Genomic DNA, 124,746 nt, shown 5'->3' on the forward strand with positions numbered 1-124,746 from the left:
ACAGAATAATTGATGAGTTGATTATTCTTCTATAAAGACCACTTTTATTACAAGCTATATGTATATTACAAATTTACGCAATGGGTTTTGACTGTTTCGTGTTTAAAAGGTGTGGTGGCTGCAGTATAATAAGAGGCCACCACCACAATAGAATAATAGTATATCCTTAAAAACAGTAAAAAGTAACTAAAGGGTAGGGTACGTTAAGCGAACCCGGTTTTTTATATGGAAGAATATAGTCATTGATACCTAATATTCACATCTCAAATCCTAGACTATCAATCGATATAAAAGTACCTATAGTCCTCAATATAACAATCATATGTTTTAAATTAAAATAAGAATTTAATATTTACAGTGATCAAACAAATTATTATAACCAAAATTAGGAAAACGACCAATTTCCCAATATGCCAATTTTGATATAAAAAACCGGGTCCGCTTATCGTACCCTACCCTAACTAAATGTTAAACTGTTTTGTTTGTTACTTTTTATAGATAAACAACATAGATAGTTTTTATATACGTAATTCGTGTCAACATTATTGTTTTTATAGGTTAGATAATCACAAATATGATTCTATTGTGGTGGTAGCCTCTTATTATACTGTAGCCGGTATGGCTGTTTTGAGCAAATACAGGGTCAATTTCAATTTCTATTCATATCATAGTATGACGTTAAGGCAATATCCAGAAAATTGTATGTAACATAAAAACTAATTTTCAGGTGTGTGTGATGGCGAGTTTAATACATGTTATAGATGGATAAATGTATAAATTTATCCTGCATATGTGTTCAATAATTGTATTACTGAATCAATGCAGTACTCACCAAAATTAGAATGCTAACGTAGTCTGAGCTTGAATTTAGTTACTGTCTCGAGGAATGTTTTCCTTCTTGTGTCACCAGTATGGGATAGAGCCACATTGTTGTTCAGGGACATCTGTAATCAGTACTTCCTTGTGGTAAATCATTAAACATGATCAGATCTTGGAAAAAACCAATCACAAATGTTCCTGACCATCAGTGCGGACTGCGGTGATGCCCTCCACCATGTACTGTTGGCAGCAAAAGAAAAACATACCTGGACATAGGATCAAAAAAATCAAGCTCAGTGTCTTAACTCCTCTTCTGGTGTGACGAAACAATAAGCAGCCTGGTATGTGGACAATAAACTTTCGGCTAGGTTGTCACTCGGCTAGATCAACTTGGATTTTCAAAACTCAATATTTATGTTCTCTTCCAAGGACTGCCTGATTGTCTTATTAAAATATAAAATGTATTGAGTTTTAACCAATAATTGTTAAGAATTACTGTACCAAAAAATATTTAATAATAGAAATAAAAATTTCAATACTATTGAAATCAGTATTCTTACAAAAAATCTATATACCTAGCAATGTGTGTATAACTCAGGTCTGTTACATAATGTGAGATAACACATGATCTAATGGTATATAAATGATCATCCTGATTAATTTTAACTTTGTTTTTTAGTGTTTAATCTGCCTTTAAAGACCTGATCCAACCTCTAATTTTGTATAAATTGTATAACCTTGAAATAGGTGAAGATTGATTGCTGAAATCAGTGGTCAATATCTACCTCAAGAGATCCTGTTAGAGAGAAACAATTTTGTAAAAAACTAAGAAAACTTTTGTACTTAAGACTAGATGTTCTTTTTATATGATAGCCTACTCTGTTGATGTAATTTATTGAGTTTAGGTATTTTTTAAGTACTAACTGATAACCGATGTTATACAGAATATGTGTGGTATAGATCCAATTTGAGATTTAGATCTTCATAACATCCAGGAGGCAAAATCATCTAGTTACCATAGTTATCGCATAGACTATGCTATAATATACTATTTTATAGAGAGACAGGAAGAAGAAATAAAACTGAGGATTTAGTAAAAGTTATAGGCAGGGCTTTTTTTATATTGTTTTGAAAAAATATGACTATATTTAAGCTAGGGCAGAAGTTTAATGCATATATTAGATAATCTGCTACTTTAGTGGTGCCAGCTATATTGAAACTTACAAGTGTAGTGTTATGTAAACAGGTCTTATTTGTTGTATAACTTTGTCTTTATTAAATTAATTTGGTACCAGGGATTATGAGGTTGACAGCTATTATTAAAAATTGCAAAAAGGTCAGGAGAATAATTTATAATTTTAATAAGAAGAGAGTCATGTTCGAACTCTTTTCTAACAAAATTTGTTGACATTAGATAAAGAACCTTGTACAGAGCAGAAAATATTTACATAGACTAATAAGTTATAAATAGATACTGCTATAAATACCTATTTAAAACAATACCTTAAGGAGTAAGGCCTCCATACTAAAATATGTTTAATATAAATATTTAAATAAACACAGTATAACAGAATTTTTTACCACTTTTAATTTGCTTAATACTTAAATGTGTAAAGAGTGTTATTTTATTTTGTGGTACTATCGTTCACATGTAATCAATATGTCTTAATCAGGCCTATATTATAAACAAATTATGTTATTGATAACAATGATTGTTGTACATTGAGTAAAACAAAAGATTGTAGGTAAATGTATACAAATTAATACATTTAATTCATTTGAAAGTGGCTCTATTCAAAGCATACTAATTTAAATATTAAATTGATAAGCAAATAATAAATATTTGCAAGTAACATCAAATTGCGTTATTTAGAAATTCAAAGTAAAACGTACACACCAGTCACTGGATGTTAACTGTATAACAAAATTCAAATGATGGTTTCAAACAAGTTTCTGATGTATTTGCAAGTTCAAGACATTTTGTATTATTTACTTGTAATATAACATAACATTCTTGATAAATATTGTTTAATATCTCCAAGGAAGAGGGGAGACTTAAAATGGAACCTCAAGAAATTCTACAATGTCCTTTTTAAATTCCAAACACACCTTGTTAAGGTTTGCTCCAGAACATTAATTTGTTTCCACTTCAATATTAGTCTATATGGCTTCCTCTTTTTTTAAGAAAATAAACTCAACCATTCTTCATTAACTTATCTCTAAGCCCAAGAGATTTTATAGTAAAATTGCATGTGACAAACTAACACAAGTGATCTATGAATAGCAATTAATACCTTGTCTCCTTGATTGATATTGTAATTATTGATTAAATATAATTAAAAATTGTGATTTCTGCAAATCTTCTATATTAAAAACCATACATTGCTATTCATCCTACAGTATATTCATCTTTGTTTATTCACATAATGAAACTGCAATTTAATTTTCTGAGCATGTCAATCTTAGGACCTAGGACCTACAGTAATCAAATTAACAAATCCATACGTACAAAAATACATGAACAAATTCTATTATATTTAATGCTACGGGGTAAAATGTCAAAACTGTTAGGGCTTAAGTAAACTACTGAATTTTTGAAAATATTCTGTTTAAAACTCTGTGTTTAGCTGCAGTGTATTTCTTGTATTATAACTGTGATTGCAAGTATGGGAAAGATTATTACAGTTGTATATAAAATCAAATGAAATGTGGTAAATCAATATGTTAAGAAGTGTAAGAATGGTATCTGACTGAATGTGTTCTGTACAACTATTCCATGGTCCAAGACCCCACACAATCCGCAAGGCCAGCTTCTGCAGAATAAATACTCGATTGAAACTCTGGATGTCACTAAACTCCCATAGGCTTATGCCATATTTCAGTCTGGACCCAAAATTGCCACTGTACACTACCCTGAGAGTTTGCTGAGAGGAGAAATTTGGAAGACAATGCGGAGCAAAAATTATAGGTTTATTTTTTTAGATAAATGACATACATGGATTTTTCATTTTAAGTTTACTGGTCTTGAACTATATATATATATATATAATATATATATATATATATATATATATATATAGAATCACAAAAAGTACTTGCTCCACCGGGACTCAAACCCGGATCTCTCATAAAATTGAATCATAAAAAGTAAGGGCTCTGTGGTGTAGTGGTAACACACTCACCAGCAAGTGAGAGATCAGTATATATGTATGTATGTATGTAAGTAAGTATGTATGTAAGTAAGTATGTATGTAATGTATATATATATATATATATATATGTACATACACACACATATACATAGAGACAGACACACAAAAAACTTTGTATGTGAATAAATTGTTAAGGCCTGAGGAAAATGAATTGATAATACTTATTGTATTGGTATGATAAAATATACCAATGGTCATGTATAATAAAAGCTTATCTTCTTCTGTATATAATCATATATTCAAACAGTTTATCAGTTTATCTGATTGAGAGGTTTCTTCTTATAAGTTCAAATTATTTTATCAATGAGAAATATGTACTATCTTAAAATGATCTTAGATAAGTTGATTAAGAATGAATAAATGAAAGGAGGGCAGTGAGTCCTCTAGGCGACCTTGAGTGTTACACCATTTCTCTACAATCAGCCACAACCTTACATTACTGAGTTTTAGAGTTTACATCACAGAGTGTCAGAGTTTACATCGCTAGTTCAGGCTGAAGGACTTTATTACTCACAACGGGACTACATTATCTCTTACCGTAATTAAACCTAAATTTTTTGTTTTTTATGTGTTAGAGCAGAGTTTAGTTAGTAATTTTTGTGGTTTTTATGTTGTATGAGAAAAGTATTTCAACCAATAGACAAAATTGTTTAAAAGTACATGTGGCTTTTTCCTCTTTAAAATTTGCACCTCTTATTTTGAATATTTTATCAATATCATAAGTATATAACTCTAATTTAATTATTAACAGATAATAAATTGGATCAGAATTATATTTTATTATATTATTGTGTATACTCTAAACAGGTCAACACAGATTAAAATCAAACTTTTCTGAAACTTTTATTAGGTATGATCTCTTTACATGTAAATCTAGGAAAATTTAACTCATTAACTCAGGTTATCTTCCCTGTTAAAGATGTTGAATCTTAAGTACAAGAAGCATTGTCTGTACTCTCTAGAGATTTCTAAATTGTTACTTTATTGCTTTTGTGGGTAGAATCAAATTACAGTACCGAGCTTGGATACTGGGGAAGTTTGTATTATTTTTATTGATTTCAATAACTTGGCTGGAGATGATTTTAAATTAAGAAAAATATTGAAATTTATACATTAATGGTGTTAGATGGTTAAAAAAGTACGACCAATATACCTCACCTAAAGGTTGGTTATATTAGGAAATCTGGTCCTGAAACTAGCACACCTAATGGTATTGTCATAACCAAGATCTAGAAATAATGCTGGATAAGGAAAAGATTGACTTACTCTATAGTATGAGGTCATGTACATGTGCAGAATTTCAAGGTTACCTCATCACCTTTGAGTCCAGCACAATTATTGTACTATGTTCCATGATGAGTATCGTTATGCTGTTAATTTACTACTTTATTAATCTTTATATACTCACACAACTTTGATTGAGTTAATTCTCTACTCAACCTAGATGTATTGAATATTGATTTAATAAAGTAATTATATGACACAGTATGATAAAGTAGTTGTAATATGTTCTATAGAAGAGGCTGAAGTACAGGATCAGTTGTTTCTAATTTGGAAATAAAATTGCCTGTTCGTTGGATGGCTCACAGCAGACTGTTGTAGTGTTCTTTAATATATCCAAAGCATTTTACTGTGAAAACCATAGGAATTAATTACAAAATAGCCAGACTTTATCCAGTAATTTGTATTGTCCTTTGTTTAAAGTTTTTTTTGATGATGGAAGGATTTTGAAAGTAACCAGATCATTCCTACATTTGTTGTTGTTCAGTTACAAGAAATGGAAAACAGTAAAATGTTGTTCAGAGTCCCTCATTGTGATCTCTTCAAGACAATAAGACTAGGATTGCATGAGATTTTTGACTTAATACTTTTCAAAATACTTAAATTTTTAGGTCACAAACTTTGTGTATAAAATAGGTTTGTTCCACTAGTTTAATTTGCAATTGGTATATAACTGTCAAATTTATTTAATATTTTAATATTAGTATATATTTTTTGATGAAAAGTTATTCTAATTTGTTTCATTAGAAATGTTATGGTTACAATTAATTAATTTTTTAGTTTTGAAGACTAGACACATGAACTTCTTGTGTGATACCTTCCTCTAACCACCAGCACGTCGAACTACAATATGTCGCTACAACACTGCTTATCCCTAGGACTGTTGGTCTTTCTTGCTGTTACCACTCAAGGTAAGGGCATTTTAAGGTCTTTTAGCTTATATTTATACAATAATAGGTGTTGTTTCTTTGTTTAAAGTTTGTTATTGACACAGTACGATTTGAAAGTATGTGTAATAGGATTACGGACATTTACCATCGTTACGTCCAACAGAAACATAAACATTTCTAGAACTCGTATCAACCCTTCAGGTGTCAAAACGTAAAACATAAGCTAAAGTATGAGAAAGGTGAATAGTTCAAACACAATCATGGTGATGAACATACTACAATTGCTCATAGCAAAAAAGATGATACTTTGGCTAATTTAAAGATTAAGTTTTCAAGATGATTAATTTGGTTACTTATTCCGGGTTCATGAAAGCAGATACCATTTCCTGAGACATAGTATTTCTTGTGTTGTAACACATGAAGATGTTGTATTTTTTATTATACGCTAAGAATTTAAACATAATACAAGGCAAGAGTACATCACACCAAATGTTGTGTAACAGGCCTCGCTAAGGTTGCATGCAACATTTCAAATTATATAGCTCATTTCATTCTCTAGATGTCCTGCAGACAGGTAGACAGACATACGATCATACAGAAAAAAAATGGTTTACATCCCCCTGACAAACAAAAGAGAAATTGTGTTAGCATATTGAGTGATAGGCATCAATGACGCTCAGCAAAATTGCATGGTTGGACTTGCACCATATTTAACTCATACTTGGCTAAGTAAAAATGAAGTGTAATGCAAAATACAAATTGTACAAATAAAATCTTTCTCGAGAAGTTTTATCACATGATACATTCACATTTTTGTTCACTAAGTTAGGTTTTGCAGCAGTGTTCAAATAAAAGTTCCTGTGCGCTGATGTCAAATTTATGTCACCAACTTTTAACATTGTCTTCAGTCTATTATTTTTTTTTACTCTATGAATAAAAATGTCACTTGTTAAAACCTCATATGGTTGTACACACTTTATTTATGGTTTTATTTATTCAACTATTTTCTCATTTCCATCAGGTTATTCATAAGACTAATGTAAAAATATTTGTTATTTCTCAGCCAAATCCCATGGAGTGACATGCACCATTATCGAACTCAGTGTTCTTATATATAAATGAAGCTTTATGCAAAATTTCAAGTCTATAGGTCAGTTGGTTTTCAAGATATTGTGCGGACAGACAGACAGATAGAAATGAAATTTTTCCTCCCCTTTACTCGCCTATCATTGGCTTAAGCTCAATGAGTTAACTTCTGATGAGTACTGCATTTATGAAACTGTAACTTACATTAAGCCTCAGAACCTAAATATACAGAGTCTTCAAAAAAGGTTATAGCAATAAAAAGAGAAAAGACTGTGTTTACAGTATAAAATGTAGCTGCAATAGGGAATACATAGGCGAGACAAAAAGACCACTAAACATAAGGATAAAAGAACACAAAGAAAACACGAGAAAGGGTTTCACAGAAAAGTCAAAAATTGCACACCATTGTTGGTCCGAAGACCATCATATGAATTGGGATGAAGCCCACATAATACATCGGGAACCACATTTCTTCAAAAGGAAATTAATTGAGGCAACATACATTAAATTGGCAGACCAACCAATCAGTCAACCATCAGTCGAGATTAGGCCGCTTTGGTTGCCAATTCTAAAAAATGAACTAAAGAGAATACCAAAAGTATCAAACGGATCGGATATTTGCAATAAACCAATGCGGAGTCACAATATGGTTTTAAGAAGTTCATCTCGCATGAACCAATAATAACGAAAGGGCCCATTCCTGTTCCCCTTCCCTTGTATTTCCGCCATCTTGTTTTAGCCGGCCGTCACGATTACCATTGGCTACCCCTTCTGGTCAGTCGTAGATGGTTAGTAGACGAGTGAAGACATATTGTGACCTGTATTCCGTAGTTTAGTCAATGATTAGTGTTTTGTATAGTTTTTTTTTTTTTTTTTTTTTTTTTTTTTTATTAAGTGCATGTCTTTAGTGTTAGTGAAGTTGACATACAACATGTAGGTTGTGATTCCTGACTCAGGCGTGCCACAACGCTTTAGTAAGATTTGTTTATTTTAACCTAGTTTGTAATTATGTATTAGGTTAGTTCTTTACCTGAAGAAGAGATCAGATTGCAGATCTCGAAACGTAGTGTTACTGTTTTCTTGTTTCACTTAACGATGGCAAATGTCCGGAAAAATCCTGTTTCCTTCAAAAGACTCCTGTTGTATTTGATATAAAGTGATAATTTGAGCACTCAATTAATAGGACTATAATCGAGTTTGTTTTTAACAACACTGTACTCCCATAACTTCCAGCTGATACGCTGAACAGTTGTGCGACAGGAAACTACCTCACTGGGATCTCTACAACCAGTACAAGAGCTGTCCAGCAAAAACCACAGTGCATGTTGTAGTGAGTGAAATATCTGTTCCTATTGTCAAGCGCACTTTCTGACATGTTTATGACTATGATCCACCTTATGATAACTGTGTTAGACGTTGATATAAGTAATTTCATGAAACTGGAAGCGTTCCAGCGTATAAGCTAACATTGTGTTTCTTCCCCCCAAAAAATTGATAGGAAGAGTTTACAATTCTTCACAGATGAAGCTGCTATATTTCTTGTAAATGGTTGTATAAAAAATCATAATTGTACAATATGAGGGTCTGAACAATCTAATGAAATTATTGAGCATGTTGAAGATTCTTCAAAGTTGAATGTGTTGTGTGGTTTTATTATAAATGACTGAGTGATTGGCCTTCCTTAATAAATAAACTATTATAGGGAATTTTTACTTTGACGTTCTCCAGCAGTATTTTTTCCCCACAGTTAGACCAAATTGAACAAGAAAACGGTCAGTTATTACTATATATTTCAATAATATGGTGCACCCAGACACTCATAAGTTCAAGATACTCTTAAGGATAGATTACCCAATCGTGGGTTCAGTAGGGCTGGTCCTTTCTTTTGGAAATAGTTGAAAAACATTGTCTACATTGAAAAAAATCAAGAATCTGCAAATTTAAGACATCACTGCTGCTCTAGCCACAATCACGCTGACATGATTCAATGGACCTGGGTAGAAATCAATTATTGGCTGGACATTATTTGTGTTTAATCCATTTGTTGAATGATTATTGTTTTATTTTTAAGTTGAAGTACCATCTGTTTTACAATAGAATAAGTGAAGGAGAAAGAATAAATACAATAACTCTTAATTACATAATTCTTTATTGAGAAAAAGTAAACTACTACAGACCGAAAATGCTTGAAAAAACTAGTTAAAAATTGCTCTCTTGATTTATTTGTTTATTTTGAATATTTATTTTTACAAATTGAAAATAAAATTTAAAAGTCAACCAATGTAAATTAGTTGAGAATGAACATTTATATTAAATACAAAAACAACTAGCAGTTTCTAAGTTTATTACATCTTGTTATCAAAAAGGTCATGTAGTTTATCGAAAAAAGTTCATGGACCTAACACAATTTCAAAACAGATATGTGCTTTCATTATTTTTGTTTTCAGTTCTTTTAGATGGGATTAATATGGCTTTCGATATCAGTCACGAATTTTTTCATAATTAATAACTTATTTTTTTTAGTTACTGCAAGACACCATGCAACATTCAACATGTTGTGTTGTAGTAACAATACTTAGATCCTTACGTTATTGAGATAAGTTATGAATATTTTGACAGTTGAATGTTACTATAAACATTATGTCATTGCTTTACCTAAAAAGTCTCTTGTTGACAATGTCTACATTTTTGAAGGAATAGAGCAATTGTTACTATCTAAAACTGTTAATAAATTGATTCATTCATTTCTCTAATAAGTTATACAAAATACAAGTGATTTGATTTATATTCTTTATTCTTCATTGTGTTCACTTATCTTTTGCAACACGTCTTATAAGCTACATATCTCACAAAATCCTTGCTTAATATCTACCTGTATATGTTTATCCCTACTTGAGGGGTGTTGCTCCTGAACAAAAATTGAAAATGGGCATTTGTCATATGCCAGACCATTGAAGGCCAAGTTAACGTGATTGTACTGCAGTTATTTGTGTTTTAGTTGTCTAATACTGGACTATATTACATATTTTCAAATAAAAATATGGATTTAGATTTATTCCATGAGTACAGTAGAGTCTGTATTTACTGAAAACCAGGTATAAGTATACTGTATAAGCAAGTAACCAGGACAATATGCTCTATCCAGGTCTACCATGCATGGAAGAAGCATCTCCTCACACTGTCTCCAGGTGTACAGTAGACTTGCTTATTTTTCTGCATTTACTGAAAACCAATAAGCAAGTAACCAGGACAATATGCTCTATCCAGGTCTACCATGCATGGAAGAAGCATCTCCTCACACTGTCTCCAGGTGTACAGTAGAGTTGCTTATTTTTCTGCATTTACTGAAAACCAATAAGCAAGTAACCAGGACAATATGCTCTATCCAGGTCTACCATGCATGGAAGAAACATCTCCTCACACTTGTCTCTAGGTGTACAGAGTTGCTCATTTTTCTGTTTTTACTGTGTTGCTAATGCTTCTTAGCTTTTCTACTTCTGTTAATGGTGGGTTAGCACCTATTAAAAATTGTAGTAGTAATGTTAGAGTTAATTTTATAGTAATATCTATATTAATAGAGCATTAGGTTTAAAAGCTGAGCTTGATTAGATAATTTCTCTTGGTTAAATTACTGTGTTATATTAAAGTGCTAAATCTCTAATGAATAATGGGCTGAAAATCTACAGTTGGAATTGACTAAGCAAAGACAACACCAGTAACTCATTGAATCTTCTGGTGAAGTAGCCAAGTAGTATTAGTTAGTTTACCTTAGTTAATTGATTGTGTTGTCTCAGGTGCTGAACCTGTAACGGATAATGAGCTGAAAACCCTCAGTGAAAATTTACTGAGGAAAGACAACACCAATGACTCGTTGCAAGTTACGGTGAAGACACAAGGAGCGACAAGAGCCTATGCTACCATTGACCAGGCCCCTCTGCGGTTTGTAATCTTAACTTTTCAGATAAAACGTTACTCAATATCAAACAATTGCTAACTAGACGTTATTACAATTATTTCTTTTTTTGGCCTGGTATCGATACCAGCTCTACAAGGCCCAAATCAAACTTGTAGGCTTGTTACTTTCAAACTGTTAGTTGTCAATGTATAGTCCCCTATTCTTTTGAGTATGAAGACATGTTTTATTTCATTTCTTTCTTATAAGATATCTAATTCCCAATTACCAAATCTTCAATAGTATTTAAAGCTTAATTTTTCTTACCACACTCCAATTGAGCTATGCAGTGCAATTCTAGTGGATTTTACTTCTTTATATGCATGTTGATTGGCATGTAATAGTGAGTTACTGAGCATATCATTCATACCATAATAATTTAGACATTTCCCATTGTTTTAATGAACGGAAGAAAGATTTCTCAGTTCATAATATTTGGGCAGAGAGGTTCTTCCTAGGCGAAGGCTTTTTTTATAATCCATGCAACTAAGACTTTTCACAATCAATAACTTATATTACATCTAACCCTCTTTGTCCAAGCACAGGTAATAAAATTGTCTGTTCATAGAGCCTTAAATAATTTAGGGACCCTGATGGTTCCTCCATTCTGTATTTATAAAAGTTTTTTCCTTTTGTCTTCTGAGCTAAACTTGTTCCTTGTGTAACCACACAATTGGCAATGCAATTATGTTCCACTCTTCAAGTATAGTCACACTAGAGAAAGTGCTTATCTAACAGCAAGTTATTTCACTTATGTTTTTCCTATTGGGTTATGTGTTCCCTTCATAGCATTTATTACACTCCAGGCTTCTGAATAACTCACGATTGTGACAGAATTTCCTCAATTTTTGATCAGCTAGTATAGTCCACTATGGCTGACTTCCTCCATCTACATCCATTGATTTATAGCAACTCCACATAGAAATCATAGTGCTACTCTAAAACAAACATTCCCAATTATTGATAAACATAAATGAGCTGCTATGTTTTATGCATATAAATTTTATTCCTGGCTCTTTGTTTATATGCACATCCAATGGTTTTATGATTTTTTAAGTCTAGTATTAAATAGAATTCACCAATTAATATTGATCTACTTGATATGATTATAGAAGTAGAATAATAGATTGTCAGCAATAAATCAAACCTATTCATTTTCCTTTGATGATGATATGATATGGTAACATTAAGAAGTAATAAGGTCATTATTTATTTTAATTCTTGAACTAATAGTGTTCACTCCTTTTCTTATGCAATGTTTTCACCCATTTTAAAGTTTCTCGTTAAATGGTTATATGTTACTGATAGTTTAACCAATGTATAAAGGCCGTTTCACACCGCGGTCACACTGTGTCACGTTACGTGACGAGACAGATGTTGCGTGACAGACGTACATTTCACACCGCCACCAACGTCTGTTAGATACTGGGACATTGTTTCTGCTCTGTCAGTCGGTTTAGTTGAAGCAGGTAACATGGCAAGTGGTTCGTGGTGCGATAGCGCGTTTACTAAAAATGTGCCTTGGTTGGATGACGGTGATAGTAGTTCGAATAGTGAAGAGGAACTCATGCTGTTGTATTCGGTTACAAACCAAACGCACTGGGTGCACCCTATCAACCACTAGAACTACTTACTATTTTGTTCCAGTTGCTCTGCTATTTCACCACCATCATTTAAATTGCTGTCTCTATACTCCTCCAAATCTGTATTCCACAGCAGTGGACACGTTCTGACGGCTTCAATTAACTGTTCCATAATAAATATCAAAAATAGCAATCCAGCTTCTTGTAAAGAGTTACAGCACGAAACTGCGCGACAGGTCTGGTCATGCACGCGGCGGGGTAGCGAGCCAGTGCGCATGCGCGAGGCGACAGACGTCAACAGATGTTTCGAAAAGATCGCCCTCAGAGCGATTCCGCAGATTCGTCTGTTGACGTCTGTGAGGTTCAGCGAGGTCGGTGTGAATTACACCATTTTAAACTATGGAAACAGATATTTTGAAAAATCTGTTACGTTACGTAACGTGACATAGTGTGACCGCGGTGTGAAACGGCCTTAAAGTATTGTATCCTATTGTTTTTTGGAAACCTCAAGAAACAATATTAATTTATCTGAAAAAAGTAGATTTTTATTCTTTGGAGATTTAACATGTGCTTATGTTTTTTCCAAAAGAGAGCACAGACTCTTTTACTCTCTTATCATAAATACGTCATATACAGTATTAGCCATAATAAACAGTACTGAAACTGAATCAGCTGTAGATGCCTTCTCGATTAGCTGATTCAATTGTCAATTGTTGTTACGGCTTCGTGTTCATTACTTCTTTCTTGTTTGAGGTTAGTTTTTGCTAACATGGTGCTAACAATGGTAGAGAAAGTTTTTATCGTAGAGTATTATTTTCGCTCATACGTAATTGGACCTGCGGGTGGGCCAAGCTTGTCATACACTGCATTACGTTTTCAGGAACATTTTCTCAAAAACCCGCCTAGTAATGCTGTGATTGTTAGTGTTGTTGAAAAAGTTTGAAGAACAGTTAGTGTTTTGACACAACGAAAGGGCTTTTCAGGTCGCCCAACTACTATCTTTTCAAATGAAAACCACGGAAGAGTGTTGCAGCAAGTGTTACAGTCACCTAATGCGAGCTTCTCTTAAACTGAATATTAGCAATACGTCAATGCGAAGAATGTACAAAAACATTGGTTGTTTTACCTACAGGATATAAACTGGACAATCTTTGAACTGTATAAACAAAGTAGCCAGAGTTCAGTACTGTTTATTTTGGCTAATACTGTAATATTTATTGTCATCATCTGCAACACTTGTATGAAGGTGATAACATTAGTTCATGAATAATACACATCAAAACACAATAGCTGATGTAAACAAAGCATTTTTGTCTGGTCGGTCCTGTTGTTAAAGTAGTTTGCAGGTGGTATCTACCTCAGTAAGGCTATTATCAAACCATATTAGTGCAGTCATTGAAGCGAAAAATACGGTCTTACCTCCGAATTTTTTTTACTGTGAACCGATTTGCATGAAATTTTGGAATTAGGCTCATCTTACCCTTAACTTCAAAAGTGAAAATGATCTGAACTCTGCCTATTATTTTTAAGGGGTGTAGACAACCCCTTAATGGAAAAATCGACATTGAGCCATTTTTATCACTAAAAAAAAATGTTTAATAGTAAGTGGTGAAAATTTTAAAGTGTTTTATAACACATTACCTCATATTAAAATCATTTTCAACCCCTTGAAACATCTTACAACCCTTGCAAACAACCCCTAAATTGAAAAAATCACAAAACAATACTTTGGTATGATGTAAAAAGGATGTAAATATAGAGTTAGTAAGATTTTATATTTTCTATAATAATTATCAAATTTTAACCCCCTTTCACCCTTTAAAACTACCCCTTGATAAAAAAAATTGTTAAAAATTTATTCGTATAAAAATTAAAAGGATTTTAAATATTATTCCACACTCTCGAAAATGATTATCATATTCTTAAGCTTTTCTACCCTTAAAACTACCCCTAAATTAAAAACAGTAAATATATATGATTTCATATTATTTAAAAATAATTTAATTTAGAGTAAAAAATTGCCATTTTATTGGATAAAATATTTACAAATTATACAAAATTTTACTCAAATGTGTTATATATACATATAAGAAAGTTGGTATGTATTCATGCCTACGTTTCCAAAATATATGAGCCATATTATGTATAAGTATATACACATTACAATAGTTTTGGGTCTCTATTTATAACTGCGTGCTTTCACATTGCTCCAAATATTCACAGTCAGAAATTTTTAGTTACTAAGTAGAAAAAAAATATGATAAGTTTTTTGACCATAACTCCTTCAATTTTCATGCTATCACAATTTATTAAAAAACCATTGTAAAGGTAATTAAGAGACCTACAACATCCTTCATTGCAATATATAGTAAAAAACCTTTTTCTCAAACAATGAAGGATTAAAGGGCTTAAGAGAGACTGTGATTGCGCTGCCACGCGCTCTTTAAACAATCATATTTCCGTCAATTCTTGTTTTACAGAAAAATCAAAAAATCCAAATTGTTTGTCAGAAATATACCTACATTTTTCATACCTACACTTTTTATTCGTATGTGTTGTCATTTTTGAGATATTATGAAAAAAAGGTGGTTTTTTAAAAAATTTGAAATTTTTTTTAATCGTGACTTTTTTGAAAAAAATATGTGTCCTGAAGCAGCCAAACTGATACAATCTATTAAACTCTTCATAATAAAGTTGATTCTAGGCGAAATACGATTAATTTTAATTTTGGTGGAAATGGCACTTATGAAACCCATTGATTTAAAAGAAAAAAACATTAGATGCTCCTCTTATTTGCAATACAGCTCACTTATTTTACGTGCAAAAGACTTTTAATAGTGCTCATTTTAAAGCTTATTTCAAGCACTATAAAACTCTTTTTTTTACAATGCCTAAAAATGCATCTACTCGCCGCTAGATGGCATTGACCACATCGATTAAATTTCAGACAAAATAAAAAAACGGCTTTGATTTTTAATATCTAGCTTAATATTGCACTTAGAATACTTTATAAAAAACAAAATTGTTCATTGTTTTACCTGCTACAATTGTGTTCCTTATTTAAATTTTCGATAATAAAACGTATATTTTTGGAGATATTTGCAAAAAAAACCGATGAAAAACGTGAAACAATTGCGAATTTTCAATTGCCAATAACTTGAAAAGTATTGGATTTTTCGAAAAAACGTTATAGATGATTTTTTGCTTAAAATTAGGCCTTCTATCGATATCCGAGGTTATTTTGAAAAAAATAAATTCACCCCCGAGAAGGGGTTGGCAACCACCCCCAGGGTGGTTGCGGAGTTCAAATCATTTTCACTTTTGAAGTTAAGGGTAAGATGAACCTAATTCCAAAATTTTATGCAATTCGGTTCACAGTAAAAAAAATTCGGACCAACAATGCTTCAATGACTGCACTATATTGGTTCTAATAGTATTTGTACTATTTATAGGGTGTTATAATTTAGTTTTTTTTTAAGTACAAAATATTTACTACAATATCTCGGTCACTATTATCTGGTTGTTTTTAGAGATGCATTAATTTTCAATGGTAACATTTGATTACAGTTTGCTGGAACTGAAGCCGTCAGTAAAACGGGTACCTACTGTGGCAAAACTGATTGCTCTTTATGACAACTATGATCCAGACACCACCCATAACGAGGTAGTCACCCCTGCAGAGAGGAAAGAGGAGTCAGACTTCTTGGATGCTGTCTTAGACACTCCAACATGGACTTACGCCATCAACTTCCTCAAATCAAAGGGTAATAATTCTAACAGAATTCAATGTAACTATTTCATAAATATAATTATTTGCCATTCAATGTATACACATGTACATAATAATGAATAAAGAATTTTAAATTGAATATTGAATTGAATTACAGAACACAACTTTTTGCTTCTTATTTCTCTTTATCTTTTTTACACATTAGAGCTATAGTAGTTCTTACAATATTTAACAATAAAAATCTACAATTAATGCTTTAATTTTGGATTATTTATTAGGAAGGTATTGATATGGATCAGTTACTATGACATACAATAGCTTATCTGTAAATGTTTAACCCTTTTAGGACCAAGCATTTTTTTTAAAGATTTTTACATTTTTTTTTATCAATAGAATTTTGTTGGTTGTTGGGAAACTTCTTATAAGATAACATATAGTAAGGATAAAGACTCAGTGTTGGTGTAATATACAATATCAGCATAAATATAAGTTCAAAACCCATTAGCTTAATAAATGTATAGACCAAAATTAACAAGTAATTCTAGAAGTGGTGCAAGGCGGATATCCGAAGTGAAAGAATAACCAGCAGGTTTTTACGCGCTTGTTTATACAACTTGTGAAAAATTAAGAATTCTCCGATCACTTTAAAATTCATGTGATTGCAAACTAGAAGATGAATTAATTTACATATCGATACTGGTTTTATTGGGCTTAATTTTAATTTGCTTCTTCTAAGTTTGTTATAAATTACTACTGTTCAAATTTCTTGTTAGACAGTTTATGTATATAAATAAATATTCAATTATTTATCATATTAAATAAATGCAGTTTCATTGAATTTGTTAAAGTTTTAGCAGATTTTAATATCTAAAAATATAATATTAAAATTGTAATGTTACGTGCATGTCAAATTTTGTTAAAATTTCTTTGTTCTCCCACTAAGATTGGCATGCAGTAATTGATTAATATATCTAGGCAATTAATTAATTGTAAACAATTAAAAAAACCATAAATGTATTCTTTAGTTTTAAAATTAAATTTAAACATTGTAGTTTAACATCTTTGAATTATTTAGGTTATGTAAAAGGCACCAAAGCTGACATGAAAGAAGTGCTCAAGAAGATTTGGTTCACTGTTTATTCAAGAGGAAACCGCAAAATGGGGTCATCAGCGTTTGAGCATGTGTTCTTGGGCGAGATAAAACGTGGTGAGGTGTCAGGTTTACACAACTGGATCTTCTTTAATAATGAAGAGGAGAAAAACCGATTGAATTACATGGGCTACATGCAGACTGTAGACTTCAATGGGGTGAGTAAATATTAGAACTTATCTTTGTGACATATGGTATATTACCATGTATCAGATATTGCAAGAGCAGTGATAGTTTTACATACAGAGTTTTTTATTTTTACAAGAGCCATGTTTTTTTTTTTTAAATAAGTACTGTTTCTAATATCCGCTGCTAGAGCACTGGATTTGGTGTTCCACACTAGCCCTCCAGTGCACTTTTGAACCTACGTCTGTTGTCAAACTCAGATGATACTATGGCAACAACTGTTCAATTTTACATCTGTTTATAACTATTTAAAATACCTTCTTTATTGAAAATCCCATTGACTGTGAAGTACGTGCTGTTATTTGTTTTCTTAATGCATGGATGGAAAGTGTACAGACAAAACATGACAGAATGATAGAATATGATAGAACATGATAGAATAGTATGCAAATGGGTAAGAGCTCTAGCAAAAGGCCTAAATAATGTTTGTGACAAGGAATGGAGTGGTTAACCCTCAGTGTTAATGAACAGACGCTTTATGACTCCTTTGTTATCATAAGAGTTCCCTAAGTTTCAGTGCGTGTTTTCTATGACATTGCTACTCTATATTTAAACTATCAAAAAAGGTCATTTTTTCAAATGCTGCAAAACAATCTTGATGATCTCATCAGAACATTTGGTTGAGAAAGATTTGATCATCCTTTATAATCTCAATTCAGCACCCACACACTGTGTTTGTGCAACTGTAAAAGCACCTCCAGGCCAGTACCATGATGATAATAGTGTTAAAACAACTGCAATGCAGTGTATGTTAAACTGGGCAGCATAATTCATTTGAAATAATGTCTATGATAATATTATATGAAATTAGTATTGTTAAATACAAAAAAAATCCTTAATATTAGTAGCAGCTATGTAGAAAAGTAGCTAAAAGTGTGGGCTTTAATGTAATAATATCATTTGTCCAAGAAATTTAATTTTTTTATATATTAAACTGGTACTAACTTAAAAAATATGCCTTGTGTTAACTATAAGTTTAATGTATCGTTTTCTGGTAATTTAATTTATTTTGTAATTCCTGTTCTTTGTTATCGAACAACTATTTTTACTGGATATAATTTTTATTTTGTTTTAGCCTATTTTCGAACTTTAGGACACAAAAAACAGGTTTTTTTCTTGTGTAATCATTCTTACTGTTATTCTAGTTTTATTATATAACATATATTAATTTATTTCATCTGCAAGACTAATTTCATGGCCTTAAGTATTTTTTATAGTCTCATTTATTTTTCTGTTAGTTATTTGTAAACTTATTTGTAAGTTTATTTTTCCATTCGCCCAAAAAATGTTCTTTCTCAACAATTTTTCCATACACGAAATAGTATGTTATAACCTAACACTAACAGAAGACTACTTTGTCATTGTTTATTTAACTAGTTTTATTAAATTCTATTTAGCCCATCCATGAAAATAGTGTAATTTAAAATTTAATATTTTCCATTGTTAATTTTAATTATTTTGTTACAAAATACCAGGTGTTCCAAAAGTTCCAATCTCCCTTATTAACTTTTGAGCAACAATAAATGAACCAATATCAATGGGTGGATTGTTATAAGACTAAAAATTGCTGATTTTAAGATCATTGAGAACTTCAACCCCAACCCTAATTGGGAAATAAGTTAAAGGTTTTAAACGTTGCCCATTGGGTGAAATCTCATTGTAAAGGTTCTTGTAAAATGGGAAAAATAACCTGCTCCTGTGTGAATATGTTATCAAAACAGAATAAGGGAGAGGACATGGCTGATGGTACTGATAAAAAGTACTACGGTTGCAAAGATTTGAACCTACACTATCTGTATTACAGACCCAAAGTTCGACGTGTTAGACCGCTCGGCCACAGGCACTCCTTTACGTGTGGGACCACTTATTTGGTAGTCATACACTACTTCAGCACTTTCTTATATTGGTAAAACCTAATCCTAAGTGCTTTTATAAATTAATTACACGTATTAAATTCTATTACTTATGATATACATGGTTATAACTTAAAGATATATTTGGTTCATTATTATACTTATACTTTGCAGAGTTTGGTGGTTAGTGCTACAAGATCTCATATTTGATGAATACAGTGGCATAGGTACTTAGTTCTCTAAAGATTACTGAAATTGATTTAATAGCTTTTGGAGAGCCATCTTTAATAATTCAATTACTAATAATTCATCCAAAACAGTAGTCATAAAATAATGCTGTTCCTGTTAACAAAATATGTTAGAAACTGCATATTAAATAAATAAAAAACTCCCCTGGTATGGTTTTTTTATCACTGGTTGTTTTGAGGATGAAAATAATGCTTTAAAAAGTAAGCAATCAAGTCATATCTGATAAGTTTTTAAGCAATCATGGTGAAGCAGAACCAGGTTATAAGTCCATGTTAAAGAAGCCACTTATACTGAAGATGAAGATATAGAAACTGTTGGCTTGCTAAATTGTAATAAATGTAAAGTTGCTTTAGTTTAGGTTTAGCTTATTATTATTATTTTTTAAATAAAATTATCATCTGCCATTATACGTTAAAAATCACCTACTACCTCCAAAATTGTTTTATATTTCTATGAGAAAGGAGACTTTATCATACTGCACACATAAAAGAATCTGAAAAATCTGTGGCTTCAATATTTGTGGGAACTAATCTCAATCTTCTGGGTTTGGGCTCCTAATCTGTACACTGTATATTGAAAATCACTACACCACTCTCGAAGGGAAGCCAAAGGCCAAGTTATCGCATATCTGAGTTACAGATAGCAAAGGTCCAAATCCTGATTGTGATCAAAGTACTATTTATCAATACTGTCAACATTGCACTGCTCCAACTCTCTGTTGTTCTGTTTAATAAGATTCTCGTACAAGCCAATGGATTAAAAGAAAGGGAAAAATTGGGTTAAAAGGGATTGCTCTTCTTAAAAAAAAACTTTTAAACCAGTATGGGATCCTTTTTTTGGGAACTAGTCCTGAATCGATTAGTTTGGGCCTCCAAACTCAAAAACTGGATATGCTGCTGTACGATGGAAATCATTACACCACTTACAAACAAATATAAAAATGTGTTTCTTTTTGTATTACAGAAAGGAGGTATTATCAAGCTGCATTACACTTGGAATGGAGTAACTAAACCTGTCGGTTCCATATTTGTGGGAACCAGTCCTGAGCTGGAGTTAGCTCTGTACACAGTCTGTTACTTTGCACGACCCAATAACAAGTGCTTCCTGCGTCTCAATGGCAAGCCCTTGTACATTCAGACCTACACCTTCAACTCTCGCAACGAGAAACTCATTGGAAGTGCCTTCCCAAGCGTCGCTTAGATTAACATCATTTGCATATTACCTTTGCTGTTCATGCTACTAGTGGTTATAGAGGCAAAATAGTTACCTTTTTAAAAGAGTAGTATATATTTTCCAGAGAATGTTTTACAACTAGTTAAAAGTTCACTGTTTACTGAAACACAGGTTAATTCCGAATTATTTAGAATTTCAGAGAAAGCGATAAATTATATTACAATATTGTGTATAATAAGATCTACAGTTTTCTTTTTTCAAGCGTGGTTAATGAAGAACACTATAAAATATTTTTATAGTGCTTTAATTATAAGTGATATTTTCCAATGAAATATTGAATAGCTACTGTTACAGGTATTATAAATCACGAATTAATACAAATGTGTTACAATAATCATAAATAAACAATTTTACTTTTAGTAATTTAACAACTTGACTTCGATTAGTTTTTAGACATATTGCATTCCATGGCTATAAAGAGATTATTTGTATCTTGTATAACAGGACATATTTTTAATGTCTTTCCTTTTAGCATTTTTTATTGTGTAGGTTTTATTAGACAGTTTATATCAGTAGGTTATTTTACTGCACCACAATTAAACATCATATTTTTTTATGCACTCTATGCTCACAAGACAACATACTCATTAAATGTGATTTTTATCTAGTAAAACTGTTTAGTTATGATTAGGCTTTTTGTTTGGTTTAAAATTTTAAAACTTTCAAAAACTATTTGTTGGAAGTTAAAATGATTAAGTAACCCAAAAATAATCAAAAGAAGTAGATAATTTATAGAATAGTTTGTAGTATGTAAATACAATCTGTATAATATATAGTTACAGAACATAGCTTACAACTTAATTTAATAAAATAACTTATAGTAAGGCAAAGATTCTAGTTTACTTCAAAAGCCAATAATACAAGTAGTTTGTATACTTATACTCATACTTGTATACTTATATGTAGAGTAAAATATCAAATACTTGTCTGTCACTATTTACTATTAATAACATGTTTTGTAATATAGTTCTATAAACTAATATATTTTTATATGACCTAATCTTTGTTGTAGAATTTGTATTTTATTTAAACATCATGTTTTATAGGGAAGTAGCTTCATGATTACAAAGACTTATTTGTACTCCAAATTTTTTTAAGATTTCAATCTTAAAAAAATCTATAAGACAGTATTGTAGTTGACAAGTTTTAGCTGGAAAAGCATGTCCCGATAGAATTGGCAGTAGCATACTAGTGTCAAAAACAATCCAAACCTTGAACATACTGAGGTTGGTGCCAGGACCAGTTAACATAATTCGCTAGTGTTGCTCCATAATCAGTACATTGTAAGAGGCCTATTCAACAATTAACCGCTGTTTGTTTATTAAAAACACTCAATCAGATAAAAATTATATGCATTTGAAAACTACGTAGTTCCTCTATTTTTTCACATAATTGCCATCAAGATTTAAGCACTTATCATAATTTTTTACTAAGAAATGCCTTCTTCAAAAAAATCTGCCACTTGTGCCTTAGGTGAAAGCGTCGGAGTTCATCGTCGTGATGGAAATGCTGAGAGCCAAACCATTTGTTCATGGTCATAACCTAGCAATTTATCCGAAAGCTTAGAGATTGTGACATGTCAATCTTTTCCAACTGTTTCATTGAGTTTGTCAACAAGTTCATCACTCACCACTGATGGCCTGCCGCTCCTTTCTTTGTCATGGATGTTTCTTTGTCAAGTTTTAAAGAAACAAAGCCATTCACGTACAGTGCCTTCACCCATAATGGCACAAAGTTCCTAAATATTGTTTTGCAATAGCAATAAACCTAATTACAGCATGCATTTCGCATTTTGTGAGAAACTCAGTTGCGGTACACATTTTACAAAGCTATAGAAATTAAACGAGTCCTCAAACAATGTTGTAATTGCCATGGAGAGAGCACTACCCCCACTACTAACAGTACTCTAAGCGAACGGCGGTTACTTTTAGAATAGCCCTTGTTGTTTCAGATCTGGTCATAGGATCACGCTGTGAACTTTGTTCCAGTGAGACTTCTGTTACATATGTTAGTACAATGTAAATATGACACTAAATGTTAAAATGTTTGCTCCCTGGTATGTAATGTAATGTCTGAGTCTTATGTATAAACAATTAGATCGTAAAATAAGTGGACTTTGGATGTTTCTGCAGCAATATTTTATTTTGTTTTTGAAACAAGTTTAAATAAATATTAAATATTGAACAACTAAAAGTGCTATTCACACCCTAAAGCCTTTGACACTGATTCTTTTTAAGAAATACTTCATATCAACACAATGAATGTTGTTTTTTTTGTTTTGTTTTAGTGGTCATAATTTTACACTTTTATTTTCTAACTGGCAGTTAAATTTTCCTAAATGATAGCCTCTTTTTCTTCTTTTCGTAAGTTGCTTTTGAAAAATCAATAAAATTCATTTTTTTAAGACTAACAATACATTACAGTAAAACATTCCATACCAACCTAATGTGGTAACAGGGTGGGTTAGATATCGTTAATGCAGAATATTAAAATAATGCGGAATTAAAATATGAAGAACATAAGTTATTTACAGCAAAGGCACCAATTTAATTTTTGAAGGCCCCACATCATGGGCATATATAAGAGAGAGGTCCAAGCTCCCCTGAAATTTTGAAAGACAAACATTAAAACTGCACCCAGTAGTTTGTTGTGTGTCTACACGGTCCTAGACTTGTGTAGACAATAGGCAATATTCTTTATTACAATTTCATCAAGAAATGTTACAGCGTCAAATTTAAATTCATTGAGTTAAAAAAGTACATAATGAAATAGAAATAGGTTTTCATTGTTCTGTATGGTCCCTCCAGGAAAAGAACTATACAGGGTGTAAAAAGCCTTGTCTAGCAGCCATCCCCTAAACATCCTAGGGCATCCAGCTTTCAAGTGGTTGTTGTAGCGTTTTTAAAGCTACACTGGTTTATATTTTTTTTTATTAAAACATTTAATTTCAAATTAGATTGTGAAAAGTCAGGGTAAAAACGAACATGTAATCCTTTGGCAAGTTAGTACTGGTAGTTTTAAATTGTTAGGAAGACAGGTTGACTGCCTTGAATTGATAAGATCTTGTCTTGTTGTGACTATTGTTCTCCTTGTTTGATACAGCTGGACCAATGAGAGAACACCGCGTATGTCCTGCAAAGTTGCTTGGAGGGAGGGAGTATAAAAGCGCCAACTCATAATTTTCGCCCTTCTTTTGGTTATTTTCGTGAGTTAAGTTAATTACAGTGCGCCGTGTTGCTTAATTTTTTTTCCGCGAGGGGTTTTTGAGGTAAGCACCAAATTTATTGTACGTTTTATTGAAATAGTCTTCCAGATCTGATATTAAATTAATTTTGTTGTCTTTTTATAGGAAAAAATTAAATTCATAGAAACTACAGAGCAATCTGCATAATTAATTCTCGATGAACAATAGAGCATAATAGAATCATACAACTTGCATTTGGTTCATACTTGCAAGACAAGTGGATTAAAATTGAAACCTTTTAATAACTTTGATTGAGATTTGGTAATTTAGTAATTTATTAATATTTAATTGGAACTGTTTTATAGTGAATTGTTAATTGGTAATTTATTGAACTTTAATATTTGTTTTGAGAGAGTTGTAATCTGAATTGCAAAGACTTGAAAGTTTAGATCCAACTAGTGGAAAGAGGAGTTTAAATTTTTATTTTTTTGAATTGTGAGTGAACTTAGAAGTGAACACTTTTATTTTAGTTATTTCCAAGTGGTATTTGATTTTTATTTTAAAACTTTATTATTTTATTTTAGAAGAGAGCTCTGATTTTAGTTTGATATATTTTTTATTTCTTGCCAAAGGAACTTTTAAATTTACTAAACGGTTTGTCAATTCTTTGTGGAAAATAGTGATAAAAATTCTGAAACGTTCAACTTATTAATTTGCCAGTTTAAAATAAATCCATTATTTTTATTTAGATCTGTGACTTTTATTTTAGACAAACCAGATAATATTTAATAGTTAACAATTTAGTAATAAATTGCACTGAATATTCACTCGGAGCTTACTAATCAAAAAATATTTTATATCGTCTTGGATGTCTCATTGATAATTTAAATATTAATATTCTGGAATATTAATATCTACAATCCAAGTCGTTATAGTTGTGTAGCATGTTGAACATCTTCACTCCTGCATACGATGGCTTTCTTTCATGTATGGCTGTCTGTGACCTAGCAGCACATAGTTTCCTGTTTTTCTGGTATTACATTCATGCACATCACTTTGTTTAGGGAGATTTTTGGTCACACAGTACAGTACTGTATCCAAGATGTAGATTGAAGTAACCATCAGGATGTTCAGGTTTTTGAATACATCTCTACAGCTCTGTCATGGGTGTAAGCCTACTAATATTCTAATTGCCCTTTTCTGCAATAACAGGACAACACAGTTGAGATTGCCCTCAGTGGAGCCACCCCAGACAGAAATGCCATAGCATACATGGCTTTCAAACAATGCATGATATGCTGTCCTAGTTGCTTCAAGGGTACTAGTTGCCTTAGTTCGTTTTATAGCACACAGGGCTGACCTGAGTTGTAAACAGATATTCTCCACTTGACACTTCCAGGATAAATTTTCATCAACTATGACACCCAGATGTTTGATTTTGTCAGCTGCTGTAAGATTGGCCATATACTGTAGCCTTTTTATTTCCAAATAACATTTACTTGGTTGTACTTTCATTGAGGACCAAGTAATTTTTCATATAGTAATCTTGTGTCAAGGTTATAAAAGTGTTTACTTATAGTTGTTCTGTTTCTGTTAGCTGTAAGCAGCACAGTGTCATCTGCATACATTATCATCTTGCTGTACTCCTCTAGTTGTTCAGGAAAGTCATTAATAAACAGCATAACCAGAATTGGTCCTAGGACTGATCCTTGGAGAACTCCTCTGTTAGTCAGTAGCACTCCATACAGATCTGGTACAAATGTTTTCTGCTGTTACTCAAGAACACTGCACTTATAATTGAATCTTCCCTAATGATTGGATCCGCAGCAGTGTGAATAATCTTGCATGACTTTTTAAAAGTCAGGAAAATGTTTCTCAATGGCTACCTCACAATTTGCCAGATAAGCAAAGATTTGAGAATCACCCAGCAGAATCTCCAACTGCTAATAATGGTAGTAATCATATTATTTCCAAAATTGCCATTGGTGATGAGACGTACATATAGACGAGATATTCCCCACAATGGTCAAGAAACAACCATCAGTAAAGAATGAAATATACAATATTTTTTTCAGGAGTACATGACTAATAAAAGCTATTAAGCTGGAGGGACAAAGGAATGTTGCAGGAAGTTGGTACACTGAACAATGCTTACCAGAAATTCTTTAGGAATTGAACATTAAGGGTTTAATTTTGCACTGTGACAATGCCTCTTCTCACGAGTTGGGCCATTGTTACTTTTCTTTGGAAACCGAAATTAATAAGATTCTTAAATATTTTTATTACATTCCAAAAATTAAATAAAAAGCTGGGTACTTTCTACGAATGGAAAATCCAACTTCATAACTGCATAGACGCTGGATGGTTTTACTTGAACAAGCCTAATGTTCTGCAAGTCTTGCATGAAAACTGTTCATATAATATATCCAAACTTTCAGACTGACTTTCGTATTTATTAAATGTATGGAGTTATTAAAAATAGAGAAAAAGGGTGATAACATATTTTGTGGACTTTAATATTCGTAAAAATAATTAAAACTCATTATTCCAATCTATATCATAATTATTATTATGCAGTTTGCCTTTAAGAATATTTGGGCTTTTGTTTGAAAGATATATGTTTTCTGTTGTACTGCTAGAAATTACATGCAAAGCCATCGGTAAACTCTTAGTATATTTTTATTTACTAGAATTTGTTTTGAAGAAAGGAGAGCAATATAGTACACTTGAATATGATTTAGGTATCTTATTCTACGTTTAGAAGAGCATACAAGGCTCAAGGTATCTAGGGGTTAGCATAACCAGCCGTCAATGTATCCATGGTTGAGGATATTCGAGAGTAGCTCAATCAGGGACATTATATCTGAAAATCCAATAGGCATTATTCCCAAGTTTCTTTACAGTAAAGTTGGGTCTGAATAAAAAAAAACAAAATATAAACATTGAAAATATATTTATAAACTAGCAATATAGAGTGTAAAAATACAAATTTTAACAGCCACACAGTGGAATGTTACGTAAATAACAGTCTTTAACGAATAATATAAAAAGGATATTAACAATAAAAAATATTAACAATGTTTGTAGATGTAAATATTACAATCCAGCAAGTTGAATAGCACTTCATACTTAAACGTTATAGGCAAATTAAAATTAAATAAGTTATAATTAATTATTAAGAACTAAACTGATATTTTGGAAGCTCATATAATAAACAAATGTAATTAAGATACAAGAAAGTATATTACTATTTATAACAATGAACAAATGACTACTGAATATATTCATATACATTAAATAAGAGCTAAGTGTAGCTTTGATTTTACAATAAACTCTTAGCCCCTTTAACTCTCGCTTAGTGAACCATCAGATGAAATACGCTGCTTTAGTTGCTAATAATTAAAAATTAACTAAAAACAATAGCTAAAGACTCAAACAGTACAAAGATTTCTATTAAAACGATGCAGTCACAGAATAGTTTGAGAAGTTCATTTAGAATAAATATAATAGAGACTCACTCCCGTTCTCTTAGTTTCTTAGTTTCACCTTTTTGTTTCTGCAATAACAATCACTATATACCATTGACCACTGTTAGGTTGTCAAAGGTTGGTTAGAGCTTATGACCCATATTTTAGTTCATTTTTGAATAATTACTGTTTGTTTTATTTAGAGCGTGTTTTAAAGATAGTGTGCACGGAATTGAAACATGTTTGTTTATAATTCCTTACTTATGCATGTTACAATGTTTTGATAAGCTTTGCTTGTTTTAACCTGTATTTTAGTTATGTGTAGGTTTATTATATACATCTCAGAAAGAAATCAGATTGCAGATCTCAAAACATATTGTTAATAATTTCTAGACCACAGAACAATGGTTAATGTCAGAAAAATCCTACAACATTACATTAAAAATACAGTTTAAGGGTCCAGCTTAATCAAACAGATATAAAGGTTCTTTTATGGGCTTTTACTTTTTAAATTTAAATTTCTTCTCCTATAAAAAGTATTTCTGTGGGATTTCAAAATATTTTTTTTTCAATTTATAATCAATCTAGAGGGCAGTTAAATTGTTGTATTATAGAAAATAACATGTTTATATTTTTTTAAATTCTCTTAATATAAAAATATTCTACAAGATGTTTATATTTTTATTTAAAAAAATATACTTAATACACTTTTATATGTATGTCGTACCTGGTGTCGACCAGGTACACAAGAAGATAGCTATGTAGACTGACTGTCAGTGTAAAACACTTAGTTAAGTTTTCTTTGCACTAGCCATCGCTACTTGTTCAGATGGCTAGTATTTCCACCATTTCATTTATTGTAAATTTGTACAAAGTTTGGAATAAAATATTTCTTATTCTTATTCTTATATTGTATGCATTATATGTATAAAAATATAATGTATCTATTTAAAAACTGGATGAGAAAGTACATTGTTTATGTATAACACTATAGTTGGTGACATGGAATTAGTGCTTCTTATAATAGTATAAAGGCAGAAAGGCATTTTTTCTGAAACTTACCTAATTATGTACCAATTTATTTGATATATTTTTGGTTATATTTGATATTATTACTGAAACATAAGCCATTTTAAAACTAGAGAAAGTACTTTTAATTTTTCAATAAAATTCAGTTGTTATAGACAAATAATTCTACAACAAATAACACTACTTTTTAGTACTATGCGGATCACTGTAAAAATTAAAAAAAAATAATAGATAGAGGAAAAACAAGACATTTCTGTTTGTAATAAGATTCTTTTTTCCTCAATGTTTGTAAGAGTTCTGAAACGTTGTATGGAAATAAAGTTTTCCACACCAGATTGTGACAGGTTACGTGCAGGGATGAAAAGAATAATAAACTTTTTGATCTCATCTAACATTTCAATGTGATTTTAGATAGAAAACTCGTGCACATATAAATTATAAACAACTATTACTTTGATTTCCAATACTTAAAATACTAATTTTAAAGATAATATTACAAATTATATAAAAATAACTTACATATGTTTAATAGTAATTAATTTACAAACTAAAGTAAATTCTAAAATAATGATGTTATAAAATGATCTTAAGGCATATTTGAGCACAAGAAAAGGACATAAGTCCTGAGCAGAATTCCTGATATCTCTGCTTCAGAAGAGCCCAAGGATCTCCCCGGTGTGTGTGTCAAGATCAATGTCGTAAATGCAAGGTCTTGTGGGCAGACCGGGCATTTTAGAGATCTGAAAAATAATATGTAACTCATTAAAAAGGCCAGTTATCTTTTAATAATTTATATATAGATAAATTATTAACCAGTTTAATATTAATATACTTGTTATGAAACTAATGGTGTTTCAATATATTTGTTATCAAGATTCAATTTTAAATTAGTTAACCCACATTGAGGTTCTCAGCAAATAGCCAACAATACAAAACTGAATAACCAACAGCTATAAATTGAGTGAGCCATGTGTTGTCACAGTAAATCTGCTTTAAATGAGTTATTTATTATTCAATTTAAATAATTTTGGTGTCATTATATATTTGTGGTAAAATCTTCTAAAAACTGCTATGCTTGCAATTCTTGAAAAAAATTTCTGGTTTTTAAAATATTCAAAGTTTAAAAGTTTCAATCGCCACAATTTTGAAAGTACTAAAGATAATGTCATAATACTTTTTTCAGTAACTGGTATTGTTATTGTAAACATTTGAGCCAAATTTTGTGTAATTTAATTTATTATTTTTGAAGATATTAATTTTTTTATAAAAAATTATATAGACAGACATCAGAGACCCATATTCATATGGTGAAATATCACCTTGACCTGAGTATTTATCAGGTCTTGACCTGAGTAATAATATGATATACCTTTGTCTAGAGAGTTATGGGATATCCTGTATAGTATATGGGTAGTCTGGGTAATGGGATCCAACATTTTCAAAAAAAAATATATCTGCAGATAATATATTATTAAATATTTATTGTAAATTTGAAATATTAAAAAAAAGGCAACCACTTCTACTTATGATAACAAATATTAACAAATCAACATATTCTTAAAACAGACATATTTATAAACAACTACACCAATTACAACATTAACTAAAATTATCAATTATCACACAGTAACATTAAATGCATGAACATAATCATAAAAAATTCAAACTGTAAACAAAGCATTATTTAAAAGACCACATTAATTCACTATAATGGTTATCTATGTACAGCATTTTAAACACTGTGACAAATACACTTTATAGTAATCACAATTTGTTTACTGCTAAGCAGCTTACTTCCACACATACACGGAACAGCAATGAACAACATAAAATATTGGATAAAAATTGGAAGTAACATATTATTTACAGAAACACAATAATTTGTTACTTTTTTAATTTATCTTGGGTTTCTGTACAGAAATTATAACAAAAGTATGTTTAACCTATTGGTAATTGTTAAAAACTGGTGAAATACTGATGATCAGCTAATTCACATATTATATTTCCTTACTTGGTTTTAATTATACATAATTACCTATGGTTTTGAGTGCAGTATGATTAATCAAAATTTTACAGAATAAATAAAATACAGTATTATGTAAATACTGATGTCAACATATTACAAGATCGTCAAAACTTAGCACTCAATTTTCAATTCCAAATTTTTTTGAAGATCAGGTGAATTCAAGATTCGGCTACAGTCACATCATTCAACTACCATTAACATACCTCTCCCACCATTGCTACAACAAAGCCAGCCCCGGCTGAGAGGTAGACATCAGAGATGGGCAGTGTGAAACCAGTCGGAACACCCTTGACATTGGCGTCTCCACTGAGTGAGAGAGCAGTCTTGCTCATACACACTGGCAGCCCACCAAATCCCTAGGGTGAAAAAAACACTTTTTACATCCTCAGTAATTGGAGTCTCCACTGATTCAGATAGCAGTCTTGCTCATACACAATGGGCAGCCCACCAAACTCCTAGACAGAAAAACACTTTTTACATCCTCAGTAGATGTGGTCTCCATTAAGTGAGAGAGTAATCCTACTCATACACACTCTCAGCCCACCAAACCCAAGGCAAAAAAAAAAACCAAAAAACATATTTACATCCTCAATAGTTGGCGTCTCCACTACGGTCTTACTCATAATCATACACACTGGCAGCCCATCAAACTCCTAGGCGAAAAAACCACTTTTATAAGAAGATATTTTCATCCTCAATAGTTTGGTTCTCTACTGAGAAAGAGTTCCTGATCATACACACTGGCAGCCCACCGAAACACTATGAAAAATCCATTTTAATTACATGAAATATTTACACTTTAAATAGTTGGGTTTCTATTGAGAAAAAAGGTCTTGTCCATATACAATGACATCTCACTGAATCCCTAGCAAACAAACCACTTTAATTCAAATTAAAATATATATAAGTTATATATGGGGTGTAACAAAACTCTCTACACAAACTTTACGATATTGGACCAGTAGGAACACAAAAACTAAATGCAATAAATATGGTCATTATTTTTGTTTACCGTATGTATTTTTTAGTTTTCAATTCTTCTTTCGGAAACCAGTAGAGAAAAAAATCGAATTTGGTACAATTATTTTTTTTATAAACATTTAAGAAAAAAATTGTTGTATTATCATATCATGTTTCGCGATGGTAGAGCTGTTGAAATTTTTAAAGCGTAATACCTTAAAATGTAATAAGATAAAGAAATTGTTTAACCCTCCGAGTGGTGAAAGACGCTGCAGCGTCTATTTATGTAAGCCTTTTTTGTTAAGCGGTTTATAAAAACATTCCGCGACGTATCAGCGCTGAAGTGGTATGGATAGAAAGGACAGATTCCAAACTTTAATTTCATATAGTATTTTATTGTACTGGGTATACGTTTTGTTTACTGTATGTCTATTTTAATTGCCTTTGGCGAGTCGCGTTAATAGAACAGTCGCGGCTGGACGCAAAGAAAGACTATGTGTTGTCCTCCTCTGTAGACTAATGGATATAGTCTCGGATATAGATAACGGGTTCAAATCCCGGGGAGGGCCCATCAGGAATAAACATGAAATAGCCAGTGTTCAATGAAGTCGTCATAGCTTAAAGCTGAGGCTTAAAAAAGAGGAAAAAAAAGACTATGTGCTGTATGTGGATCCACAAAAAAAAGGTAAAAGCCACTTTTGGTGTCCAGCCTGCAATTGTGGAGTTCACAGAGAGTGCTTTCCCTACTTGGAACATTATTGGAGACCTCTAAGGCCTGGAAGAAAGAGGAGGAAAGATGACTCAGATACAAACTAAAATGTCATAAAAACTGATGTACATAGTTGTTTATGTAATTAGTGTTAGTGTATTTTTTTAGTTCATTCAAACTGTGTGTTTTTCAAATTAAAATTAAATTTAGAACAAAACTGCTATCAAGAATAGTTTATTTTAGCTATTTTTTTATTTCATAATTGAAGCCAAACATAAAAATTAAAATTTCCAAAAAAATATTTTGGTTTTTCAACTCATCTACTTTTCAACTAAACCAAGGTAAGTAAATTATTTTAACATTGTTACATTGTGCAGTTTAATTTGATATTATAATATGTTATATTTATATAATTTTTAGAGCTAAAAAATATGTATATATTGATACAATACAAAATGTGAGAAAAAGTCCCACCACTTGGAGAAAAAGTAGTTGCCACTGGGAGGGTTAAAGCATAATTAATTGCAATTTTTAAATATAATTACAAACATTCTAACACCTGGTCTGTAAATAATGTCAATATACGCTTTTAATGTACGATTATTAATGACATAAAAACAATGAAAATTTTGCTGTGCATTACAAATTGTTAAAAGCTTGTATATACATTATTTATTGGCAAAGTTTTAGTTTGTAATTAGATTTAACAAGTTTTATTGCTCTTTAAAAATGTCGACAATCTAATTAGTTTTCATGGTATTAAGGTTTTAAAATGTACACAAACCACCATATTGAAACATCATATGATGATATAATATTAATTTTTCATTGATTTGAGACCGAAAGAGAAATACTTATACCAAATTTGAGTTTTTGATTTTTACTGGTTCCTGAAATAAAAAATAAAAATCATGACGGTAAACGAAAAGAGATAAACCATTTTTTGTATTTACTTTTTAGCTCCTCCTTGGTTCATGGAACAGTATCCTAAAGTTTGTGTAGAGTTTTGTTACACAGTTTACATACTGAGTTGTCCCAATAATAATATTTCAAGGAGTGATAGATCAGCTAATGAACAGTCTAAATAACAACAAAACATGAACTTAATTCCGAGATAGTGACACATCTTTGAAATCATAAAAACCTACTCGAGATTAATATTTCATATAGTACTGCTACAAAGCTGATAATTTTATTTAAAAGTTTTATTAGAATTTAAGCCACAATTCCAAGAAATTAGTACTTCATTTTAAGGTACCTGCCACAATCATTCTTCTGATTCAATAATTCATGTTTTAAAAAGGTTAGATTCCGCTGACTGTATTAGCCAAAATGCTGATGTACAAATTCAGCCAGAACGCCGAAAGGTAAAGAAAAAACACATAGTATAACAAAGTTTTTAGCATCAATTTCAACACTGTTTGTACTGGTATAAACATTGCTCACAGCATCCTTGTCATTACAAGGATTCAGGTTATAATGTAAGTAGTGTTATGCATAGAGATGACTGAATTCATAAGTGAGCATTTAAATATCTATTATGTAAGGGATTTATTATTTTTTTATATCCCATGGAAGAACCCTTAACATAGTAAGACCAAAGAATCACCTTCTGCTCTAATAGCTGCAGTTTTTCCAACACTTGTGGTGTAGGCTTGACCTCCCCAGCTCCGTACATCTCAAATGCTACCTTTTCCATCTTTTTGAGCAGAGGCTGGTTTAAATCGTACAGAAATCTGGAATTAATAAAGTTAAAATGAGTTCCAATACAATAGATACACAATAAGTCTAGTAAAAACATACATTTATAATTTTTTGTCATTTAATTGTTTAATATTTATTCCCGATGTATTGACTGCTTGTCATGATAGATTACTTTCAGTGTGGTTTTCATTTGTTATAAACTTTGCCCTATGTTTTGTAAAATTTAAAAACAAAGCCATCTGGTGGACTGACACAAATTTTCAGCTTGAAGGTCAAGATTTGACACAGAAACACTTAAAATAACATGTCAAATTTAATCACAAAATTACTAGTTATAAGTCTACTGGGACCAGGATAACAGAGCAATGGAAAGTCTAGAGCTACTCTCAGGAAATAGCACCATAACTCACTGTTTCAACCCACAGATCTCCACTTAGCAGACCACTATTTTTTGACCAGTCTCAAGAAACATGAGAAATAATATAAGTATCCTTCATAAAAAATTTCTCCTTCATCTCTCCTTCATGAATTAAGCCCAAGTCTTTTAGTAATAACAGAATGTCGTTTCAAAAAAGAATAAATAAAAAAAAAAAACTATGATTGAAGGATATACAATATATGAATACAACAGGAAACTACACAGACTGGGAGGTGTTACAATTTATAGCAAGAATAGTCTCCTAGACTACACCAAAGCTGTGGAAATAGCTGATTTTTAGGAGAACTTCTCTTAGAGGCAGCTATGGTGCATATTAAAGTTAAAGGTTTTGTACTTTGTTTGTGCTATATCATGTCCTGTAGCTGTCATGTAAAATTGAAAAATAAAAAAAAATAAAAAAAAATAAAGGAAAGTATCTATAGGTGCTTGGAGTTTATTGATCACCATATAAGAACCAGCATGGAAATTTGATCTAACATAATGAACGTCAAGTTTACAAAACATCATTTGTACTTATAGGGAACATATATATTAACAAATTAAAGGTAAACACCCAAGAGGTGAACTCGTGACATACAAAATGAGAAGGCTCCCTCTCCTATCGACCCATATCACATCTGACACAGACTTCTACTGACTGTGTATGCACTAGCATTTCTGTCCCAGACATTACCACAACCATATACAGTCTGGATTATCAGACCACACAGCTCAGTTATATTGGGTTGGCTATGATCAAAGATAACAACATGACTTCAACTCTCCACCAATAAATTAACAGAAAAAAACTGAATATGGATGATAGGTTTTGAATTTGTACAATGGTGTGGTGTGACATTCTAAAAGTTGGAATGTTATTAAATCAATCCTTCCCACCATAGCTACTCGTAATGTTAGAACATTTTGAAACAGCATCTTCAAACTAGATTAAAACTGGCTATAAAAGATCATATTAAGCCTAATGTTATTCATATCCACTAATATTTATTTTTGTGTCTATAAAATGCGTTTAAGTTTCACCCTGTTTGTTTTTTAAATAAATTGTAAAAAAGTACCAAACAAAAATAAGTAATAATGTATACAACTGTACTGAACAAGACATAATTCCGAAATAAGGACAATAGAAAGAATGATATTCATTATTATTGCATTAAATGTGGCCATAAATAAATTAGGCTCACTTTCAGGAATGGTGATGGTAAACCGAATTCGTGCCTAAAAATGCATTTGTTACCTTATTATTTTTCTGTATAAAAATTAACTCATAGTTAAATTATATAGACTTATAGTTTAATAAATTGATTACCAAATTAATACCCTTACAACTGCTGGTATGGGTTGTAGTGCATGAAGAAAACGTCTGTTCGTTGAGAACTATGTTATTCCTTCAAATCTTTTTAATATTTGAGTTTTGAATTTTTCTTTCATAAACTAATATACATATTGAGTTTTACAAGATTCTTCCGATACCCATCATTGTTGAGTAGGAAACATTTATTTTTTTCTAAACATAAGTAAGTATGGTGATGTAAGACAGTACTTCAAACATAAATGGAATATTAATTCATTGGTAAAAATACACAGCAAAAAAAATCACTTATTTACTTATTTTTAAACGCTTGCAATGTCTTTAACATAGTAGCGTAATGTAAAATCATGTCACAACAAAATACTAAATTAAAAAAAAATTGCTTTTGTTATTTGCAATTGAAAATATTATGTAGCTGATAAGAAGTTAAATAGAATATTTAATATTGAACAATGAATGAGCAGTGATTTGGTATTGGTATATGAAAAAATAATAAAGAGGAAGATATTAAATAAACCCTGTGTAAAATATAATATATTGTATAGTTGTTTTTAATGCAGTATGATTTAACAATTAATGGGAAAATGTCAAGTGACCATTGGTTTGTCAGATCTAGGGTTTGTAATCTTGGAGTCTGGGCTATCTGGTTTATCTATTTACACCTAAGAGAGAATATATTGTAACTATACTGACTGGAAGTGATGAGAACTCTGGCAGGCCTGTATGACAGCATCTGCCAGCCCTACAGCTCCCTTTCCTCCCTCATTCCAGTGGGAACAGACCACAGCATCATAGGCCCCTGCTGCCAGAGCTACCTCTCGCACCAACCGATGCTCAGAGTCTGTGTCAGTCCTGCAACAGAGCGTTACAAAAATAAAACTTAATGGGAAATACAGGTTAGATAGAAGTGAGGAAAAAATACATAGGAAATTTGGTGGTATCAGGACTCGTCCAAAACTTGAACCTGGGTCTTTGAGGACCTAGGTCAGACCCGGAGTTTATAGTTGGTTGACATAAGCATTAAATATTAGAATAGAATAGAACAAAGGTCAGTGTTTATGTCACAATCAGTGTATGTAAATTACAAAGCGCTTGTCCTCCACTGAAGGAACTCCTGGACACTGTAGTATGGATGCTCCAGCAGCCAGCTTCTTAAGGAGGTCTTGAAGTTCTTCTCTGGAAGCTTTCTTAGGTAGTCAGGTAGATTGTTAAAGAACATGGCTCCTTTATACGATGGTTTTTTCTCGAACAGAGTCAGATGATGAGGGTCAAGTTGTTTCTATGTCTGGTGTTGTAGGGGTGGATGTCGCCAGTTCTTGCGTGCCCTGTTTTTGTGGCAAATAAGATCGTCTCTAGGATATAGAGTCCTATGATCGTCAGTATTCCTAGATGTCTGAAAGCTGCTCGGCATGAGTCCATTGGTCCTAATCCACTTAGAGTCCTGACAGCCCTTTTTTGTATAACGAGCACCCTTTTAAGATTTCCAATTGTCGTACCTCCCCAGGCTATCAGTCCATATCTAAGATGACATTCAAATAGGGAAAGGTATGCTGTCAAAGCTACTTGAGGGCTACTGATTTGTTTTATTCTTCTCACTGCATACAGGCTACTATTAAGTTTGTGGCAGAGTTGATTGATGTGAGGTTCCCATGAGAGGTTTTGATGAACAGTTAGACCAAGGTACTTTCCTGATTTAATTGTAGTTATTTCTGGGAGCCCGTCATATTGGTTTGGGTTAGGTGTAAAGACTAGCTGTAGGGTCTTTGAGTCATTTAAGACTAAATCATTGAGGTGGCAGTATTGCTTAGCCACATTATATGCAACAAAAGAGTCTATATCTAGCTGAGCTTTGTTCTTATTTGCTAAAATCAAAGCTGTGTCGTCAGCATACATTACAATTTCACAGTGGTTTTGGAGATAATTTGGGAGGTCATTTGTTAGGAGAATGTACAAGACGGGTCCAAGCACGGAGCCTTGAGGTACTCCTATGCTTACTGGTAGTGGCTTAGATTTTACTTTCGTCACAGTGTTTTTCTCCAAGTAAGTAAGTTCTACTACTTGTTCCTTGTTGCTCAAGTAGCTCTTAAACCAGTCAAGTTCCTTGTCAATGACTCCAAGAGAGTGTAACTTTTTCAGTATGAGTTCATGATCAAGGCAGTCAAACGCTTTACTAAAATCCAAAAATATGCTTGTTGCAATTTGTCCTTTTTCCAGATTGTCGATGATTTCTTCAATTAGTTGAGCTATTGCTGTTGAAGTTGATCTGTCTTTTATAAAACCGTGTTGTCTACGGGTGAGAAGATCGTGCTGCTTGAGGTGGCCCAGTAGTCTATTTAGTATTACTCGCTCCAGTATTTTAGAAAAAGTAGAGATTAGGGAAATTGGCCTGTAGCTGGTGGCTTCATTTGTTGCTCCACATTTGAATTTCGGATAGATTTTTGCGAGTTTTAGTTCATTTGGAAATATTCCTTGTGAAAGTGATTTATTAATGATGTGAGTCAGTGGGGTGATTATTTCATGTTTGCACTGTTTGATCAATTTTGATGAGATCTCATCCTCCCCTGCTGATGTTTTTGCTTTTAAAGAGTTAATGATTTTTCCAATTTCTTGTTTGTTGGTTTCAGAGAAGGCTAGGTTTGGTGTTTGTTGTTATTGTTTGGTGCTATTACAGGTGTCGATGTTCCATTTCTGAGGAGTGTTCGGTCAGCGACTGTAGCAAAGAAGTAATTTAAATGATTGGCAATAGTTATTGGAGAGTCAACTATTTCTTCCTCTATTTATAGGCATTCTAGTGGATTTTTTGAAGATTTTTCTTTTCTTTCATTATTTATTACATTCCACACAGCTTTCGGGAAAAATCGGGATTATTTTCGAGATGTTCTTTCAGAAGGCAGCAAGATTCAACTCGATGTGCCTTTTGATGGTCAGTCAGAAGTCGAGGAACAAATTTGGCAGCAACCCTTTTCAGTCCTAAATCTCCCGTTAAAATTCGCTGAACCGAGCTCCAAGTTAACCCACTACTCTCTGATAGTTCCTCAATTGTCTGTCGACAGTTGGTGAGCACAAGTTCACGAATTTTCTCAACATTTTTGTCCGTTCGAGAGGTTGATGGACGTCCAGAACGAGGTTTGTCTTCAATCGACATGTCGCCATTTTTAAATTGAGCGAACCACTCGTAGCATCATCTTTGTAAGCTGTATTCAACATTAAAATAGTTTCTGCAGCATTTTTACCAAGTAAAAAACAAAATTTCACAGCTGCACGTTGTTCACTTAAACTTGCCATGACAAAAAACGAAACAAGAACAAAACAGGGTTAGCGAAAACAGTCACTACGAACGAACAGAATGCACTAGGACAACGAAACTGGGGTCACTGAGCTCGCAATGGGTTGCGCTACACACGCCTAGCGGCAGGAATGTGTACTACACGCTGCCGGCTGCCAGCAATACAATTCCGGTTACTTTTGGATACCCCCTCGTATATCATATCATTTTTTCCTTCGGGCTGTTTCTTTTTTGTCATCAGGGTGGCCAGTAATGATTTGTTTATTCAGTGCTTCTAAGTATGATAATTTTAGGGCCTGACTTTCATTGTCCCATATATTTTTGTAGGGATTTCTTTTCTTCTTTACTATCTTGAGTGGACATGCTATGTTCAATGCGGTTTGAAAAATTCCACTAAATGCTTTATAAGCAGTTTCCACATTGTCGGTGAGAGTGACTTTAGTCCAGTCTTGGGATTCCAGATTGTGCTTCAATTCTTGCACTGTTCTTGCGTTAAACTGTCTTCTTTTTGTTTGGGTCAGTGGCTGTTTCGTAGAATCTGTGAGAATCGTACATAGTTGGGCCGTGTGGTCTGAGAGGCCTGTCTGTGTTATTTTGGTAGCTATATCCGTTTCTTTTATGTTCGTGCATATAAAATCTATAGAGGTCTGGCTATGATTTGTTATTCTGGTTGCGGGTAGATGAAGTCTGCTCAAGCCATGGCTAAGGAGCATTTCATCCAGGTTTCTTCTGTCATTGCTTTCAATAAGATTGTCTACATTCACGTCCCCCATCACCAGTACCATGTCATTAATGGCTACAATTTTGTCAAGCTCAGCTGATAAAATGTCTATTGCATTTTCTAAGTTGCTGCAGGGTGGTCTGTAGACGCTTAGCAGTTGTCAAGCTTGTCCTTGTCTCAGCTCAATTTTCAGGAGCATCGTTTAACAAATGAGTTCCGATGTATTGCTTGATACTGATACTACTGTAATCTTGTTTTTTAATCTTAAGCTAGCAAAAACAGCTACCTTTCCACCTTCCACCTTTCCGGTATTGCTGTCTGGTAAAACCACCTAGTAGACTGTAGCCAGGGATTCTTGCGTTTTCCAACTTTTGACTACTTAAGCCGTGTTCTGAAAGAATTATTAAGTCTGGATTAGAGCTATGTAGGAAGTGTGTCAGTCTCTCGATTTTGTTCTGAAGGCCATCAATGTTTTGGTGAGCAATGATAAATTTGTGTTGTTTACTTTTTCCTGTTATTGGTTTTAATATTTGTACTATGGTTTCACAATCTTTGTCTTGGTTTTTTCTAAAAAAGTGTGTTGTTGGTTTGGAGCTTGACCTAGAAAAGCTGTTGAGCATTGGTTACTTGCCTTAAGTGTTATTTGATGAGTTGTAGAACTAATTTGCATATTCCTTTTAAAGAATTCTATGTGTTCATTAAAGAAATCCTCTGTAGTCTGACTTGAAGGCCTTATGATGGCTGTTATAGGGGGTGATAATTTCTTTGTAAATTTTGCAGTACTGGTGAAAGAAGGATGTTCTTTGTTGCTGTTGGAATGAATTGGTTGGGCTATTTCGGGGATGGGCTCACTGGTAGGGTGCTCAGCCTGGGAGATGGATGCTTTCGTCTTCTGCACTTTAAGGGAGGCACTATATTTGGCTTTGGGATTAGTTTTGTGTTTGTGCCTTGGTATTTTCCTTTCAGAGGTTTCTTCTTTGCCATTTCTAATTCTTAATAAATTCTTGATGGATGCTTCTAAGCTAGAGAATTTCTCTTCAAGTGAAGTGTGACTTTTTTTAAAACTGCCAATTTCTAGGAGAAGGGAGGGTGAGGTGAAAGGGGGGAAGGAGGAGTTGGTCTGATCAGTAGAGAGCTCAGTTTGGGTTTCTACATTGCTATGTTGTGCTGTAGTGTGATTTCCATAAGATACTTGTGTTTTCAGCATTGCAATTTGTTTCTTTTGGTCTTTAATTTTTATTTCGTACTCAAATATCACTTCAGACAGTTTTTTGTCATTTTCTTCAAAAATATTCTGTGCTTCAATCATGCATTGTTTTTCTTTCATTAGCTGTGCTTCAAGTTCGGATATTTTTCCTTGTAGTGACTCCATATTGGAGATATGTTTTGATTCATTGTATTCCAGCTCCTCTATTTTGGCTTCAAGGCTATTTAATTGGGCTAGCAGGGTACAATTTTCTTTTTTAAGAATATTGTTTTCATGTAAAAGTGCAGATCCTATTTTAGCTGCCATTATTAAACTTTCTTCACTATTTTGCTCCTCATTTTCAACAAGACTTTGTTCAAGTTCTTTAAGTGAGTCACATGGGGGAGTCATTTTGATGTTTGAAGTCTTGTTTGAAGAAACAGGAGTGGATTCTTGGTTTTCATGTAGGGAGTGAAAATCCACACAACTGCTACATTTCCAAGTTGTTGAAAGTGTTTTGGTCATTTTATTACTTTGGTCATTTATTAATTTCATGTAACCCTGAGCATGTTTTTATATTACAAAAGAACGATAAAGCATGACACTTTGGTCAGATTTTTTTATTCCAATCGTCCAGATATATGTCATTGAGGGTAGAGTAGATTATGAGTCACTTTATCCCCATCAATTCGGTCAATTACCTACCTCTCCCACTATATTAACACATGTCTGTCTACTCATTTTTTACCACACACGTGTAATATTAGAAATCACAACTATTTTTGCATTCTTTACATTGATTTAATACCGATGTTTTACCTAGGTTGCAATATGCCCAGATGTCTCAATTACAAATCTGGAACTCAAAAATAAAACAAAACAAAAGAGGAGACTGGAAAATCTCTGTGTACAAAATAAAAAATGTTTGATAATTGTAGTATCAAAAAGCTCAAATCTAGTAGTTCTACTGGAAGATCTGGTACAGGTCATTATAACACCAACACCTGAGGTTAATGAAAATAAATACATGATTGCTGGAGACTAAAACAACACATTGAGTGAAACACAACTGGAAAAAGGGAACCTTTCTTATAAAAATGTACACCTTACGAATCCATTAAATGTATTTGTGTTACCATCAGTTGGTAGACAGTCATATGTAAGTTAAAACATATGAGTGTAGTCTTCTGCTCAAGACAGTGGTATTGAAACTTAAAGAAGCACATTAAGCTATACGAGGTCTGTCCAAAAAGTATCCGACCGCCGACCAGTAGGCGGCCGTGGCGTAACCGACCGGCTCAAACCGGTTATTGGAGGGGAGGAGCGAGCCTACTCCTTCCCCTATTAGGCATTGAATACGATCCAGTCAATCAGTGAATCACAGCGCTCTGTTCCATACAGTACTGCTGTGTGTGACTGAACGTGTTGAGCAGCACACTTGCATTAAATTTTGCCAAAAACTTGGCCATTCAGCATCAGAGACGATTACTATGATACGGAAAGTTTATGGTGACATGTCTATGGGCGATACACAAATAAAAGAGTGGTTTAGGCGGTTTAAAAATGGCCGCCTATCAGTGGAGAGTGATGACCGATCTGGCAGGCCTTCAACGGTCAGAAACGCTGAAAAAGTTGAACATGTTCGTGCAGCAATTAATGAAAACTGTCGATTGACTGTCTGAGAGCTGGGGGAAGATTTAGGAATACCAAAATCGTCACTTTGTAACATTTTACACAAAGATTTAAAAATGAACCGTGTTTCGGCAAAATTTGTTCCTCGGCTGTTGACAGAAGACCAAAAGAACTGTCGACTTGAAATCGCACAGGACAATCTGGATTTGATAAAAAGTGACCCAGGGCTATTTAAAAACGTTATTACTGGTGATGAGTCATGGGTTTATGGCTACGACCCTGAAACAAAGGCTCAATCTTCACAGTAGAAAACTCGCGAAGAGCAACGGCCGAAAAAAGCAAGACAAAGTCGAAGCAATGTCAAGACAATGCTGACAGTTTTTTTTGACCAGGACGGCCTTGTTTATCACGAATATGCTCCAAGAGGCATGGAGCCTATATTATATTGAACAAATAAAACCAAATGCGACAAAGGACCTGTTAGCAATTCCGCAAAATAATTTTTAAGGAGTGTTTCCGTAAGTGGGAGGAGCATTGGAATAAGGTAGTGGCTTGTGGAGGGGGTACTTTGAAGGGGACCAGATTGCTGTTGCCGCCAAGTAACGTCAGTTCATGCCAGACATCAAGGTCGGATACTTTTTGGACACACCTCGTACACTAGTTATTCATTTAGCATATTCATCTTCAGCTAATTGTCTATTATTTACTTACATAAAGCTATTGATGGCTACAACCACAGGAAGACCAAACTTCTTTCCATTCTCTATGTGTTTTACAAGATTCGGAAGTCCTTTTTCCAGCAGCTCGAGATTTTCCTAAAATTAAGAAACAAATATACTTATTAACACTAGATCTGGTGTGCCTGAACATATATGTAGGTAATTTTGAATTGACAATAAAACAACTTTTATAAAATATAACCAATGACAGTTTTTATATCAATGGAAAAAGGTTGAAAAAAATAAATAAAAGAAAATTAAGAATAATATTTTTGCTAAAGATGCCTTGTTCAGTCTAATAACAGACATCCTTGATTGGTTGGTTTGCAGAGCTATGAAATAGAACAAATTGCTAATACCAACACTAAAAAGAAATTCTTCTTCTTCTATTGCTCCGAAATGGGTGCTTTTAGCATGAATAATTTAATTTAGGTTTCAAAACCTTTCTTGCTTACAATTAAAATTTGGTGTATTGATACGCCTACATGTCGGCATGCATACCTGTACTTGTATTAAATATCCCAACATGACCAATAATAGCTCTCTTGATATAAATTTATAGGGTTCTTTTGATGAGTGACATTCCTGTTAGTATTCTCTGACCTTACCAGAAGTTAGTCTGTAATTGTTGATAGAACTATTAAAAAAAACTGGAAACCGTGCTGGGCAGTTTTGAAGCTATCCAAAGTTAATGATAAGTTAATCCAGCAGAGAACTCTTCACATATGCATAACTGGTTATTAGCATAATTGTTTTTTGATATACCAATCATACCATCCTCAGATGGCGACAATGCTGTTAAAAAGTCAGTTTAATAGTCAGAAATTTGATTTCCTATTTCTAAATAATTTAACATAACATCTAGTCATTTCTAATAGAAAAACTCAACTGGTGTAGAGGACTGACCTGTAGATAAGTCTGATCGAGGGGGCGGCCGGGGGTGACAGGATGCCCTCCACCGTGCATCTTTAGCGCTCTCACTGAGCTGACCAACACGATGGCATCTGGGACCAGTCCTGATGATCTACACTTGATGTCAAAGAATTTCTCCATACCTGCATCCAACAACAGTTACAAGCGATTATAATGTGGGCTCTGAGGAGCAGCAGGGCCACAGATAACAGTGGTGATGGAGCTCACCAATATCAGAACCGAAGCCGGCTTCCGTGATGACATATCCGTCCCTGCCGGCAACCTTGAGTGCGATGGCATCTGCGATGACAGAAGAACAGCCATGGGCAATGTTGGCGAAGGGTCCTGTATGCACGAACACGGGAGAACCTTCCAGTGTCTGCATGAGTGTGGGCTGTATTGAGTCTCTTAGCAGTACAGCTAGAGCCCCAGTCATGCCCTGCAATCAAGGGATCTGATGAAATTCCAACAAAAAAACACCAGTTCCTGCTCAAACATAAATCACAACTAAAGATCAATAGACAGATGATAATGAACGCACTCCTAAAACAAGATACCAGGTATATAGAGGGCTGATTTACAAGTTACGCTGCACCAAATACTTAAGTTGTAATACCTATAAGTTATACTGTACTTCATTGTTAATAGTAGATATATTCCCACTTTTATCAGAATAAAATTAAATAAAAATTTCTTTATTAGAGGTGAAGTTAGGGCAATAAAGTTCTCTCTACTACTTTTGAGAATAAACAGAAACACATTGTTCCTTTTTTTATTACAAGGGAAAGAGCCCAGTCTCTGTACTTAGTCCTGAAAAGACCTTTACGCCTCCCATACTTAATTTTTTATACCCTCAAAAACTGAGGCATTTACAGAGACACATTGTTATCAAGTCATCCGCAGTGACAGACTTACTGCATGGCTACAACCATGTTGTAAGATATATAGGTAAGTAGTACTGTAACTCATAGTCAATAATGGACATATTCTTACTGAACTGAACACTCACAACAGAATGTAATCATGTCATCAGCAGTGAAAGGCTTCCTTCTAATGTCCATGGCCATAATTATGTTGAATCAAGCATATCTAATTAGCACTGTAATTCTAAGTCAATATTGGATATATTCATACTTCTTAAAATACTACGAGTAAATTGTTACCAAGTCATCAGCAGTGACAGGTTTCCCGCTTCTGTCCATGGCCACTACCATGTTGGCCAGTCGAGTCTTCATATCCTCCAAGTTCTTTGCCAATGCCAACACTGCCATTATCTCACTGGCCACTGTGATGCTGAAACTAGTTTCCCTTGTCATGTTCTTCTCTGTGTCAGATGCTCCGATGATAATTTTCCTCAAGAATCTGTCATTTACATCCACCACTGCAATACAGAAAAATAGTGTAAATAATTAAGATGGTTAATTATTGATTTTTGTTGAGAAAGGTACGAGGGTTATCCAGAAAGTAACAGCCAATTATGCATGGCACAGGAAGTAGTGGGGGTAGTGCCGCCAAATTTAAGTGATGTCGATAAAAAATACAATGTGATTTCTGATGGAGAAGTGTTTATCTCAGAATCTATTGAAACCAGCTCTGACTTTGGAGGAAGCCAAAATCTGCAAGAACTTTAGGAATCTTTTTATCAGATTAAATATGATATGGAAAGGGCCAAAACTTCTCCTTCAAATCTCAAAAAGGAAGTGCATGAATCAGTCAATGAGAATAAAATAGAACTACTGAAAGCAGAGAATCCAGATTTAAACAGGGAAATAATGAAGAATAATTAAGAAGTCTGTAATTTAAGACACAGTTTTCAATTTAAAACAATTATTGTTGAAAAATGTTGAGTTGCTTGTGATTTGTAAGAAAAGCAACAAAGTGGGAACGCATAAGCATATTGCAAAACTAGAGCATGATATAAATACTCAGATTAAAGAAAATCTCTATCATATGGAACAATACAACACTATCTCTCCCAGAGGGAAAATTGTGAATGAAATATAAGTTGTGAAAGAAAAATTTAACAATCTTGAAAAAAATTACTACACATGTGATGGAATTGAAACAATAGTAAACATTCTAAATATTGATTTGGACAGTAGCCTAATATCTGAAAATAACACTGAAAACTGAGAATCAAGATTTTAAACGAGAGATAAATTAAAAACAAGATAAAAAGACAGTACTAAAAAAATTATAAGACATTGAAAGTTACTTTGAATGCAAAAACCAGTTTGAAGTTCTTACTCAATATTGCAAAGGCTCAACATCTCTGAGGGGAACTGGCAAGGGACTAGAAATTAACTAAACAGACACAACTGGAAACAGTGAGGTACTAATGCGACGCCATCAAAACAGAGATGTTAACACCTTGCTCTAACTATAAGTATTAGACAAAAGAAATATAAATTAATATGAATGCACAGGAAAGGCATATACAGCAAAATAAACCTATTCTCATAATCCATGACAAAAGCATCAAAGTATCAATTGAAAATGTACTGTGTTATCGAGGAGCAAATGCCAATGAGCTCTGTGATACAATTAAGAATATGACTGCAGGCCCAAAAACTGGTACATGCTGGAACAAATGATCTGGGTATCAGCAAATGTCTGGATGAGGTCAAGGGAGCCATGAGTAACTTAAGTTGCTGTGGCAGTGATATATATAGCTACAACACCGGTAATAAAAATAAAACAATAATTAACTTTGCCAGATTGGGTAAGTCAATCAATAGTCACTCAGTCCTTTCACGTAAGATTTACAATAAATTGGAGCATCTCATTCATAAATACCGTATGAAAACATAAATTTTTTACTTTTTACAATTGTTAATGCCTTGTTCTGACTAGTTTAAATGCAGCCTGCTTAAAAAAATAATCTAAAAAAACTGTCTCAATCACTAAGGTTATATAATGTTGCTACAAATGCTACTGTTAGACCTCTATTTAAATTAAATATGTAAAAAGTAATTCTACCAAGTTGTTAACAACAATGCATGACTATGGAACCTCCATCTCTAATGCTTAATCATTTTGTTAGTATTACATTGATTTGGCATTTTAATTCACATCATATTGTGCCATCACTTTAATAAAATCTTTGTTTTCATATTTATAATATTTATACTATGACCGACAACAATAACCAATTTTAATTATTAGTCCCTTATTAGAGACATGGATTATAGATAAACAGGCAGAAAAGAAATTGGTTACATTCGAGAATAAAATTTTGAGGAAAATTTTCGGACCTATTAGAGATGGAGATGGATGGAGAATCAGGCACAACCAAGAAATCAGAGAGATGTTTCAATCTCCAGACGTTGTAGGAGAAGCAAAGAGCAGGAGACTTCGGTGGGCAGGCCATGTGATGAGGAGGGAGGATGATAAATTGATTAAAGAGGTTTGGAAACACAATCCAGTTGGAAGAAGACCTCGAGGTAGACCCAAAAATCGCTAGAAGGACCAGGTGGAGGACTTGCGGAAATTGAGAGCGGGTCAGGGGGATTGTGAAGACAGGGAGAGATGGAGGCAGCTGGTTGGCGAGGCCAAATACCACCTAGGGTATCCATGGCCATGGGAGTAAGAGTAAGTAAGTCCCTTTTCTAGGATAGCAATCGCCAATAGTGAACTTGAGTACATTATTTCTCCAGGGCAAATACTAATATCTTTCAGTGCTTACAGACACTTACCTAATAATTAAAATTTATTTGAAAATAAAAAAATTTAAATACTATGCTCTAATTTTAGATTTTAACAATTAAATTTTATTTTGCATTAGAATTTTTTAACATAAAAATGAGTTAATACTGTTGTATATATACCCCTAGTCCAGGTGATAGTGGCAGGGTCAATATCTAGCCGTGCGAACATCTTCTTCTCCTCATCTGTTAGAGACTCAGGATCTGTCTTGGTGATGCCGAGACGCTGTAGCCTCCTCAGCTGTATGGCAGAGAATGTACGCTGACCCTTCAACTAAACATAAAAATACCATGTTCACTTGACTTACAGAACAGGTCTCCTCAAAACAATAAGGCTTGTTAAAAATGTAGTATTATTTTGACCACAGAGAAGCTACTGTCATCAGTCCATGCTTTAGCATCAGTGTCACTAGTCATAGTCTATTCGATGATATTATAACAATTAATTTACAAGAGGGTAAATGGCTGGTTCCTTCGCATAGACTGGGCGGCTGCGGAAGCGGTGTTACAATCTCTGTACACTTAAATTAAATCTATCACTCGTTGAACCTAATTACAAAACATGGAAAAATCATGGTTAGAACTTTTGACTCCCATTTACACATTTACAACTTAATTTAATTTTGTCTAGTTCTCTCATAAGCAATAAAATTAATTATTTGATTAAAATATATTAAGGCCAGTCTTTGTTTAATAACAAATTAAATACAGAGATAACTTTTTTCCAACATAATTACTGTTAAATTACTCTTTAAACCCAAAAGGTTATTATAATTTATATTTATGACTCCTCCTCATGCACAGACTTTAATAATCTATGCGGGGAGTACATTCACATAGGTAATATCTCATGTTAATGAATAAATAATATGTTTTTGTGAATAAAACATTGTTGAGCTTTTTGAGAATTCATTTTGTGATTTCCATTACAATTGATGGTTTAGAATGTTTGAAACAAATGGTGAACCTGCCGACTTTGAGATTAATTGTGTAAGGGAAATTTTTAATACAATGAAAGTAAAATAAACCAAACAGAAAGATGGATTCACAATATCTGGTGGCTGTTTGGGAGTCATCCACTATAATGATACTTGCTATTGTTATTCTTCAATTAGTCTAATGATTTAAGTTACAACTTACAAGATTGAGGTTTGTACTAGTGATGGGTGAATCCAGAATTTTGAAATATCTTCCAAATCTTAAAAAAATTGTTACTGATTCTCGAATTTCTAATCTTAATAGCTTTAACTTATGTACAATTTAACTAAAATCATCATCAGTCCAATTTCTGTCATTCTTATATCTTTGGAGACTGTCTGATTGATAATATTAAATTAATTCAAGAATACCATTCTACTGTAAAGGAATTTGCATAGGTTAAGAAAAATAGCTATATTTTATAAGCTATATTTAACCCTTTGAATGCCACAAGGCAAAAAATTTAGTACAAAAGAAATGCACTAGCAACTATATTGCAAGTCATATGCGAAAAATGCCAGGGAATAATAAGAAGTATTACCGGGCTTCCGGAAAAAGAATATATTTTTTTTATTTTTCATACTATTTTTATGAAACAGGTATCAAAATGTTTGTAAAAAATTGTATTACAATAAAATGTTACAAAACAAATGAAACAACATAAAATAATATTAGTTTTGGCATGTCAAAACCAAAAAATGTATAAAGCAATTTTTATTTTTTAGTTTTTATTTTTTTTGAAAAATTAATAAGAAACAATTTTACTATGGGAAGAATTTTTTTAATATTCTTTATAACATTGTTAATGTGAAACAAAATAATGGTTAACTTTTTTATATAATTACTATAGTTACATAACAATGCTTGAAATTATGTACATAATGAAAAAATCATTTTTCAGTACCGGTAACACAACACTAGAACAAAAATAATTAATGCATTACTTACATTAATTATCCTTTGGTTCTAAAGTATATCTAATATAATGGTCTTCATATTTTCCCAAAAAATATGTACACACACACACACGCTCGCGCGCGCACGCACGCACGCACGCACGGGAGATATCAATTTAACAAAATCATTTTAGAGATCCTAACCTCAAAACGATGTAAACACAACCATGTGACCGAACGTATTATTTTAGATATTACGCATACTATACGTAGCGAGTTGTTTACGCGCGCCAACGATGTTACGCGCCCGGTTGATCACCGCCAGCTGTTGTTGCTTCTATTATTCTGTGTTTTTTTTATCTTCACTAATATAAAGTATTATGTGAACTATTATTTATCTATTGCAGGATAGTTAACAAATAAAACAATATTGGTCGTGAAAAGAATTCATGAAAAATAAAGCGTTAAAAATTACGATAACAGACGGCGACGACGGATCGTCGCCTGGCACTTTTCGCACAGTAAGTCGGCGACGATAGATCGTCGCCGTGGCACTTTTCGCAAGGGTTTTTGGAGACGATGTATCGTCGCCGTGGCACGCAAAGGGTTAAGTAATTTTCTTTAGCTTTTAGTTTAATTTGATAGATTATAATATGGGCTTTGAGAATATATGCTTTTATTTTAAACTTAAAATGATTTGAAAATGTGTAAACCATCCCTAGTCACGATAAATATATTAAAAATATATATATGTATAATATATTCTAGAGAGGAAATATTTATATGGCTACAACATTTGGGTCGATCAATTCTTGAATCCGAATCTTTGTTGAATTTAATTCAATTCAAAGTCTCCGTTACATGAAATAATGTCTTTTATATCTCAAAATAACTTAAAATGATCATTATCCTTACAAGTAAATACAAAATTTAGATTTATAAATTACAAAAAATTTCATTTCACATTGTTATTTGCTTCATTATAGTTTATGAGGAATGCTATCACTATTATTAAGAAAATATCTGATTATACATGGTATTATATATTTTGACTTTACTGTAGTTTATGAGGAATGCTAACACTATTATTAAGAAAATATCTGATTATCCAAAGTATTATATATTTTTACTTTACTGTAGTTCATGAGGAATGCTAACACTATTATAAAAAAAAATATCTGATTATCCAAAGTATTATATCTTTTTACTATGAGTTTAAAAACATAGCCCATTACAGAAGTCAATGGAGTACAGAGCAGACTGCAAAAAAATCCTTTTTAATCAGTTAAAAAATCTATTAAAATTTTTTCTTATGTCTTGTGGCAAATAATTTGTTCCTTTTAAAGGTAGTTTTCTTTTAAAAAAATGCTAATTTGTGAGGTTCTACTTGTACCATATGCGTGAAAGGAATTACATCCTACAATTTTATCATTGAGAAAAGCAAAATTTACTGTCTCATAACTATACAAACCATACACTGTAAATATCTTAAATTCAGAAAATATCTGTTTAACGGAATCATCTTCTCTCAAATTAAATATAATTCTTAGTTCCCAGTTTTGCTGCTCCAAAATTTGATCCATATTTGTTTTTGTTGTTGACCCTTATATACAAACTCTGTACGCAATATAAGAGTGGATCAAGGTATGGCAAATTGATATTTTGGTATTAAAGTTACATGAACCTGCCATTCTCCTTAGATCATAAAGACCACCTGATATTTAACATATATGTATTACATTGCTTAACATGTCCGTGTCATGCTAAGTTCTCTTCTATGACCAAGTCAAGGAACTTTGTTTCCTCTACTTGGTCTAATATCTTAGCATTGACAAAGATTGTAGGAAATAATTTGCATCCTACTTAATGTGTTGAAAAGTAAACAAAATTAGATTCTGTTGAGTTTAAAAGGCTTACTATTGAAAAAATAATTTACTATAGATAGAAGAACGAGGACAATTTTTTGTGGTTTCAAATTTTGGAGTTCCAATACAAGATTGGAGTTGAAGATTTGGTGGGATTCGAGATTTAGTTTGACCAGTCACTTATTTTATACCTTGGGCACCAGTCTATCGTAGAGAGCAGAGTCAGTCTGCGTGGCCTCGTGGAAGATTCTAGTGTCTAGCTGTGCTGCTAGCAAGTTGTTAGCAGCAGTAATAGCGTGGATGTCACCTGTCAAGTGCAGATTGAACTCTTCCATCGGAATTACCTGGGAGTAGCCTCCACCCGCGGCACCCCCTGGATAAACATTTTTAACAAACTAAATGGTTGAATAGGAAAAAAGGAAACACGACTGACCACAGAAGAGTAAACAACTTGCTAAGGGTAGCAAAATTGTGGAGACAATGTATAAAGGTCACTTACTAATGACATCCAACATTAAAATGGCATACATTAATAAAAAGTCAACCATATCCAAGGATGAAATCATGTTTTATTTCCCAATTATCTGGTAGATATTAGAGATTTTATAAATTTAGATTTTGTCAATAACTTGTTTGTCAGATCAGGAAACCTTGTATGTCCTATTATACTTAGGAGGGTAATGTAGACTACATAAATGAAGTGGAAAAACAATTAAATGAATACAAATCATAGACTACATAAAACCAACAAATGTAGCATAGGTAAAAGCGATGTGAAGCCAAGAAAATTGCGTACCTACAACCAGATGGTAGTGGCCGGAGATGAGTCATCCTAGTGAACGTCAGACCAAATGTATAAAACAAACTAAATAAGTTACTTGATAGAGTAACCGGGTATTTTTTTGACCACCTGTACAGTATGTATAGCAATCAAACAAATTGAGATTAATAATTATTTGAACTGAAATAGTACATTTTGGCCCTTAAAAATTTAGATGTATTAATTAAAGATGTATATAATTAATGTTCAAAAACACATCTAATTAAAACATTTTAGGATGATATTTGAAATATTTTTGTTTGAAAACCCTTATTTAAAGTCTAAAAATGTTATTTGGACATATTGAAGAAATAAAACTTAAAGTATTCATCCAGAATGCCACTTAAATTGAGTTAAAAAAAATTATGAAATGTATAAAAAAGCCTAGACTGACTGTGACATTATTAGTTAAGAGGAAACAGTTGATTAAGTGTTTACACATGTTTAATAAACACAACAATTTTATTTTACACAAAAGTTTTGTGAAATTGAAGTTAAATGAGTTTTTATAGAACAAATTTTCCTGTTTAGATAACAGCTTAGTTATTTTCCATAAACCCTAGAAATTGTTGATCTTTTTATCATTAAATTTAGCTACTCACAGTATAAATATGAACTAATATATTGCTTTGATTGCAAATAATTATAAATGTATCTTCAAAACCCATGCTGTGAAGCCAGGAGAACTGTAGCATGCTGGTATATTAAGAAGCGTCCAACTCGCGAGTTAAAAACTTTCTCATACAACCTAAATTATTAACCAAACTACAGCACCTAGATTTAAAAAAATATACAATTCTGACAACTGAACTCTCCAATTATAAATTCCATTATTTTTAAAGTCACCTGTCATAAAAACAAAAACGTAGCAGCTGGCTAATTTGTTCATGTCACGTTAACAGTTTTGACATTATTTAACTATTTAAAAACCAAATTACTGTTATTTAGCTTCTGAATAGTACCAATTAGTGTCGTTAATTTACCAGCTTTATTCAACAAAGTTTCAAAACATTTGATTTATTCTAAGTAGCCTAAATCATGAGTTATTTGAAACAGAAGCATTAACATTTTGTATAATTCTGAGCGTAGATTTGCATTATTTGCCTGGAACAAGAGGACGAACAAGGCTTCAGCTGCTGTAATGCCAGTTATATAGGTATAGTCTATCTATTGGTCTTATGTAGAAGTAGCTATAACTGAGTCTGCTTCAATTGCCTAACCCTCTCTGTTGTGTTACATGGGGAATTGTAATCAACTGTTTCTAATTAATTAATCATAAGCTAAAGTATGTCACAGTATGTCTCTGAGTAAGAGTAATTGCTGTACACACCTTTAATACCAAAAGTAGGTCCCATGGAGGGTTGTCGTACACATGCAAATGTGTTCTTGTGCTTATGAGCGTATAGCGCCTGTGCCAGCCCTACTGTTGTAGTGCTCTTGCCTTCTCCCAAAGGTGTAGGGGTGATTCTGTCAAACAAAGACTTGATTTTTATTTGATTTATAGCTTAAAATTAATGTATAACATAAAATAAAGATATGAACTCATATCGAAAAACCATTACAAAATCTTGTGTAATAATTATTCTAATCAGATTTTTAATACCCAGAAACTATTGAACTGTTGTTCTCTAAAAGAATGTTTTCTCATATTTATTACTCTACACTATAACTAACATTACCTGTTGAAAAAAGAACAGGAAATTCCACTAAGTAATCTGGAACAGTTACCATCCATCGATTCACTCTGAGTATATTTAAGCTTACATTACAAGCCTAAGTCTGGAGCTGATTAAAAAGACATGTTGCCGTAAATAACAAAACATATAACGTCAAGCAAATAGAGCTATTAACTGAAAACGCTTTTAAGACTGTCACAAAAAATTTATTTAAGAATTCATCATATGAGGCATGCTTTTAAAGTAAGTACTGTTTTGATATAAAAAAATCAACAAGTAAATTTTTCAAACAAAACTTTATTTACCTGAAAGAGCATTCTTTCCTCTACTTCTCTACATAATTTCCATTATTATTAAGGCACTTGTCGTATCTTGGGACCAGCTTTTGTATGCCGTCGTCAAAGAAGCTTGCCGCCAGACTGGACAACCACTGTTGCACAGACGTTTTTACTTCTACATCATTGGAATGAAGCTTCCCCGCCAAATGCGTCTTCAAGTGCAGAAACAAATGGTAGTCGCTAGGCGCTAGATCGGGACTGTATGGAGGATGGTCCAATTGTTCCCAGCCAAATGAAGTGGAGCTCTTGCGTTCGATTTGCTGAATGTGGACGAGCATTATCGTGGAGCAAAACGACGCCTGCACTCAGCATGCCACGCCTATTGTTTTGAATAGCGCAGCGCAGTTTTTTTTAAGTTTCACAGTACCCGGCTGCATTAATCGTTTCACCTCGAGGCAGAAAATTGACCAATAACACACCCTGTCTGTCCCAAAAGACAGTGCACATGATTTTCTGGGCAGAAATTGTTTGCTTGAATTTGACTTTCCTACGGGATGTTGAATACCGCCGTTCCATTGACTGTTGTTTTGATTCTGGTGTAACGTAGGCTACCCACATTTCATCGCCTGTAACGATATGGCTTAAAAAAAATCATCGCCCTCGTTACTGCAACGCTCGAGAAAGCTCAATGCACTGACCAATTGTTTGGTTTTGTGCTCATCATTCAACATTTTCGGTACCCACCGTGAACACAATTTCCGATAATTTAAATGTTCGGACACAATTTCGTAGAGAACACTTCTTGATACAGCAGGAAATTTTTCAGCTAAGGACGAAAATGTGAACCGTCTGTTCTCTTTCACTTTACAGTCCACTTTTTGAATGAGATCATCGGTTATGACTGAAGGTCGCCCACTTCGTTCTTCATCATGAACGTTTGTGAGGCCATCTTTGAAGGCCCTAACCCATTCCGCACCATTCCTTCACTCATAATGTTTTCACCATAAACTTCACTGATTTAACGATGAATGTCAATTGCTTTTAAGTCTTTAGCTCAGAGAAAACGAATCACAGCAAGCACTTCACAGTTGGCGGGATTCTCGATAGTCGGTGGCATTTTAAAATCACGTAAACAAATGAAGACTCGATCACATGGCGTCGTAATGGCATCTGTGGCTTCCCAACTGATGTAACTACACTACGTGCATGTGCTAAACGGCAACTGCAGCGCTGCGGCAGCGTAATTTAAAAACGGTACTTACTTTTAAAACATGCCTCGTATTTGTCCATATATTTTAACGTGCAAAAGGTAGGATCTATTTACTCTCACTGCATTAAAAAATTGTCTGTAACACTATCATAACAAAATCATACTATTTTAATTTTACAGTATTTAACCCTGGAACTGGCGGTCATATTTCTCTCAGTGGCGGAGTGTTTTTAGTACTTCATACATTGCCTTATATTTGTTTTATTATTACATGTTTATTTTAAAGTACCTATGTAATATTATATATTTTTTTATTCACATTGTTCAAGGAACATTTTTCACATAATATAATTAAAACAAAAAAAATCCTTACTCTACCTCTTCATGAAAAAATGTTTTTTTAGAAAAAAGAAAAGTTATTTCAAAGTTTTTGATTTGTAAAATTGTTGTTGTTAGTGATATGCAAAATCCAAAATATAAAAAAAGAAAGAGCATTTAATTCTGAGTAAAAATAAAACAACACGTTGTTTATAAGGCATTTATTTTTACATGTGGTAAACGATAAAAAAATCATACACTGACATTCAAAAGTGCTACTTACCAACAAAAGTAAAAACTTCAAAGCTCACTTAGATTTGTACAACCTTGTAACTATTAGTTCATATTAATTTTCTATTTTTTAATTTTTTATTATATATTTTTTTAATTATGTTCTGATTGAATGTATAAATCGGAATCCTCATCGTTACTTATTTCATGTACAACTAGTTCTCGAATGTCACTTGAACGATCACGGAAATTACGATCCATTACGTAAACACGCACAAAAAACTTACTATTATTGTGTCATATACATAACCATCATTACAACGAACTCAAACAAACAATAAACCAGACAGAACACCATGCAGTTGACAAAATAACACTAGCCGAATGAACCAGTTGACTCATCGCTGCGCGCGCAACTAGCGCGGTACGCGGGAGAATGTAAACAAACAGTTCAGAGATTATAAAACGTATGGACGATAAAACGAAACGATAAAATTATTTATTAGTGTATTATTCACATAAATTGAACCTTCTTTTTCAATTGGTATTAATACCGATACTCTTTGATCGTGTTTTAAGTACATAATATTGAGAAATAAAAGACATATTAAAACGCCCGATATCGGGCGCTGCCATCTAGGATGCGACTAAAACGCCCGATATCGGGCGTTTGCCAGTTCCAGGGTTAAACATCAATTCGGTGTGAATTAATTTACATATTGTTTCATTATAAGTTCCTTCCACACCTATAAATAAATCACATGTGAACATGAGCTAAGGTTCATAAGGTAGGGTACAAATCTATTGGGCCTTCACGCGGGTCACAAGGACAGTTGACGCAATTCACACGACACTAGGCATGATGTTCCCAGTACAGGTAGTAACATGAGTATGTCCCATTAGACCTGTACTGCACAGTGAACGTGGAAAATGTCTAATAGAGTCGGGTTGTTACGTCACGACCATTGCAACAAATACCAACCGTTACAAAACACTACAAAACATAAGGCTGAGCCACCTGTCCTCTAGCTCCCTCACAACAATCACTATTCTGTTTTTTTTTTTTTTTAATTGATATATCAGAGAAAATACTGTTAACAATTTTCCCCCCAGTTTACCTTCTTCTCTGTGTGTGCAGCAAGTAAGTATGTATGTGTACAGTGCGCCTATTTACAGTAGTGACATTATGTGATTATGCTGATCACTCTGGATACAATGATACATCAGTTGGATGCTTGACATGTTATAGATGTAAAATTTGTTCCGTTGTGTTAGACTTCAGTGAGTTTATCGCTATACAATTTATTAGATATAAGATATAGGATATAAGATTAATGTGTCTGAGAAATACTTTAATGCTAAGCAAATCAAGTTGACTTTTGTAACCAACAAAGCAGCTTGGAAAACCAAAGGAAGTCCTCTTCTAGTACCCATAAGTAGCTTTTTCATAACTGTAAATATATTTATATTAACAAATATATATTTTACGCTATCTATATTTAACACCCATTTTACAACCAGGTTTACTTATAATGTTTCTTTTATAAATAATGAAGTGCGATTTCCTTCTCTGTTTCACTAAATGAAATTTTATATTTATACATATACACTCTCGGCTATTTGAATTGTGTGTATGTATGAAAAACAAATGAAATGAGGGGGTGTCCAGTAGTTACGGGATAAAATTCACCAAACAATTTTTCAAGTCATAATATACAACGAATTTCTAATGCAAGTCCTATCTCGCTTAGTTTTTCGTCTGTTTGTATGTTCGTCTGTTTTTAGTTATTAAGCTTAGAAAACTTAATTTGCCGGCCATTTTGAAACCAAAAGTGATAATTATTTCAATTTTTTTTTAATATTGGTCTTTGTTACATTAACAGGTGTGTACAGTTTTAAATCTATACCTTTATCGACATCAAAGATAAAGATTCTTCATAAAAACACCCTTTATATGTTCAAACTTGTACAATGAAAGTTTTTCTAGCAACTTCTCTAAACTGTAAGAGTACTAAAGTAGTAGCTTACCCAGCCACAACAATATATTTGCCATTAGTTCTGTTTTTGAGTCTATCCAACACAGACAGTGTGACCTTGGCTTTCTTACTGCCGTATGGGAGGATTTCTCCAGGAGCCAGACCCAGTTCTCGCCCCAGCTGTTGAATATCCTTGGGCTCCTGAGCCTTGGCAATCTCTATGTCACTGAAATAACAAGATGAACATTACCATTCTGTTTTGATACTAATTGTGTTTCTGGGAATAATCAATAGTGTTTTACTACTTATTGAATTATAACATAATGTCCACACCAGTAACTAACCTAGGTACAGGACTGTGCAGTGAGAGAGGCAAATGATTAATATTCCATCTGGCTTCCAACAGAGCCTTTGCTGTTCGTTGAGCTGATATCACTGTATTCTTCATCAACATTGCCACAGTCATAGGCCCCACACCACCTGGCACCGGCGTGATGTAACCGGCCACCTTCTGTGCCGAGTCAAACTCCACATCACCGACTAGCCTCGAGCCCGATTTCTTCGTCGGGTCAGGGATAGAATTGATGCCACAGTCTATGACAGTGGCCCCGGGTTTGAGCCACTCTCCCTTGACAAACTGTGGGGACCCGATCGCAACCACCACAATGTCTGCCCGCCTGATCTGTAACAGACGGTTGGTGTCATATTAATCCACTTTTGATATATTTTTAAGTACCAGGTGATACACACTTTTGTAGGCAAGCTTTCTAATTCACAAACTGTATTAATAAAACAACTTTCTATTGAATTTTAAAATAAGTATTGTATAGCAAGTAATATTATAGTAAGGAGTGAAACAAGTATATACTAAATTTTGATTCTGAGCACAATATAACACTGAAGACAATATAAAATCTGTTAATGAAGATATTTGGAGTGGGGGAGAGTGCTGAGTACTCTCTGGTTCAATCCAGTTAAGCGGTAGCACTTACATTGACGGTTATACTAGATAAAGTAGATCAATGATAGTCCCTCAGTAATGTGTTTGTCTTTTACCCGTGATAACTAAAAATGTGACTCAAATATTTCTTAAAAAATTTTATACATAAGAAATTTCATTTTTGGATTGATGAAATATTTTAATTTAATGAGAATTGTCTCTTAAATTTCTTTAAATTTAAGACTTCGTCTATATAAAAATTTGTTCATACATCCTTGACTTGGAATGTACTTAATTTACTTAACAATGTACGTTTGTATATTATAGAATTATTCACATAATTTTGTAACTAATATTTTGTTTGCAGTTCAATATCTACGTATGACATACATCGCCCAAACCTGATGCATATACAGGGTGTATATTATGTCTGGAAACACCCAAATATATCCTTTAATAATTTAAATATAAATTTGAAACCTCTTACAATCGTGATAGAGATTGGGCATCTACTTTTTTGGAACAATGTTTTGTTATGTCACACCAACGGGGGACGTCCTGCCGAGGGTATCGTGAATATTCTTAATGGAAGCCTATACCTTGTGATACATAATTTTAAAGGTAATAGCTTACTGAATTGAATGCCCACAAACCGCATCTCAAAGGAATTATTCTATCAGAAAATAGAGCATTTTTAGTATTGAAAATTTACTGATGTTCAACAATGTAATTTTAACATGGTTCTTGCCACAAAATGTGTTACACTAATTTTTTAGCATTTTTTAAATGTTCAATTAAAATAAAAATAAACCAATTTATTTTTAAGCTGGTTTCATTAGTACAAATTTACCAGTTTTTATTACAATGAATAAAACTTATGAGTCACTTTCTCTGATTACTTATGAATCTGTACTTGGTGTTTTCCAGTCAGCAGGAAGGTTTAAAGAGACAAAGGTCACTAGCCTATGAGAAACATTATTGTGTTATTAATCATCTGGTCTACAGGTTTCAGTTTGTTGAGCATGGAGCTTTCACTAGACAGGTCTAAGCTTGGGAATTACAAATGGACAAAGGTCATATCATTCCTGTCGAGTTAATCAGTGTCTCTGAAGCATTGCTGTCAAACAAGTTATCTAATTACAGTAGTTCAGTTTTATTTGGTATTTTAATGGAATTGTCTGAAAGAGAACGAATTACTCTGTTGATGATGCGAGGATATGGCGATCGTCAAAGATCTTATCGGGAAGTTTTGTAATTTGTTTAATGACACTTTCCCAGAAAGGAATCCCATAAAGTGTTTCAACAATATCAAAAACTATTGAACGTTTTGAAATGACAGGGAGTGTACGTAATCGGCCAAAGTCGGGTAGGATACAATCTGCAACAGATGAAGAACATGCACAATGATGTTTTGCAAACAATTATTGAAGACCCACATACATCGCTCAGAAAAGCTGCACAGCAACATGATATGCACCCTATGTCTGTGAGTAAGATTTTGAAAATTAATAAATACAAACCATTTAAAGTTCATTTAGTCCAACAGTTAAGTGAGGATGATTACGACAGAAGAGTTGAGTTTTGTGAACTTGTGATGCGCAAATGTGATGACAATAGAGATTTTTTCTGACCAACATACTATTTTCTGATGAGGCAACTTTTTTTCCTAAATGGCAATGTTAACAGGCACAATTGCCGTTACTACTGGGCTAGTTGAAAACCCACATTGGATTACTGAGTCCCATTCACAGCAACCACAAAAACTGAAACGTATGGTGTGGAATTTTAGGTAACAAAATTGTTGGACCCTTTTTCATCAATGGAAATTTAAATGCCGAACTTTACTACAATATGCTCCAAAATGAAATAATCCCAGCTATTCAAATTGCATCAGGAGAATACTTTGATAATGTATGGTTTCAGCAGGATGATTGATTCTTGATTCTTGATGGTGCTCCACCCCATTATGGGGAGACAGGTAAGAGAGTATTTGGATTTAAGGTTTCCTCATAAATGGATTGGCCGAAGAGGAGAAATCGAATGGCCTCCAAGATCTCCGGATTTGTCACCAATCGATTATTTCCTATGGGGTCATTTAAAATCCAATGTTTATAGAAGAAAGCCTCATAATTTGGAAGACTCTAAGAAACAGGATTATAGAGGAGATTGCTTTGATAACTGAAGAAATGTTAGGCAACTCTGTCGAATCATTTTACACAAGATTGGCTCATTGTCAAACCGTAGAAGGAACACAGTTCGAACAATTGCTTTGACACCAAATGCAGGTAAAACGTTTGTTGTAAGACTTTTCTAACAGCATACATTATTTTTTTATTTTGTAATAAGAAATCAATAACATAAGTATTTCCATAATTGTACTGTAATAAAAACTGGCAAATTTGTGCTAATAGAACCAGCTTCTTAAAAAAAATGAAATTTTTTGTTTTATTTAATTGAACATTTAAAAAAATGCTAAAAAATTAGTGTAACACATTTTGTGGCAAGAACCATGTTAAAATTACATTGTTGAACATCAGTAAATTTTCAATACTAAAAATGCTCTATTTTCTGATAGAATAATTCCCTTGAGATGCGGTTTGTGGCATTCAAATCAGTAAGCTATTACCTTTAAAAATTATGTATCACAAGGTATAAGGCTTCCATTAAGATAATATTCACGATACCCTCGGGCAGGACGATCACCCGTTGGTGTGACATAACAAAACATTGTTCCAAAAAGTAGATGCCCAATCTCTATCACGATTGTAAGAGGTTTCAAATTTATATTAAATTATTAAAGGATATATTTGGGTTGTTTCCAGACATAATATACACCCTGTATATTATGGCAGGTAGCTGTAGGAAAATTACTGATGGCTAAAACAGTACTTTGTTTCAATGAAGGAGGAGGAGCTCTTCTTATTGGAAATATCAATTTTCTATTAGTTTATTAAAGAAAACTCACAATTCTCCAATAATTTCTATATTTATCACAAGGCCTTTCGACATCAAAGATGCCATCATCAGGTGTGAATCAATAATTTAAAACAAATATCAGCTGAGTAAAACTTAATATACAAAATTTATATGGTTAAAAGTAACATAAAATAAATATTAGTATATGTATAAAAGTTTTGGTTAAAAAAGTACTTTTGTTGTACAGAGTACTTTGTTGTACTCTGTGCATGAAATAGTACAGATACTTAACCAAATTAACAAATTATTGTTCTTTTGTAAATAATATGCTGCTTTCAGTTCGTATTTTCTATGATTATGTTTGTGGAATGCTATGTTTATGCTACGTCTTGTATCTTACTATTTTTTTATCACAGTTGGTGTGGTTAAGGTTTTGGAAACATATCTAGTTTAAAATTCTTTTTGTAGTAAGTGATACAAGTACAGTAGAGTCCCGTTAATCCGACCTAATTGGTGACCGAGCCCTATTCGATTATGTGATTGTTCGATTAGCCAGAATTACAGAAAAATACGGTTTAAACTTGAGAATGGAGGCCTATTTTGTTATAAGAATTGATCAACATAGTTTATTAAAACATGATTTCTGACTGTGCAATTGTATTCTCTTGACAAATAAACTAGTTTTGCGAATACTAAGCACATTTACCGAAATTAGTGTGAGAGTTCTATTGTTAAGCAAGTGAGTCATCCAATAAACTCTCTTCAAAGGGTGCGACAGAAGACATAACTGAACTTATGTCTTTTAACAATTAATATTGTACTTCAATAATAATATCAGTACTATACGTCCAATTTTTTGTTGATTTCACTTCTTAATACAGTAATACTTAACATACTTAACCTATAAGTTTCAATTTGGACTGTATTTAACTTTCAATATTTATGTCTGTACCGTACACAATTTGTCTTAATACAAACTGGTATGTCTATTTAATTAAAGTTTTCTTGTTTATGTACGAAATGATGCCACCCATTTTCATTTTTTAAGTAATTAGTTTCCTATAACGGGTTTCATTATCGTTATAAATAATTCCTCCGGGTGGGGGGGGGGGGGGGGGGGGGGGGGGGGGGGGGGGGGGGGGGGGGGGGGGGGGGGGGGGGGGGGGGGGGGGGGGGGGGGGGGGGGGGGGGGGGGGGGGGGGGGGGGGGGGGGGGGGGGGGGGGGGGGGGGGGGGGGGGGGGGGGGGGGGGGGGGGGGGGGGGGGGGGGGGGGGGGGGGGGGGGGGGGGGGGGGGGGGGGGGGGGGGGGGGGGGGGGGGGGGGGGGGGGGGGGGGGGGGGGGGGGGGGGGGGGGGGGGGGGGGGGGGGGGGGGGGGGGGCTGGACCTGTTCGGATTAACCGACGTTCGGATTACACGTGTTCGGATTACGGGACTCCACTGTATATGTCCCTAATTTTTGCAGCTTAAAAATGCATATTTTGGAAGCCCATATTAGAATCTATCAAATTAAAGTAAAAAATAGGTGATGTGATTAGTTCTTAAAATATATCTCTAAATCTCTTTAAAATAGAATGGTATTCTTAGAATACTTCTTATACTATTTTTCAGTCTGCAAAGGTTTAAGACTGGTATAAATTTGATTCGTGATAATTTTGTCAAATCATACTAAGGCTATGAAAGCTATTAGGATTTGAAATTTCAGAATCTGGAATAGATTTTTTAAAGATATGGAATCAGATGCAAAAATTGGATTTCCCCATCTTGAATCCGATTCAGAATTGTATAAATCTGATTCTAAAATTTTGAACCCTCATAATAAAAATAGTATATGTTTTACAAAAACTAGATTTACTCTCCTTTGAACAAACTAGGCTTTAAACAAATTTTATCTGGTTCCAAAAATGATGCCTTGCTCTCAAAGGGCATTGTTGTGAAATATAATTGGAAACAGGTAGGAGAGAACACTAGCAAAAACATTCCAATTCTCACAGCAAAATGTCTTACTGGACCAGCGGGTGATATATCCCTAGATTTTCAAGTACATTGTATTTTTCTGTAATTTGACTGGTATATATTTTGTAGTTAGTATTTGTAGATTATGTTATAAGTTAATTTCATATTTAACTCCTTTAATTTATTCCTCATACAATATTGTGTTGACTCTAAGCCTAGATATTGGAATAACTGTGTGTTTCCTACTGTTGTTTGTATTCACTTGCCTCCATAATTAATTGTTAAAATAGTTGACAAACAATCTTGTGCCCTTGTTTCTTAGTTGACAAACATCGTTATCCTTGTCATGCCATACTTTGCTTTACGGCTTGTTTTATAATCTTATGTTACTTTTTATAATGTTCATAATCTAAGTAGTAAGTGTTTTATTAGGAAACACATTGTAGATTACAACAATAAGGTGGATCATAACAATTGTACATTTTCCTGTATATTTTGTAAAAGTTTACTAAATTCTTGTCATTTCTGTTTAATTTTGTAACAGACTTTACTGTAATTACAAAGCAATTGTTTTTTTTTGTTCGTTTTTCAGATACAATGTGACAAAAACCAATTGTGGAAAAAGTATGTATACATGTAGGTCAATAAGTATATATAGAAATGTATATATTTTTAGCCAAATAACATATTTATCAAAAAGAGTATTTTAAACCGTAATAAAATGCTAAAGAAGTCATTTTGATATCTTAATATTTAGTTAAATATGTTGTGTTTTAATAAAATGCAATAAAATATGTATTTTTGGGCAAGTCTTTTTTGCAATACTATTGTGCTTATTACTGATAAAAAGTCACACCCTAACATTTGTCGGCCCTTGCACTGATAACTGGCGACAACCTACTTGTTCCTGTATATCCTTTGTTTTGGAGTGACAGACAGTGACTGTAGCGTGGTGCCACTTGAGTAGCTCTGACACTGGAGTGCCAACAATCTTGCTGCGGCCAACCACCACAGCATTGCTGCCAGCTACCTGCACCGGACTCCTGTGGATTAAAACCATTTTACATCTTATCGTAAGGAATAAATAATAAACGTTAAACTAACTTTGCTAAGCTTTCACTTCATAATAACAATTTGAAGCTCCATCAAAATCTGGCTTTTTCCTCTGAACAAACTTTGAATAATAAGACAACTATATGGGAATATGTATAATACTGAGAATATCTATATAAATGGTAAGTCATTAAGTGGCATGTCTTCTTGATAAAATGATCTTGTTGACAATGTTATACTGATGAATAATATTAAAAAGTTGAGACAATAATAATATTAATAATAATAATAATAATATTAGTTAATATAAATTAAATAGAGAAATATTAAACAACTGTGTGTTAAGTTATGAAACAACTATTAAACTATTATGTGCTCTGTTATAACTTCAGATAACTTTTAAACCAACCAATGAGTTAATTTCTCAATTATAGTGTCTAGTATGATTGTTTTTTCATACCATACAAAAGTTAAAAGTCTGAATAGGTTTCTTCTAGAATATACATACTGAACTGTATACTATTATAAAGTAATCATCGTCATTATTCATAGTTTTATCACACCATTATCATTAAGGTGCTTCTACAATCTTAATATAAATATTAAATCTATCAAAATTTAACAATAATAAATAGTAACTGAGATAGTTTGAACACCTCACCTCTTTATGAGCTCCATAACTCCGTTAGGTGTGCAAGGGACAAATCCAGACATGTTTCCAACAGCAACCATGCCTTCATTGATGGTGTGTAATCTGGTCATAATGGTTTTAAATTAAATACATATTATTTACTATCTATTAAACAAAATGTATTACATGCCAAGGGATTGTGGATCACTGATCTTTTAAACAAATATATAATTCTCTGAATGGAGAGTAAAATTAAAACATACTTTTTCCTAACAGTTATTATATTAGATATGAATATAGATTAAAATAACAGCAATTAAAAACGGAAAACAAAAATATTCTAAAAACATTAAACTTCCAGAGGAGATGTGGAATTTGTATTACTATAGGGAATTTCTATTTATGGTTTGTACAAGTGCCATACTTGTTTCCAAACAAATTAAAATAATTACTTTGTTACTGCCACTAAACCATTCCTATTTAGAAAATATTATTAATATAAAGTAACATTATTCAACAATGTAATGGATTAGAAACATAATGAAGACTAAGTTATCTAAAGCACAATATAAATAAATAAAATAGTTAATTTAACCCTTTTTGGATTCGTATTTTTCTTTAATGATATAACAGTAATTCATTGTGAACTGGTTAAAAGGTAATTCGTACACAATTACCGCATTATTAAAAAAAAAGAATTAAATGATAATAAGGATGAAAAAAACCAAATAACCAGCCACACTTCTACAGTATACATTTCTTAATTTGAACTACAAAACTAAGGTTCATTCCCTAGAGTTCGATGTTCATCTTTGTGGTTGTTCTCAACTTGGAGGCCACACTGAGTGGCCCTCTATGATTTTTCCAGTTCAGCTCAGCAGGTCACTAGGTTTGGCTCATGTTACTACACATTTATAAGATATAACCTAGGCATGGCTGTGGAAAGTGCTGTAATCTCTTCGCCAAATAAGGAACTAAATTAATGTTTCAATATTTGCAATACATACCATAACAAACATCTTTAAAGTTGTTTTTTTTAAATCTGAATAGCAGTGTTACTGTAGCTGCTACATTGAATCTATTAATTTATAGTAACACTAGTGCATTTGGTGGAGCTAATCACCAAAATATGGAAATATATTTATATTTTGTTGATATTTATAGAACTACTTTAGACTAAATGTATTTTCATATTACAAAAACAATTACTTTAAAATTATGTAAAATCTTGGCTTAAATTACATATTACTTGGAATTTCTTCTAGAAAAGGATAATTAACCAATTAAAAACATTTAGTTAAGCTAGTAATACTGCCATTTGAATCTAAGTCAGAATAACTTAATTGACTGTGCACAGAGTGGAGACTTTGAACACAGCCAGCCACTACGCGTGATTAAACAAACATAATTTTGGATAGAAATATAAAAGTTTTTAGTAAATGTTTTATTTTATTTACGTTTACTTCCTCTAGAGATGGGTTAAAAAAGCAGAGTTGCTATTTGAAAGTGTTTCATTGCCTTTTACCTACTCCCAATTTGTGAAACGAAAAAAATAACATGAGATACAAGCCCCATGTAATCTAATAAATATATTCTAGCTTTTGACTTTCATAAATAGGGATAGTTAACTGTATTTAAATTTTGTATATGGGCATTAAATATATTAAAAAATACCCCACAAAAAATCAGTAATACAGAGTGAGAGTTGATTCAGGATTATTTGAACGCCTAAAATACAATTTCATAATAACTGCATATACAGAATCAAGACAAAGAATAAAACTATATAGACATGTTTCTATGCGTAAAAATGTCTGTAAATTGGTAATTATTTTTACTACTAACAATTATTCCTTCATACTATGACTAGTGTACAAATATAACTGTAAAAACAAATTGAATAATTCAGTTATAAAATTCATTTACGTTGTAAAAACAATCATAATTAAAAACTATTTAACCACTTGTTTAACCCTCCAAGCGTCCACTCTAACACCTCTTGGCGTCACAGCCATTTTCTACCATTTTTAAGGGTTTTTTAAAACATATACAGCTGTCATATTTACTAACAAAACCATGCATTTTTATATATAATTTTATTCACAAATGAATAGAGATTACATAAAAAACAAATGTAATATCCTTACCTTGCATTTTATAAACCTTTTTCCCTTGAAAATGAAAAAAAAATGTTTTGTTTTTTTTTTGAAAACTTTGCGCCCCCCCCCCCCCTAGAAAACACACAATCGAAAAGTTCAAAAATCCAAAATAGCCATTTTGTCCACAATTTAGTCTTCTGTTAGAAAATTAATATAAACACTTAGATCATTATATATAGTTTTAGAATAATTACAACTAAAAAACGGAACTATGTACACTCTTGGAAAAGACTGATATTGCTCAGTCAGAGGAACTGCTACTGCTCTCCCATTGCCTTCTCTTTTTTCCACCCCTCATGGGCCTCCAAAAGTGTTTTTGTAAGTGGTAGCACTTGGGATGCACACCACAGTTGCATCCTGGACACCAGAAGGTGGATCTTCCTTTATTGCAAACAACACACTTCCTCATTTGGACCCCAGGAAGACGCTCCAGTCGATGAGGATCAGGTCCAGCGTCACCAGCAGGTCCTACAACCACAGGCTCTTCACTGGCAGCAAAAGTGTCCACGATGCTTACAATAACATTTCTCCTGTCCATGGGCTTGTCAGTGTTTAGGGAGTATAGAACATAAGCGTTGAAGAGAGCCAAATCAAACAGATTGAAAAATATTTTCTTCCAGTACTTAGTTGTCTGGCGGTTGCAAGTAGTGTGAAACACACACATCGCTTACATCCACACCTCCCATATCCTGATTATACTTATGAATGAGAAGAGGTTTCATCCCTTCCAGACCTTTTTTGCTTCTTATCAGCTGATCCTCTGCATGACATGCAGTTGTCAGAGCAAACACAGGGTTTTTACCAGCTCTCTGCTTGAACTTGACAAGCAACAAATCTCCTTTCCTGAAATATATGGTTTCTCTGGGCTCCAGGTCTGCATTCTTGACAGCTTTGGGTAAAAATTTAGTTTTTATTTATGGTACCTGTTAAAAAGGTTTTTCTGTACAATAGACTATTTGCTAGTGGAATTTTCGTATAGAATGGTAGCCCTTGTCCAAGAGTCCACATTTATCCATAATATTTATCACAACTCTTTTGGTGAACAAGACTGGTTCATTTATATCATTGCACTGAACTGCAAGATATTCAGTTCCACTATGAAGTTCAACACACAATACATAGTTTGTTGAGCTATCGCAAGCCTCAAATTTTTTGATCCCATATTGTTTATGTTTTTTGTTAGGAAGATACTGGATGAAGGTGCACCTATTCTTCATCCCAATTAGGCTTTCATCAATGCAAACACTTTGGAAAGGTACAAAGTGCCTAGCAAAAAGCAAAATTTAGATGGTCAAGAAAGTATCTTACTTTTTGCCAGGGATCATAACCGGGCTGACCTATCTCAATGTTCACTGCTGATGACAGATGCAAAAAACCACTTATTAAAAAATATCTGCTTGATTTCATAACCATGGAAAAAATGGTGTGCCCTGAGAGGTCCTAACATCCCAGTAGTGCTTTAAATTTTTTTATAACAATCCCCATATTTATGGTCAATGCCATAAATTTTTTCATTTCAGCTACTGTGACTGGTGACCATTTTGTCCACCTTGAATTTCTCGATAGGGTTCCCTCATTTCGTTTTTTAGCTATTGCTCTGCCAGCATATGCATTAGTTTCTCTAGTTAGTAATTGCCAAAAAGCTGCAGTTAGAAACAAATTCAAGTACTCAATAGGCCTACTATTACAAGGAGGGCAGTTTTTGATACCAGGATTTCTGACTTGGAACTGAGGCCTAATGTCCTTTTCTGGCTCTGGGGGATAAATTCTGAGCCATGGATTCAAACAGCCTGCAGGCCTATCACCGACAACACTACCATTATCAGAAATATCATCTTCATTACCTGGATTTTCTTTGTCAGATGTTTCCAAGTCTTCATAATCGGGAACGTATTCCTCACCGCTGCCTGATGAAAAATCTGTTAGCGAATGGTCAGATGGAGTATTTCCCACATCAATGTTGCTTCCATTGCTCTCATCTTCACTAGAAATCACTTCGTCTAATATATTCCATATAGGACTAGATTGAGAACGTAAATTGTCACTCATTTTCAAAAGATAACCAACTATAAACACAAACTGACCACAACAAAACAATGCTACGGCAACCTGTTGTGCAAAAACAGCTGTCAGTAAAACGTTGTTGTTTTTCTACAAGCCGTACAGCTCACCAAATATTATAACTGTCTTGAGACAGTACACGGCAGAAAGCTTGTAATCTGCTCTTTACAACGATATACAATACTTGACGTTTGTTGCGATAGAAACGCATCTAGCAGCGTCTTTGTAAACTACAGTCTACCCGTCGATTATTCGATAACTGACGCTCCAGCGGTGTACTTCAACATAGAATAATCGACTTCTAACGCTGGGAGGGTTAAATCTTTTTTGCAGGGAAAGACTTAATATACATTGGCAGATGGTTAAATCAATTTATTGTAGTATATTTTAAGCTATTTTGGAGTAACACGATATAAAGCAAAATCATTTCTGAGGTTTGTTTGTTTCTTAGGTCATAACTATGCACTTTAACATGACAAGTAAAGAGCTGAGGACAATTTTTGACGTATAGAAGATATTGATACAAGATATTGTCATAACTCCTAATCTAATAAAAATTTATTTGTAATGTGACCTAGGAGGAGCTTTACAAATTATCCTAATTGCTCTTTTTGCAATACAAACAAAATATAAGAATATGAACAATATAGACCAAAAATAGCACAATATTTTAAGAATGAATGAACATGCTATGACAAATTCAAAACGTTAGTTGGAACTGGATTAATAAATTCCCTAATTATGAAAATCCTTTTGACATTCTATTGAAATAATATAATCAATGTGATACTAACATTGCCAAATCTGACTGTATCATTATACCAAGAAATTTTACAGTTTGAATACCATTAGTCCTGTTTGAAAGACTATTTAACACTTTCACTGCCGCCTCCTAATTTTGACAACTTTCTTACACTGCCGCCCATTTTTAACGATTTTTAAATATATATAATTTTTTAACTAATTATAAGAAAACCATAGGACTTACATTTTTTTAAAGCTAAGTTCTTCCTCTTTCTACACAGATGCTCATGCATAAATATTTTCAAACAGAAAGTCTTGGTTGAAAACTTAAAAACATAACGTTTTTTGTAAAAAATAAAAAGTTGACCAAAAAACATCACCATGTACTAGTCTGTAGCATAATATATTTTTTATTATTTTTTTCTGTATTTAGAATTGTCATTACTAACACTATAGCTACACATGTTTACAATTAAAATTTACTTATGCTGAAATATTTTTTTTAGTGTGGAAAGTCTTGAATAATAAAAAATAAAAAATAAAAAATAAATAAAATAAAATAAACAATAAACTGTAAAATTCTGTAATAAACCAATTATTTACAAAACACAAGAATAAATGTTTTTATTACTAATTTGCTTATATTTGTTATTTGAGTAAAAATACAATGTCAACAAACTTACTTGCATCTCCAAGAAGTCCATCAGTAGTAAAATCGGGATCATTATCTGTGTCATCTTGGAATAAATCATCACTTTCACTGTCACTTGAACATCTGAGTAACTCTTCTAGAACTTGATTGTCTTCAATACTGTTACGATTCATTGTATTTACTCACAAAACAATCATAAACAAACGTAATAGCAAGCAAAACAATAACGACGCAGACGACGAACTACGGTAGCAGAACGACAACAAATAGCCGACGCCCGACGCGAAGCGGTAAACAAACCACTTTTTTTCCGATGTTACAGATGACTGCCAACAACATTTCATAGATTATAATACATAGAGTAAGAAACAAAAACATCGAATTAGCGAATGACTATCAATGCCGAATTTCATAGTCGTTTAAATGAGTTTTTATTACTGTAAAAGTCGGCGCCGTCAAATGACGTTGTCGGCAGTCTATAGAACTCCTTGCGCGACGTCAAATTACGTTGTCGGCAGTGAAAGTGTTAAGTTACACTAAGTCGAAGTAGTTTATTATGAAAGTTATTTATTGGTATAGAAGTGTTTTTTTTTTTTTTTTTTTTTTTTTTTTTTTTTTTTTTTTTTTTTTTTGTTCTCTTAGGACAAGAAGCTTATAAATTGCACTTAGTCCTGTAAGAACCTTTGTGCTGCTTCCGGAGTGATAGGATATTCAGGATGGGTAAGGTTAGGAGTAGGGGGCCGCCTCCTATTGAGCCATGAGAAAGAATTAGGGCACTACATCTCAAAGTCATCCTGGAAGAAGGGGAGGCCAGCTCTGAACCAGCCTCTCCAGTCAAAGTAGGCACAGGATGGCACATCCTTGTTGAGGTTAACAAGAACCTCTGAGGTAAGGGAACAAACCCCACCAACTCCAACAGTCATCCTCCACAGTAGACTAGACCTATCGAATTGCCCATGAACCCCAGAATCTCAACATTTGCGGTTAGTGATGTGCCCAGTGGTGGGTTCAACTGGTAGGTATAAACCAGCCAGAAGTGATCCCTGCTGGGTCAAGTGTTGGGCTTAGTTTTAACAGTAACACAAACTTCATTATAGAGGTTATATTTGGCAACATCATTCTTAAATATGAGGCATGTTTTTAAAATAAGTACCGTTTTTAAATTACGCCGCTGCAGCACTGCAGTTGCTATTTAGCGCATGCGCGAAGTGTAGCTACATCAGTTTACGTGAAGCCACAAATGCCATTACGACGCCGTTTGATTGAGTCTTCATTTGTTTACGTGATTTTAAAATGCCACAGACTATCGAGAATTCCGCCAACTGTGAAGTGCGTGCTGTGATTAGTTTTCTCTATGCTAAAGGCTTAAAAGCAATTGGCATTCATCGTCAAATCAGTGAAGTTTATGGTGAAAACATTATGAGTGAAGGAATGATGCGGAAATGGGTTAGGGCCTTCAAAGATGGCCTCACAAACGTTCATGATGAGGAACGAAGTGGGCGACCTTCAGTCATTACTGATGATCTCATTCAAAAAGTGGACTGTAAAGTGAAAGAGAACAGACGGCTCACAATTTCGTCCTTAGCTGAAAAATTTCCTGCTGTATCAAGAAGTGTTCTCTACGAAATTGTGTCCGAACGTTTAAATTATCAGAAACTGTGCTCACGGGGGTACCGAAAATTTGAAGACGCATTTGGCGGGGAAGCGTCATTCCAATGATAAAGAAGTAAAAACGTCTGTGCAACAGTGGTTGTCCAATCTGGCGGCAAGCTTCTTTGACGACAGCATACAAAAGCTGGTCCCAAGATACAGGGTCTGTATAATAAGTAACAGGACTGAGCCTGCCCCGCTCCGTCAAAGCGTCTGCTAACCGGTATCTGGTGCTGTAGTGGTGGTGGGGGGTCTAGTGAAAGGGAACCGGGCTGCAGCAGTTGCCTCCAAGCGCTTGGAGAGTTAGCGGAGTATCGAGCGAGAGCGGAGTGCATGTTCAGATACCCCGTCGGAGTGAAAATGGAGAGAACGATCGAGCAACGTTTTAGCATTAAATTTTGTGTCAAACTCAAGAAAATGGCCACGGAAACTCTTCAAATGATTCAAGAGGCTTACGGTGAGGATGCTCTGTCCAGAACTCAGGTGTTTCAGGGGCACAAAAATTTCCGGGAGGGCCGCGATGATGTCCATGATAAACAGCACTTCGGTCCTCCATCAACGAGTCACACGGACAGAAATGTGTAAAAAGTGCGTGATGTGTTGAACAGTGATCGTCGTCTGAGCATTCGGGCTATCCCAGATGAGGTCGGAATTGATAAGATGACCGTTCAAAACATTATTAAGAACGATCTGGGCATGAGGAAGATCTGCGCGAAGCTGGTACCCGAACACCTGACTGATGAGCAAAAGAAGCGTCGTGTTGCTGTCGCTTCGGAAATCCTTGATCGACTGCAAACCGAACCAGAGTTTTTCAACCACGTTATTACAGGAGAAGAGACGTGGGTTTTTGAATACGATCCTGAGACGAAGCGGCAGAGTTGGGAGTGGCACACACCGGCGTCACCACGACCGAAAAAAAGCGAGCATGAGCAAATCGAAGGTGAAGTTGATGCTCATTGCTTTCTTTGACGTGAAAGGCATTGTTCACAAAGAGTTTGTGCCACCCGGTCAAACTGTAAACGGCCAGTACTACAGAGAGGTGCTCCGTCGACTAACCGCCCGGGTTCACCGAGTCCGTCCGGAGATTGCCGATTCGTGGATTCTCCATCACGACAATGCACCGTCGCACACCTGCCTGCTCGTCACTGAACAGTTGGCAAAACAGTTGAGGGCAACGTTGACACAGCCTCCTTACAGCCCGGATATGGCACCACCGGACATCTTTCTGTTCCCCAAGATCAAGAGACACCTTAAGGGGACGCGGTTCGGGTCTCTGGAAAACGTTCAACGTGCTACGACGAGGGCTCTAGACAACATCAAGGTTGCCGACTTCCAGGGAGCGTTCAGGGATTGGAAAATACGGTATCAGCGTGTTATCGACTCCAATGGGGACTACTTTGAAGATTTTTAAGAAAAATTGTACATATTTTGCCAATAAAAAATTTCCTGAAGTCAGTCGGGTTACTTATTATACAGACCCTGTACAACAAGTGCCTTAATAATAATAATGGAAATTATGTAGAGAAGTAGAGGAAAGAATGCTCTTTCAGGTAAATAAAGTTTTGTTTGAAAAATTTACTTGTTGATTTTTTTATATCAAAACGGTACTTACTTTAAAAACATGCCTTGTATTAATGGCAAATCATGTATATAAAATAAAAAATGTAGTGATTCCAGGATGAGTTCCTAAAGAACACCACGGTTTATGACTTTAAATTCAGAGAAGGAACCATTGAAAAACATACTATTTCCCATTATTGTTGAGATAGGACTGAATAACAAAAACTGCTAATTGATCAAAACCAATATGCTTGAGTTTAAGAAGAAAAGATTCATGTAAAAAAGTGGCAAAGGCCTTTGAAATATTAAAGAACTTAAATTCAACATGTAGTTGTCATTCGAAAATGCCATAAAGACAAGACTGAGCATGATCTAAAACGGATGATCTAAATCTTTGATGTATGGATATGTGGGATTGACCAACACGTTATGGAGAAAAATCAAAAACTCGCCCATCCAAGTCTTACTTGAGTGAACCTTTCTCAGTCACCAGTTGTGCAATAGTAATACACAGTAAGAGTTGATGTATGAGCTGCTGACCATACAAGTTATGGATAAAAATTTTAAAAACTCACCCATCCACATCTTTGCTTGGGTCAACGCTGTCAGTCACAAGATGTGCATCTATTTTGTTCTCTGAGTCCAGAGGCATCTGAACGATGATCCCATGTACGTTAGGGTTTTCGTTTAACATTTTTAATTTCGTCAGTAGCTGCAACAAAGGACAAATAATTTACTACCAATATTTGTAAGCTATTACATAAACAATTACAAATTTTTATAAGTACAGGAGAATATTTTTCCACAAAGTAATTTAAACTGCTTTTTATAGTAGCACATTATTTTAACACCACCAGAAAAAAAACACCATTTCAACATTACAGAAAAACAAAATCAGTAGGAACTGTATGGATGGCATTTCATATCAACAACTATGTTTAAATAACATTTAAATAAACACTTTGCAATACTAAAATTGAAATTGAAACAATATACAGAAGATTGTAATAATGAACTAATTATACAACAAATATAAAAAATTAAAAATACTAGTTCTTTTTGAGAACGAAAATAAAATTAATCAACAAGCCTTGTATAACGTACTTGTCAAAGGATACCCGTGTCTAATATTTAATATGATACAAATTTAATGTGTCGTGTTTACCCCTTTTGATACCTATATTTTGCATATATTTATATTTGACCATAAAACTATTTGATGTGTTTCATTGTATTCAATGGAAATATGAGGTATAATTCTCTTTTCATAACATCAAGTTTATAACATAGTACTATAGTAACTAACAAACAATATAACAGTCAGACCTTATATTCAACACGGTCTAGTTAATCATCAGTGAACCCTACTTCTATTCACATGTTCTCCGCTGAGTACAATCTCATATCTCCAAGCCACAATTGTTTCAGCCAAAATATATTAATTTAAGATTAATGCCATCTGCAAAGTATAAAAATAATTCTCCACCTATAACAATTAATTACTTTTTAATAATCAATTTATATCTATCTGAAATACACTTTTTACTGCCTCAGCCTTTATTGTTTGTAGGCAACAGCTGATTTAAAAGTTCATGTCAACTTTTAAGTGGCTAGGATTTTTCTCCTGCAGCCGTGAAATACTCTATTTGATCAAATTACAATTTGGATTAGTTATGTAAACATAATCTGTCATTTCTTAAACACAGTCATTTATAGTAAAACAACAAAAAGCAATGGTTCACCAAACCAATGGTATTTTAGTTTAGATCTTGGTTTGCTTGTTTGATAGTTTACTTGTATCAAACATCTATGACACTGTTCTTTTTAACTTCTTTTTTTTGCAAAGGGCCTAACATGTCAATGTGTAACCAATGTCTCTAGTAACTCAATGAGTCATAACACAAATATTTTGTTCTCATTATTTGACTTGAGTCCTCTGTATCTATATCAGGTGTCAAGAGTACGATAATCTTTGAATACCACAACAGGAGAACTCCAAAGTACATTGCAACTGGTATTTTTTAATGTTGCTGAAGGATCTCTTTAACGGCTGTAACAGTTGTAAAGCATCTGTCCTCTATTACTTTTTCATAACCTTTTTGTATAAAATCTTCATTAATGATTAAAGATCACCTCTCTTTCCTTCTCATGTATATTTGTGTCTACATATTTAAAACACATTCCCAGACCATTCCTTTCCTCATAGCTCTTACTACATAAACTTTACTAACATGATAATGAATGCATTGTTTTCATGTCTTTATTAACACTAAGAAACTAATCACAGCAAGTACTTCGCAGTCAAGCAGGATTCTTAATCAGAGGAGACATTTTAAATACTAACAAATTTATACACAGTTCATCATTTCTGTAACGGTGGCTGTGGTTTCTTAACATATGCAAGTAAACAGTGCTGATGCTCAAAGTGCAACAGGCAGCGGCAACATTTCAAAACTGTACTTACTTCAAATATTCTTAAATCATGTTGTATAAGTCTTCCAACTCTCTTTTACTTGCAGTTCGCACAGTTACACAATTAAAATAGACTCTAACAACTGGCCAAATGAAAACTTTAGCAAAACTTACACATAATGGTATTTTAGTCAAGGCTTAACAATATTTGTATATATTTTCCACTACATTCAGTTTGATCAATTGTAATGTATGCATTCCAATGTAGAGTGATCAGCTGTACGATCAGCAACATTTAGTCAGAAGACTTGTCAAAAGCATGTCCTGCTACATATAAACTGAACAATTCTCATATTCGCGTTCCACTTTTCTACACTAAAAATCGTGTTGTGAATTGTTCTGCTACAGCTACAATGAACAATTCCAATATTCATGTTTCACTATCTCTACACTAAAAACGTGTTGTGAATTGTTCTGCTACAGCTACAATGAACAATTCCAATATTCATGTTCCACTATCTCTACACTAAAAACGTGTTGTGAATTGTTCTGCTACAGCTATAATGAACAATTCCAATATTCATGTTCCACTATCTCTACACTAAAAACGTGTTGTGAATTGTTCTGCTACAGCTACAATGAACAATTCCAATATTCATGTTCCACTATCTCTACACTAAAAACTTCTTCCGAATTATTCTACTACAACTACCATGAACAATTCCAATATTCATGTTCCACAATCTCTACACTAAAAACATGTTGTGAATTATTCTGCTACAACTACAATGAACAATTCCAATATTCATGTTCCACTAGTGATCTCTACACTAAAAACTTCTTGTGAATTATTCTACTACAACTACAATGAACAATTCCAATATTCATGTTCCACTATCTCTACACTAAAAATGTGTTGTGAATTGTTCTGCTACAACTACCATGAACAATTCCAATATTCATGTTCCACTATCTCTACACTAAAAACGTGTTGTGAATTGTTCTGCTACAGCTACAATGAACAATTCCAATATTCATGTTCCACTATCTCTACACTAAAAACGTGTTGTGAATTGTTCTGCTACAGCTACAATGAACAATTCCAATATTCATGTTCCACTATCTCTACACTAAAAACGTGTTGTGAATTGTTCTGCTACAGCTACAATGAACAATTCCAATATTCATGTTCCACTATCTCTACACTAAAAACGTGTTGTGAATTGTTCTGCTACAGCTATAATGAACAATTCCAATATTCATGTTCCACTATCTCTACACTAAAAACGTGTTGTGAATTGTTCTGCTACAGCTACAATGAACAATTCCAATATTCATGTTCCACTATCTCTACACTAAAAACTTCTTCCGAATTATTCTACTACAACTACCATGAACAATTCCAATATTCATGTTCCACAATCTCTACACTAAAAACATGTTGTGAATTATTCTGCTACAACTACAATGAACAATTCCAATATTCATGTTCCACTAGTGATCTCTACACTAAAAACTTCTTGTGAATTATTCTACTACAACTACAATGAACAATTCCAATATTCATGTTCCACTATCTCTACACTAAAAATGTGTTGTGAATTGTTCTGCTAAAACTACCATGAACAATTCCAATATTCATGTTCCACTATCTCTACACTAAAAACGTGTTGTGAATTGTTCTGCTACAGCTATAATGAACAATTCCAATATTCATGTTCCACTATCTCTACACTAAAAACTTCTTCCGAATTATTCTACTACAACTACCATGAACAATTCCAATATTCATGTTCCACAATCTCTACACTAAAAACATGTTGTGAATTATTCTGCTACAACTACAATGAACAATTCCAATATTCATGTTCCACTAGTGATCTCTACACTAAAAACTTCTTGTGAATTATTCTACTACAACTACAATGAACAATTCCAATATTCATGTTCCACTATCTCTACACTAAAAATGTGTTGTGAATTGTTCTGCTACAACTACCATGAACAATTCCAATATTCATGTTCCACTATCTCTACACTAAAAACGTGTTGTGAATTGTTCTGCTACAGCTACAATGAACAATTCCAATATTCATGTTCCACTATCTCTACACTAAAAACGTGTTGTGAATTGTTCTGCTACAGCTACAATGAACAATTCCAATATTCATGTTCCACTATCTCTACACTAAAAACGTGTTGTGAATTGTTCTGCTACAGCTACAATGAACAATTCCAATATTCATGTTCCACAATCTCTACACTAAAAACATGTTGTGAATTATTCTGCTACAACTACAATGAACAATTCCAATATTCATGTTCCACTAGTGATCTCTACACTAACAACTTCTTGTGAATTATTCTACTACAACTACAATGAACAATTCCAATATTCATGTTCCACTATCTCTACACTAAAAATGTGTTGTGAATTGTTCTGCTAAAACTACCATGAACAATTCCAATATTCATGTTCCACTATCTCTACACTAAAAACGTGTTGTGAATTGTTCTGCTACAGCTACAATGAACAATTCCAATATTCATGTTCCACTATCTCTACACTAAAAACGTGTTGTGAATTGTTCTGCTACAACTACAATGAACAATTCCAATAATCATGTTCCACTATCTCTACACTAAAAACTTCTTGTGAATTATTATACTACAACTACCATGAACAATTCCAATATTAATGTTCTACTATCTCTACACTAAAAACTTCTTGTGAATTATTATACTACAACTACCATGAACAATTCCAATATTCATGTTCCACTATCTCTACACTAAAAACGTGTTGTGAATTGTTCTGCTACAGCTACAATGAAAAATTCCAATATTCATGTTCCACTATCTCTACACTAAAATCGTGTTGTGAATTGTTCTGCTACAGCTACAATGAACAATTCCAATATTCATGTACCACTAGTGATCTCTACACTAAAAACTTCTTGTAAATTATTCTACTACAACTACCATGAACAATTCCAATATTCATGTTCCACAATCTCTACACTAAAAACATGTTGTGAATTGTTCTGCTACAGCTACAATGAACAATTCCAATATTCATGTTCCACTATCTCTACACTAAAAACTTCTTGTGAATTATACTACAGTAGGACCTTGATATATCGAACCTCAATATATCGAATTCCTCGATAAATCGAAGTTTTGTCATTCCCCTTGAATGTCCCATTTACTTCAATGCTAATTTTACCTCTACATATCGAAGATTTCAAGTAAATAACCTCAATATATCGAATTTTCACCAATAATTTTGCCTATTTTTTACCTCTATATATCGAAGTTTTCTTATAATTACCTCAACATATCGAAGTTTCAGTTTATCAACGAAACGAACTTTAGTACTGTATTGTCGTGTTGTGCAAACGAACAACCATCAAAGTAGAGTAGGTACCGTATTTTTCATGTCGAGACTTGAAACCCCCACCACCGACACTCCCTTTGTTTTCTGTAGACGCCAGTGGTGGATCACCACTCCACCCTCAGTTCAATTTGGACGTTACCGCGATTAGTGCGAGTTGAGGTTATCTTAGTGAATTATTGTGTGTGGCAGATTTTCAACTGTGACACTGTTTTGTTTAAAAGTGCGATGGCAAAACGGAAAACTTTATCTTATCACGATAAAGTTAAACTTATAGAGACTGTGGACGCCGGGAATAAGAAAAAAGTGACATTGCAAAGGAGTTTGGTATACCAGCGAATACTCTATCGACCATATTGAAAAATAGAGAAAAATATGAACGCCAAGGAACTTCGTGCAAGAGAATAAAAGGACCCGAATTCAAGGACGTAGATGAAAGTGTTTATCAGTGGTTAAAACAGTGCCGCGATAAAAACCTTCCTGTAAGTGGCCCAATTTTTAAAAGAAAAAGCAGCACAGTTTGCTGCGCAATTAAATAAACCTGACTTTCGAGCAAGCAACGGTTGGCTCCAAAACTTTAAAAAAAGAAATGAAGTGATTTTCAAAAAGGTGACTGGCGAAAGTGTGAGTGTCGATGACAATGTTTGCACAGAATGGTTGCAAAAACTGCCTGATCTTGTCAAGGGATACAAACCTGTCGATATTTTTAATGGCGACGAAACAGGTCTTTTTTACCAGTGTCTTCCTGACAAAACTTTAACTTTTAAAGGTGACACTTGCCACGGAGGTAAGAATAGTAAACAAAGAGTTACATTGCTGCTTGGAACAAATCAAATTGGCACCGTGAAGCTTAAACCATTGATGATAGGAAAATCTAAAAATCCAAGGTGTTTCAAAGGGGTTCAAAGCTTTCCAATGGACTACACATCAAACAAAAAGTCATGGATGAACTCAGGGGTTTTTGAGAAATGGCTAATGGACTTGGACAGACAAATGAAGAAAAAAATACTCTTGTTTATTGACAACGCTACTGCTCACGGTGACATCCCAAAAATGAAAAACGTAAAAATCGAGTTCTTACCTCCAAACACCACATCCAAGCTACAGCCATTGGATCAAGGAATAATTAAGAACTTTAAAGTTCATTACCGGAAGGAAGTTGTACGCCTCTTCCTTCGTGACCTCGAGGACAAGAACCCTACAAAAATAAGCATACTTGATGCAATGTGGATGGCTTCTAAGGCGTGGAACAATGTTACCGAAAATACTATAAAGAACTGCTTCAAGAAAAGTGGCTTTAAACAGCAAGTTGACGAAGAAGAGGAAAGTGTTGTAGAAGACTGTTCAATTGTTGAAACGGATAACGGTGAACTTGCTAGTCCTGTACTGTGGAGACAAGTGACTCAGGCCATTACTTTGGAAGGGCTGTCTTTCGAAGACTTTGTGGCCATCGAAGACGAGCTTGCTACTTGCGGCCAATTAAGCGATGCAGACATTATTGCATCCGTTTCCAAGGACACGAGTGTAGAAGACAGTGTAGTCGAGGACGGCGAGGATGATGACGACAACGAAGTCGAAACGCCTGACCCCACCCTTCGCACGTTGCAAAGTTTCCTCCAAAAGAAGACGTCTATGGATGACAAAATAATCCAGTCTTTATCCATTTTAGACGACGCGTTGGACAAAGTGACTTTCACAGGTAGACAAACTACAATTTCAGATTTTTTTTAACAACAGTAAATAAGTTTTGCAAACTCTTTATAACATGTACGTAAGCCTACATTACAGTAGCATTTTAACATTTAAAATACAGTACAGTAGAACCGTATTTCAGACTTGTGTATTTATACTGTACAACATAACTTTATAAGACGTTACAGTATTTCATATTCATATTTATGTAATAATATTACTCTATACGTTTAGTTAAAAAATAAATAAATTTAAATTGATGTATGGTGTACTTGTTATAATTTATTATTCATATTTCCCGATAAAGTAATGTACGATTCTTAATTGTACTGTACGTATTTTTGTAGTGGGTGTGGACCTCTATATATCGAAGTCTGTCAGAGTTAACCTTGATATAATGAATAATACAACAACAGTTGTAAACCTCTATATATCGAAGTCTGCCCCAAACAGCCTTGATATATCGAACCTCATTATATCGAAATTCTTGATATATCGAAGTTTTGTAAATCCTCTAGAGGTTCGATATATCAAGGTCCTACTGTACAACTACCATGAACAATTCCAATATTCATGTTCCACTATCTCTACACTAAAAACATGTTGTGAATTATTCTGCTACAACTACAATGAACAATTCCAATATTCATGTTCCACTATCACTACACTAAAAACATGTTGTGAATTATTCTGCTACAACTACAATGAACAATTCCAATATTCTTGTTCCACTATCTCTACACTAAAAATTTCTTGTGAATTGTTCTGCTACAACTACAATGAATACTGTTATGTAAGTATGTGCTAGTGCTATTACAGTTTTGTTTAGCTGAATGTTTTATATATGTAAATTATTTCACATGTTCTGTTTACAAAAAATATGAATTTGTGAGAACAATAAACTTATTTTTGTATGAATTGATAACATTTTATTGACAAATTGAAGCCATGGTCTCCTATACTAAACATATTGTAAAGACTACCATTAAAAATACAGTCATTATATTAGATCTAAATAGTATTATTTCATAATACTCAGGAAGCCCAAATCGAACTGGCGAGTGGTTACAACCAAAACACTAACAAGACATACCTGGGACTGAGTGGTGGACCTTGGTAACTTGATGTGTTCCGCTTCTATTCCTATCTCACTAGCAGCCTTTATCTTCATCCTGATGTAGACGTTAGAGTCCTCACGTCCGCCCACTTGAACGATGGCCAGGCGAGGCACAAACTCTGGCAAACTCTCCTTCAGTCTCTTTACTTCTTCTGCCATCTCTAGTCTCATCTCTCTGTATATTTATTCCAAAATTATTTATGTAGTAAATTATAAATTAATAGTAAAAATTTAATTTACAAAATCTCCATTAACTCTAGTAGTGTTAGGCATTGCTTATGCAGCTCCTGGAAGCAGTCTCACATTTCTTGCATTACAATATGAAAAATCATCATGCTAACCTGATTTAGGCATCACTGAAAATGACAATTTATGAACTGTTCAATTAAGTCTTCAATTAAATGCCTAAAATGTACAAATTATTCAATTAGCTGTCTAGAAGCTTACATTTGTTTAGAACTTAATTTTAAAGGTTTATGTTAGTCTCTGTTTTATATATATAAACTAATTGCGTATGGTACCTAAGTACTTTTTGTTCAAAATATAAAAAGAAACATGCAGTTACTCTTAGTTACAAATGCCCTTGATAGTTTCATAGTCTCATCATCATAGTACACTAGACTTGATGTGTACATCTGAAATTTCTAAAAAGGACGTAATATTTAGCAATTATTGGCCATCTTAGATTTTCAAAACTTTATTACGATTATATTTCCAAACCACTGTCATCCCTTTTCAGTGAGCATGAACAACACATTGCTTGTTTCTGTGGATTTTTCTATATTTTTTATATTTTAAATTCTTATTTGAATGAGTTTAGTACAGTGGTACATGTTACTAAATAAAAAAGGTGAAAAACATTATCTTCCTAAAAATACTGTTAATAACTTTTCAATATGCAACAGTAAGTAAGTTTAATTATTATTGTCTTATTCTGTAGCTTTCACTGAAAAAAGGTATATGTCATGTTACACTTTGTTAATTTTTATGTACTTATACCTTTACTTTCAACATAAGCTCTGAAATGCATGCAGTAATATGAGATTTTGTAGAAGTAAATAATATATAGAAAAAATTATGGGCTCTTTGAGGTTAAGATATTTTCCTAAATTTCTATCGTGAGGTACATGTCCATCATATCTATTTGAAAATGTAATGATCTTGCAACAAAACAAATCTGTCAAATAAATTGGCTGCCAAGCAAGCAAAAATATAATGTTGTCCGAATCTCCAGTTGCCATTCTTATCACTCTGCCAGTATTTATGGTAAAATAAATCTTTATTGTAATGATAAGTCAAGCAGATATCTTGATTATCTGACATAAATACCACAATATTACATGAAACTCAATCCAGAACTCTGAAAACAATAAAAGTATTGCAACAACTTTTGTGTCATCATGAAAACAGCTCTGCACTTATTAAATACTACTGCGATTGTAGAATTTACTTATCTGAAATAATAAGGGTTTACCGGGTAGTTCTTATATTAATTATTTTTAAACTTTTTATTTGAACATTTATTTTTGTATTGTAGAACATTTTTTCACCCAAACTTTGTACAATATTATTAAAATATCTGAAACAATAATTTTTGACACTGACGTGTTTATAACTACCAAAAAATAAAGAAAACCAAGTAAAATGATGAATAAAAACAAACCAATACAATAGAGTATCGATGGCAGAGCAGAGATGTACTGCTTTTTGACCTTTTGATCCAAAAATCAATAGTCTTCCTTGGATGAAGAGAACCCGTTTCAGGTTTCTAGAACCTTCCTAATAAAGAGTTATTGCACAGATCAATGGACAACATGATTTCAATAAGGCCCTGTTAGGTCTTTAATAAATAAAATAATTACCGGTATCAAGATTGTAAAGGACTTACAGAAATACTTACTTGGAAACTTCCGTTCCAGATAGAATAACTGCTGTGCCTGTCATTTCACTCTGAAAACATAACATAAGAAAAATATAATGGACAGCTGCATAAAGTGCACACCTATGACTGGTACTATATAAAAGTTAATAATACTTCTTTATATTAAAAGGTTTTGACTAAAACCATTGGTATTTATGTTTTAAATCGGTAGAGGGGATGACTCAAGTCAAGTAAAACATGTCCATCTCAGCTCCATAATTATTTTGATATATTAACTGCAAATCTCACTCTATTTAAAAATTTATTTAGCACCAGTTTGCTGTGAATACTTCTCTCTATCTTAAACTACCATTTATACTGTGATTCATTACAAAGACAAAGTGTATTTTAGTTTTCAGTTAGTTTTCATTTCATGTTTCGGTCGACGCCTCAGTTAAGATCCAGGTCTATAAATCAGCCAGTACCAATTAAGTTGTCTGATAAGAAACTGGTTTTGCATTAAGCCGCTCGGGATCAACAACAATGGCACCAACTGATAAACAAGGTCTACCCTGCAGTTATTGCTGATTGCATAAAGAAATATTTTGCTGGGAATGACGTTATCACCTGGCTCGTCACCAGGCTGACCATGGAGCTGAAGAAGCTCTGCAGAAAAGGTGGATTTCTTGTCGGAGAAGGTGCGGCAGTTGGACAACTAGTTGACAGGGAGAGCGGATGAGCTGGAGCAGCAGTAACGAAGAAACAACATCTGAATTTTTGGAATAGAGGAGATTACTAGAGAGGCACTAACTGACTGGATTGTTATGGAGCTATGCCGGGACAAGCTTGGTGTTGAACTGCTGGTCCATGCTATCTGCAGGTCTTACTGAGTCGGAGGTAATCCCAGGCCTGAGCCCGACATAAGAAAGCGACATAGGCCCATCATCGTCCACTTCATTGGCTACAGAGATTGAAGGGCAGTAGATGGAGTGAAGAAGAGATTGAAGGGTACCAGGGTGCCGATACACGAGGGCCTGAAGACCAATCAGGAGGAGGTCCTGAGAAAGGTGATGGTGCAGTATGGGCCCCGCAGCTCTTGTAACCAGATGGCATTGTTGTGGTTGGACAAGGACGGAGTGAATGGAGGGTAGTATATATTTTATTGGGTGTCACTGTTAACGGAATACATATGTTGGTCAGTGTTTGTTACACAGCTCTCTGCCTTGGTTAGCTCGCCAAGTTTGAACAGGTTTTCTTGACTTTATGACTCATTACACCCATGTCATTATGATGGAAGACTGAATTACTTGATAGTAACATGAATGACCAACAATACTTAACTAATATGTTTCACTCCTCCTGTGACAGGACTATACTGCCATTACAAGCCCCTCACTATACTGCCTCAGTTGACAATTGGTTAGATATTGTAGCTGTTGTTGATCTGACTCACGTTGCGCACCATGGACAATTCCCTGCCCCGGGCCTTTCAAAACATGATCTCATCTTTTGTGTCTACAAACTTAACTTAACTCCAGGCCAAAATCATTCACTTTAGAAATTTCCAACATCACTGAACAATCTACTCATAGGAAAACATGTCTGTTATCCATTCCTATCCATTGTTCTAGTTTCTTAAAAAAAAAATCATTTACTGTACATACATTTACTAGGCGGCTATACTTAAGATTTTATACATCTCAGAACTATTGATTACTTTTGGATCAAATGTCTGTATACAGACTTGCAAATTATGTAACACTCAAACTGTTTAAATAGTTGTTTTAGATCCATTCGTTAAATTCAATATTGCAGCCTCTTGACATTTTTCAAGAGGAATAACTCAAAACTACCTTTATGTATAATAAAATCATAGAAGTACACAACTTTTCTTGTTTTATTCCAAATCCAAAAATACTTTAAAGAATCCAATGAAGATAATGGAGTAAAATGTGATTTCGTGTTTTATAATTTTCTGCATATATGCAGACGTTCTCACAAATCTGCCTAAAACTATTAATAACCATTTTGAAGAATTTCATTGATACCATTATAACTGACTACGATTGAATTGAAGACAGTTGTTTGTGGACTATTATAACAACTATTCAACATTCAGTTTACAACACGTTACAAGGCTGTAAAATAATCAATAACAGATAAAGTAAACCACAGAACTCAAATAGTTTGTCAGTCTTTTTCTTAGATGTGTATAGATGTGTACTTTATAAATGAAGGTATAAAATCTTAGCAGATCACTTTCTTATCTAATAGATATTAAACAAAACCCAACATGTAAAAGACAGATTTAATAAAACAATTGGAAGTTAAAGTAAAAAATAAACTCACATCTAGGTACTTAAAAATTATGTTTATGTATAATTAGATGTAAATTTTTGTATTTTCAACGACATGAAGAAATAAATATAAATTAAATGGTCTGTATTCAATAAATATAATAACCAATGTTAATAATAGTGCACTATCACAGATTCTGTAGTTCTTGGTATAAAACAACTATCTGGTATGTTACATAGTCCGTTATATCACCAACTTGTTTGATTATCTGAGCCACCAATACTGTCTTATTATAACTGGCTTTTCATTTGTTATCCACACATTAAGGTACCAGGGCTAACATATACAACCATCACTTAAACAATTATCTGGTAATTGCTGTAATTACTCAGCAATATACAATACATATACTCTGTTCATCAACACATCTGACAAACAAGAAAAAGTACTTAAGTAGTAAAATAGTAAACACAATTATATATTAGATTATAGAATTGATCACCAGATTTCTCAGTTTCAATTATATAAGAATGCAGTTACCTTAATAAACGAAATATATGTTCTGAAAATGGCCACAACAAACTCAAGAACTATTAATCTCTGACCAAACATGTTACAGTGTTTTATAACTGAAATAATGAATAGTCTACTTGGAAACTTAATAAGATAAGAAATGATTAGTCACATAATAACTCATAACATTTAGTTACAATATGTTCATATAAATAAGCACATTCATCAATAATATTTCCTGATACCAATAAAATATGAGACCAAATATTTTAACAAAGATTTATTATCCCAAGTATAACAACTGATCCCAGTTTCATATTTAAAATTTTTTAAATGCCAACAATTCTGCATAGTCATACATTCATTATGTATCAAATGAGAAAAAACTGAAATGACAAAAAACACTAGAACCTTTCATTGTTAAGAATAGTTTCAAATGAAATACAAATGTTACTTTTATTTACCATATTTTTAATATAAAAGTATTACAATTTTGTTTTACTGGATGGTTAATGATTTATACTGTATCTTATACTTGAAAATTTAGATGTGTAATTTGAAAAACTTTGTTAAGTACTATGTAATATTCATTAGAAAAAAAATCATAAAAAAATATATATATATATATAAAATTGGGTGTCCCATGAAGAGGTTTAAACGTTTGATGTTGTATTACTTGCCCATTTATGCACCGAACATTTTCAAACTCTACACAATTAATAAAGCAAGAAGTAAAAATATTCTGTGAAAATTTCAGCTCTCTAGCAACTGTTGAAACAAAAATGGTGACATATTGAAAATTTTACTTCCTATAAAAATTCATATCTTGAATTACCGGTCCAATTCCACACGCCCCTCTCAGCCTTTTGGCTAAGATCAAAGTGTACCTGATTTGATTACTGTGTTGCAGTTTTTAATAAGAGCTGTTTAATAATGCATATTTTTGAAAACAACTGTTTGATTGAAAAATATTGCTTGTGCTATAAACGTGAAGTGTTGGGCATGGGCTATTGCTTTTGGCAACATTACAGAAGCAATTAGACAATTTCAGGTTCCCTACTCAGGAGTTGAACCATCTATCAATCTAACAATAACTAAGTGGAATAATCTTTTGTTAGAAACTGTAAGTGTCTTAAAAAAGTACTCTAGAGGATCAAATGTGGTGAATTCAATATGTCACCATTTTGTTTGTACAATTGCTAGAGAGCTGATATTTTTACCGAATATTTTTAAACCCTACTTTATTCATTGTGTAGAGTTTAAAAATGTTCAGTGCATAAATTGGCAAGTAATGTAAAATAAAACGTTTAACACTATTTGTGGGATACTCTGTATAAATATATATATATATATATATAAAACATGTAATACTAGCAGATATCTCTGGCTTCAGACGCAATTTTTAAAATAAAAGGCTACAGCTTTCTTAGTGAAAGCATTTATGATGTACAATTTTGCTTCAGAAAGCAATGTTGTTTAATCTAATTGTATTGTTACCAATGTTCCGCATTATTATTTCACAAAATTCTCCTCGTCCTCACTTAGGTCATGAACTAAACAAAGTTTGTACGCTTTATAACCACTGCCATGTAAAACTGAACAAACTAATGTTTGAGATATACCTAATATTTGAGAAACATCTCTTGTTGAGGAATGAGGCTCTTCCATAACAGACTGTAAAACGTTAAGTGACAATGTTTCGTTTGTAGCAGATTTTGGTCGTCCAGGTTTGGGGCAGTCTTTAATGCTGCCTGTTTCCTGGAAATGTTGGATTGTTTTTTGAACTCCTGATTTAGATACAGGATTGTGATAAATGTCATTAAATAAATTCCTTACTGTACTTCAACATAAGATCTCACCCGGTCTCCATAAACTCTGCACCATCAAGATCATAATATGCTCTGGTTCACCTAAACTCTCAATTTCAATGTAAATTATCACAAAAACACATTTTTAACTTTGTTAATTCCAACCAGAAACTGAACATAATACTGGACTTCCTTAAAACTGATAACATAAGAGAGGCCTGTCCTGCTGCAGGTAATAACTGTAATAAAGGTTAGAGTTTGTAAGAAAAGTGGTTGTCTACTGAAGTTATTTACCTTCTGAATGTGGATATTCAGGTTTTGCCTCAATTAATTTCCAGTTTCCACCGTTCTTCTTATTTTATCAAGACCTTTCAAATAAGGTGTCACTTAGTGGGTCTTTACATTTCTAAATTTTGAGCCGCTCCCCCCCCCCCCCGCAGAATCCCATTTTGGGGAAATGGGCAAAGTTGTAACAGTGACTAAAGAGTTAAATTCTATTTCCTAGAAAGGTGTTCCGAGTTCTACCGCTTCATCTTTATCCATAAAAAAAAACATTGTATCCATACTTTTAACTCACCGTACATAGTCATAGTCATAGAATCTTTATGATGATTTCTTTAGAGAAATACAATGGAGTCATTTATACACTAAAAAACAATTAAATAACAACATATAGTATTTAAAAATAAGTTTTCCAGTTGAGGAATTCTTCTATGGTGTAAAATGATCGATCTAGGGAGCCATTGTCGAGTTTCTTTCTTGAACCGTCTCTCTTCTGTTATTTCTTTAAGGTGGTCTGGCAGTAGGTTATACAGCTTTGGTCCCATATAGCTGGGCTTCTTTTCAGACAGGGTGAGGCGGTGAGTGGGCAGTGCAAAGTTGTAAAGCGTGTCTCGTATTATAGGAGTGGGTCCCTCTTAATCTTGTAAGATTGCAGGACTGGGCAAAGCAGATAACTTCGAATATGTATAAGGACACTATTGTAAGTATCTTCAGTTCAGTGAAAGCAGCTCTGCAGGAGTCAGATGGGTTTAGGCCAGCTAGTATTCGAATAGCTTTTTTTTGTGCTACCAGGACACGATGGAGGTTTGAGTGGGAGGAGTTGCCCCAGATCACCAATCCATATCTCAGGTAGGATTCAAATGGTGAGTAGTAAGCAGTTTTAGCTGTTTCAATGTTGCTGATATTTTTTATGCGTCTGATAATGTAAGTGCTACTGCTGAGCTTTCTGATTAGTTGATCGATGTGTGGGTTCCAGGTTAATTTGCTGTCAATGATGACTCCTACGTATTTAACTTCATAGTTAATTTGTATATCTGGTAGGCCAGAAAGATCTGTGTTTCTTCGTCCATAGATAAGTTGTTGGGTTTTTTGTTCGTTTAACACCAGATCATTTTTTTCACAGTACTGTTTTGCTAGGCTTAATGACACATATGAGGCTATTTCAAGTTCTTCGGTATCTTTTTTGCTATTAGCATGGCCGTGTCGTCGGCGTACATTATTACCTGGCTGTACTCTTCGAGATATCTAGGAAAGTCATTGCTGAGCAGTATGAAGAGCACAGGGCCAAGAACAGAGCCTTGTGGGACGCCCCTATTCACAGGTAGTGGTTTAGATGTTGCTTATAAACATATGCGCGCTTGCACGAGTATGGTAAGCGGCCATCACAAAAATCAAATCATAAAACCAAATACAAAATCATTTTAATAAAATTTATTTTGAATTAATTAAATTAAATTTCTATAGTATTTGGGTAATGGCAACAAGGACTATGGTGATAAACATGCTTTATTTGTGTCACAAGTTGTCAGAAACATTACATTAAAAATAGTAAAAGTAACTAAATGTTACACTAATTTGTTCATTACATGAAATGTTATAAATACACATAGTCTAAATAGTTTGTTATTCATCATTAAATTAAATAATTACTTTTATAGATACAAAAACAACTGAACTTTACTGTGATATAAAATACCTATAACATAATTCGGTTCAACATTTTGGTTAAGTAGTTTAGATAAGCATGAATATTTATGATTTAATTGTGATGGTGGACTGCTTATTATCCTACACCCTGTTAGTCAGTAAATGTAATGTTTACTGAAAGCCAGTTCTAGGGTTGGCAGAGATGTGTAAAAAAATGCTCAGTTGACTCTCTATTATTTAGTTTGGGTAGGGTACAATAAGCGAACCCGGTTTTTATATTGATATTGGCAAACGATATTATTTAATTATAACTTTCGATATAACCAACAGATACTGATTTTTGAACAATAACTAACTTGTAAAACTATACAGTTTTTCTTATAATAAATTTCCTTTTATAGGTAATAACAGACAGCTCGAACAGTCGAAGGAGAACCGTGAAACGAAGTTTAAAAAGTGGCATATCAGCAATACAGAGGAGAAGTATGGTTTTCTAGAAAACATAAATAATTACGCATATTTTGTATTTCCTGTTATAAACGTTTGTTATAATTTCATTATTTTTTAGGGTTTTTTCTATTTCCAGTTCTATTCCTTTGTTTGATTGTTAGAGCTCATTTATTAGATTCACTATGAGCATTGTATTAGTTATTTTAATTAAAAATATGGGTACTTTGGGATTATACCGACCACACCAGTATGAAGAACACAAAAATATAAATTTATAGAAATAGACATGATAGAACGAAAAAAAACAACTCTTTAATTGCAAAATTACAAACTTACAAGCATTTCCAAGTATTGTGATCGGTATTTTTGTCGCTGTTATCTTATCTTTCTCGAGAATCCCGATTACGGCAGGCCGCGCGGCATCACATGATTTGCACTGTACATAATTGCCTTTCCATTACAATTCAATTTATATTTCTGATCAGCCCCTCTAGAATTTGATATTTTACTGATAGGTACTATCTCGAGGGATGTTTTTCTTGTTCCTTTGGTGCTGCCCCGCGCTGATGGCCGGAGGCACTCGCATTTTGGGTGGCGGAATGTGATCAAGAATAAAAACAAGTTTTGAGTGTTTTTTCAATAAAGAGTTTAGTTTTAGTTTGGTAATGTTCGTTTTTGTTGAATTTTTGTGTTTGGAGAAATGTAGAGGTAAAATACGGAAGTACAACAAAGCGACGAACCAGCTGAACGGGCGGCAAGACTCTGCAATCACGTTATCTACTAGACCGCTCGACTTTGACCTCTATCTGAGGATGGGGAGGGGTTTGTGATAAGACAATTCCTGTTTTATATTGACGAAATATTGTTCTACGCTAATCTAGTAATCAGTAGAACAAAATGTCAAATAACGATTCATGTCTGGGTGTGGTCGGTATAATCCCAAAGTACCAAAATATGATTGTTATTAAAACTGTATATATGTTGATATGATTTATAAGTTTGATAAATGAATATTAAGTATCAATGATTGTACTAATCCCTATAAAAACTGGATCGCTTATCGTACATTAAACTTGTTTGTTCAATTAATTTTAAATTGCCTAGATTCTGTTTTAATTTGAAACAACAGAAATCGTGAATTAGATAATAACAATAAAAAATAGGCTTGCTACTTCCCAATCAAGATTAGGTTAGAATTGATCTGCAACCTTATGGACTACAGATAATATTACACTTGTTTATTAACCCTCCAGCTGGTATGAAACGAATTTTTGTCGCCAAAGGCCCGTCCGATTTGGCAGCAACGAATATTTGTTGCCAAAGTAGACATGTACAGTTATTGAAATTTTAGGCAATTAAGGTCATATAAATGATTTTTATTTGATATATTCTGGAACAGCATATATCAAATTATATACAAAATTACACAAACTATAGTACCGATTTACTAATCTTACTTCGATTATTGTCTTCTTTGTTTATCGTAAAACATCGTTCTCTATGACAGCTGACGTGAACGTAGTACGGGTCAACCACATTGTTGTGAAACTGTAAACAAGTGCCGGGTTTTGTGTTTGAGGTTATGAATCCAATTGTATTTGTGGAAACTGTATTTTATAGTGTTTAAGTGTTGTTATTATTGTATTTTTAGCTTTCTTAGGTTATAGTTTTAGTATGGGTGAAAACTTTAGAGACCGATAAATCTAGTGACGCTGAGTGAAAAATGAAACTGTATATATTGTACATATGTATATAAGGTAAGATTAAAATTTATTATTTTATTTTATTTTTGTTTTATCTGTCATACTTGTATAAGTTAAGTTAAGTAAAAATGCAGTCATGAGATTATGTTTACCCACGAAAAATAATATTTATTTAGAAATCTACGCATTTTAAAAAAATAAGTATATACGCATTTTTTATACAAAGCCCTGAAACACATACGTTTTGAGGTAAAAGTTACAATAACTATATATTTTTGGAATCAGGACAAAATTTTGAATAAGTTATACATTTACAGTTTTGATATACAGCTTTATTGCTAAGCAGTTACACAACGGAGTATTTACAAAAATAATGTCCAAAAAATGTTTTCTTACATTTTGTAAAAAAGAACAAAAATATGTTTCCATGGAAACAATAAGATATTGTTATTATAATGCTCTCCATAATAGTTGTGAATACATTGACATATAATAGTTTATATTTGTACTAACAGTTATGAAATGTGATACATTATAAGAAACGTCTGCGAGGCTGTTAAAATAGAGCCGCCAGTACTAGGGTTAAATTGCTTTACCTCTGCTCTAAAAACTATACATTATATAACCACAATAGAAACCAAGATCAATCTAATCAATACGATATTTATTATGATTTAATAAACATAGAAATAACACTTACAGTGTGACTATCAAAAAAGAAGAATCAAAATTGTGGCTGTCTGTGAAAATTTTAATAACTAGAACAACTATTCTTCAGATTTCAGAATTAATTGTGAAAGATAAGGCTCGGACTTCGAATTCGGTATATTAATACCAGATCCAGATCGAGCTAGTGGTTTTGGACGAGCTCCTCCCGTTTGTTTTCAATGGGGTGATCGTGACAGGCGGAGAGAAAGAGTGGGGGCAGAGCCGAGCAGTACCGATAAATCCCGAACATTTCCTGACAAACCCTGTACATGCGGCTGATAGCGACCTCAGTTCGGAACGGTTCTGATTTCTATTATCTTACGAATTAATGAGTCGTTTTATATCCGAATTAATGAGTCGTTTTATATCCGAATTAATGAGTCGTTTTATATCCGAACATAGGCCTATCTGCAAAACATAGAAATTATATCGAATTAATTATATTAATATTGAACTTTCTTTATAACTCCAAAGATACTTTACAAAATGTGAGATGGTGCACAACGAATAAAATGTCATAATCTAGAATAGAATAGAAAAATTATTTATTTTCTTGAAAATATGTACAATAGTAAAATTATATAAACATCATTTATACCTTAAGCACAAACACAAACATTGCTCCTTAGTTGTAGACACAATTGACATGAGAATAAAAATAAAACAATGTTACTTTTTATTAAAGAAATATGAACATGTCTTTTTTTATTTTAATACAGCTAGGGTACATCAATAAACAAAATTCAAGAAAACAAAATAGGACCTCAAAAGGCAAGGAACTGCCTGTGTAGAGGCTCCAACTTTCTTAGAAAAACAAAAGAAAACAACACTCAAGCAAATGAAATTAACAAATAAATTCAAATACGATAAATCTACCCATTTAAACTAAGCTTTAATAAAAACAAATTTGAATAAAAAAACACATTATATAATTTTCAAAGTCTAAAGCTAATTCAGTATACATAAAAATGCCATAAATATAAATTATAACCATATCCAGTTATCTTTTTGTGATATTGGAATATATTCAAATTAATAGGACAAATAGGTTGCAGTATTGGTTGACTCATATCTCCTTTCTGTGGCATGTCCTTTGATATCTTATCGTATTTTCTTTTGAGAACTTTAGTATTTGAAACACTTTGTTAAGTATTCATATTTTAATAACCTCAAATTATTACGATCAAGTTTTAACTTATAGCAATAGCAATATATTTCTCTGTCTGTTTGTTGGATATATAGAGAATGAGAAATAAGCTATAGACTTGAAATTGTGCATGCAACTTCGACCAAGCCTGATAATAGTGTCATTTTGTGTCGTCTGGCGTACGCGATTATAATGCTGATCTGATCTATAGTACATGGAAATTATCGAATAATTTCTAACTAATGGTAATGTAACCTACAAATTATATTTATTTGATTAAGGCAGTTGGAAAATGCAATGAACCAAATATAATGTTACGAAACAATTTTATTGGTTTACATTTTAATACGAAAGATGCAATTAAAAAACTCAACATAATTGTTGATTTTGTGTTTGGAGACCCTGAAGATAAATTCTTTAACTACTATGCTAAGTAGGGCTCTTTTTAATCCTCCTGGATGTTTAATCCACCCTCGAATGTTTTATAGCTACGCCACTGAATGTAACGAAGTTACTTTGTTACATTAGACTTCCTTACGTCTTTTTTGGTATTTCGATACTCCGTTGTATTGGTTTATTTGTATGTAGACAAGAGTAATTGCCTGCCATTAATTACGTTGTAAAATCACGGTTCAATGAAATAAATTTAATTGCGCTGCATCCTGCAGCATCCAGCTTTGAAAATGTAATATATATATTACATTTATACATATACATACATATACATATTACACCACCAGGCTCTATTAAATTCAGAGGAGTACAGAGCGAGAACGCGCGGACTGCTTATTCCACTATTCTAATACGCGGGCTATCTCTAGTTGGCAGGAGGGGCCCCTCCATCCCCACTTTTTCTCTCCGCCTGTCACGATCACCCCATTGAAAACAAACGGGAGGAGCTCGTGTGGTTTTGGTGGGAATAAATGAATGAAAATAACTGTTTAGTTCGGTTATTTTGTTATCGATTAGTCGGTTATTTCTGCTGCAATTAGATTAGTCTTAAGACTAATTTTCTGTAAGTTTTAACTGATTGTGCATGCATACCTAGTCTGTACTTGAATTAGTCGTTATTCTAATCAGTTATTTTAGTTACGCAAGTCTGGTAATAAAGGGATTACTTTTCGTTCACTTTGGTGATTCGTAATTAACATTATTAATTATAATATTGTCATTTCAACGGTAATTAATAGTTACATTACCCTATAATGTATCCTATTAGATAGGCTATTATATGATAATATAACATTTCAAAATTATGTAACTAAAATGAATAAACGAAAGTAATAATACGTTTACATAATTTCGTTTTCAAATCCGGTTTAGCATTTTCGGGGCCGATTTTTTGCATTATCACTACGGTATATTGCCCGCGCATTGTTCCTGTCTCAACAGGAATGGTTCCTTTCCCCAACCCATCCCTCTACTCTCCATCTCTATCAATTAATAAGTACAGTACGCGGACGAACACAGTACCGAATTTGTGATTACTGTGTTTAAGCTTATTGTTCATTGCGTAATTTACGGTGATGTAGGTGATACAGTGGTTGATAAAATGGTATTTTTAACGCAAATGAAAATTGTTTCAAACATTTGTTTTAAAACTGCTTGTAACAATTTTGTATACGATAGTTTAACTTAATTTGTTTGTGTGTTTTATATGTTCTAATTATTCATTAATACTTAATGTAAATACAGTGAGTTAATTTTTCATTTTTTTTTGTTTTTGAATGGTTCCTTCGAAAATTTTATAAGAAGTAAAACTTAGTGCACTGTGTTTGAAACATACCATTTAAGTTGTCAATCTGTGTTTACATATATTTTTCAACCCTACCATTGTTTGTTCTTAGAACTTAAAGTAATGTTATTGCAATAGTGATGACATTTTTATTATGTTTTATATTTATTACTTACTAATTTTAGGTAATATATTATATTACATTATTTTCTTCATATTTTATTTATAACTTACCAATTTTGTTGTCTTCTAATGCACTCTTAGTTGTGATTTAATTTGAAAATTCTTGAAATGAAATAAATGTCAAAAAACAATAACTGATGATTATTTTTTAATTTAATTTACTTTTGTATGCTCTATTGCAAACATTACCTACATAACTCCAAATTGAAGATCTTCCATATCAAACATCAGATGTATGACTTTATTATAAGACATAAATAAAAGGATTATGTAGATTTTATAGTTAAGGTGTTTCGTGAATGATAAGGTTTTAATATAAAATAGGAAAATTCCTTATATTAAAAGTAAGTTAAGCAGAACAACAACCTACTTATTTAAATGTAATGGTAATGTGCAAATAAACTCTGAAACAAGAATAAAAACCTATAATATTACTAAATAAATCGGGTGCGGTATTTCAACTAATTCATCTGATTAATGTTAAGTCTACACAATTAAGTGAATCAGTCAATCTGGACTGGATTGAATTAAAAAATAATACTTTATTCATTCGACTAAAATAACCGATTAACGACAGAAATGACTGACTCATTAGTCGGTTATAAAAACCGTTCGGTTATTTCATCACTATCGAGCGATAGGGCGTGGAACGACTGGAACCGATGAGTGTAAATGAGTAAACAAAAACAATGCCAACAGGTGGTTTTATCATCTACACATACTAAGAACGTCCCGCTTTCACCTATAAACAGCATAAAACATTACTTATGAAGTATTTTATTTTAAACAGTGTCAAACAGTACTAGGTGATTATATAAACGCTCGTTCTTCCCACATTTGAATGATGAACGTTATTAAATGAACATATTTATTGTTATTATTATAATATGTTCTTAAACAGCAATATTATGTTAATTTACTGTGTGTTACTTTCTCCTTCATGCACCATGGTACAAGTTTAATATTTACTTGACTTACTGCTTTATCGTCCTCTGTAGACTAATGGGTATAGTTTCGGGTCTCTAACAGATCATGGGCTCAAATCTTGAGGAGGCCCTAAAATGTTAATACACGATATTCAGTATATTTCGAAGCCGACATAGGTGAGTTGAGGCGAGTACGGTAACAAGACTTGTTGTTTCTTTATAGTCTCCAGTTGTCATTATCGCTATTTATTTACTGCTGGTACTGTTCACTAGATCTGTAATAAGTATTGTAAATAACAACTGCACTACATCCATAATATCATAAAGTAACTATACAGCAAAAATGCAGCAATAACTTTTGCTCGTATATGTAAATAAGTGGCACTAATAGATTTGTTATGGCCTGTAATGGTTTTATATTTACTATTATGGGTAAATTATGAAGTCATGTTGGTAAATTATTGATGTTTTTATGTCAGGGGAGAAAACTGAAACATGAATTTGTTTATATTTCCAGACAAGTAAACAAGTATTCAATTATGAAAATTAGGAGTATAGATTTTTGATTAAATGAATACCACAACTCTTTTTCCAACTTTAGTGTTATGTTTGTATTGTAATGTAAGTGTTTTTGTTTTCTTGATTATTTGAAAAGTTAAATAAATAATCATTTGAAATCTTTCTTTTCCTAATCTTATAAAAAATAGAAAGGCAGTCGAGGGACTGACCGACAGAAGTGACTACTTCCTATAACAGGCTGTTATAGATATATATATATATAAATCTTGAAAAAGTACCATTTATTTAACGGTTATTTTTTATATTTTAAAAAAATGTTATAAGAGACTAAGTTCTTTAACATAATAAAGTCATATTTTATATTAATTCTATACACATTTTTGTAATATTTTTTACATGTCATATGTTACAATGATTACTGGCTTGTAAATAATAAAGTAACAAATATTGATACATATTCATTATTATCATTTATATTTATTTCTATAATTTGGTCAGTATCATTTTCTCTGAAATCTAGTATTTCCGAAATAATTACTTCATTTTCATTGCCATAATATTCTAAAAATAAAATTATGGGTTTATGATTGAAATAAGAAATCAAAATCACGAAATAAAATCTTTCTAAATTATCTTGTAAACAATAATTAATAATAATTTATTGTTGTTCCATATCCCGTTGTACTTAGGTTTTTATCGTTTGGAATTGTTAAATTTAATTTATCTTTTAAAATGTTAATTAATGGTTATGTCATTTCTTCAGTAAAATTTGTATTAAAATATGTTTCTACCTAATTTATTTTTTAAGTGAATGTTAGATAAGGCCAAATGTAATTGAGTAAAGTTTATAATTATAAGCAAGAGAACTAGTTTTCTTCCATAATTAAATTACACTACGACTGTGTTAGCTAGAAAAGATCCAATTTATTTTCAATACTTTATAAAATCTAGTCAGGAAGAAACTAGTAGTTAACTGAAATAAGAATTAATATTAACCGTGCTGAAATGCAATTTAGAATACAATGAGCTTTAAATACTGCTGTTAAATGATGAAATAAGTTAATCCATTTGACGTTGGATTCAGTAATAAACGAATTAGTAGTTCGTAGATTTATTTAAACCACTATTTTACCATATATTTTAGTCTTTTTAAAACGATTTTTTGGCGTTGGAAGATTTTTAGTCTGTTAAAGTCAACATTATAGCAGAGTATGAATTGATCTTGTAAATTTTGACAGCTTTAAAATTGAGGCTATGTAAAAAACTTCCACTGAAAAATTTCATAACCAAGGAAAGTCTGTAGAAGCAGGGACAGGCCCAGATAATAATATGAGTAAACCGATCGAACAGTTAGAAAACAAATCATTGTAAAATACTACTAGATTAGAGAAGCGTTTTGTTATTTTCCTTATAATATATAATGGTATATGTTATCGTGGTTTATATTTCCCTTTTAATCTCTCTGAACAGATTTTTAATTGAAGTCAATTTTTATTAGTTCAGATCTAATGTTTATATAACGGTTTATTTACTTTTCGGTAAAGCTGTCATTCTAATTTGAAAGCATGTGGAAAATATAAAGCACGCCTGAATGGCTACTGAAGGATGAAACGCCATCCCTGCCTGACATAAAAATGGCCGCAATAGTCCCATCCCTAGCGGCTACAGAGCGAACAAGCGTGATGATACGTTCAGTAAGGCAAGCCCAAGTTTCTCCCCCATGCAAAACATACATCCATAGCCCGCCAAAATATTTATAAGAGAAGAAAGATATGAAGATTCACCTAGAATATTTTGGAAATCTGGAAAATGGTAGTATTTGTGTTTCATAAACCAAATGTAGCTGCTACTAACCAGCTGTTGACATTTTCAGATAAAATTTGAGAAATAGGCTAAAATATATGTTTACATTTAAGTGTTATAAAATATTATTAATTGTGCAGTGCTTGATCACTTTCTCAAACTGCGGTCTAAAAACCAACAAGACCTCACAGTGCAAAACCTTATAAACAATCATTTTGGAAAGTTCCATGAAATTAATTAGATTATCCCCCTAGATCGTAATAGCTTCTTATAAAGTATGTATATGTATATTTTCTTCATTGGGACAAGGCAAACTCCACTATAGAACTGAAAATACCTTGGATTGGAAATAAATTACAAGAGCCGGAAGTAGCCGCTTTTTGACTGAAGTAGATTTCCAAGAGCCACATATGTATATAGTTTTTTGATCAGGGAAATGAGGCAAACTCAACTGTGGCGCTGTAAGTGTTTTTATATAGTTGGAAGTAAACACCTTTTAACCTAAGTAGGTTTCCCAGACATACAAATGTTATTTTTTTGTCGACAGCAAGGTAAACTCTAATAAAGGACTGGGAATATCGAACTGGAAGTACATGACAAGGATTGAAGTAAACGCTTTTTGGCAGAAGAAAGTTTCTGAGACCTATGTATTTGTAATTTTGATCGGGGCAACAAGGCAGACTCAGCTATGGTATTGGAAGTATAATTAATTCAAACCAGAAATGCTATTACATGTGCAAAACATTATATATGAGTTAGGTTAAACTCTTAAGCATGAACAGTGAAATAATGTACCTGATGTATGCCTAATAACAATTGAAAAATTTCATTGGACTCCATCATGTTACAACAAAGTAGTTTTATTACATGGCCTATTACAAGGACTCACCATTAAAAGACATACTATCTTTTCAAGCATCCAGGCAAGTAAACTACTTGAAACAGTGGCAGATACAAGAGTGAAGACTATGTGAGTCTAACAGAATATATGGTATGAGAGTATTGACCTCACTTCAAAATTGAGATTGGGCATAGACATGAGAAGATACATTTGTCTCTAACTTTTCTTTAGAAGTTACAGATACTTAAAAAAACCTTTACCAATTGAGTAGGACCAGGTAAGCCCATTTTCCATATATTTACTACCTGAAGGGTGATTATGATTTTTATCACTCGTTTATATTTGTGTGTAGGGGTTGTATATACAAAATATTGGTTTATCTCTTCAAGTGAAATCATGGACATTTCACTGTAAATATATCTTGTTCCTTTATTTTATTAAGAGTATGCCCAGGAAAAATATATGTGAGACATTATTAATTCATCATTCATTTCTGGTTTTTTCCCATGTCAATTAAAAATTGCTAAGGTAATACCTCTTCATAAAAAAGGAAACACAAATGACCCATCACGTTTCAGACCTATATTATTGTTACCTGTATTCTCAAAAGTTTTTGAAAAAGTAGTTTATAATCAGCTTATGAAATATTTGGAACTAAATCAGTTACTTGATAACGAGCAACATGGTTTTCGACCAGGCAGATCCACAGCTACAGCAAGTGTTAAATTTATTGAATCGATTATAGACTCAATTGACAGAAATGAAAAAGTTATTGGAATTTTTCTTGATCTTACCAAAGCATTCAACAGTGTGTCACATGATGGGTTGCTTAATGTCCTTAGTGATTTGAATATAAAAGGCAAGGAATACAATTGGTTTAGGTCATATTTGAAGAATAGATAGCAGTGTACTCAAATTCAACACATTTTAAACTATGCTGGAAGTCAATATAATTACATTAGAACCTATTTTTCAAAATTTAAAATAGTAAAACATGGCGTTCCTCAAGGTTCTATCCTGGGCCCTCTTTTATTTCTCTGTTATTTAAAGGGGCTCCCTGGGACGGTTCCAGGTGGAGGCTCAATGTGCCTTTATGCTGACGATGCAAGTATTATGGTTTCAGGTAATAAACAGGAAGACATTGAGCTTTTATCTTTTTTAAACCTTCTAACTGTTAAAGATTTCCTGAGTTCCAAAAATCTCTTGCTAAACCCAAATAAATCAAATTTTCTATCGTTCAGTACCAAACAATCAAGATAACAATTTGAGCCTAACATATATTTAGAAAATTCAAAATTGAATCAAGTAGACAATACAAAGTTTATTGGAATAATATTAGATCGGAATTTAGGTTGGGAGAAACATGTTAATTATGTGGTAAAAAAAATGTCCTCCGATCTATTTGCTTTACGCCAAATGTCAAGGGTGTGTAGCATTGAGACATTGAAAGCCATCTACTTTGCTATGGTAAATTAATTCCCATATGTCTTACAATATAGGCATATACGGAGCCACAACTAAAAGAAATCTGGACAGAATCTTATTACAACAAATAAAAGCATTAACCCTTTCCCTTTAAAGTCACTATAGTGGACGGAACCCCATTACTAAACAGCCCTGTTATAATTACCTTGCATATTCCTCCCAGATCAAATGTCCACTATAGAGGGACGTATTGCTGGTCTCATTCCAGCTCGGCGCATTTTTGTGACATACAATCATCAGCTGCTCGGAATTAGTCTGGTTGATTTAAACAGATTGATGGTAATAGGTAGTTAAAATTTAAAATCCACATAACACACAATTTTGTTTGAAATTACAACTTTTTTATTTAGCAGCTTAACAAGTAATGACTTTTTTAAATAAAGCTTAGTAATAACAATACAATAATTACAATACTTAATACTGATAATAAATGAAATACAGCAAAATTAGCTGTTTTTTATTCCTTGACTTTCTTGAATGTATATTTGCAAAACAGTTTTCAACACCACATACCTGGTTTTTGAGGTACAAGTTTGGAACAGTACTTACTACCTTTCTAGTCCCACAATCACACAAACACAAAACAACAACACCAAGAAAGGGCCAAAAACACCAAACAACACGCAACAACATAACAACAAACAAAACAGAAAAAAATCGCCACAAATACACCAACTAGAAACAACCAACACACCTACAGCACCACAACAACCAAAACAACATTTAAACATAACACAATACACAAGAACGACTGCACTGCAACACAAGCAGCAACAACCAAGCAAACACCAACTAACACTATAACGCCAAAAACACACACACGGCAAACAAGCCACATACACAAAAACAACCACATTACACACTTCTACACACAAAAGCACAGCAGAACACACGAAACACCATACACAACACCGAGAGACACAGACTCACCAGACAGAACTAAAAGTTACAACGCACACAACAACAAAACCAACCCAACAAAAGCACAGCAACCTACAAACAAAAAGACAAAACACACACAAACAACAACCGCATTACCAGCCGAATCAGTGAAAAAACACAACGACAAACACAAGACAAAGCAAGACCAAACACAAACAAAAAGAACCCAAACACATCATACAAAAAACTACACAGAACACACTAAACATACAAAGACAAAAAAAACACAACACAACCAACAACCAAACAGACACAAAACATACGACATACACAACACATCCAAACAACAACAAACACACTCAACAAAAACAATGCAACAACCAACCCACAACAACACACAACCCACACCCCAGCAACATCCCACCAACCCCACAACCAACACAACAAAAAGACAAAACCGCATCATATCTACAAACACCCAAACAACAAACCACAACAGTGACTCAAGCAACAAGCACACCAAACAACCCCCCCACGAAAACATCAGCGCACAATCAACACACCCCTGTCACTGCATACACAACAGTCTTTTGGTACGGTAAACATTCAAGGATATGTAGCTTACCGTTTCAGTCTTTCGTCATCTTGCATGTCTGACGGTCTTCCCGTTTATTCGAGTTTCTTACATTACCAACTAGTCCTTTGACAGTTGTTTTCGAATTTTCCTCTGCCTCTCTTTTACCCTGTCCCTGGTTTCTTCATGTAAGATTAAAAATGAATTTACAATCCCTGTTTCGAGTTAACCAGAAAAAAAACTTTTCGCCACATTTCACCTGACTTTCGTGTAAAAGCATAGCTTGCAAATGTACTGATCCGCTAAAACCCCCCTCCCATCGACTTATTATACAATCTACATATCACTGTAGGCATCCTCACTGTCTTCAACCATGCCATTTTTTATACAGTGCGCCTCACTGTTTGTGTTGTGTTTGTCCTAAATGTGGCTTAAGCATGTCGCGTCATTGAGTCTTTCCATAGCATGCCATGGTATTATATCTTCGCTTCCTAAAGACTTAATGTCACCTTTTTCAACTTGTGTGGAGGGTATTGTTTCTTCTTGTGTCTTAGGCCTAACTTGATCAGGCAAACCTAATCTATTTCTCATTATAAAAAGTCCCCGTATGTGTACTTTTAAATCATACAGTACAGTTCCTTAGCCTAGTTCCAAGAGTATGTATAGTACCTATCACTAAATACATGTACGGCCCTCGATATTTCCATATGTTTCATTTTATCTTGTTCACTAAGTGTAGAACTATTCTGCTGGGTAACAACAGGTCTTGCCGTTCTAAACTACTTGTGGTGAGATTTTTTTCCCAAAATATGGCTCTAAGGTAAACACATATATATCCGAAACAGGAATTCTGACAGTACAAAAGACTTTTATCCCCCATTTCACAGCTTCTCTTTATTGTAGACTATTGAAAAGCACTTACCCTTGAAGGCCTACAGTCTTTCGTCAATGCTGACTTTGTTTCTTGGAACATAGTGTTCATCTAAACTTGCGATCTAAATACAACACAAACATTTCTAACTTTGCCAAATCGAGTCAAGGTTCCTTGTGCTGGACTTGGGAGGGGGGACACATGCAAGATGCCCAAAAAATCTGACTAAAATCTTCACTGGAGAAACACATCTTTAAAAAAACGCTGATAATCAAGCCAGTCTACTGAAAAATAACATCGCTCTCGTGGTTAGATTCATGGCCATGTTATGAGCACTCCTAAAAATGCTTACAGTTTCTACTAAAGAAAGGTCTTTCCACTCCACCATATGGATCGTTTCCTCAAAGGGGTGTATTTCTTTCGTGATTTTTTCGTTATGCATACCTATTCGTTTCTTTCAACTATTTCATTCAATAGTCATCCGTAAAAAAACAATCTGAAAATAATTCTAATGGGGTGTTTGGTGTCCATGTGATTTGGTGGTTTAAACCACTATTATAGGACCCATTGAAACCAGAGAAAAGCTGAATCAACCTACCACCAATTCTCTCCAATCGCTTATTCTCTGCCACAAACTCGTCATCATCTATCTCCTTCTCAGCGCCTTGTCTGTTCAATGAGCTTCGTTTTCTTCACTGAATGTTCCGTGAATCTTCAAGTCAAATTTCTAAGTGAACTAACACTTTCAAACTCTTCGCCATATTTGACCTCAACATCACTGTCATGTACTGAATCACACTCGAGATCAATCCAATATGCCATCTTCACCTAGATTTTCCATTTCATCCATTAATTGTTCACTGACTATACCACAAAAACCTACTATTAAAAAACTATAAATATCATTGAAACTCAACTATCATGCACTAAAGATGAAATAGCAAGAAACTAAAGTGAAAACACTCACAGTAGCACTATCGGTCACAAAAAAATGAAAGAGTGAGGTTATCTTTATAGACTCGAATAATGTTGAGAGAAAAATAAACACGTCATGTGATCAATATTGACACTTTAATAACACAGACTGCAGCACTTTAAAGAGAGAAACATATGTTTTTAAACAGTATTAAACAGCTAGTTGAATATAGTCAGGCCAATATAGTGGACTTGAGAGTGTTCGTGGAATGTCGAGTATGTCCACCTCAAGTGGACTTACGAGCTGTAAGGAACAAAGAGCAATGAATAAATAATACCTGGTTCTGGGAAAATGGCTGTGTCCATTAAAGTGGACCAGTTCGAACTGTGAGGAATACTTTTGTAAAAAGTAATCAGAAGGGCTAAGGGTTAAGCATAATTTTTAACCTAAAACAAAGAGATACAGTGAAACCATACTTTTCTCAACTTCAAATTTTGACTATATATTTATGAAAACTGTTTTATACGTAAAAAAATACAACCCAATTAATATTTTAAATCATCATGATTACAATTTAAGACGTAGCAGATATGTGGAACAACATAGGCTGAAGTTTTATGAAAAGAAAACTAGTTTCATCGGCACAAAATTTTTGTTTAACCTTCCTCTCAATATTCAAAATTATGAAAAATTCAAAAAAACTACTTAAAAGATTATTTATTAACGTTATCCTTGTATTCTTTTGAAGACTTTTTGTTTCAATATGTAAATAACTTTTAAGTATTGTTGGGTATGTTTAGAAATGTATAAAATCCCTTAAATTACCTAATAAATTACCTTAAGTAATAACTGCCTTGATGTAAAAATGCTTTAACTTACTCTGTAGAAGGCTACAATAGCCAAATCTTACTTTTTCAGTGAGTGTCAAACTGATTTTTATGTTTTAATATATAAATGATAAATTTATATTGAGATTTATTGTGACGCTATTCTTGTAATCTGTTACATGTCTGAATAAAGAAATTTTGAATTTGAATTGATTAAGCTCTGAACTACAGCTTCATATATTCAATTAATCACCTTTATCAAAAGTAACTGAGATTCCAAATCAATTATTACCTTTTTGGGTCTGAATATTTTTATAAATCTCTTCTGGATGACCTGTTTCTTCAGTGAACTCTCAGTCCAATTTAACTTTTGCAGGCTGTTAACTGAATTACATTAACCATTTATTTGTAGCAAAAGATAATATTACTTTAGTAAACAAACCCATATCATATTGTGATTTTTTAATTGCTTCTTATATATCCTCATGATTGGGCAAGGTGGTGGATGAAGTTAAAACTGGTACTAGCTGGAGACACCCTTCTCTTGTGTCCATGGCACACAACTTTGTTAATGGCATCTTTGCTAATTCCACTAAAGTCAAATGGGATACACAAACATCTTCAATTTGCTATGTTTGTATGCAGAATTTAGAGCTTTTATAATTGTTTGGATGAAGAGCATGACAGGGAGGATACAACATGCTTTTCATCTGGTGTTTTTAATTCTGAAGTAAGAGATTCTATAGATTATCTCTCATTATTATGAGGTAATGGTAGTAAATACTTTCTACTGTCATTTTGTTTTATTGCAATTGTGACTTCCACTCATTTTTTTAGTTGCATCTCCAAAAAGTAAGATGTTACAGATCTTTGTAGTTTATATCAACTATAGGAATTTAATCTGATAACTCAAATATCATCACCGTAAACACAAAGTGGTTGTACTTATCTTAATTTCGAAGTGATATTGTTTTTCAGAACTTGACCTACAACCATTTAAGCAAAGGTTGACCATAAGATATAATTACATTTTATTAATGTTTTATACATCACGACCCAACTGTTGCTCATGAAAAAAGTTTACAATGAGGCATAATTTTATGTTTGGCTTCCTCAAAAATTGTGTTTTGGCATTGCAACCTCTTCGTATTTGGGGCAAAAGTCTTTTATTAAATAATTTTGAATGTAATTATGACAATTTAAATCCTATTAGATGAACTATTCTTTTACTAAAATGTAAATATGTGTGGAAGAAAAAATTATTTTTATAGAAGTTTATTTTATATAAAATTTTTTAACCCTTTGAGTGCCACAGCGTCGCTAATTTTGACGGTACGAAAAGTGCATAAAGTGCCAGCGTCGCCAATTTTGACGTTTCGTATTTTGATAATATTTTATATAGTACAAGATTATTTTGGCAAAATAATCAGACGGCTGTATTCAATATGTTCCAAACTATCAATAAATACGAGTTTTATGTTGTTTCTTAACTATTTTATCTGTGAAACTTATGTTGTTTGGGTACTTATCAAGAAGCCAATATTTTTGGACGAGTTTTCCTTATCGGGAACAAAATAAATTACATTGTTAAAAACACCTGACTTTATTTAACCTATTTTGGAATGTACAAGTTATTACGACAATCAATTAAATCAAAAACTATAAGAACAACGTTTCATTATTCGGAAATGTCAGGTCATTCGTGTGTCTATTTGGATACGATTTGGAGATAAGAAGTATGACTCATCGAGTATTTTTTCGATTCATTATGGAAGAAGGAACGTATAATGAAGTTTATTTTGATCTCTGATAAGGGAAACTCGTCCAAAAATAGTGGGCTGTGATAAGTACCTGTACGATGATTCTGTCTTACAGTCACGCGACGTAGCGGACGAGTACCGTGTTGCGTAACGGCCTTTCTTGTTGTTTATGTGCCGATAACCCAGCGTTTGAGTAAATACAAAATAAAATAGTAACTTATACAGTATTTTACTGTATTTCTTTACAAAAGTAATGTATGATTTGAGTTGTGTTCAAGCGAAAAACGTGAATTTTCAGTGTAAATATTATTAGGGTTATTATTTAGTAAATGTAAACTTTTATGTAAATATGTTAGCAAGTATTTGTTTCTAAATTTACTAATCATAATTATTTGTGTTGTATTAATGTTTTATTAGATTTATTAGGAAAACTATATCATTACTAAGTAATTTCTAAACTCTGACAAATGAAGTACAGTTTATAAAATGTCGGTACCAGGCAGCATTTTGTTAATACATATAATGCCATGTTTTTAAAATTCTAGAATAAGATATTACACATGGGTTTTATTTATAATCATATGGCCTTTATCATGGTATAAAGAAAACAAATCTTAAAAATACCGTATACACACAAATTAGGTTGAAACTTAACTTTTTATACAAAAGTAAAAAACTTTTTTTATAAATACTGAAATTTTTATATTTTTATAAATCAAATTTTATTTGTAACGATATGTATCATATTTTGCATTTAATAAGAATAAAACAACAACAAAATGATGGAAAATCTGTTTGGTAGTTATTTTACAACAGCTTTTGGGAAAAAAGCTTACAAATATGCGAAAAAACAGCGTGGCACTTTATGCATATGCCTTTGGAAAGTACCCGTGGCACTCAAAGGGAATATCAATTTTCTAACAATTGTTACAAAAGTAAGAGATGTGAAAGAAAAGCCTAACCTTTTCTATGTTACAATTTTGTTTTCATCCAAAAATTATTTATATGCCTATAGAAAGTACATTTATATAATTTAAACAAATGTACAATGTATTTTTATCTTTATTATTTTTAAAGTCATTAGGATCATGCACAATTAATTCACTAGACAATGGTTTGTCCAAGTCAGATTAAACTTCATCCATACCTACCAAACTAACATTGTCTTCTGAGTCACTACCCAGTAAATTCCTAATGACACTACCGTTCAAATTAACACTCATTGTGAAATGTTTGATAAATTGTTTATTCAACCATAAAACTATTGAACCTATATGAGCATAGGCCAACCTGAAGGTCCAAAAAATTCAATCAATTCACTACAACCTTACACAAACTTCCACATTTTTCTCACTTCACTAATAAGTATATAAAACACTAAATAGAAGTTTATTTATACACATTAAACAATAAAAAATGTTAAAAATACAAATAAACAGCAAACAATATACTAGTATTGACAAGTAGTGTAATAAAAACCGAGAAATTACTATGGCAAGCAAGTGGTATTTTGCAACAAAATAAAAATAAAATACTAGTTCATCATCTTCAATGATGGTACTGTTGCTTAGAAAAGTGCTCCTTTGTTTTGATATGGTTTTCACTACTTCTAGACAACAATAAAGTAAAAAAGAAAACTTAATGAAGCTATTTTCGTCGTATTAAGCATTTTGGGAATCAACTGAACAGAACCTTTTCAAACAACTATTGTATAAATATTTATTTGCTACTTACAGGCTATTAAAACAATGTTTCTGAAAGCCAAGAATACATCCTTTTCAGTAACGAGACTCACGATCATGTACAATGTAAGCCCTCGACAGGGAATTTTTACAAACATACGGTAATTTTTGTGTGTTCAGAAATTACATAAACAACTGCAATCGGAAATGAATGTGAACGTCCAAGTTTAAAAATTAGTAATGATATATTTCAAGTAACTGTAGAATGGTTTATGGCATAATATGAAACCTTGGATCTTTATCTTGAAATTTGTATGTTAAACTTGCATAAATTAAAAATAAATTTGCTGTGAGATATCATATTGCAACATATTTAATGCGTTGAAAATAGCTTAGTGCCATTTGAAAAATGTTCTTAATGTGTCAATAATCACTTAAAACCAGTTGCAGGGTTAAGGGACTGAACCACCTAAAACCAGAATGCCTCAAGAAAAAAATCCAGTAAGTTGTATTTTTTTGAATTTAAGAGGCATTCTGAAATTTGTAGTTCAGTCCCTTAAATTGGTATAACAATCTTTTCAATCGCAATGAAGATCTTGAATCTTGTAGCCCATGAACCAAAAAATCAACTTGTTAAATTACACACACACACACGCACACACACACACACACACACACGCACACACACACACACACACACACACACACACACACACACACACATATTTATTTATAAATTTAATTCAAAAATTGAAAGTACAAGGGTTAATCCATTTCAAGTGCCCCAGAAAAAACTTATTTGGTTGCTTCAAGATTTTTTAATTTTTTATTCTTGAAAGTACAATTTATTGGAAGTGCAAAAATAAAATGATTTTAATTATAAATATTTTTGCAGCCGATGGCGGCCATTTTCCCATTGTTTGAATGCTTATTTCCAGGGATTACTCATAGACCCTTATTAATGTTCAGATCTTTCTGAAGAGATTGGTTTTTATTTTAATGTTCTAGATTGAATAAAAGCTGAGATATTTAATTTAGTGCAGAGCTCTGAAATCCCTGGAAATAAGCGCTCAAACAATGGAAAAATGCCTGCCATCGGCTGAAAAAATTAAAATATTTTATTTTTGTATTTTGTACCACTTGATATGTATTGATCCACAAAAAAATTCGGAATGTCCTAATATCTTGTCTTGCTTCCTTTGACCATGTCTACTAAAAAGCAAACTGATAACAATCCTGTTTCGATGCTATTAAAATTTAATCTAGGTTTTTCTAAAAACATACTGAACAATCCTATTATGTTTATCATTATGGTGGTCTAGAAAACATGAAAGACCAACACATATAACCATCTACTTGGAGCAAATTTGTAAAGGATGCTTATTGATTTGTAGTCAAAAGTATTAAATAAAAATCACAGTTTATTCAAATTTATAAAAATATTTACAATATAAACAGCAGGTTGAAGTTACAGCATTATTTTTTGGCATTGGACTCTGCTATTTCTTTCTCCAGCTGAACGCAGGCTTGTTCTATCTCATAGTTTTTGCTGACCAGTCCCACCCACATCGATTCCAGCTTCTTCAGCTTCTCACCTCCTTGCATCTGCATGTTCTTCCGCTGCCAGTTCATCTCTTGGATCTCCTTCCTTACAAAAAAAAAAAAAACAAACATCTAAATCAATGTCAGAGCACACTGCAATTTCAATATAAGTTTTCTTGATCTACATACACCTAATGTTATGTCTTTGGCATGTTTAGTGCAAGATGTAAATAATCAATTTAAGTCAAAATAAATATATTAAAATCCTAACTAAGTTTATTTTTACACTATATATAATATATAAAAATATTATGTCACTATTAGTACTTTCCAATCATCAGTGAAAAAGTGACTATGACAAACATAGGACATTGCAATAATTTGTGTTTCTTCAATTGCTCCAATGATAATACTCTAATAGTGTCAGTGCATTTAATAGCATATATATATAATTCTTGACTGACAGGTGATTAAAAACACATTTACTACGTAATGATAAAGCAAAAAAGGGAGTTATTAAGACCAGTGGGGCATAGGCTGGAGGAATTTTAAAATAGGAATAGGCTTATATGTTAACCAAGGACCCTAAGAAATTTCAGCACAATAGGTCCAGTAGTTTTTATGTACTCTGCACTAAGCGAAAAGTGAAACTACAAAATTAAGCAACCATCTCTTTCCACAATATGTGTATATGTTAGTACTGTATAACGTGTTATAGTAAATGTGTTAGTTTTTTGAGAGCATATTTGAGTCAACACGCAACATGATTGTTGTGATTCCTGACTTGGAATGGTTTCTTTATTTTTAACCTAGATTGTAGTTGCGTTTGTTAAATTAGTAAGGGAACAAATTTTAGATCTCAAAACATTATGTTACTCTTTTTTGTAACTCTTAATGGTAAGTACATGGAATAAACTCCTTCATAAACCTTCATTGTTAAAAACAAACTTTAACCCTTTCCACTCGGATTTTTTTCACTAGTCTGCCCCCTCAGCTCGTATTTATTTTAGCATATTTTCAGTAAAAAACCCATTTTTAGCAAACTGGAAGTCAATAAAGTATATACATTATTATATTGTATAATAATTTTATTTTATTTCTAATTTATATTTTAGAGATATAAAATTTGATAATTACACTAATAAGTTTTATATTTTAGCATGGTATGGTATCGTTCAAAACACTCTGCAGGATGAAGACCAGGATTTTTTGAACAGGTTTTACAATAGTAAAGTGTTTCCTTTCTTCCTCCTGGCACCTTTCTATTGCTACAAACAGCACAGTCTTTAGTTTTTTTTGTTGGATGAGCTGCAAGAAAGTGAGGTTGTTTGTTTAGCCTTTCTTCTTTTTCTACTGATGAAGGACGACCCCGCTTCAAACTCATAGGGTTACGGACATGGCCTACAAGTTCAGTGATAAGGATTTCTCTGAAATTCCTGTGTTGAATTGTTTTTTTCTCCATGGTTTTGTTTATTCGTGTTGAACAAGAGAAAGCTATTTACTATTCCCACTTCCAACATCCAGAAAAATAGCTTTCTCCACTACTTCAGAGATTTACGGGGAAATTTGTAGGAAGCAATATAGTGGTCTGCTTGATCCACGCCACCCATATATTTGTTATACTGACAGATAACTGTTGGCTTTTGTATGTTTATTTGATTATCCTTGCCTTAATTAAGTAATTCAGCAATAACTTCTGAATCAGAAAGAAAAGAGGTACTTGGTATAGACATATCGAGTCACTAATGCGAACACGTCTGAAAATTGGTTAGGAAACGTGACTACAATGACAAAGCAAAAATAAATCAGCAGCCGACTAATCGTAGTTCAGCTGTAATTTATTAGTTCCTGAGAATGCCGTGCGATCGCAGCACCAATCGGAAACATCGTAGGCCGGCTAAAAATAAAGTAAAGCTGACGTCACTGCAATGTCGGGATGGCGTCCGACATACGAGCGGAACGGCAAAATAGCAATGTCGGACGACGTCCGACATACGAGCGGAAAGGGTTAAGCAAAGAAATGGCGGTCTTATCTTTTAAAGAGAGGTTTCTTCCAAGCGACCCATGAAAAAAGTTTTTTTTAAATTTGAGTGTTCAAAAGGAACCTGACTACTGCATGTTGTACAGCTGGATTATAAAGGAAATTATGTATGATGCCATTAAACATAAAAAAATCTGCCTGTGCAGAAGAAGAAAGTGGCATTGTCAAATTACAATATGTGTTAGCTGAGACCTTTGATGGGAAGTTGATACCACCATCAGGTAAAAGAAATTGCCTGCAGTATCCTATACTCTCAAAATACCGTGGCAGTACTGACCTTGATCACCAACATGATTGAATCATGATCTTATGTTTACTGAAAACAAAACACAGTGGATGTTAGCAAAATGTTACCTTAGGCCCTGCAGCTGTTTCTGTGCTGACGACACACACTTGACCAGCAGCTCCAGGTAAGAGCGCCATGCCTCACAGCCATACTCCAGCATCAGTTCTAAGTTGCAAATCCTGTATAGAACAGCAATGTTATTTACATGATGTCAGAACCATTAGAGCAGAGCGTCAATGATTTTTACATAACAATCTGGATTCTATTCAACCTGAATAGATTATATGAAGCAAATAGAACTAAGCAAATTGTAAGTAGTAAGTGTTGATTGTTAAAAGTTTCCTGCATAAAGATAGGGGTTGCACACAATTGTGTTTCGTATATGGAGAAGAGTGGCAGAAACCTGAAGGTCACAAGGTCAAATGTACACCTAAGTATATGGCAGTTATGTATAGAAAGCCTCTACCTATGTGTGTCCACTAAGTTTTTGAATTTATTTTCCTTTATACAAACCCTAGTTCCTGATCTAGGGTTTGTATAAAAGATCTTTATACCCTGGTATCTCATTATTTGGTAGATCTTCAGAGCATAAAATCGTAACATATTAATTGATACATACACATAATGCAGGTTACATAATATTCATTACTAAATTCGTCTGCACATGTTATAAATTTAGAACTAGACAACTACAAAAACTCCTAGAACAAGCTATAGTAATACTGATTGACTAGCTCTTTATGTAGTTTTTAAAACTGGTTGTATAAGCAGTTTTAAGTTCTTCAGGAACTGAGAGAGCTTTCAAAAAAACTTCCTACCAGTATAACTTGGTTTAGATTCATATAGTTTTTTTATAGTCTGATTCTGAAAATGTGTTCCTATAATTGTATTGCCTGATATATATATATATATATATATATATATATATATATATATATATATATATATATTTTACTTGTGTAAATTTTGTTGCTGTGTTATTTTTGTTTTATACCTTTTATTATACCTTTTTGAAAACGGCAAAGCCGAAATATTAAAGGAAATTTAAACTAAGAAGTCTAATTTGTTATTATATTATATATATATATATATATATATATATATATATTATATATACACGAGGGGGTACCCAAAAAAAAAAACCGGAATTGTATTGCTGGCAGCGTGTAGTACATATTCCTGCCGCTAGGCGTGTGTCGCGCAACCCATTGCGAGCTCAGTGACCCCAGTTCCGTTGTCCTAGTGCATTCTGTTCGTTCGTAGTGACTGTTTTCGCTAACCCTGTTTTGTTCTTGTCTCGTTTTTTGTCATGGCAAGTTTAAGTGAACAACGTGCAGCTGTGAAATTTTGTTTTTTACTTGGTAAAAATGCTGCAGAAACTATTTTAATTTTGAATACAGCTTACAAAGATGATGCTATGGGGAAAACTCAGGTCTACGAGTGGTTCGCTCGATTTAAAAATGGCGACATGTTGATTGAAGACAAACCTCGTTCTGGACGTCCATCAACCTCTCGAACGGACGAAAATGTTGAGCAAATTCGTGAACTTGTGCTCACCGACCGTCGACAGACAATTGAGGAACTATCAGAGAGTAGTGGGTTAACTTGGAGCTCGGTTCAGCGAATTTTAACAGATTTGACAGAGCGAAAAGACCCGATTTGTGGCAGACTGGAGACTGGTTCTTCCACCACGACAACGCACCGGCACACACAGCCATCTCAGTTAAAAGGCAGTTTTTAGCCAAAAACGGCATGGTTACGCTGCCCCACGCACCTTACTCGCCTGGCCTCGCTCCATGCGACTTTTTTTTATTTCCACACATGAAAAGAGGCTTGAAAGGTCAACGATTTTACAGCGTTGAAGAGGTTAAGAAAAAAACGAAGCTCGAGCTTGCAGCCATTTCTAAAGATGACTACAAAAAATGTTTTGATCAATGGAAATACCGTTGGGACAAGTGTATTAGTTGTAATGGAGATTATTTAGAAGGAGATAAGGTCGTATTGTAAAAAATTTGATAATATAAATTTTTATAAAATAATTCCGGTTTTTTTTGGGTACCCCCTCGTGTATATATATATATATATATATATGATATTGTATTAGATGTAACCAGGTTATGTAGTTTACTTAAAAAAACATTTTAAATGCTAAATTTTAAATATTTATGACAATAATTCTTTGTGATCTTGTACTACAATGTATAAATAAAGAGAGCTTTAAACTTGAAATATTCCCTATAAACTGGACAAATCACCAGAGTCTCACATTCGTGGTCCCAAAAATATTTCGTGAATTGTATTAATTTAGCCTCATAATTGCTGAATATAATGATTTTATAAATCAAATTAACATAACAAGTACTTGATACAACCAGAAATACACACTGTCATAGAAAGCCCATGTAAATAGATTATATTACCTCGTAGCTTGGTGTTCCAGCTGAGCCATGGAGTTCTCTACACACTCATTCCACGCAGCAATGTCAGTCATCTTGCCTGCCGGGGGAGGTGGTAGCTCGTACCTCTTCATGCTTAAGGTGTCCATGGGCAGGCGTTGCTGCATTCTCTCAAACTCGTTTCGCAACAATTCTGTCTGATAACAATACAATAATCATATTATACCTTTTTCCTGCACAGTTTAGTTGTTTTACTGTTGGACCTATTTCTTATCGTATTAACCAAGATTACTAAGGAGGGTAATGATTGGCAAACACACATCTATATAAATTTCTGTATTCTTTTTATTTAGATTTGTATGATTTTATATTTAATTTTCTAAGATTTAGATGTCATTTACTGTTTTGAAATAAAAAATTATGTGCACAATAAGCACACAAAAAATAAACTAAAGGTTTGAAAAATGATAATTAATTTTTAATATGCTTAAATTATATGTAAATCATTACAAACTCGATGACATGGTTAACATTATACAGCAGAGCATCAATAAATCTGAATTAATTGGAACTGGACCTCTTTCGAATTATCAAACTATTCAGAATTTCAAAATGAACTTATAAAAGGTCAGTGGACATCTTCAATGTAAAAACCTGCTAAATCTGCTATAATACACAGTAACAGTGAATAAGAAGTAAGTTATTAGAATAAAATAATTCTGTACTCTAACTTTAATGTGTAGGAATAAAATATTCTTTGGTAAAGTATTACACTCAATAAGTAAGTTATTTTATGAAGAGATTTATTTTACTACAGACCTTATTATGTAATAAATAAATATCTTAACACTTGTTTTGTGAAACACAGAACTGGTTATTAAAAACTAAAAAATGAATATAGATTTGGTTTATAAATTATTACCTCAAAAGCATTCAGGTTGAGAGGTGGAAGATGTTCCAGATAGTTTTTTGTAGGACGATACCTTCTAGTTTCTTCCTCAACCATTGCTAATGCCTGAAACATGAAGTTGTGTACAGATGTGGTATTTTAAGGCTTAAAGTGAACATGGTCTGTTCTTCTCTATTCGTAGAAATTATAACGACCACATTTACTATTTATTCTTATTTAGTACAAAGAGAATAGCATAACAATTCAAAATATGTTGTAGGTACCTTAAATCACTTGTTAATATGTATATATTGGTAAATCTATATTCGTGTACCAAGAAATAGCAGTAACAAAACCATGTACATTTTTAAGTCTTATATTGATTAAAGACTTATCCAGAAAACTTTTATTGAAAAATTGAACATACGTTACTATTAAATGTAAATTTTTGAGATAAATGTATAAAAAATGAATTAAAAAATAATAACCAAATGTTTGAAATTAAAAGAATTAATTCAGTATAATGTAATGACATGCCTTGTAAATAATAAGAGCCATAACCTTCAAAACAAACAATAATTAGGACAGGTAATAGGAAAAATCACATTTAAATAATAAAGAAACCATAACTAAATAAACACAATATTTACAATCTGAAATGTATTTACATTGACGCAGATGATTTAAGTAAATTTTTCAAATTAATTAAATTAATATAGGCTAATTATATCAATGGGTGTAATTATGCAATACTATTTGTTAATATCAATAAAAAACAGGGATCCGCTGTTTGTACTCTACACATTTTGTTTTACTTCATAATCTGAATTTAAATTCTTAACATACTTCTATGCAAGTGGGTAGCAGCCATTGCCTTTGCTATGTAAAATAATATGGTTTGATGACTTTGTAGTATTTTTTAGCTCTCAAGTATTAGTGATGGTTTTTTTGGAACTTTATATTTTATTGTCACAGTTTTTTAATGCTAGTTTTGGTTAGTTTTTTTAAAGTTAATTATCAGTTTTATTTAGACGGAGTCGTATTACAAATAATGTTTAAAATCTGAAAATGTATTTACATTGATACAGATAATTTAATCCTGGAACTCGCCATCATTTTTCTAAAATGGCAGGCACTTTTTGCGGTTTCGTAAGGGTTTTAAAATTTTAATCATTGCTCACCTATTTTTCCAGATACATAAATTTAAAAAAATGTAAATGTTTTTAGAAATAAATTTAATTTCCAACAAAATAATTAAATATTGAATCATTTTAATTTTATTTTTAAAATAAATTTAATGACAGAAAAAAGTAGTGAAAATTAAAATTCTTAATTAAATGTATACCACCATTATAGCCAACATGAAACTTAAAAAAAAATCCAATATATACAAAAGTTTTGTTATATATCTAACTTAAAGGTTATAAAAAATATTTCGGTGAAAGAAGTAATGTTGATACTTTTTAATTATAATAAACACACACACACACACACACACACGCATGCACACGCGTGCGCACACACACACACACACACACACACATATATATATTTCTCCTCATTTGGTCATATAAACAACCCCTACAGTAAATCACTCCATTTCTATTCATAAAAAGGTTAATAAGGAGGGAGGTGGGTGGGACTTTTAAGACAACAAGTAGCCTATTTATAGAAGTTTATGTTATATAACATTTTCTATGGCAAGTTTTTTTTAAAATTTACACAAAAGTAAAAACTATGAAATAAACGTCTAACCTTTTCTACGTAACAATTTTGGTTTCATCCAAAATTACTTATAGCGCTATAGAAAGTACATTTATATAAGCTAACAAAAATGTTCAACAATGTATTTTTATCTTTATTATTTTCAAAGTTAGCAGGATCAAGCACAATAATTCACAAGGCAATGGTTCATCCAAGTCAGATAAAACTTCATTCATATCTACCAAACTAACATTGTTTTATGATTCACTATCTTGTACATTCCTAATGCCGTGCTATTGTTCAAATTAACACTTAATGAGAAATGTATGATATTAGTATTTACTCATTAATAAAAATATTGAACCTATATTAACATGGGCCACTCTGCAGTTTCACACATATGCAATCAATTCACTCAAACCTTGCACAAAGTTTTACATTTATAACTTTATTAATTTATAAAACAATACACAAACATTTATTTATACACACTAAACAATTAAAAACATAAAAGACACAAATAACAACCAATCAATGTTAACAATCATGTAACAACCAAGAAATCAGTATGGGATACACGTTGCTATGCATTTCATCATTGCGTTCGTCTTGTTTCCCTGTATTGGTGGTTTGTTAAATTTTTTAGAATAGAATATATTTATTTTATCCTATATATATAAATTTAATCCCACACGTAAATAAATACCTCAGACTAAACGTGTACTCTTTTGAACTTGTGAAATATTGCGAAGCTTACATAGCTTTTACGTTATACTTAGACTTTTGATGTAAAAAAAAAAAAAACGGTTTTTTGCCATTATTATTGACAAATTTGATGGCAAATAAAGAAGTCTGGAAAAACGCTGATGTCAAGAACGTGTTAATATCGGTTGATTATATCGCTGGGTGTCATTACACAGTATCAATAAATATCGATAAAAAACAGGGGTAGAGTACGATAAGCGGACCCGGTTTTTTTATATCTATATTGACAAACAATATTACTTAATTATAACTTTCGATATAACCAACCGATACTGATTTTTGAACAATAATTAATTATATCAACCATAAACACTTTTTAATATAATAAATGTATTTTCTTTTATAGTAACACACAGTCAAAAACTCGTGGAGGACAGTGAAACGAAGTTAATAAGTGGCATATAAGCCGACCTGCTTGCAGATCATCGCTGTGAGAATTTGTACAGAAGAGAAGTACGATTTTCCAGAGAAGATGCTTCAACAACTTCTTGAAAGCAGTTAATCATTGCTACCCAGGAGAAAACATATAAATAATTACGCATATTTCTATTACTATAAATGTTTTTTTAAGTTATTATCATTTCATCATTATTTAGGCTATGAGTTTTATTCTATTTCCAGTTCTAATTGTTTGTTTGGCCATTAGAGCTCATTTATTATTCATAAGACTATGAATTATGCACTATGCTGCATTATGTTAATTATTTAAATTAAAAATATGATTATATGCCATTGTGACTATAGATATGTTGATATAATTTATAAATGCGTAATCGATAAATGAATATAAAGTATTGATGATTCAACTAATCGGTATAAAACCGGGTCCGCTTATCGTACTCTACCCAAAAAACAGGATTCGCTTATTACTCTACCCAAAAACAGGATTCGCTTCTTATTACTCTACCCATTTTCTTTACTTTGTTATGTGAACTTATTCTCTACCTACTTGTATGCAAGTAGGTAGCGATTATTGCCTTGCTATGTAAAATAATAGTTTCTTGTTCATCCCGTAATCTGCACTTATGGCCGGAGGCATTACTGTCAACTGTTAAACTGTACTAGTTGTCTTTAAAATTTACTGTTTTAGCATTTGCCTTTTTTAAAAAAATCAACAAATTTGTGAAGTCGCTCAAATAAACAAATAGGCTTACACTTTTATGAGATAAAAATATTTTAGGACATTTTGCAACTTAATTGTTTTGAGTTGTATAGTATATATATTAACTTTACAAGCATTTTACATTTAGAAAAAAACAAATTATGTGCAGTGAATGACATACGACTACCTTTTCCTAGCAACTAACTTGTCCTATACTGTAAGCACTTAACCTAGGATAAATTGTAAAAAAAAGAAACATGTTTAGAATATATAGAAATTTCATACTATTTCCTCAATTGAATAATAAACTACACTAATTTCTCCATATAATTGAAAGAAAAACACGATTAATCCAAAAAGGTACTTTAATTTATTACTGCAAAAAACCTAACCTCCAAAACATTAATTTACGGGTACAACTCGGATATGGCGTATTACTACCTTACAGCTTCACGGACTCCAGGTTCATCATAACCTTGATCGATGTAAGGAAGTGCATCAACCACAACTTCTCCTGCCATAATAAATGACTAGCTAAAACTATCAGATTTTTTCAAAACAACGTCCAAAACAATCAAACGATCAAACCATACCACCAAAACCAAAACGTCACCTAGAAAGCAGGAGCAGAATTCTAGAAACAGTACAGTAGAAACAGAATCTAGAAAGTAAAGTTTTTTTTAATTTTTGTTTTTATTATCTTGTTGGTGCCCCCTTGGCACAGGCTAGGTTTGACCCAATAAGCCTTGAAAGTAAAGTAGTAGATCTACATCGTCAGTAACCAGTGTTACCAGTGACATCTGAAAAACTTACCTACAAATAAAATAAAAAATACTACGAAGTAAATTATTATAGAGCCAACTACCCTAAAACGTACAAACCTGCAACACTATATTACAATTTAAAACGTTATGCAGTAAACACCTTGATCTTATTTAAGACAATAACAATAAAGTATTGAACTTATGACAGAAAATAGGACAGGGCCAGAAAACTTCATTAAGGAATAGAAACACAATTTTAAAATAAGAAAGGTACGTGTACTTGTAACATTATACGAGGTATAAGGGGAGCTCAAATCAGAGGTTGAAATAGGTTGTAATATAAATAGTAAATAGTCCTCCTCACCGACACATATTTTTCACGTGAATAATTTAATGATATAATAAATTATGATATTGAAATGCTGTGGTTATGTTATTTTTGTCACAAAAACAAAGAAGAATTACAGGAAACTTAAATAAAACTACTAACCTCAAATTGAATAAAAACAAACAGTTTATCGATTCGTTATAGGGGCTTGGACTAGAGTTATAGGGTAAAAACACAATAGATTTTGTAGCACTCAGAATAAACGCGTGGTTCTATTTAGGTAAAGGCTTTGACACAGTCAAAGGTAAAAGTTATCATACCACAAGTACAAGCACAAAAGTTATTAAAGGTATAATTTTGGCTGTTTCTAGTAATTTTTGCAGTATAGTTACTAAATTAAACCCATAAATAAAAACAAGTTTCAATACTCATCATCATCATCATCATCGTCAGACGTTTCCGTTCTCACGGGTCGTCGTACACAGCCTCCTCCACTTTAGTCTATCGTTCCAGGTCTCCTCCCCCCCCCCACCCCCCCCCCCCCCCACCCCCCCCCCCCCCCACCCCCCCCCCCCCCCACCCCCCCCCCCCCCCACCCCCCCCCCCCCCCACCCCCCCCAGTAATTTTAAAGTTAAAAAGGTTCCAAAAGGCTGTGATATTTTATAATGTTTCAAATACATTTAAGTGAAATTGGGTTGTGCAGTGGAGTGGAAATATCCCTACTCACCATGTGTCTAATGCGATGCCTTAAAGAGGGAATCTTTTCTCGCCTAGTATAAATTAAAAGTGTCCAAAGGTTGTGCCAATCTTTAAGAAAGGGTGATTCATAGGTAGTGTTAAAAGGTCAGTACAGGCCTATCTCTCTGGTACCCAGTTTTTTCTAAAGTCTTTGAAGACCATCATTAAAACCCAGGTTAACTTATATTTTGAAAACTCAAATAATGCTCTTTAGTTGTAGTCAGTTATGGTTTTAGGAGCCGGGAATGTCGACAACCGATGCAGTTTGGGGGACTTGTATTCGGGCGTCTTGGCTGGGTTTCGGATGCAGGCTTTGACACCTGTGCAGTTTTATGCGACCTCTCCAAGCCTTCTACTGAGTCGATCACGACATCCTGTTGAGAAACTTAAATTCCTATGGTGTAACAGGCATTCAAACATTCTTTGTTTTAAATCCTAACCTCAGTTATCGGCAACATAACAATTTTACTAATGGCAATCTTTTCTAAATCTTCTGAGGTAAAGTTTTGGCGTGCCACAGGGATCAGTTCTGGGCCCATTTACTTTATTTCTAATTATGGTTAACGATCTTGAGTACAATGTGAGATTATAAATCAGTAATGTTTGCTGATGATGTCACTTTTTTTACAACAGTAAATACATCAAAATGAATAGAGAGCTTAAAACTAAGATGTTAATGTATCGATGAAGCAGATGAATGGTAATATAAATCAAATGTTCTGTTGTTGAATTTAGAAAAAACTCAAAATATGGTTTTCCTCCTTAAGAGTTCCAAGCTGATTGTAATGATAATGTGGTTAAATTTACTAGGGTATCACTCTGGGATTCAAAGTTGACCTGGCATTCTCCAATATAAAATAAGATGTAATGTAAAAAAGTGAGCAGGGTCATTATATCTCTTGTACCATTTGAGGCACTGTTCTGTACGACAAACCACTATCTTAGAATGGTTTACTTTTGCCCTTTTTCAAGGTGTAATCACATAATGGACTATTATTATGGGGTAATTAGTAGCAGTATAAATGATAGTATTTGATTAATTCAAAAGAAAGCAGAGTCAGAATTCTCAACAACGCCCATTGTCTTGAGCACTGTTAGACCCCTTCTTTTTATTTGCAGTAAAATACTAACAGTTATAAATCTATACAATTTTTTATTAGTCTACTTTATGCAAAAAATAATATTAATTAATTATGTCCAAATGAGCATGTTCACTCTTATGCTACTAGGAATTCTCACTCAAAATTCTGTATGTACCTTTATGCTAGGTTAGAGTAAAAACTAAATTATCCTATATAAATTGTATAGCATCAAGGTTATTTTAATAAGACTGCACATTTCTGACTCTATTAAAGTAGCTTCAATAGTTTTTAGA

At 33.0% G+C, this 124,746-nt stretch overlaps 4 protein-coding genes across 8 annotated transcripts in view; 2 read left to right on the top strand and 2 right to left on the bottom strand.

Moving 5' to 3' along the window:
* Positions 1-9, top strand: part of LOC124370937 (ER membrane protein complex subunit 3) — a 1,099-nt gene extending 1,090 nt beyond the window's left edge. The window contains exon 1 of the mRNA XM_046829247.1: positions 1-9. This exon is cut by the window's left edge and continues 1,090 nt beyond it. The gene's annotated coding sequence lies outside the window, so the exon portion shown is untranslated.
* The window catches only part of LOC124370920 (endoribonuclease CG2145-like), a 24,735-nt gene extending 1,318 nt beyond the window's left edge, over positions 1-23,417 (top strand). For 2 of the 3 annotated variants that reach the window (XM_046829237.1, XM_046829232.1), the window contains exons 2-6: positions 6,093-6,223; positions 11,083-11,227; positions 16,391-16,587; positions 17,629-17,861; positions 20,955-23,417. In XM_046829237.1, the coding sequence (XP_046685193.1) occupies positions 6,163-6,223; positions 11,083-11,227; positions 16,391-16,587; positions 17,629-17,861; positions 20,955-21,191 (873 nt within the window). In that variant the 5' untranslated portion in view covers positions 6,093-6,162 and the 3' untranslated portion in view covers positions 21,192-23,417. Of the gene's footprint in view, positions 1-4,308; positions 4,570-6,092; positions 6,224-11,082; positions 11,228-16,390; positions 16,588-17,628; positions 17,862-20,954 lie in introns of those variants that run through there. The other variant, XM_046829225.1, reaches the window with a different exon arrangement.
* Positions 23,418-27,342: 3,925 nt separating this feature from the next.
* On the bottom strand, positions 27,343-97,842 carry LOC124370947 (C-1-tetrahydrofolate synthase, cytoplasmic). 3 transcript variants are annotated; one of them, XM_046829265.1, is made up of 19 exons: positions 97,781-97,842; positions 85,295-85,344; positions 83,371-83,569; positions 75,355-75,491; positions 65,984-66,076; positions 65,171-65,312; positions 58,804-59,141; positions 58,512-58,685; positions 54,101-54,237; positions 52,142-52,323; positions 48,335-48,485; positions 45,671-45,888; positions 44,736-44,946; positions 44,502-44,650; positions 43,588-43,691; positions 36,745-36,903; positions 34,209-34,335; positions 31,134-31,286; positions 27,343-29,644 (listed from the first exon to the last, which is right to left on the bottom strand). In XM_046829265.1, exons 2-19 carry the CDS (start codon positions 85,336-85,338, stop codon positions 29,555-29,557), a joined length of 2,808 nt encoding a protein of 935 aa, XP_046685221.1. In that variant the 5' UTR covers positions 85,339-85,344; positions 97,781-97,842; the 3' UTR covers positions 27,343-29,554. The 3 variants fall into 3 exon arrangements, with proteins under 3 accessions (XP_046685221.1, XP_046685217.1, XP_046685212.1); XM_046829261.1 differs by lacking the exon at positions 97,781-97,842 and adding an exon at positions 94,657-94,812; XM_046829256.1 differs by lacking the exon at positions 97,781-97,842 and adding an exon at positions 88,094-88,112.
* Positions 97,843-112,276: 14,434 nt separating this feature from the next.
* LOC124370967 (pre-mRNA-splicing factor SPF27-like) lies at positions 112,277-122,138 on the bottom strand. Its single transcript, XM_046829272.1, has 5 exons — positions 121,987-122,138; positions 118,003-118,095; positions 117,105-117,277; positions 114,753-114,863; positions 112,277-112,463 (listed from the first exon to the last, which is right to left on the bottom strand). The coding sequence occupies exons 1-5, from the start codon at positions 122,059-122,061 to the stop codon at positions 112,292-112,294; spliced, it is 624 nt and encodes a 207-aa protein (XP_046685228.1). The 5' UTR covers positions 122,062-122,138; the 3' UTR covers positions 112,277-112,291.
* Positions 122,139-124,746: the final 2,608 nt, after the last annotated feature.

This window comes from Homalodisca vitripennis, chromosome 1, assembly GCF_021130785.1.
Source record: "Homalodisca vitripennis isolate AUS2020 chromosome 1, UT_GWSS_2.1, whole genome shotgun sequence".
Taxonomy (NCBI): Eukaryota; Metazoa; Arthropoda; class Insecta; order Hemiptera; family Cicadellidae; genus Homalodisca; species Homalodisca vitripennis.

What these genes read in the sequence shown, in the direction of transcription:
- LOC124370967 (XM_046829272.1), bottom strand. Translation starts at nt 122,061, where the DNA reads ATGGCAGGAGAAGTTGTGGTTGATGCACTTCCTTACATCGATCAAGGT. An exon ending in TCAACCTGAATGCTTTTGAG is followed by an intron (nt 117,278 to 118,002) that starts GTAATAATTTAT and finishes TATTGTTATCAG; the next exon opens with ACAGAATTGTTGCGAAACGA. An exon ending in AAACAGCTGCAGGGCCTAAG is followed by an intron (nt 112,464 to 114,752) that starts GTAACATTTTGC and finishes TTTTTTTGTAAG; the next exon opens with GAAGGAGATCCAAGAGATGA.
- LOC124370947 (XM_046829265.1), bottom strand. Translation starts at nt 85,338, where the DNA reads ATGACAGGCACAGCAGTTATTCTATCTGGAACGGAAGTTTCCAA. An exon ending in AAATATATTGTTGTGGCTGG is followed by an intron (nt 54,238 to 58,511) that starts GTAAGCTACTAC and finishes TTTGTTTGACAG; the next exon opens with AATCACCCCTACACCTTTGG. An exon ending in TTGTAGCAATGGTGGGAGAG is followed by an intron (nt 29,645 to 31,133) that starts GTATGTTAATGG and finishes ATTATTTTTCAG; the next exon opens with ATCTCTAAAATGCCCGGTCT.